Here is a 144,179-nt window from a genome sequence, read left to right as displayed (position 1 = left end):
GTCTTCAAATCTCAAGACTGAATTTCCAGAAGGAATCGATCAATAATCATAAAATAATTAAGTGTGGTTGTTCAAGATATATTAGTGAATATAGTTACAATTTCAGATGGTTTTATAGCTGAATTCAATCTATCCTTTACATAAGAAACCAGTTTTTTACCTTATTGCAAATAGTCAAGATCCCAGTTCACTTTATAAACTTAGCACAATTTTAATAACAAAGCATGAAAAAGTCACCTTGTGTACATACATGTGCATGCACACAGAAACACATTCTCACATAAAGTGTTAAAATCAATTTGACATCAAGGTATTTATAAGATTTTGGGAAAAAAGTATTGATAAGATTAATATTTTTTTAAAAGCCTTAAATGTCTCAACATCACTAAATTAAACTATAGCTCCCAGATTTTCCTTTTTAAAAGTATATTTGTGATTAGCATGAGCCACAAGGGAGATTCTTTCAAGATTTGTAAGGTGGAAAAGGAAGCAGTAGCTACTGCTTGGTGTAAGCATATCACAGATTAGTTGGCAGCAGCTGGGTATGTAACATGTATGGGTTCCAACCTGATTCTGATCTTTTCTTCCTGACTGGCTTCCCTACAAACTTCAACCTCCAGCAACAGGGCAGAGAAAAAAAACCTTATAAAATACCCTTATAGGTTCTTAAATCAGCTTCCATGATTGTGTAAATCAATTACCTGATACAAATCCATAGACCACATTATATCATATCTTTATCTTCTATCAATGTCATACATTATGTACATATATTTTGGGGGATTCTGTGACTGGTTCTCTAATTTAATTGGATTTAAAAATACTAATGATTTTTCAGAGGTAAAGAGGACACTTGTAAACTGTAGTATATGACAAAAGAGTTATTCAAATTATCAATTATCAGGTAATATTAACCAAGTACCTATAAAAGGCAGGTTTCTGAGTGGCCAGTTATTTACTACCTAAGACCATTTAAGTAAAAATGAATATATAATGAAATTGTTTGGATGTTTCTAACTCTGTTGAAGAATTTGAAAGAAATTGATCAGCCTAGGACTTAAAATCCCAGCTCAAGGTCTGCATGAAGGACCTGAAAACTCTATGACTGCTCTGAAAGAAATCTCTGTCTCCTGTAGCTACAAGGTCAAGATTTATATACACCAAACCAAGGCCAAGTTTTTATAAGTAACTTAATTACAATGCAAATTAAATTTCCAACCTTGCAGGGTCACTTTGTGAAAATTAGGACATTGAATGGACAGGAATGGGATCTTGAAAATTGAAATGGAGACACATGGGAAGAATCCAATGAACTTGGTTACTTTAGCTAACTCGAAAGTTGGAAAGTTTTAGACATCAGAATTCTGCTGTGTCTCTTCTGCCATAGAAGTAGTTCTTCCACCCTCATGTGAAAATGTTAGTGCCCTTGGCCAAGAGAATGTGTAACGACCTTCCTGATATGTAACTCACTTACCTTTACCATTTGATTTTGCTTCTAGATCAATAACTATACTCAAGTCTCAACAGACAATAGATACTACATAATTTCTTTCTAGATTATGTAGGAGAAAAAACTTTCTAGACTATCTATCTAGCAGCTACCTAACCTCTTATTGATTCTATTCCTTTGAAGATTGCTGGAACATTGGCTAATACAAATTTTGGCACTAATAGTGATTTTAGAGAAACAATAATAAGGATGAATTTTTGTGGACTTCTAGTGAGTCCGAACCTGGGACACGACGGGAAGGGAAATTAGACATGGGGACTGTCATGTCCAGCATGCAGTAAATCTTTATTGTCTTAGTGCTCATTATATACTATTTTAATTGCAGCAGGTGTAACATCAAAGCATACCATATAATGATAATAGGTATGAATGATTAGTCTATTTTCTTACTATTATCTATTTACTTCAGACAGTAGGGTACCAGGTGGTTAGTTCTCACACACATAATCTTATCGCCCCCTAGCCAGAGCCTGGGAATTTCGCTCATTATTTTTGTTATTCTCAAACTGTGGAGATGTACGCAGGTCACTTCCAGGCTCTCAACATCAAGTCTTGTCACCCAGAGGTTTTCCTCCGAGATGCATGTGTTTTTACATGCCTTAAAGACTTGGGTCAAGGCCCTTCTGCTCACTGCGCAGGGTCTCTCCATTTTGTTATTCTCAGACTGTGGAGATGTAGAAGCCTGACTCCATGCAGGTCACTTTCCAGGCTCTCAACACCAACTCCTGTCACTCAGAGGTTTTCCTCCAAGACACATGTGTTTTCACATGCCTTAGGGACTCGGGTCAAGGCCCTTCTGCTCACTATGCGGGGTGGCCACCTCCAACAAATTTTTATAATTGATTCTGGAATTTCTGGAATTGGGTCTCTAATTTGATTAGATTTAAATGCAGTACACTATTTCTAGTAGTAAAGAGAATACTGAAAGTTCAAAGTGTGATATGGCAACAGAGCTCCAAAAATATCATGATTGAACATTCCTAATCTAATACTTTTTAGATATAATATTCTGGGTGATCATTATTTGATACCTTAGAATATTCCTATTATGGTAGATCTAGTGGACACAGATAAGGATGAACTCAGTGATCAAATCCCAGATGAAGCACCATATAAATGACCTAGAATTTTCAGTATCTTCCCCAAAATAAATCTTTATCTCCAAGAGACACAGAGTTAAGTTTTATAAATACCACACCCAGAGTCTCATCTTGCCAGAGACTGCATTGTAACACAAATTGAATTCTCAGCCTTGCAGGATGTTTATTGCTAAAGTAATGAGGAAATGGATTTCTGAAAGATAATGAGCATATATGGAAAAATCCTGATGAAAGTAGGGCTATTGAAAACTTAAATTCTGCTGAATATTCTTTGCTCTTTCACATATCTAATATTAACACAGATTTTCCTGAAGAAAACTGTAATGACCTCCCTCAGGCATTTTTCTTGCACAACACTGCTAATTCACTTCAAGACCTATCTCAACAGTCTTCTTTGTTTCTAGACTTATAACTAGACTCAATTGCAGCAGGTTTCAAAAGAAAAGGTACAAAGTGTAACCTATGATGATTTGAGCTACATTCCAATATAACTACATGATTTTCTAAGTTAAACATATAAATTCAGGAAAAAGGTGCAGAGATGAATACTGAGGATATGGGATAATGGTAGAAGGAACATAATGTTGGATAAGTCTAAATTTTTTGGTATGGGTCCACTAAGCATAGATTCCAGATTAAAAGTTGTTGCCAGAAGGAGTGGAGAGTTTATAAAGGGCTCTAAAACTTTTTGGTTGACTGCATGAAAAAATGGATCCAAAACTGTCCTACAATAAATGTAATTGAAAAATACCAGAACTGTCTCAGTGTAGGTAAAGAGTGGTATTGAAAGTCTTAGAGAAGTCATTCAATTAGAAGTCTTTCAATTAGAAAGGATACATCAGTTTAGACTAACATATGTACCTGTGGACAGTTCAGAAAACGCTTTTACCATGACTATGAGAAGTAAATTTGGGAGGGGAGTCCCAACATCCTTCAAAAACTCTGTTTCACTCTTCTCTGTAGGTTAAACATTACAGTGGGAATTTCTGCCACTACATCAAGAAAGCTTAATGAAATGGAGATGACTGGGGAGTGGCAGGCACTGAGTGGTGGCAATTAAATGCCAATGATAAGGTGGGTATAGTTGTCATTTAATGAACAGAAGAGTTGAACTCTCAGAGACTTATGAGTTTGGTTAATTGATTATAATGTCCTTAGATGTGAAAGAGATAAGTAATCTACCAAATTATGACTTAACTGTATAAACAGAAATGTTTTCAGTCAAATAAACAGAATTCCAACTCAAATCTTAAAAACATAGTCATCTCTCCTCAATTATTGGCATTTTCCAGACTTGAGACTGTTGAAAGGCCCAGACCACTTGAATGAAAAAGATGCCAATTTTTCTTGAGGAAGGACTGTACTATACTGCCAAAAATTTTTACATATATACTGTAAATCTTTCTCTCAGACACCAAGGAGACCTATAATTTTTTACAAAAATGACTATGCATTGAGGAAAAGGAAAATATATTTTCTAGAGATTATTAGACAATGACTCTGAATTAATGCTAATGGCAGGAATGTACCACCAATCTAAGTAAGAACTTATTGAGGTCAGAGGATCAATGGAATTTTAACTCTGTTCCTTCTCATAGTGGGTCCACTGAGTCCTGAACTCATCTTGTTGTTTATATCCCCCATTTTAGAATGCATAATTAGAGCAGGCACACTCAGCAATTGGCAGAATCCCCATGTTGGTTACTAGACATATGGTAGAAAAGGCCAAGTGAAAACCACTAGACTAGGAAAATAGTAAATAAAATTAAACAGTAAACCTAAACCTATATTTCAAAATCCTTCATTCCTAGAAGGATTGCAGAGGTAGTGCTACCTTAGAGACTACAAGGATATATGAATAATGATTCCCTTCACATCCCATTCAACTTACCTTTTTGGTCTGTGCAGAAAACAGATCTTGGAGAATGATAGTGGATTATCGTAAGCTAAATTAGGTAATGATTTTAATCACATGTGTCATACCAGATGTGTTTCATTGCTTGAGCAAATTAGTTCAATCTCTGATACCTGTCACGAAGCTGTTGATCTTGCCAAATGCTTTTTCCTTCATACTTTTTATTAAAGACCACAAGAAACAGTGGTAAATGATGCATGGGTCCAGTGCCTTCAGTTAGTAAGGCCAAGAATACACCTTCACTCTCCTACCTCAGCAATAGGACAACTCTCCACCCCATCAATTTTCCAGTCCTAAGTCATAATTTAATTTCCATGGATTTTAATCATGTTTCCCTTCTGCAAGTCATCACACAGGTTCATTATGTTGATAACGTTATGCTGAATAAAAAGTAGCAACTACTCTAAACCTGTTGATAGGAGCATATATATGTCAGAGAATGGGAAATAAATCTGATAAAAATTCAGGAGCCTTTTACCTCAATGCAATTGATTTCTCAGGTGCATTGGCAGAGAGCATGTTAAGCTCTCTTCCAAGTTGAGGGTAAGTTGCTCTATCTAGCCCCTCCTTCAACCAAATGAGAGACAAAATGCCTAGTGAAACTTTTTTGGATTTTGGAGGCACTATATTTCTCATTTGAGTGTGATACTCTGGTCCATTTACCAAGTGTGCTAAAAATTTATTTGTTTTGAGTGGATCTCAGAACAAAAAAAAGGCCCTGTAACATATCCAGGATGCTGTGCAAGCTGCTCTACCACTTAAAGCATATGATCCAGTAGAACCAATGGTGCTTAAAGTATCCAAGGCAGATAGAGATTCTGTTCAGAGCCTTTGGCAGGCTCTTCTAATTTAATGACCCTTACAAATTTGCACTTTCAGACCCACAGTGCAGATAGACCTTTAAAATTTTGGAGCAAAGTTCTGCTATCCTCTGCACATAAATACTCTTCTTTTGAATAACAGCTTTAAGCTAAATATTAAGACTTAATAGACTGAATGTTTAACTGTGGTCACTAAGTTACTGTGCAACTTGAGCTGGATCAATGCATCATTTATTGGGTGTTGTCTGATTCATATGGCCATAATGTAAATGTGCATAGCAGTATTCCATCATCAAAGTATATAGGTGATTGGGTCTCAGCAGGTCCTCATTCCATAAGTATGTTACATGGAAAAGTGACCCACATGTAAGATCCCAGTCCTTACTCTTATAATGTTGCCTTCTTCCTCCCACATTCACCTATATTTCTTTCCCATTTTGATTATATTGCCTATAAAATAAAGACTATTGGATGATTGTGGCACTAGCAAACATCTTTCTCTTTTTTAATTTTTATTTATTTTTTTAAACAATATGTTCCCCCACCCCCTCAGGTTGAGTCCCCACAGAATTTCCTTCCCCAAGGCGCCTGTGCACAATTACCACAGTCCCCTGTGCTCCTCCCTCCCTCCCTCTATTCCCTCTCCCTCCTCCTCCCCTGCAGTATGTCTCTGATTTGTAATTGTCTGTTTTTGCTTTGTTGTGTTTTGAACTGTTATTATTATTTTTTTTACATTGATGTCTTACCTGGTTCCCCTATATTCCTGCTATAAGTGAAACCATCCAATTTTTTTTCTTTTCCCTTCTGGCTTATTTCACTGTGCATAATTCCTTCTAGAGACATCTCTTTCTTATTCAATACTTTTATAGAAAGTTTTTGATATTACCATTTATTATGATATTTTATTTTTGTTGTGTGGGAGCATTATTCAGCAATGACCTCATACAAGATAAGGTGCTATTTTACCCCAGAAATTAAGGTCTAAAATTAGAGTGAAACTATTCATTATTAACCCTTTGTGATCCATTAGCAAAATCTTTCTACCTTGTCCCTGTAATGCTATTGTCTGCTTGTTTACTTCCACAAGTAAACACAACTCCATTGATCTGTTTGTTAAGACAAGTTACCAGTTACTTTGAGCAGTCCATGCCTCTGAATCAATAAGCAAAATAGAGAACTACTATACTGGCTGGGCAATGTACCTCCTAACTACCAAGGTAAACTAAGCTGCCTTTCATAATATATTTAAATAAGTATAAGTCTGAATACAGGAGATCCTTAGGGCATGTCTTAATACTAGCATGCTGTTATTAACATCAATGAAAAATTTTAACAACCCTACAGGCAGGTACACTAGTGATTGAAACCTTAAGCTATGAGGGTTTGAGTTACTCCACCAGATAAAGAACCATGATCATCTGAGATGATTGCTGATGGAAAAGAGAATACAGAGTATGTAGTGGAAAAAAGTTATAAATACTAACTACAATGACATAGTCAGTTCCAAAAATGAGGGCTGTGATTGTAATGAGTATTTCTTCCTTATTTAATTATACATACACTTACACATATAAACAGAGAAATAGAGCAAATATCTTAATTTTTTCCTCTTATCCCTTTATCATATAACATATGGCATAGCAACTTCACGTCATAATACTTAATTATCAACTTCACATCATGATTTTTAAGTTAAAGTTTATTAAGAAGAGTAAACAAATCTTCGGGGGGGGGGAGTTAGTGTGTTTTGGTCATATTCAGAATAGTTTTATCATGCTAGGCAGACCTTGTATTTGTCTTCATTTAGAGATTTTATATGGCTAAAGTAGAGGTGTATGGTTCTCAATTTGACAAGGCTTGGGCTGTGGATGTATGATATCCATTTGTTTGGTCAAACACCAGTGTAGATGTTGCTTCGAAGGGATTTACTTTAGGTTAGTGATTTAAATGATTAAGCATTTCCATCAGTAAACTTTGACTAAAACGAATTACCTTCCATAATGCAAATGACCTCATCCAATCAGCTGAATTTCCCAAAGATGAAATTTGACCTAGAGATTTCAACATAAAACCCTGCATGAGATCCAGCCTGCTGGACTGGACTGCCCTGCAGAATTTGGGCTTAAGACTCAACATCATCTCTTACCTGAATCTCCATCTTGTTGAATTACCTGCAGATTTCAAGCACAAGGCTGCACACAACATGAACTCTTCACTGAATCTCCAGGCTGCTGATTTTTCCTATGAATTTCACAAATTCAACATTTTAGTGGTTTAAACAAGAATCAGCTCACCAAGGGAGATCAGGTGAGTAGTTTATACTGCATAATGTCAGTTGGGCTACCATTCAGATGATCTGAGCCTGCCACATCATGACCTGTAACTTTAACAAGGTAGAGGAAGCTACCTATTGCCATAACGCCTGGGTTCAGAAATCCCAGGATGTCATATCTGTCACAATCTATTAGGTAAGAAGGCACAGGTTAAGACGAGATTCAAGGGGGCCTCACTGTTGGCTTAGGGGTTAAATCCCAACACTGTCACCACTACGGCCTGAGTTTGATCCCTGACTGGTGCAGCTGACCTCTCCTGTCTCGCCTGCTGCTACTCTTAGCAGATTATTTCAGTAGATCCACTTATTCTGCTCCCTACTTTCTCCGGTGAATCCTCTCTCCCTGCTCTGCCCCCCAACAATCTCTGGCCTAAACCCCAGTTCTCCGATGCCCCCCCCACAAAAAAACAAGATTCAAGGAGAGAATCCACCATTTTATATGCTGAGATGTAGAAAAGGAATTAATGGTGGCCAGGATATAAGAGAGGAATTAATAATGTCATTGCTGAATGCTATCTACATGAGAATACACATCAGAATAAAAGGTGAAATATTAAACCTACTCTATAACTCTATACATGTGCTATATAAGAAAGATGCCTGCTATATTTACTATTATCCAACAATGTGTAGATAAGAGAAACTAATCAAAATGGGAAAAAATATAAATGTGGCAGGTTTTATTTTCCAAAGATGGGTGCAGCAATATATAAAGTAACCTGATACTGTTCTTATAAAGTAACCTGATACTGTTCCTATTGAATGATAGGGATTATCTTCTCTGCCCTTGAATCTGGCCAGGCTTTTATGCCCACCTCAACAGCTAATAGAAACTATGTACTTTCAAGGTAAGATTTAAAAGTAATACTGTTCATTTCTGCTTTGTATTCTTGCAGCTCTCATCCTTGTAAGTCAGCCACATGCTGTGAGGACATCCAAGCAGTCACATGTAAAATTTGTGGTTGACAGTCACAGCTGACATTGCAGTCAACAGCCAGCATTGGCTACCAGACATGTGAGTGAGTACTCAGATGAGCCCAATGCTCAGTTACTGAGCCATCCCCCAACTCTTATAATGATCTCAGCTGAGTCTCTAGATAAGTTTTCAGTTGGTACATATTATCATGCAGCAAAAGGTAACTGAAATACCAATCCTTGAAGAAAATGTGTTTGTGATGGAATTGTCTTAAAAATAGGCAGCTTTTATTGCAATGCTATAAACATTATATGTTTATATCATTTACTTATTTTACAGCAACTATATTAGTAGGTGCTATCATGATGCTCATTTAACAAAGGAGGTAACAGAAACATGATGGTTAAGCCGTTCTTCCAGATCATACAGCTATGAATTGACAGGGCTGGAATTTGAACGCAGGTGTTTCACTCAAGAACAGGAGTTTTTTCTGTTCCATTTCCCTTCACCAGAAAACCTAAAAGGAAGGGAATGGGAAGTTCCAATGTGAGGGATGAGAAAGAGCAGGAATGAACTAGAAATAAACAGAATTCAGCAGAGTAGGTTTTAAAAAGGAGGAATATGGCTAGTGATTTTTTTTTTTTTTCCTACAAGAATTGGGTTGTAGGCCAGAAGTGTGTGTGTGGGTTGGGTAAGAGGATTCACCAGAGACAGAGTGGGGAGCAGAACAGGCAGATCGACTGAAATACACTGCTGAGGGGAGCTGCAGGCGAGACAGGAGAGGTCTACTGCACCATGTGGGTTAGCTCCCTGGCTTGGATCGAACTCTGGCCATAGTGCTGAGACTTAACCCCTAGGCCACCAGGAAGGCTCCAGAGAAGCCATTGAATTTCATTAGGGATTAGAAACTATATCAAGTATTTATGAGGTTATGTTCTGATTAAGGGTCCTTTTCTCCCTATAAATCCATGTCATTGCAAGAAAATCATGGGACTTAAGTTTTCTCCCTCATAAGGAACTAGAAAAGAAAGGAAAGGCTGGCCAATTATCTTATTCTTCTTGGTATGTATTGTATTAAATTCCTATGCATGATGGATACACAATAGCAATTACTGTCTATTTCAGAATGATTTTTAGAGGGAAAGTGTACACACTCTTGGTGGGAATGTGAAACTGGTACAAACATTATGGAAGAAAATCTATATTTAACTTTAAATGTCCATCAGTGTGCAACTGGATCAAAAAGATATGGTATATGTACATACCAGAGACTATTATATACCCATAAGAAAGGATAAAATTCAGCCATCTTCATTTTTAACAAAATGGAGAGAATTTGAAAGAATTATGTGCAGCAAAGTAGGTCAGAACAATGAGCACTTTATTTATCAGACAATTCGAAAATCTGAAACTCTTACAAAAACTAATGAATATCAACAAACATTCTCTCTGAGTTTAAGGGCAGGGACTGGTAAAGAAAAGGACAGGATGATATGAGGACATGGTGGTGGGGGAATAAATAAATATGTAATTGTGTGTATGTGTTCCTGTGTGTGTGTGTGTGTGTGCGCGCGTGCACGCCTATAATCCTAAACAGACATTCTGAAGTCTAAATGATTGGTTCTCATTGATGACAAAGGCTCAAGCTAGACGTATGACTTAGACAAGTAGTTATATGTCTGCCAATTTTTGTACTGATTTTAGCCATGAGTTTGAGGTACTTTTATGATGTCAAGATGAGGTTCCCTGAAGTAATTTATAAATGTAGATCTATAACTGTGATGATGATTGGGTCAAAATTCAAATGATATTTTAACTCATAAATATAATCAATATTCTTCTGTTTATCAATGAACCCAAATGTAAGTGAACATTCATACATAATGTAGTCAACAAATCTGCAGAAGTTGCTTTAATAAAATCCTAACTGCATTATTTCTTTTTTTTATTAAAGTGGATATGTATATTGTAACTGAAATCAAGAGAAGTTGTTTTTACATGAATATTATAATCATATACTCAGAGTTCAGTGAATAAAATATAATCCCTACTAAATACATCAAATAGAATATCTGATCAGGAAAATAAGTGCTTGTGAAATAAAGTGGAGGAATAAGAGTCAAGGCAAGGTGCTGCAAGCTGTCAGTTTTGCCACACACCACTAGCTTCAGGATACTAGCAAGTAACTTTGCCATTTATCTACTATAAAGGTCCACATCAGGAACTACAGGAAATCCCACCTATGCAGTTGTCTGCAGCACCAAGACAAATAATTTGTAAAGGATCTTCTAGTTGTTAAAAAAAATCTATCGAAGCCCATGTGACTGCTTGTCACTGCTGGAGGAAGATTGATGGTTTCTGTTTCCTTTTGCCTTACAAATCTTGTGTAAAGAACTCTCATTGAAAAAATGGCAAAACATCCTGATACCTGGAGATGAAACATTCTGCAAAATACTTTAGAACTTAGAATAATGGAGAGAAAATGTGAGGAAGTAGTGATGCCTGCTATTTTGAGCTCAGATAACTCTTTGCCTTCTTTAGAAATATGTGTTCCCACAAGGTTTTATTTTGTATAAGGGCACGAGCAAATGTCTGTATGTTTCCTAAATGATTACTCTCTCTTTATATGTAATTAAAAAGAGAAGAGGTTACACATAAAATGAGATTGATATCAATGATAATGGGAACAATCTTGACATGAGGTTGGATCTGTAACAAAATGTACTACAGAGCACAATGGTTGAGAAATGATTTTGAAAGTATAATCTATGAAGACTGACTCCATAAAATTCAGTCACTATAAGGTGGCTATGGAGCAGAACACAGCTTAGTAAAATTTTGTGAATAAACTATGGTCAGTACTCAATGTATTCCAATCTACTTGTCAGTATGTAGAATAATGATGGAGGACAAGTGACTTTCTGCATACCTGTTTGACATCCATCTGAATGTCATCTCCCGGGTCTCCCTGGTGGTGCAAGGGGTTAATCACAGCACTGTGAAGCTATCCGCAGCCTCTGCAACACGAGTGTGCGATCCCCGGCCAGCCAGGGAGCAGCCCACATGGCACAGCAGACCTCTCCAGTCTCCCCGCTGCTCCCCTCAGCAGTGTATTTTCAGTCTGCCTGTTCTGTTCCCCACTCTGTCTCTGGTGAATCTTCTCACCCCCCTCACCTCTGGCCTGTACCCTAGTTCTTGTAGGCACAAATAGATAAATCTTTAAAAATAAATGAATAAATGTCATCTTCCTAAGATCTACAGACTTCACAGGGCTACTCAATCTATCCTTTATACAACACAGTATACTCTATATACATTTCTGAAATAGCACTTTCCATGGTTTTTTTTTTTTTTTTTACTGTATTTGACATTACATATGTTTGTATTTGCTGTTTAGACAAGATCTATTGGAGGGTAGAAACTATGTATTTTTAACTCTTAGATGGGTTCTCTTTAGAATAGCAAGAACTAGATTGTGGAATAGTGAAGAGGACAGAAAGTATTATAAAGAACTGAACCAACCATTTAGGGGATGAGAAGAGAAAAAGAAACAGAAAATGGAAAGAATTCAGGTTGTGTGTCATTAAAAACAAAATTCATCTGATTAACTGTGGAAATCAAATTTGTTTTATTAAATGATTCATGAATCTAGCAGTAGCCTATCCAGTAAGTATAATGACATTACAAGGAATTGTACAAAATGAAGGCTTTTATAATCAGAAGGAGGAAAACACAAGATTATAAGTAGTAGAATAAAGAAACAGTATTTCAGACAAAGCAACTTCACCTGGGGGAAGGAAGACCTTTCTCATGAAAATTACCTGCTAGTCCTGACCAGGAAAACATAGATTGTTTAAAATTTCCACTTTTGGTAGAGGCTGGAACTGCAGTTATGTTAGATATTAAGTCTTAGTAGGACATGGCATGAATGTCTCCATTTTGTGCCCGTTGTTTCTCTTTTTAACTGTGTATGTGTCTGCGTGTATGTTTGGAAGAGGGAAGTTATAGTTTCAAGATCACATAAACTACCAGTCTTTACTGTTGAAAGAGTGTGGTATATTATAAGGCATGAGATTGAATTCAAGATTAAATGGCATCTTTCCTAACTTAAGAAATGAATAGTACTTTTCCTGTGGGACAAAAATGAGCAAGCCTTCCTCCATGCTCTTTCATAACACCTGATACGTGCCCTTTTTTTTCTCATTCTTCCTGTGCTTTAAACTCCATGTTTTTATGGGTCACTTGAATGGACAGTCTTTATTCATTGTGTCCTCAATACATTGCCTACAATGTACTAGGTGTCCCCATCACTGTCTATACTGAGCTTTAGAAAAAAGAATGAGTGATTTTGGCATAACTTTTTTAAAAAATATATTTATTTAATTTTATTTTTATTTATTTATTTTTTGTGTGTGTGTAGAAGAGCTAGGGTACAGGCCAGAGGTGCAGGGGGTGAGAGGATTCGCCTGAAACAGAGTTGGGAGCAGAGCAGTCAGATCTACTGAAATACACTGCTAAGGGAGCAGCAGGTGAGACAAGAGAGATCTGCTGCTTATATGTGGATTAGCTCCCTGGCAAGGAATTGAATTCAGGCCGCAGTGGTGATAGCACTGACTTAACTCATAGGCCACCAGTGAGGCCCCTTAAATTATTATTTTCTTTCATGCTAAACCCAAAGCCCAGTTGTTTGCATTTGTGACCATTGGTGGCCACACCATAACTGGTAAGAGAGGTGTTTTTTTTTTTTTTTTTTTTTAAAGATTTATTTACTTATTTATACAAGCATTGGGTACAGTCAGAAGCGCGGGAGGGTGAGAGAATTCACCAGAGCCAGAGCGGGGAGCAGAGCAGGCAGAAGGACCGAAGTACACTGCTGAGGGGAGCAGCGGGCGGCAGGAGAGGTCTGCGCGCCATGTGGGACCCTCCTCCAGTGGCCGGGGAGCAGCCAGGGATAGAACCAGTGCTGCAGAGGCTGCGGGCAGCTTCACAACCCAGTGCTCAACTACTGCGCCACCGGGGAGGCCCTGGTAAAAGAGGTTTTGACCCAGTAAGGCTTTTGGTTCACCCCATAACGATAATGATTGTTTAAATTGATTAATAAAAGAACACTTCTAGAAGATAAAGGAGGTTGCAACTAAAGGAGGACAAAATTTACCATACCAACAAAATATGCCTCTTTGGCATAAAGATTATTTTAGATGGATGATTTTGAAGAAATTAGCAAAGGAAAAGCTGTGAAAACTGAGAATTACTCATTTTGAAGAGACATTATATTGGTAAGGAATGCTCCATGAACCTGTTCCCGGAGGAGGGGGGTGGTCAATTCCTTGTCTCTTATGTAGGGAAGAGAGAATTTAAATCTGCATAGTAATCAGACCTTTGTTTACAGTACCTTTTTTTTTTTTTTTAGTTGTGCTACATCTATTTCTGTCTCAGGACCTGATATCAACATAATTTCTGATTTTATTTACAGTACCTTTTTTGCTATCCATTTTTTCTTCATCTTCATTAATTTGTGAGGTGATTTTGTTCTTCAAAAATTCATTTGTCCTTGTCAAATAATCAAAGCTGTGATGTGAACTCTACCTCTAAATAGACAATGAAACTATGAAGATTGGAAACATGGATTAATTTGTATACATTAATTACATTCACACATAATACATAAATTAATCCTAATTACATATACTTTATAATATTTCAATTCATTTCACATTCAAACATTACATAAAATGTGGACAAAGTACATTGGTATATGAGTTTCTAAGAAAAAGACAACTAAGTGTGTATTCTTTAAGATAAGCTACTGCTGACCTTTTAATAGCTGCAGTATTCTATTGCTATTTGGTCCCAGGGTAAGATTTTAAGCCTCCCCATTAAAATATTGATTTATGTATTTAAGCTAAGATCATTAAATTTTGTTTTGTTCTGACATTTTAGGGGAGGAAAAATAATTTTTCCCTCTATCCTTCTAGGCTCTTGACAGAGAAAACTCCTGTAATATAAGACAGATTAGCCATAGAAAAGCTAAAGTTTAGTAACATATATAACTCCTGCATACATGGGGAAAACCCAGGGAAACTGATTACCTCCTCGAAATGACCTGAGTCATCACTTTATTATTTTTATTTTTTAGATTTATTTATTTATGTATACAAGAACTAGGGTACAGGCCAGAGGTATGGGGTTGGGGGGTGAGAGGATTTAGCAGAGACAGAGTGGGGAACAGAACAGGCAGATTGACTGAAATACATTGCTGAGGGAGCAGCAGTGAGACAGGAGAGGTCTGCTGCACTATGTGGGTAGCTCCCTGGCCAGGGATGGAACTGGTGCTGCAGTAGCTGCAGATAGCTTCATAGTGCTGAGACTTAACCCCTTGTACCAGGGAGGCCTCCAAGTGAGTCATCACTTTAAATATTTTGATCTAAAGAACAAACATGCTGGGGAGATAGGGAAGGCTAAGCAACAGTGGAGTAAACAAGAACATGGTTGTTATGCAGATTTAAGTTTATGTTGCTACCTTCTCAATTGGGTAGAATTCCTATGGAGTTGGTCATCAGAGGGGAACACCTTTGAAAGTAGAGATTTTGTTGTAGAGCAACCCTGATACAAAACGGGGTCCCTGACTGTGGGTCCTCACCCGCGCGCTTAAAAGGACTTATCAATGCTCTACTGCAGGCACACATGAAAGGTTAATAAAAAAAAGGTTTATTTACAAGGGAAGGGGAAATGAGGAAATGTACAGCTCTGGGAGAAAAGTGGGAGACAAAGTTTTAAATGAGTCCTACCCAATCCGCCGATCAGGAATCCCAAAATGGCACTCTCAGAGTTCGCCGCCAGCCAGGAGCGGTGAAGCCAGGAGGCGAGCGATCGCGAGCCAGAGAGACCCCAAGGCCCACGTGTTTGTTTTTTATATCCAACCTGGCTGCCCAACTCCACCCTCAGGTCCCAGCCACCCTCCCTTCGTGGTGATGGGATTTGTCTTTCCCAATGTCTTGATGGCTTTAGTCTGGAGTGGGGGTGGGGTCCACAAAGCCTGTATGGGATTAACTCAGGACATCATTTCCCCCTAACAATTTGTCTTATAAATGTGAATATGTCTTACAAGTGTAGTTTCTATTCAGTTTTTAGAACCTTTTCCTGTACCTGTGGTTTCTTAAAAATAAGCAACCTAAAAGAAATATTATGTCATAAGAGGCATTTCGGGGGGGTGGTAAATTTTACTTCTCTTCAATATGTTCCAACATATTCATTCCTATAAAAAATCTTCAATTTTTATAAAAATAATATGTTGCTGTATATTCTCTAAGAAATAGAGAATCATAGAGGTTAAAAGAAATGCCATGGGGCTACAGCCATTTTTGGATAACCAGACTCCAGCCTCAGTTTTGTTACCCCAGTCACCAGTAGTTCTGTCATAATGTGGGGTTCAGATGATTGGGTTCAGTGTGTGGAGTTCTTGGGCCCTCCGAGAAAGAATTCAGCAGACATTCCCATTCATCAGCACAGGGCACGTTTATTAAGGAAATTAGCAAGGAAAGAGAGACACAGGTGGGCAATCTTTTTTTTTTTTTTTCTTAAAGATTTGTTAATTTATGCATACAAGAGCTGAGGTACAGGCCAGAGATACTGGGAGTAAGAGGATACACCAGCGACAGAGTGGGGAACAGAACAGGCAGACTGACTGAAATACACTGCTGAGGAGAGTAGTAGGTGAGTCAGGAGAGATCTGCCATGCCATGTAGCTCCCTGGCCGGCCAGGGATCAAACTTGTGCTGCAGAGGCTGCAAATTGCTTCACAGTGCTGTGCTTAACACCTTGTGCCACCATGGAGGCCCAGGCGGGCAATCTTAAAAGGCAAGTACTACATTTTGCCAGAGCAGGGGGCATTCTTTAATAGTGTTCTTGGGTAGAATTGTTATGGAAATTATCAACTTGGGGTCAAGTTGGGTTGGTCTTCTAAAATCACTAATCCTCTCTGCCCCCATCTCTAACAATCTTTTCTGACCCCACCTTAGATCCCTGGAAACTTCCATTGTTGGTTTAGTTAAGATTTATTAATCATCCCTACCCTCAATTCTGCAATTTGTCCTTGTGAGACCTTCAATCCTAATTTTTTCTTTTCTTTTTTAAAGATTTATTTATGCATTCATACAAGAACTGGAGTACAGGCCAGATGCGCAGGAGGGTGAGAGGATTCACCAGAGACAGAGCGGGGAACAGAACAGGCAGACTGACCAAAATACACTGCTGAGGGGAGCAGCGGGCGAGACAGGAGAGGTCTGCCATGCCATGTGGGTAGCTCCCTGGATGGAACCAGCACCGCAGAGGCTGCAGACAGCTTCACAGTGCTGCGCTCTACCTCCTCTGATACCAGGGAGGTCCCCTAAATTTTGCTACTCTGTTTCCATCAATTACATCAGTGTTTCCTCCTTGAATTACTATCATCAAGAGTTCCTGCCCTGTCTGCTTAAGGTAGACATGAGGTCAAGAAACCAGAATATTGCTTCCCCTCTGTGTCCAGTATCAGAAGTCTTCTAAGTAGGTTTTATAGGTTTAGGTATTTTAAAATAATACCTAAATTTCTTTTGTCTGATAGCTTATGTGGAAACATCGTTTTGGTTTGTTTTGTCTTTAGGTGTTTAAAATTAACATTATGTAGTTATAATCACTCGTAATTGGAACTTATAAAAGGTAGTAAATTATAAACACATACATTTAGATTGACTTAAAACCATCAATTTTTCCTTAAGAAAGCTATTTTATTTACAATGGCTATAACGTTGTCTTGCTTCTGCAATCTTGACATGTTACATTTCCTTTTTGTTATTCTCTGGGATCCTCATATGTTTATGTGAGAGATTTTATTTATTCTGTCTTTCTCTATGCTATTTCCTTCATGCCAGGATTATTAGACTTCCAATAAAAGTAATTATTACTTTCTGCTCTTTCTTTTTGCCTTTTATTTCTTATTCTTTTAGTCTTCTTTGGTAATTTTCTTTCATTTGCTCATTCTGTAACTTATACTACATTGGCTATGACATTGTGACTTATAAGAAATATATATTTGGGGCCTCCCTGGTGGTACAGGCAATTGAGCGCAGCGCTGTGAAGCTGTGCACAGAATTTGCAGTGCTGGTTCTGTCTCTGCTGGCCTCAGAGCAACCCACATGGTGAGCAGACCTCTCCTGTCTCGCCCGCTGCTCCCCTCAGTAGTGTATTTCAGTCAGTTTGCCTGTTCTGTTCCCCACTCTGTCTCTGGTGAATCCTCTCACCTTCACATGCATCTGGCCTGTACCCCAGCTCTAGTATAAATAAAAAAATAAATAAATCTTTAAATAAAAAAATAAATATATATTTGGTCTTCATACATGATTTCTGACTCACAGCTGCCAAAACCCCTGGAATTTCCTGAGTGACCAAAAAAAAAAAAAAAAAAAAAAAAAGAGGTTATCTTTTGTTATTGCAACAAAAAAATTCTGTAGGCCATTCAAAACACAAAATGTTTATTTGTGATTCAGGGAACATAGTTTGAGGTAGAAAGTCTAATTGTGCTCCCATTGGGGAAAAAACGAAGGATTTAATAAGAGGAAAAGAGGAAGATGAAGTAAGTCATTAAAGAAAAGAGTTGATTAGTGTCAATAAGCTGAAAGTATTCTTGGATAAACAGGATGCCTTGCAGATTCTTTAGAAAAAATGAAAGGGGAACTGCCTGATTCTCTCATTTTACTAAACGTCCTAAGCATCAGTTCTCAAACAATTGCTTGTTGGTTTCTTAAACAATTATATTTGACCCAGTCCAAAGGTCTATGACCAATTAAAAGACCTTTCGTTCAATTCAAAGGAGACAGATAGTGAAATTTCTCTGTGTTGGTTCATCAGATTCATTTTTAAATGGCTTCACAGATGTCAACTTTGGTTAAAATATTTTGTCTCCTGTCTTCAGTTACTGAAATCCCTTCAGACTCATAAAGTTGAAATTTATAGCTTGTTATTTATAACAAGCATTTCAACTGCAACTGAGCTCATGTTAATGAGGTGTCTTTGGGAAATCCCCCTAAAGATAGGAAGGGGACTGGTTGCCAGGGGAACCTACCATGGCATAGAGGTTTGGAAATTTTAAATCCTACTCCCTAATTTCCAGGGAGGGGTAAGAGAGGGCAATAGGTTAAATCAATTACCAATGGCCAATAATTTTAGGAACCATGCCTACGAATGCTCCATAGTTTAGTGGTGAGTGGTCCAGCCTGTCCATCTTGCCTATGTAATGAAAACATCATAAAGAGAACTTCCAGGATAGTGAAATAGAAATTTGCCAGGTCCCAAACTCAGATGAACAGATGTCCTTTTGTAGGAGTCCTCACCATATATATCTCTTCATCTCACTATTGAGTCATACAATCTAATAAATTAGTAATAAACTGGTAATCTACTGGGTAAATTGATTTCCTGAGTATTACGATCTTTGGCAAGTGAATATAACCTAAGGAAAAGGTAATGGGAATCTCTGACTTACAGACAGTGGGGTCAGAGACACGATCACACTTAGACTTGTGATTGGCATTTAAAGTGGAAAGAAGTCTTGTGAGACTGAGTCCTAAATCTGTGTGATCTGATGTTATCTCAAGTTGGATATTGTCAGAATTGTGTTGAATTGTGGGACACCCAACTATTGTCTAAGAATTGCTTGGTGGTGTTGGGGAAAATGCACACACTTTAAACTAGTGTCAGAATTGTAACTGCTATGTGTATTTTGTTGTTGTAACTTTTCTTCTAAATCTGATGCATGGGGCTCAATCTCTAAGGTTCTGCTTTGACTATCCTTTCTTTATTTTTGCCTTTTACATATTCCTTTACACGCCAATTTTCTCTCCCTGACTGCATATTTGAGTGACCTTGCAAATTATTTTCATACTCCTCTCTAATCTTCTGTATCCTCAGATGTTGCTTTCAAACTCATTTTTTATATTTTCATTCTGACTCTGCACTGAAAGGGATCATTTAGCTTCCTGAGCAAATCTTGTAGCTCCGAAATAACAGAACATTGGTAGGAAGATCATTCACAATTGTCCTGGTCTTTTACAGCATGAAACCTGACCCTGACATGCTCTCTTGATTGCTTCTTCCAGGACATGATACTGTCAATGACTTTCAGGTTAAATAACCTGGGATCACAGGAGCAATAAAGTAGATCATTTAGGTACTTGGACAAGCTTAAGTTTTATCATGATTTATTAAAAATTAAAAATAAAGAAGTGAGGAATACAAACAGTTCCCACAAAATATAATTTCTTCAGAAAACTTTGGCATTTGAAAATTACCTTTAAACTATTTTAACTTTATTCCTGCTATGAGTGAGACCATTCGGTATTTTTCTTTTTTTTTTTTCTGGCTTATTTCACTGAGCATGAAACCTAAATAAGGGACCAGGAAAAAGACTAATTATAATAACGTAAAAATCAAAATCATCAAGCAACTATAAACCAAAGACACACTAAAGTGGGGGTATAGGAGAGGAGGGATTAGGGTTAAAATAATGGGGATGGGAATCGTATGGGGAATGTAACTAAGATGAAAATGCATACATTGTGCAAAAATGAAAAATGATGTAAAAATATATAAAATAAAATACAAATAAATAAAATACTATTTTAACTTTAGGTATAATAGTGACAAAATAATTATCAAATTATTATTCAATTTACACTGTTTTCTTTTCAAGTGGAAGAAATGTGCCTGCTATCTTGAGATTCAGGGTGTTCTATGCATTACTGAATCACATGTATTAGTTATTTTCAAGTTATATACCAAAAACGTTAGTTTTAAGCTCAAGACAGAATAAAAGTCAAATGTAAGAAGCTAAACAATGATATCGTGCCAAATAGTACACAGAAACTTCTATTAAACATCTTAGTCTCTTCTGCTACCTCCTAGTTGAATGCATCTGTTGTTCATCCTGAAATGATAGAAGAGATGTCTTTTACATGAGGACCACAAAGCGATACCTTAAGCAGTCATTGGCTCTTAAATTTTATTCCTCATGGAATTCCAGGATTTACCTTGGGGTAGTTATTTTTAAAAATCCATGTTATTTATCAAAAATCTGAAGGCCAGACCCTTTCTACTATTTATAATATGTGTCATCGTGAGAAAGTAAAATATCTCATACCTAACAACAGTTTCTTGCAGGGGAGAAAAAATTTTCACCCCCAAATATGTCTTTTTGGCAAAAGAGTGATTTCATAGAAGGTATTCTGAACACTCCATGGAGTTTGCTTTTGAAAAAGATATTTACATGTAAGCTTAAGTAAGGGTGTGCAGGGAAGGCTTAATATCCTTATCTCTTTTCAATGGAGAAGACAGAACTTCATCTCCATACTTTTGTCTGCTGGGCCCTCCCTGGGAACCTCCCGATGAGACCTTCCCTCTGTCACCCCTGAAGTCCTCTGTCTTAGTTAAGCTATTTAAGATGGTATCTGAGGCCACATAGCAAGTTAATCAGTCATGTTAGTCTCTCTTATACTCATTGTTCTCCTTGTCTTCTTTTCTCACTGTTCTTCATTTTTTTCTTTCAGTTTTTTTTTTTTTTTTACAAGTAAGTAGATTACTTAGCTAAACAGTGTATTCTTAGTCACAAAGGTCACTAAATCCTATGCCAAAAGGGATGATTATAACAGCATCCTAAATGTTGTGTCTGAGTTTTTCAAGCCTTCAAGGAGAGAAACCAGGGTTTATATCAAATAACTTTTCATTTGCCTTCGTACTTCTTATGATATGTGTAAATGTCCTTCTTGGAATAATATACTGTATTCCTATATCTTTAACATTTCACATACCCTGTGGTACAATTATGGAATGTAACTAGCCCTGGAACATTTATGATAAACACTGCAGACAGTAGGAGACACCTTGAATAAAAACAAACATAATGTCCCTTACAAGAAAGCCCTCAGATTAACCTTATTATGGTCAGAGATGCCTACCTTAGGGCTTGCCATGACAGTACATTACAAATAAAAAAAAAAAAAAAAAAGTATGTTCCAGGGCCTCCTTGGTGGCCTAGGGGTTAAGTCTCAGTGCTTCTGTAACAGGGTGGTCCCCAGGAAAGGGGGAGGTTCCCTGCCCCACCCAAGGGAGGGTGGAGCTGAGCAGGAAGAGGAGAAGCTCCAGAAGAGACTGAGGAAGGAAGCAGGATGGAGCCAGGAGACCTGGAGGAGGCACATGGAGCCTAGAGACACGTGAAGAAACTGCGCTTGTCTTTTGGTTGTGTACTGGGTGACACAGATGTGGGTGAGACCCATGGGGAGGTGACAATGGCAGCTTTTATCTTGATGTTGATTTTGCTCTTTTCCTTCCGGGCTTGTCTGGTTGTTTCTGACCCTTTTCTGTGGGTCCCCACTGGAAGATGCTTTAGACTTGTGGCAGGCTTTGGGGCCTTGTTCTGGGCCATTCCCATATGGATGTAGTTTTACCCACGAGGGGATGGGTAACTTTGGGTGCTTCATTTAGAAACTAGACTCTTTGCCTTACCTGTTTTGTTTCCTAGTTGTATTAAAGTTCCTTCCCATTAAAAAGTCTCATGTTTTGTGTTGATGTGGTGGATGGCAGAACCCATTTAGAATAGGCAGGTTTGCGGGGTTTGGGCTGCCCCTCTCCCTGTCCTATAACACTTCCACTATGAAGGCCTGAGTTTGATTCCTGGCCAGGAAGCTAACCTACATAAGGCGCAGCAGACCTCTCCTGTCTCGCCCGCTGCTCACCTCAGCAGTGTATTTCAGTCTGCCTGTTCTGTTCCCCACTCTGTCTCTGGGGAATCCTCTAACCCTCTTGCACCTTAGTTCTTCTGAACACACACACACACACACACACACACACACACACACACAATTTAAAAAAAAAATTAAAAAATGAGTTCCATACGTGTGTATTTGTAGAAATCATGAGCAATCTTCATTTTTGAATGGAAAGTGAGAAAATGTTTTTAAATTTATGGTGTACCCTTTATTTCATCTTCTATATATGAAAACAAAGGGGAGACTCTGAGAACAAAAGGAAACTATGTGACATTATAGATTGTCAGAAATAACTGTATTCTCTGAGCTACCGAATCCCATTAATTGGTTTTAAGTATGAATGCTGAGAGCACATTATGAGTTTTGAGGATCTTCTAAAATATCTGATAAACCACTCTGGAGAGACACTAGAGTGGAAAATGTGTAGTTTAACAATTTGAATACGTAAAAATTCCCTGAGATCTAGACTCAGAAAATTCCTTCTTTGCAATTTTGTAGCTGTTGATACTTACACCTCCAATATTTCTCATGTATAGGAAATATATTAATTAAAAAAAAAAACCTACTAGGAACATGTAGGCACAGATCTTTCTTACTGTTTTTACATCATTCCTTTATCTGACTGACCAATTTCCCTTCTTGAATAATGAATAAAGGTATAAAAGTACTTTAATCATCATAAAATGACCAGGAATGTTCTTTCAAACTTACAAATATATTTTAATTACCCTAATTTCCTGTGTAATATGAAATACAATTACTTCACAAAATCAGATATTGTCAATTCAGTAAAATTTGTCCTCTATGCCCCTATTTCTCATTTCTCATTTTTTTTAATGATTTATTTATTTATGCATACAAGAACTTGGGTGTAGGCCAGAAGTGCGTGGGTCAGAGGATTCACCAGAGACAGAGTGGGGAACAGAACAGATAGATCTACTGAAATACACTGGTGAGGGGAGCAGTGGGAGAGACAGGAGAGGTCTGCTGTGCCGTGTGGGTTGCTCCCTGGCCTGCCAGGGATGAAACTGGTGCTGCAGTGGCTGGTAAGAGCTTGATAGCGCTGTCCTTAACCCCAGCACCATCTTTAACCCTTGTACTGCCAAGGAGGCCCCCATTTATTATTCTTAATATACTAAAACATTTAATATACTACAAGTTCTCTTCAGAATTTGCGCTCATCTCTTATTGTTCATATTTAATGATACACAAAAAATATGCAATAAAACTCATTGAAGTCTTAATTTATCTATACCCAACTCTAATTTTCATTAAAAATACATGTTTTAAGTCTCTCCATATCTGTATAAATTTCCCCTCATTATTTAGTATTGTTTTGCAGTCTTGTGTTTTTTGGGGGTTGGGGCAGAAGTTAGCATGTCTTGGTCATTGCTTAATTTAGCAGAGTCTGGAAAGTCATAGATAAAGAATACACTGGATAAACCAGGTTCCAGAGGAAATTTGCTGAGGGTGACAAGGCCATGAAGCAGGGGATTGGCACTCAGATCCAGGTTTCTCTGACTTCTAAGTTAGCAACTTTTGCTCCACACTGTTTTTTGTTTGTTTTTTGTTTTTTTTTTTCCTGATCATTTAGGCTCCTAGTCTACCCTTCCTTTGTCACTGTATCATAGAAGTCCTTCACTTTGAGGCACTCACAAGTGGTGCCTCAGGCTTTAGAGGCTAGTTCGCACGTTCTCAAGTAGTGGGTATCAAAGGACAGACCACTAGCTCTTTCCAGCCTCAGTTTTCTGTAAAAGAATTAGGCAATGCCTACTCAGGGTTTTTCTGGGATAAAAGATGACGGATGCAGAGACCCCCTCTCTGCAACGGACGTCCTGTTGACCTGGGCCTAGACTTTCCAGCTCTCGAGGTCTATCCTTGGAATTGAGATGGGGAAATACAAATACCCATATTTCTCACTTAGCCCTTTCCTGGACTGAGATCATCTACCTTTTTTTTAAAGATCTCCAGTTGGAGCTATTTCCTCATGCTGTCTTTATTTTACTGATTGATATATCTGTTTGTTTGTCAAGTGATCCTTTATTGAAACATTTTCCTCTGCAATTCTTACCTGGCTGGGTATTCTACCGCTTCACTGTTGATGTTATCTATGATATTACAAGAGTGATGGCCACATCTGTTGGGGGCTATGTTGGCAAACTCATCTTTTTTTTTTTTTTTTTAAGATTTATTTATTTATGCATACAAGAACTAGGGTACAGGCCAGAAGTGTTGGGGGTGAGAGGATTCACCAAAGACAGAGTGTGGAACAGAACAGGCGAATCAAATGAAATACACTGCTGAGGGGAGCAGCAGGAAAGACAGGAGAGGTTTGATGTGCCATGTGGGTCAGTTCCCTGCCTAGTGATCAAACTCGTGCTGCAGTGACTGCGGATTGCTTCATAGTGCTGCGACTAAACCCCTAGTGCCACCAGGGAGGCCCCAGTCTCATCACTGTAATATTTCCATTGAGCTTAATGCTTTTCTGCTTTGTCTCTTGGCCAATCCATGAGGGTTTTGATGAAGAGGGCAGAGGCTGAAGGTAACACCTCAATTTGTGTCCTTCTGTTCTGAATGGTCAGTTGCCCTGTAATCTTCAGATCCTGCCAGTCACCAGTTGCCTTGACAATGTTATCAACAACTTTTTCTGGTGAGACATGGATGAGGACAATATTGCAGGCTACTGGAGGCAAGGCGTTGAACTCTCCATCTGTGCACCTCATGTATATAACTTTGATCTCATTATGGTTGAACTTAGGTAGCATGTTGGAGGTGGCCAATTTTGGATGAACCTGGATTTGAGTGAGGAAAGTTTAATCACTGACATTCATTTACCAAAAGCTGGAACTTTGTCACAGTAGACAGTTCCCTGGTACTATTCACAATACATTCTTTTACATTAATCCTAAGCATAGTCTTTTGAAAAGATGAGTAGTTTCATACTGACAAATTTTGCTTTAAGGAGTTATGTGGGCTGCTGCAAAATAAAACACTGAATACCAAGATAGATTTTTACCAGTGTCTATCTCAGTTCTGTAAGACTGCAAACAAGGAAAAATTGGGCACCCAAAAAGCAGTCTCAGAGAAGAGAAGGAAAATTCTATGCTAATTCCAAGAAAACTTTTAAGCAGTATTACTTATAAAGAAAAAAAAAATCTATGGAAAAATGAGGCTGTATATAATATCTTCACATGTAAAGTGACTTAGAGAATTGAGACAATTGTCCAAATAGCTCAAGTCCAATAATTTTACTAGAAACTCAATAATGAAGCAAAATTATATGTGAATGTGTGTTCTTACACTTGCTTTTTTTATCTGAACAATTCTTTCAAATCCCTTTTTCTCATAATAGTAGGCAAAACCATAGCATGAAAGAGTTTTTTAAACACATTTTCATGTAAAGTGGGTAAGGTCTCATGCAGCTCAGACTTGGCTTGGGGATCATTCTTCTTGCCCTATAAAGGAAAGTTGTTTTGTAGCCTTTGATTTTCTGCCTTTTAAGCTAATATTTTGCTGCTCCAAGAAGAGAGAATTTTTTAACCACAAATAAGGGTCTTGAATTAATTTTGCACATTTCAAAGTGCTCACCACTTTTCCTGGATTTAATTATAATTATGTCAATTTATTATATTTACTCTATAATTATAATAACTGCTCTGCATTTATTTTTAGTACAGTTCAGAGAAGAGTTGAACAGGTTGTATATACTGTATGTTAATGACACTTTAAGAGCACATAGAATCTCTGTATATTTGCTTGGTGGAATTACGTATTAAGAAAGCTTTCAGGTATGGAAACAAATGTAAGAAATGCATTCTTAAATTTGAAATATGGAATCAAATGAGTATTGCATAGCATGAGAGGAAATCTTATTTGCAATAGAGCTGCTGCTTGTCTTGTTTGAGCAATCCACATTTAAAAACTAGTAGTGTCTTGAAGAGGTATATCTTGAAAATTGATGTTTCTTGGAAACAGAGGTGTGTGCAAATGTCATCAGGTAATAGTCCTCAGCTTTATTAGTACGTTAGAGTGTGGCATTGAGAACTAAGCAAGGATACTGAATTCACTCTCCACTCTTTCTCTAAGGTGTAGGAGACATTCATAAACCTCAAATATTCTAAATCAAGAATAGAAAACTGGGCCTCTCTGGTGCATGAGGGGTTAAGCACAGCACTGTGAAGCTGTCCATAGCCTCTGCAGCATGAGTTCAATCCCCAGCCACAGAGATACCCACATGGTGTATTTAAGTATACCTGTTCTGTTCCCCACTCTGTCTCTGGTGAATCCTCTCAAAACCCACACCTCTGGCCTGTACCCCAGTTCTTGTATCCATAAATAAATAAATCTTAAAAAAAAAGAAGAAAACCTGTGTCTTTAAATAGGAGGGTCATGTGCATAAGTGTGTGAGCAAATATCTGCATGACTTGGTAGTCAAATGCTTGTTTTACATCATGGTTGTTCTATTGACTTGTTTATGTGTGACTTGTTTATGTGGTATATGTCACTTCTCATTCCTGAACTTTGATTTTCTTAAGTGTAATGTGGTTGACATGGAATTATAATAATAATTAAGTAAATCAGTGCATGTAAATGTAGTTTATATAGTGAATGCTGTATAGATTGCTGAAATATTCTATTCATAATTGATTTCAAAATGTCTGTAATGAGATAATTAAGCTATTTCTTTTAAAACTTTGAAACAGATTCAGCCTTGTTTAATTGTAATAAAGGTGAAGTCTCCTTTAACCACTAACAGCTTTCAATGTCCTCTTTTCTACTTTCCTTTTACTTTACAACTTAACAAATTTATTAAAAAGCTGCATGTTTCCTCTGTAGGTGGGAAAGTCACCAAATCTATCACAGTTTGCACAGGAAACCTTCACTCTGGCTCCCTCTCCTAACCACAAATAAAATCAAAGTTATTTTTCCCCCTTGATTTTTCTTATTTCACTTCTGACCTAACTCAAGACCTTCTTTCTCCTTGGGAACACTATAGATTTCAGTGTGTGAATTATATATATATATATGGATATGAAACATATGAAACATATATATATATATATATTTATATATATATATGAAACATAAATATATATATGTTTCATATCCATTGGTTTCTCTGAGTCATTTCTATTCTTTTTTTTTTTTTAGATCCATTCATCTATGCACACAAGAGCTGGGGTATAGGCCAGCGATGAGGGAGGTGAGAGGATTCACCAGAGACAGAGTGGAGAACAGAACAGGCAGATTGACCAAAGTACACTGCTGAGGGGGGCAGCGGGCGAGTCAGGAGAGGTCTGCTGCTCCATGTGGGTAGCTCCCTGGCCAGCCGGGGATTGAACTGGTGCTGTAGGGGCTGGGGATTGCTTCATAATGTGGTGCCTAACCCCTTGCGCCACCAGGGAGGCCGGTGAGTCATTTCATTAATCTCAGTATTCTTATAAATTTCTGATTAGGGATAGAGGAGTGGATTTTGGCAAAATGCAGAAGACCACTTAATGTATGGAGACACTCAGACTTCCAAATTTTTCCTGAAATGCAAATAATCTTGGTTTTCTCCTTTTTCTAAATGGACTATTTTCAGAGTGTTCAAGAGGGATAGAAATATCTTGTTATCCTTACTCCACAGGGAGGTGCTAGAAATGTTTCTAATTGAAAATTTCCCACTTAACAGGATTCCAGTAGTACCTATGTATTCATGGTTCAGAGATGGAAACTAGTTATGTTACAGCAGACTAATAATTATACTAGCCTAGATATTATGCTATACTATGGAGATAATAATGGTGAGCATTACTAAAAGCTCTGCACATTCATATCCCATTTAGTCTGGGAGAGTAGATAGAATAACAGATGATTAAAATAATGGATGATACATACTATAACAGAGTTATTATAGTGGGTAGTCTGGACGTGGCAGGTGGGTTTTATAGACTTTAAGTAGGTGACAAAATTAGAAGCAGTGGGATAAGCTATTCTGAAAGTGGGAACAGGGTTTCCAAATACCATGAGGGTATAAAGCACATAAACCAAGAAAATAAAAATGTTGTATGAATTAAAACTTAGACATGATTTCCTCTTCTAACCATACTATTTATTATTTTAATCTTAGAATAGAAGCCAATCAGAAAAATGGTCTAGTCAACTAAGAGCCAAAATTACAAATAAAACTCAGTGAAAGTGCATGCTTCTCTTAACTATCAGTAACTTTCTCTCTTTTCTTCAGGATATACAACTGATTTCTTTGGTATTTGGTGTTTTCCAGTTTTCCTTTATATCTGTAATTGAATAAGCTTCTTACCTGACATGATGCCTATAAATCTTATGAAAAATAATTTTGTTTTAATATTCTAATTTATTGCAAAAAAGAGAAGGAATTCAGGAAGAAAGGAAGGAAAAATGCTCCTAAAATATTTCACTGTATGTCTGGTCACTGAGGAGTTAATTCAAAAGTTTGTTTCTACATATCTAAGGAAGGCACAAAGGATCTCCAGAATCTAATTTATCACCCCTAATCTCTTAGCTTGTTCTGTTTTATTATGATCAAAGCTGAATGAAACTATTTCTTGTGAGAATCTTCAATATGGAATATATTCAAGAATGGGAAAAATGCTGTGTTTCCATGTAAAATATTAGCCATGTTCATATCTAAACTTTTGACCTAAATAAATTTTTAATCAGAGAGATGTCACATGAGGTTCATTTATTAACCTATCTAAGCTGTGTAATATATTTCTAAGTTACATAAGTGGACTTACAATACATATGGAGCAGCACTTAATGTTTGAGATTATATGCAGGCTATAGCCTGTAAAACTGGGTGAGAAAAATAGTGCTTATTAAATGAAACTATACACAATTTAAAATCCATTTATGAATCATTAGAAAATAAGGGGGAAATGAATAAGCAAAGCTGTCAAAATGATATGGCATTAGCATCTACAGTAGTACTAATAAGAAAAGAGGATTAGAAAGACATTGCAAAACTAACACACAAAGAAAATAATGAAATGAGTTCTATGAAAGGCTATTTTGAATAGTAGGTACTTTTTCATGTTTCTGTTCCATGGATGAATATAAATATGATTGAATGTGATTGATGGGACTTTTGAGAAACTGTGGGGATTTTAAGGGCCAAATATTTGGATGGATGTATTTATAAACATGTGAAAAGGAACCCAGGTGGTCAGAAAATAGCATGATATGGATAGTAATTTATGAAGAAAAAAAAGAATAACATTATTTTCATGCTTAGCAGCCTAGTAAACATCGTTAGGGAAAAACATGCAGGAAATAAACTAAAATGGGTGGAATACATATTATATGCTATGTGTGCATTTTACATAAATCAATTCACTTAGTCCTCATAGCAATGGTTGAGCGCTGGGTTGCGAAGCTGCCCGCGGCCTCTGCGGCGCCGGTTCGATCCCCGGCTGCTCCCCGGCCACCGGAGGAGGGTCCCACATGGCGAGCAGACCTCTCCTGCCGCCCGCTGCTCCCCTCAGCAGTGTGCTTCGGTCCTTCTGCCTGCTCTGCTCCCCGCTCTGGCTCTGGTGAATTCTCTCACCCTCCCGTGCTTCTGACTGTACCCAGTGCATGTATAAACGAAAACAAACAAACAAATAAATAATAAATAAATAAAAACATGCCTCTATAAAAAAAAAAAAAAAACACAAATATCTTGATTTCTTCAATTCCTACATGTCTTACAGATGTGCTTTATCTGTCTGGAGGAATATTTAAAAAAAAAATTGGAATTTAAGTTCCTCTGAGTGAGACATCCCTCACCAGTATCCTTCATTGTGATAGGTATTAGTATTTTGATGTGTAAGAAACAGGAAGCAAGGCTTAGAGAATTTAAGTAGCTTTTTGAAATTTAAACATCTGGAATCAGGCATGGAACGTATACAGGCAAAAAATTTAAAGTCCCTTCTTGTTCACTTCCCCCCATATATTCCCATTTTCTCTCCTTTGGTAGGAAGCAAGTGGCTCTCCAGGGTAGTCTGTGCCCTAATCCCTAGAAACAGTGAACATCTTATTTTAAATGGCAAAATGGGATTCAGGTTGAGGTTGAAGTTAAGTTGCTAATTAACTCACCTTAAAATAGGGAGAATAGCCTGTGTTACCCAAGTGGTTTCTATTGAGTTACATGAAAACTTAAACATGGTGAAAGCTTCTTGCTGAATCAGAGAAAGGAGATGGAAGAAAAAGAAGAAATCTAGTTTGAAGGGAGCCAGACCTTCCCTTACTGGTGTTAGAAATGGAGGGAGAGACCATAAAATAAGGGATTTGAGTGGCCTCCAGAATTGGGGAGCGTAGGGTAAAGAAAATATCAGGCTTTTCTGCCCTTCCGCCATCAGGATAGATGATGGATCCTTGTCCTGAATGCATGCCTGATGGCGGGCACCTGGAATAGGGTGTGGGCATAGGTGGATGGGATTCAGCTGAGCTAAGACTGTGCTTTTTAAGGGCGGCGTCACGGGGACGCCAGCAGCAGCACCAGTAGCAGCAGTAGAAGCCGAAGCCGAAGCCGAAGCCGAAGCCGAAGCCGAAGCCGATAAGCCGAAGCCGAAGCCGAAGCCGAAGCCGAGCAGAAGCGAAGCCGAGAAGCAGCAGAGAGAGAGCCCAGATAGAGTGAAGACTTGCTCTTCATTCTAGAGTGAAGGCCTGCCAGCCTCCCAGCACCCCTGCCTGCCATATGCCTGGTGAACCCCAATAAAAGACCTGCAAAAAACCACTGAGGACTCTGACTCCTCCTTTACCCGGTCTGCATGGGATCAGAAAACCTGCATTGTGGCCAGTCCGCCCTTTACAATTGGCGTAGACGGCAGGATCCATGCAGACGGGTATTGGAGCCCTCCAAAGACCTGGAGGAACTAAGGACAACAGACTGTTTGCCTGTGATGACGCTGGAGGCGCCATGGCGGCACAAAAGGTGGATACGGTCCGGAGCTGTGGGACGAGACCTCGCATAGAGGAGACACCCAAGAGGACCAGCCAACGACACCGGAAAGGACCAGCCAATGACCCCTGAGGCAGCAGGCCGCTGCTGACTCAGGGAGAGGCCAATGGACATGGACTGATAAACTTGGACTGACAATCCCGCCAGAAGGCGGAGGACCTTGGCAGGTTATGTTTTTTTTTTTTTTTTTTTTTGAGAATCTGGGGGTGGCCAGTGGGCCTTGATGGCCAAAAGCAGCCTGTTATGCCCAGCAGCCAGGTGGAGGAGAAAAGCCAACTAAGAAGGCAAAAGCTGGTACTGATGCTAAGTTGAGAAGCCCTAAGCGGCTGTTAAGCAGCCTGGGTATGCTGAAGAACTGTGAGTCTCGTAAAATCACCTGTGGGCAATGCCCTGCTCATTCTTGAGTGAGGGTGAGGAGCTGAGGAACCTGTCTTTGGGGGACGGGTGGGGAACGTGGCTTGGGGTGGAGCCCAAGCCGAATGCAGAGTTTGGATCCCGACCCATGTGCTTGTGCAGTGGGTTGGCCTGAATGCAGGGGTCTGTGAGTCGCATGGGTGGCCATGAAGGCCGAGTGTTGGAGCGACTGCAGACAGAAACCCTGAGGGTTGGCGATTACCCCCAACAGAATAAAATTGCTAATCCCAGAGCTAGTGCATCCTGGGGTGGATGCTGTGTGTGCCTTGTAGCCGAGACTACAGCCAGAGAAGGCCAGGAAGCCTGACGGCTCCTGGCCTGTTGCAATAGATGTCGTGAGTGATTCCCCTCCCTCGTATGAGCAGTGCCTTCGGCAGCAGATTTGGTGGCTTATCTGCTGGTACCAATAATTGTCTTTTGCACTAGGTTGGTGCCCTGCTTGGACTTATTTGTGTTCTGTTGTATTTTGTTATATTGTATTTTGTTATATTTGATGTATTTGCTTTTGTGGGCCATGGCTGCATTGTTTGTTTGCTTAGAAAATTGTATATATATATATATATATATATATATATATATATATATATATATATATATATAGACTGTATGGCAGAAAACCCTGAGGGGGTGGACTGTAGGGTAAAGAAAATATCAGGCTTTTCTGCCCTTCCGCCATCAGGATAGATGATGGATCCTTGTCCTGAATGCATGCCTGATGGCGGGCACCTGGAATAGGGTGTGGGCATAGGTGGATGGGATTCAGCTGAGCTAAGACTGTGCTTTTAAGGGCGGCTTCACGGGGACGCCAGCAGCAGCAGCAGCAGCACCAGTAGCAGCAGTAGAAGCCGAAGCTGAGAAGCAGCAGAACGAACTCCAGAGAGCCCAGATAGAGTGAAGACCAGCCAGCACCCCTGCCTGCCATATGCCTGGTGAACCCCAATAAAAGACCTGCAAAAAACCACTGAGGACTCTGACTCCTCCTTTACCCGGTCTGCATGGGATCAGAAAACCTGCATTGTGGCCAGCCTGGCCTCTACAGGGAGTAATTGACAACTGGAAGAAAAACAAGGTTCTCAGTCCTACAACCTCAAACAACTGAATCCTGCCAACACCCAAATAAGTGAGACATTCCCAAAGGAACAGAGGTCTGCTGACACCTTGGCTTTAGTGGAGTGATACCTGTGTTGGACATCTTAACCTCCAAAACTGTAAGCTAATTATTTTTTGTTGAAAAACTGCTAAATATTTGATGATAGCAATACAACATGAGTGTAATCACAAAGGAAAAAGTATTCAGTTGATTTCAGGGCACCAATTAGATCACAAGTGGTAGGGAGTGATATTGCTACATTAAAATCTTACAGTCTCTCTTGCTTTTTCTACTTGGACAGAGAGGGTATTGTTTTGTTTTTTGGAGGGAAGTACTCAGGAGGGGATTGCTCTTTTTCTCAATTAGGTTTGAGAATACAGTAATTGTAACTGCAATCTGAGGTCAAATGAAACTGAGATGAAGTAAGCACTATTTTTTCTTTTTCATAATGGTGCGTGTGCACATGTTTGTAAGACTTATACTTGGATACTTATACTTGGATACCACCACTAGTGGTGGGGTTACAAAATTAAGCTTCCTTGTTTTTGAGATCTAAAGTTCTTTATATTACATTCCATAATAGTGAGAAATAATATCATCCCTAACTACCAAAGTTCTCTGCTTTTGACTTAGTGGCCAAAGCCATGATTAATAATAAAAACAAAAAAAAAAAATTTTTTTCATTTAAAATTTGCATGTATATTCAACTTAACTATGGAGCCCTTTGGTTGCCTTATATGATGCAGATTTTGGCTATTTCTGGGGTCTATTTCTAATAGGCACTTATGTGTCTCTGCATGTTCCAGCCCATATTTATAACACAATATAAATACAATACTGCTTAGTCCACCAGCTGATCCCCTGCAAAATTGACAAGTTGGATAATTACCTTTCACGACTTAATGTAACTATTTCAGATATAGGTGAGCTTCCACAGAGTCACAGAAAAATATAGGGCATACAAGACTGTTTTATTTCTAGATTCTGCTGACATGGTAAGAACATTTGCTAGCATTTAACAAGAAAGCAACTAAATCACACTTCCTAACAATACATCTGTATTTACATTGTAGTGATAATCTCAAAGCAAGTGCCATTTTCTAAGAATAAAATTAACAATTTAACCTTAATATAATAATTTTATTCTAAGCAGTTTTATGACTAGTATAGGTTAAATTTCTGCAATAGTAAAGTTGTAAAGAAAAAGGAAATTTGACAAGGGTATGGTACCATTTTTCCATTCCTTTTAGGAACTGATATTAATTCTGCATTGGAAAGGAGAAGGCATTCCCTTTAGGTGGGCTATGCTTGCAGAAGATTCTTGAACTTCTTAACTAGAGGAAAAGATGGGATATCTAATCAGATTCTTGGGAAGAAGGTGATAGTATTTGTTTCCAAAGGAACTATTTTGTTTGAAGGTTCAATAATCTCCCTATTGTATTTCTAGTCTCCATTTAAAATTATACTAAAAGTTCAGTTGGTGAGACAGTTACCCTTTCCAAAAGCCACTGAAGCCACAGATGAATTTAAGTACAGTGTTGAGGTCCTCCTTTTATTAAGGGGAAAATTCCAAAAGGATTCCTTCAAGTCCAGTGCCTTATAATGTCAATCAACACTGAGTTAGAGAACTGTAATTTTGAATTTACAGTCATCATCATCCTCATTTTTATTTTGTAATAAACCTACTGAGAAATACTTAAGTATACTGAATTCTCATTATGTGCCATGAAATAAAACTGCTTTTTATATTTATTCCCATTATAATTATTTTATCAACCAGTATTTTATATATTATGTGCAGTATTTAGGGAAAAGAAATGTAGATATGGTGAGATTAAGGACAACCTTCAAGATCACCTTGATAATTCAGACTGTCGTCTGAATTTCAAACCTACGTGTCTATCACAAAATCCCTTTTTTTAGACTGTGTCCTACATAGTCCTAAATGCAAAATTTTAAGGGAAAAGGATATAATCATATCCTTTAGCAAGCAAATTAATTTATCCATATAATCTTTCTGTATACCTAATTTTTCCCCTTTAGTTTCTGTTTATCTTCTAAGGATTAGGCTCCTTTATGTCAAATTGTTTTAAAATATGCAGAAATATAATTATCTTAGAGAACTTAAATTGGTAGTTAAAACTCCACCTTCATGGCTTTTAAGTTTGGGGGAATCTCTTTCTCTCTCCACTTAGATTAGTTGAGCTATACCTGTTTTACATTCTCCTATTCTGCAGTAGATTATGTGATTATTACCTACCCATCTGCTAGATCTTCTACATGAAGATGTATGATATTTAGGGATAGATGCTGTGTGTTTCTTAACATTGCAGGAAATGTTAAGTATTTAAAAATCTTTATTGGAAGATGAAATTAATTTCAGTGGTGTAAGACTTCTTCCAACATAAACTTGCCCTAAGTTGTTAGAGACCTAGATATTTCTCAGCAATAAAGGACCCAAAAGACTTATAAAACCTATGGAATAAAATGTATTCACTTAATTTTTTCTCTGTTTCTAATGTCAAGGCAATGTCCTTTTTAATTGGCCTCTGCATTCCCAGGACATTCCTCTGTAAATGCATAGTATTCCATCTTTTAAAAGAAGGTGTTTTCAAGGGCTTATCAGTACAATAATGTGGTTTTCTGGTCCTCTTTCATGTTTTCATGATGCCTTCAACAATACCATGTCTATAAATATACTGTTATTTTTTCCACTTCTGTTTCTGTCCTTCTGCTAACCCAGCCCCCTTATCCATACCAAAACACAAAATTCTGCCTCTCTCTCTTTCCTGCCTTCTTCCCTCCTTCCCTCCCAGTCTGACATATGCGCTCATACACAAAAACACACATACACACACAGATTTCCTAGTAACCATGTCTGCAGTGACAAAATGTTGAATAAATGAACTTGAGTTGGGCTTGAAATTGTTGATGAAAAAAGTTGGTGATATATAGGTGAAAGAAAAAGAGGAAAGACACTTGAGAAGTAGGAGAAAGGGAGTGGTACAGAGGGAAATATCAAATCTAGGGCCTCTGAAAATGACCTTGAATAATACTTTGAAGTGAGCTAAATTTTACACACTTTTATTTTACTAAGGCCATGAAAATATGTGTGTGATATACACACCATTTAAACTTTATTTTTTCCCCCAACTAACCACCATAACTGTACACCTGCTTTATTGGGTACTCATATTGATTTTGTTCTGGCTAATTTTGCATAGATATTACACCTGCATCTCCCTAAAAGTAATATTTATTACAGCAATTGAAATGCATAATTTGATAGAAAACATAAACAGAGTAAATAATTAGCTGATTTACAATTTGCTTTAGATAACATCTTCAATTATTGAAATAATTAGTGAAATTGAATTCAAGATAAAAAACTCAGCTTAATTTGAACTTGTCCTTGAAGCTACTTTCTGACCCACTTTAACATATTACCTGTTGAAATATTCATAAGAGAAGAGATTTTTAGGCTTTGTGTTAAGGTGACTTTTTTCAGTTCACTTCTATCTTTTTTTTTTAAATTCCCTTCTCTCTTAAATTCCTTACCCTAGATAAAAAATTCTTGAACATATCAATACAAATTACTTTGGTTCATTTTCTTCAAGAGTCTGTGCTCTGTTAGCAAAAGATTTGCAAGACCTCAGTGTATCTACTTTTTGGACTCCTCTGCAAGAGAGATGTATTTCATTTTCTCTTTCTTGTGTTATTCTGAAAAAAAAAAAAAAATAAACATTGAAATATACCTATAGCCTACTTAGGTAATGTGTTTTGTTTAAAATACAAACAGCTCTCCCCTTAAGACAGACATTTGCAAACTTTAAAGAAAATCCGATTATGACTGATATGCAGTGCAAATTGCTGTTTCTCAAAATGAGTTTTGACCATTGTTTTGGGGGTTTATATATTAAGGATAGTTACTTGATTGCAGTATAAGTATGGACTTAAGTAGTGGAAATATGTCTTTGCTTTAGGAAAAACATTTTAACACACTCTTGTGGCTTCGAAGACAGGAAGGCACAAATATTCTACTTTTCCTTTTCCCAAACATAATCTGCTTTACTCTAGGAAAGTTTCTTAGAACCTCTATGCATCCCTTTACTCATTAGAAACTTGTTTACTGTGTTTCAAGAAGTCCTGTAGGAAAAAAAAAAAAAATGTGAGTAGAGAATACTTTTATCACATATTGATTTAAATGTGTGGGATTGGGAATACAGGTTTAGAGCAAGTACACAAAGCTACTTGCTCTGTCTCATTTAAACTTGCATATTTCATTGTAGTGTTTTTTTTTTAATTAAAAACAAGTGTGCTTTCGATCATAAAATGAAAGTGAAGAATAGATCATTTGTTTCCCTCTTTTATGAACTTCCACCTTTCTGCCCACAATTTGCTCATAATTCCACAGAGACTTAGGTTTCTACATCCTTAATGGATTACCAGTGCTCTTTATGTTGAAAACAATGGCATAATCAATTTTGACTGCCTTGACTTATCTTAACTCTTATATCCAGACTTCAGACACAAAGGCCCCAGAGCCATCTTTTGGTTCCAGAAGGGCCACAATTTCCCTACTAATGGTTACAGCAGAAAAATCCATCTGGGACTCCTATCTTCTGTGGTCTTCTATTTCACAAGAAAACAAAGTCACTCAGGTGTGATCCATGGCATACCCAAGGTAAATAGTGTTTGAACTACAGATTAATCTGAGCAATAGTTACTAAAAGTAACATCGGCTTCTCTTCTTCCTAAAATTATATTTTGTGTCACTAAATGTCATTTTTTTAGAAATATAAATAGATTAGACAAGAAACCTTATATCATCACTTTGGTGATAGAGACTGAATCTCTTGTTCAACAACCTTACAGAGATCCCTATTTCCTTATCAGTACTAAATTTTGTTCTCTTTCATAGGAACATAAGTTATGCAGCAGAGATTATCTCTTTCTTTTACTGGATCTCATAATTTGACTCCAACAAAGTCCCCAAAATGAGAAAGTCATTGGAGGACAAGGTTATTTTACAATAAAGGACTCAGGGTCAGGTTTAAACAAGACTCTTATAGATTTAATGACTTTCAAATAAATATTTATCTCTCTAGAATGTATATATTTTATCCAGAAAAACTTGTAGGATATTTAAAGTAAAGTAGATAAACTGGAATATATTCTGACAAATTGCAACTATAATAGAGTTTTAAATTTAGGTCAATTTAACAGTATCATGATATCAGTGCCTTCTATACTTGAGTTCCTATGCCAGGAGCAGTGTATAAATAGATGTCTAGGACACAATCCCTGTAACCCCAAGACTCAGTCTCATAGGGTTGATATATAAATAGATTTCAGGGAGTTAAAGGCAGGAATGCAAAATGTGTCAAGGAATCTTTTTTTTTTTAATTCAACTTGAAATCATTTTAAGTGCATAAGTAACTTCTAATAAATTGAATTAAAGTACTCCTTATTTATTATTCAGTATTCATTGATCAGGCTTCTGCTTTGCGTATCAGGAGATTTACTTCCTAGGGAACTCTTTATAGGCTTTACTTAGCCAAGATAAGTACATACTAGGAAGTGTTCATAAAAATTCACTGGCTGTCTTCCCTGTTCTCCATCTCTCACCATTGTCTCTTTTTGTACTTTTTAATAATTTGGACAAACTCTTTTGACTTGACTCTTGGCCCACATTCTTATGAGCAATCTTTTTGTTGTTGTTTCTAGTTCTTTGTGCTATAGCTACAGATATTTTTTTTTTCCTAGTCTCATGGATATTACAGAATACATGGAAGGAAGCCATCTTCTCTGTGGTGTGTTGGTGTATATTAAACATCCAGCCTTCTGGGAAAATAAAACAAACAAACCTGAGTAGTAGCATATGTTGATTTCCTTAGTGTAAAAACTCTCACTGTGGTTGAGACATCAACCACATCATCAGAGTGATGTCACTGAACAGTATTGGGAAATTTTCTTTCCTTGGGAGCCTGAAAAAGTCACCTCTAGCACAGGACTCAGTACAATGTCAATATAGTTCTTAAGTACAAATGTCAAGTATATAACTGAAGAATTTGTGATACATAGTAGTGAAAACTAAAAAGAAATCAACTAAAATAAAGGAATATACAAAATTAGACAGAGAAAAGTAACAGTCACTCTTGGGCAAAGCATGAATGGAAGAATTCATAATCAAATCCACTAAGAGGATGCTCTGACTTCATGTAATGATTAGTGAGGAGAGTTACTACTCTCTTTCATGCAAATTTATTTAAGGTATATAACATATAATGCGAATATTATAACCATTAAACAATAACTTGTTTTCCTCTTCAAAGTATTCAGAAGGATGTCACTGTAGACATTCCTGACTTAAGTGTGGCTGTAGGGTATTCTTAGAGCAATAAAATGCAAATAGCTGTCACATCCAGGTGGAAAGATTTTAATGGTGGGTAGAGCTTTCCACTTCTTTTCCTGCTATGGAAACCACAGGTCACAGCCACAAGAAATCTGACCTACACATGGATAACAGCAGCCCTAGAGAGTGTCTTGGACATGCAGCACAAAGTTTCTTAGGAAAAATAAACTTTCATGGATGTTAAACCAAAGGGACTTAGTGTGAAATTATTACCTCACCCAGCCTATCATAAGATCAGAAACAGTGGTGGATTCATTGTTCTTGTTCTACAATGTGGGTTCAATCTTCAATAAATCTCCATACTGAATTGATATAACTTTGAGTTAAAGCGCTATTTTCAAAAGTGCAATCTAATAATTTCTCTCCAGAAGCTAGTATGGAGATATGGGGAATGGCAATTCAGTGTTTTCCTTAATAGAATTTTTAATGTAGGCAAATTATGTGATTTTTATTTGTTGTGTGTGGCCCCCTATATTTTGTAAATCCACATTCAGAACCAAGTAATCCCTGCATGGCTGCTCATTTAATGTACAGAGTTTGTGCAAATACACAGACGTATCCATGAAGGAATATACTAGCTTTGATGTATCACTTCCTAAGATTTTGCTTCTTTGTAATCATGAAACTACATGTTTTACAGGAGCTGTCCTTTCAAAGTGAGCTGTATAGTTACGGAAGAATGACTGTCTAAAACAAAGAACAGAGAGTAAATTTCAAACTAATCTACCTAGCTCCTCTGTACTGGAGATTCTAGGGATATATCAAATAAGATCAATATTCAAAAATGTTTCTAAGTGATTCTGATCTTGCCCATTTTCTCCTTTACTAGAAAGCACTGGGGTAAGGATTATGGTTGTCTTAACACCATTACTCATCATAGCATGTTAAGCCTGTTTTAAAACTCAGTCCTATTGTATCTTCATCAAAACGATAGCTAATGCTTTCATCTTGATGGTATGAAAATCAATTAAAATAAGTATGTAAGCTAGCTAAATATATGATTTTCCTGGATATTTCTCATACCATTGCATTTCAGTATTTTAAAATCTGTTAAATTGTTTTATACCTTATTCAGAATGTCTTTTAATTTTATATATTTAATTTTTTGGGTCTCTGCTGTTACCTTTCTATGTGGAATTCCAATCTTTACATGGCATTGTGCAATGTACTTGCAGATCTTAAAGTTTATCTTAATAATTATTATGCCATTACATTATATAATACAATCCATCAGTTAATTTGTAAAATTCTTTCACAATTAACTGATGAGAAAATTATTATTCAGATATATTACTTAGTTATCTAAAGGGTACAATAATAAATCCAGGATTTCCTGATTTTTCATTGATTTTTACAAAAGTCCATTGTGGCTAAAAAATGATGTTTAGTTAAATGAAGGATGGGCATATGAAATAGTTCTCTACTGTAAATCTAGCAATTTAATAATAATACTTGCAAAAATCCTGCCATGGTAACTTGAATTAGCTTGGAAATTTTACAGCCTTATAACAACAGACTAGCGTATCTTCTTTTGATGGCAAAAACTCATTTTCCTGTTGAATTATTGTTTTTTTTTTTTTTTTTAATTTTGCTGGAGAGGATCAACTATAGGCTACAAGTTTGTTTTTTCAAGCTTGTACTTTTTAGGTTGTCATTTCTGATGATTATCCACATTTGATGATTATAGATACAATTTTCTGCCAAGAAGTGGTGTTAATATGGTGTGTCTAGCCTGAGTTCTGTGTCTCACACACACACACGTATATTTTTATATATATGTATATATATATCCATATGCATACATGTATATAAATGTAGTATTTATATACATATGTATATACATATATGCATGTATATGCAGCAATTCAATTTTGAAATGGTTGATTATAAAGCCTTGTTGAATCAAATTGGGGAATCCTTTAACAATCATCTAACTATCATCATATCTATCAAGCCATTGATTTAGTCTCTTCCTATTAAGAATAGGAAGTGCATCTCCTTTCTGCTCCACTATCACCTCACACAAGTCTGTTAGTGCACACACCTCCCCACACTTGAATTACCTCTGCATAGAGCTGTGCTTCCCAATTAGCTTGCAATTCCAGAAAGAAAGTGTCTGTGTATTTTTAGTCATTATCTGATATTGTCCTTGGCTTATAATGGTCTTAATGCACATTGTTTATGAGAAAGTGAATTAATTACTGAAGTCATAGATCAAAAGAAATGAGATCTACAACTACATATCTTTTCCTTCATGTTTCATAACTATACTGACTGTTCAAATATCAAAGCCCAGTGAAGCATCTCTAATTGGTGCTCCTAGTTTAAAGCTTATGTCTGCTTACTTGCCTGTGTAACCCTATCAATCCAAATGCAGCTTCCATAATGATGGGTTTTAGCCCCCACACCCAGAAAACACCTACCATGGCTTTTGGCTCAGCCTGATATTTCACAGCCAGAGAGCTGCCTGTGTAACCTAGTTGAAGTTCCAAAGAATACTGCCAAAGTTAGAAAATTCTCCTTTCTCTCACCAGCAAAATAAAATCACACTGCAATAATAATAATAAAAGGCCATGTGAACCAATGGGGTTTATTTGATGATATTTTGTGAATAAAAATATTTGTGTTTTTGATAAGATGATATTTCCCTGATGGGAGAGATCTGAAAATCTAGTCCTCTAATATGAAGTCACATCACCAGGATGAAAATAATGAGCTCCAGTGAGAGCTAGCGTTGAAAAGTTCAGTTTACTTTAGTTCAGCATGGTGTCCACTTGGCTGTACAAATATCTCAGTGCTATCAAATTTTCCTTTGGGGCACAGGAAAAAATTGTTAACTGTAGCTCTCTCCTTTCTGGAGACAGCCTTGCCTCCAGGAGGAATAGTGTTAGTCAATGTAATATAATTTGGAAATTGTTACTATATGCCCCTCCCTAAATATTCCTCCTCCCTCCTCACACAGAGGCAAAGAGAGTCTGTCTTATCCAGGATGAATAAGTAGAGGGCACAGATAGAATCTTTCAGTCGCATAGTAACAGATACTTCCAAAGTAACCAAATTTATTTCTATTTTTACAAGTTTTGTCTGAAGAGATATTTCTCTTTCTGAATTTGGGTGAATGTTTGTATTTCTCCTTAACAGAGTAAGACAGTGATTTGTAGACAAAATGTTACTTTTACTTCACTCTATTCCCACTACTTTAGTTTGAAATGACTTTAAAATCAGTTTTTCAAAATGCAAATGAATTGGACCCTAGTTGGAAAGAATAGAGCTATGAGATTCACAGTCTTATTGCTTTTTTCACAAGGATTAATCTGCATTTTGTCTCTGGACCTCTTTGGGGCTCACATGTGTTGTGAAGAGTTGTCCCCAGATTGGAGACCCCAGGTAATAGAGTGGCCTGCTTAAGCATAGCATTTTAGGATATTGCTGATATAATCCAGGTTCTTAGTATCTTTTTATTTCTTTGATTATTTTTTTGGCTCTTTAGCAAGATGCATCCAAAGCAATTGCCCCAGAGATTACTTGATTCAGCAGTCAGCAAGCATGCCTAATAAATGTGTAGATAAGTTTAGGAATTCAGATTTAACAAAGGAAAAAAATATGTAATTGTTGGAATAAAACAATAAAGCAAAGATCCACAAAGTAAATTAGTTTGGTATTATTAATCATTACCCCCACACACACACACACACAAAAACACACACACACAAACACACACACACATGTCTATTGATCTGTGTAGCTATATGTTTTTCCCCCTTGGTAGCAGACCAGACGAAAGCCTTTATCTGAGGTTTCTTACTGTTATTTCACTAATTTTCACACACGCAAAAAAAACAAATTGGGGAGTAGGGTTGGAAAGAAACCAAAGATTTCACTACATAGAATTCAAATTATAAATACAAGTTAAATAATAAACGTAATAAAAATTAAGATTACAGTGAAGCATTTATTACATTTTATGAGGGAGGGCCTTACATGCAGCACCCATGGGTGTCAGCAATTGCATACAGTGGATCAGTCCACGTCCTGTGCCTGGTCTTTTTTCTCTGTCGTGCAATCATGATTCACAAACTCATTTTAAAAACAGGATCACCTTCTAACTCCTTCAGGTGGACATATATCCTCATGTCTGCCTTCTTTTACCCCCTCGTTCACTTACTCACAGATTACCACTAGTAACCATACACACACAGAGGAAGGTGGCCTAAATTAAGATAACCATATAGATCAAAACGTGAATCTGAAAGAAAAATTTATAAACACAAAAATGACATTGATTTACTTTTAGTGCACTTTAATATTCAGAGGTATAGCTTCATTTATAAACATGGAATCATTAAGTATATATAAATAAATTAGGTAAGATAATTTGGAAGGAGAAAAATTGAGATGAGTAAACGGATTGATCAACTAGGGATTAAAATATAGGGCTTTACACAATCAAATATTCTGTGTGTAAGAGAAAAAGAGGTGGAAAATTGTAGCTTAGTGGTGAATGGAGGAAACAGACTGCAGGTGATATGGTTTTAAAATGATTGCAGGAAATTAGTGCAATATATTTGATTACTCACATCAGGGCCAATTCAGGCAAAGGAATGTGTCTTGGGGTGCTGAAACTGGAAAAAGAGAAAGGAGAGATATTATATACTAAAATATTCATTATCAGTTTTATTTTCTCCAAATAATATTTGAGGTCTGAATAGGGACACTATTGAAAGAAATTCATGTTTCCTATAACTATTGCATTTAAAATACATTTTATATTTTCCAAGTTGTAGCTGGAGCATGGGAGACAAGGGTAATACACTTCTATATGTGTCCTAGATTAGTTTTCTGAAAAGGATTGTAATGCTGGCTCCAAATAGCACAATGATAGGTCAAATATAAGAAGACAGTGTATTTAAATTATCTTATTAGTAATCAAATGCACTTGAATTGCTTACTAACAGGTATCTATTCTTCAACCTCTCCCCCCAACCCCAAGAAAGGAGTAGTTTTTCCTAAAATTTAGTGATTCTTTTTTTTTTTTCTTTTTACTTTTTTTTTAGATTTATTTATTTATTTATTTATACAAGCACTGGGTGCAGTCAGAAGTGCGGGAGGGTGAGAGAATTCACCAGAGCCAGAGCGGGGAGCAGAACAGGCAGAAGGACTGAAGTACACTGCTGAGGGGAGCAGCGGGCGGCAGAAAAGTTCTGAGCACCATGTGGGACCCTCTGCCGGTGGCCAGGGAGCAGCCAGGGATCGAACCAGCACTGCAGAGGCTGCGGGCAGCTTCGCAACCTAGCGCTCAACGGCTGCACCACCCGGGAGGCCCGTGATCCTTTTTTAAACTTAATCTAATAACCTAGTCTTTGCAACTTTTCCCTTGCGTTTCCATGACCTTTATTTAAGTTGAATCATAATATTTAAACTAACTTTCCATGACTTAATATTAAATGCATCGACCCTAAAGAAATGAAAAAAATGATATATTTTAAAAATACGCAATAAATACAAGTCATTTAGTCAAAACTACGTGCACTAAGAAGAAGGTTGGTCTTTTTGTAAGATGCTATATTCATTTGATTCTGCTTTTTTTCTGGCGTCTTTGTTGCTGCCAGGTTCTGACTGTGCTTATTCCAAGTCAATGTGCATTCAGTTCTTGCCTTAAACGCCTCCGGATCCGATTATTATAATACCTCTGGTAGCTCTTTGCCAAGAATACTCATGTGAGAGGCTAAATCTCCTTTATAGAGAATGGTTATAAGAGGTGAACAAAACACTGTTCTGGTCACAATGAAGTTGAGAGTCTGCCATTACCTGTCTGTGAATCCACACCTATTCGACAATATAATGTTTCATTTATGTTAGCAGGGCCTTCTGTTCACAATGTTGATATTTGCTCTAGAAAAAATGATCATACAGATTGACCATCTTCACAGAGTCTCCCTTTGTAGTTTCCCAAACAATGCAGGAGTCTTTTTTACCTATTTCACTCTATAACTTTCAATTTCTCTTCCTATGGAAAGACTTTTCATTTTATTAAGAATTAGAAGCAAAAAACCACTTTCTATTCCCCACTATTATGTTAATTATTGGTTTCCTGATAAATTTATCTTCTTCCATTCCTTCTGTATTTGTCAAATGTTTGGTAAAAATAATTAGAAATGGGTTTTTGAAAATAATTCAAAAATTCCATACACAGAAATCCTCAAGTATGTGTCACAAAAATTCTCTTGTGCTTATGTTTTTTCCTGAGTTAAAAGTATTTTTAACCAACTAATTAGTACCAGGAAGATAAAATTATCTTCTCATTTAATATGAAATATTCATAATTCAGACTTTAACAGTAAGACATATCTTATAGAATTAAAAAGCAGGACATTAATTTGTTCAGTGATAAAATACGAAGGTTCTAACAAGGAATTTTCATTGTCTCAAAGAGATCTTATTAGAAATCTCAATACTGATTTATAATAAGTGGAGATATGACCACAAATGTATTTTGTATATAAATTGAAAGTCAAAGAAGAAAAATACTGAAAGTAAAATTTTTCTTGAGGAATATAATCAAAAAATTTGATGTATTGACTACAAATAACTTATCCACAGATAATTTGCTAGCTTTTCTCTCTAAAAGTTAGATAAATTCTAGCACAAACTAAACAGGTAAGAAAATAATAGGTTTGGGCCTCCCCTGGTGGTACAGGCAGTTGAGTACAGCGCTGTGAAGCTGTCTGCAGCCTCTGCAGTGCAGATTCCATCCTGGCCAGCCAGCGAGTATCCCACATGGTGCAGCAGACCTCTCCTGTCTCGCCTGCTGCTCCCCTCAGCAGTGTATTTGTCTGCCTGTTCTTTTTCCTGCTTTGTCTCTGGTGAATCTTCTCACTCTCCCATGCATCTGGCCTGTACCCCAGTTCTTGTATGCATAAATAAATAAATAAACAAACAAACAAATAAATAAATAAAAAGATGAGTTGTTCACTTTAAAAAAAAGAAAATATAAGTTCTGTCAAATATCTAAACTCTATCTAGTTTTTCAAAATGTCTTTTTTTAAAGAAAGTATTGAGACAACATTGTTTTACAACACTATATAATTTTTGTAAAGATTTATTTATTTATGCATACAAGAACTGGGGTAAAGACCAGAGGTTTAGGGGGTGAGAGGATTCACCAGAGACAGAGTAGGAAACAGAACAGGCAGATTGACTGAAGTACACTGCTGAGGGGAGCAGCGGGCAAGACAGGAGAGATCTGCTGTGCTGTGTGGGTAGCTCCCTGGCTGGTGGGATCAAACTCATGCTGCAGAGGCTGTGGACAGCGTCATAGGTTGCTCCTTAACCCCTTGAGCCACCAGAGAGTCCCAACACTATATGATTTAGAGGAATAGTTCACATCTCCACAGATGTTATGATACCAGACCACACCCAGCATCAAAGCACCCCTATTAATTTACTGTAGACCATTGGGTCCCCTCCCTCCTTTGTTATCACCTTCCCTTCCAGTCTAATAGCCATGTTTTCTACAGTCATATTTCTAAGCTATGTTTTGATTTAGTTTTGTCAGTTCCTTTGTTTGTAATTTCTCTGTATTCCACGTATGAGTGAAGTCATCTGGTATTTGCTTTTCTTTTTCTGGCTTATTTCATTTAGCATATCTCCTCCAGTTCCATCCATTTAATCAGTACTTTTGTCCAGCAATATAGAATATGGTTTAAATGATCTGTCGTTCACTGTCTCTCTCATTCTCCCTGTCCATACAGATTAACCTAACCAGACCTTGGAAGAGATAAACTCCATAATAGGTAAAATTAAACAAAGGAATGAATCTCTCCAAAGAATACTATATAAGGATAGCCCTTGCTCTGACAAAAAGCAGATCTTGTCCTAAGATTGCCTGCCTGCATCTATGCAGGCATCTCTTTTTCTTAATAAAGTAAATAAAGTTGTTCCTTTTAAATGCAACTCTCTGCCCTCCTGTGTCTATGCAGGTACCTATTTTCTGAATGCAGAAAAACGCAACATTTTTTCTATGTCTATGCACACATTTTTTTTTTCCTGAATAAACTTGTTATGCCTTAATGAAGTTTCCTATTACACTGAATGGAAAACTGCCAAAATCTTTGTCAGAGGAAACCTAAGAACCCCACTCACTGAACCCCACTCACTAAGCTCTATCTAAATTACTATTTTTGTACCTAGTTCTCTTTTAATCTAAAAAAAATAATTTTTCCATAGTAACAATTTTTTTCTGTTGCTAATGACCTCCTCTTAAATAGCACCACAAGTTTTCTACATATAATCAGAGTATCAGAATTCCACAAACAGGCCCAGATTATATTCTTCTTCAGAAGTTTCCTCTACAACCTAGGCAAATAGATTTCAATTAAGAATCGAGATACAATTCACCAGATGTCCTTACACATTTCATCACACAGCAGTAGAACAAGCTAGGCTAAAGCTGACATTAGTGTTATACTTCAAACAAAACACATGTAGAGAGAAAAAACAAAAACTTACAAGATCATGCCCAAATAGCTAATAGTGATTTTTTATCTACTATGAAGTTGTTCATGAGTTTTGATTTTCATTTTTTCCTTTGCCTTTATCTGTCTTTCAGGAGAGTTATAAGGATGTATGAGGTTTTAAAATTAAATAAGAGGGGGGGAATTAAATTGATGTTCTTCCTAGTTCCTACCAGGATTTTTAAGTAGCAGGGTAGCTGAATTTCAGCCTAAAAGTAATCAGAGAGGAATTCCAGAGGAACCAGAAAGAGAACCATCAAGAAAAGGAAAGAAAAAAAAAAAAAAAAAAACTATACAAAATCCCTTGGTGATGTGTGACTGTTTGAAATTGCTGTGTGTGTGTGTGTGTGTGTGTGTGTGTGTGTGTGTGTTCCCTTGTGTTTCCATCCCCTGTGGTGGTACAAACTTCTGCCTCCCCGATTTTGGTAACTCTACCTCTGATACAAAGTACCCTTGAAAGTAGAATCACATTAGCTGAGACCTGTGTTTATCAGGATTTGAAATAAACAATATGGGAACTAATTAACTTATGCAGATGCTTCTCTAACCATTTAACAAGTGTCTTCATATTATCACTGTGGCATAATAAATGAGGTTGTGATCTGAAGAATGGTTTTATGGAATGAGGAATATTCTGGTAATAAACTCCCTTTAACTTAATTCTCAATCCACCACCAACTTCATACTTTACAGAGTCTGGGGTTAGTCTAACTTTTGCTCATATATTGACTATGTAGAAAAAAGTTAAAATCATAAGCAGAGGCTGCTATTTTTAAAAGTTTGACCCTTATTGGGTATCTGAATATTTGACATATGAAGCATCTCCTGAATGATAAGATTGTATCCCTAATTATATATCATTTGTGTAAACAATGCAATTCATGATGAAAACCTGCTCTTCTTTTAAGAGCCTGATTTTTTTATAGTTTCTAGATATAGAGTGCCTAAGTGAGCAACCCCCACTAAAATCCTAAATTCTAAATTTTAACAGACTTACCTGGCCAGAAATACCATACAGGTTTCACTACCTTTTTGTGGGTATAGAGTTGGTGTGCTCTTTGTGACTCCCTATGGGAGAGGGAGAGATTGGAAAATCTACATGTGCACACCTCTAGACGCTGCCTTTTTTCCCCTACTTGAACCTCGCTGTGTCACCGTAATAAATCTTAGCTGTGAGTATAGCCATATGCTAAGTCCCTTGGGTCCTTCTAGTAAATCATCAAATGTGTGGGCAATCCTGGGACACTGGAGACAGTGACAAAGTAACTGATAGCCCTAGGGGAGATGAAGTCCAAGGCTAAAACAACAGTAACTCTGATTTTGAGCACACCTAGCTCAAAAAAAAAAAAAAAAAAAAAAATCGGATAACAACTTTCATCACAAGAAAAATTTCAGAACAGATGGACCAAGAACTGAAAATTATTTTTATAAACATTCTAAGAGAAATAAAATGTTGACAATAAAGAAAGAGAAGGGAAGTACAAAGTATCTCCTCACCTATTTTCAGTCAATCTGCAAGCTATGATAGAACTCAGTTCTTCCCAGATGTAGTAATGGGTAGTTTGGACATACTGGTTTTTGATATTTCATGTCTTTATTTTCTCTGTTTCCTTGTAAACTTACAAGAAACTTAGAATGTTAACTAGCTAGCTTCCATTTTGGATAAGAATTAAGTGGTGCTTCCTTTTCAAATGTGTTTCTTCTTCATGAGTGAAAATCACGTCTTCCTTCATTCTCCAGTTTAAATTTCACAATTTAAACTGGTGAAACCAGTTTCTGTGAAACCATCTTGCTGTCCAAAAAAAAGTATTTTTTTACTAATTTTGTGCCACACTTATCCCAAGATTTTTTAATAGGCTTATTTGTAAGGTTTGTGTTATAGTCTGAGCTAGTGTGTACCCACTCTCTAAGAACAGATTATTTTAGGTAACAGAGACTACATTATAATTAGGTACCCTATAGAAATGATATAGTAAATGTCATTGAGTTAGTATAACAGAAAAGATATAATAACAATAGTAATTGTTGAACCCAACCAGGAGCCAGCCAGAGGACCAGATAGAGTATGCCGTCCACAAAGAACAGGACAGGGACAGGGTAAAAATTGGATTTGGCAAACAAATGGATATCCCAAAATATTAAACTCAAGATGAAGACTGACATGCTAATTCAATAAATAAATAAAGACAATATTGGAGATAACACTATATTAGAAATTCAATGAGTTAATAGAGCTATTAGCATCCCTAACTAGCTTTGATATTTCAAGCAAATCACTCTGTGTTTCTGGACCTGTTTTATTTTCTGATTAAAGAGTTCCATGGACTCGAGGTTTTCCTCAACTTTAGCAATCCCTCATGACACATATCTGAATTTCCTAGACAAAGCATATGAAGAGAATGACTTTGGAAAGTGAGATTCAGAATTATTTAAGAAAGTAGAATAATTATCAGATAGCAATGACCTGCTTAGACAAAATTATGAAAACATCAGGAAAGTTAATTTGCAAGATTTGCTAATAATATAGGGATTATGAAAATAAAACAATACAATAGAGAACACAAAGGGAATTCAGATGAATTAATGAATTCTTAAAATAAGCCTAGTTTAATATCATCTAATTCCAGTCATAACAGTACCTAAAGGACATAAAATACTTAGGCATGTAATAGTATTTTTTCTTCATTTGAAAATAAGAGCAGTATGGATTAATCAAAAGAACAGGTGAATGTAGGATCAAAGTTCATGAGCTCAAATTTTCATAGAGTACTTAGGAAGAATAAATGAGCTGTTTATTTGAAAGAGCTTTGAAAGCTTTAAATTGCCACTCAAATACTATTGACCTTTTTGTGGGGATCAATCTATTTGAATCTTAACAGGTTTTGTTTTTTTTTTTTTTCCTAAATAGAAAAGTGCTTGAATTTTTCTAAGTACACATTTTTGAAAAAGGAATCAGGGGTCATGGCAAAATATGACATGGATAAAATACATTTTCTAAGTATGGTAGATTATATCATTCTTTACCAAATATTTCAATTTCTATCCCTGTAGAGCTTCTTCACATGAGAGGATTATGCCTTGTTGAACTTGGTAGTTGAGACTTGCTTTGACTGATGAAGCAGGCAGGAGAGCCATGTGTCTTTTGGGGCAGGTCAAGAGCTGGCCTTCTCTTCACCACTGTCACATGAGTAGCAGTATACTAGGTAGAGGCTGCTCTACCCAGTTGCTATAAGGTATCTAAGTATGACATAGTCTCTGTAACCTAAAATTTTCTCTTCTTAGATGGTGGGCACACACTAGTCCAAAATATAACACAGAGCTTACAAATAAGTCTATTAAAAAGTCTTGTGATAAGTGTAGCACATAATTGGTAAAAAGAGAATTGAAAAGCAACAGTAGAAGCTGTTATTCCTTGTATAATTGAGTATGATAAGACTATGTAGACAGACTATGATAAGAAACAAGGGCATAGTCAAACCAGATGGGCATATAGTATTAAAGAGAAGTAAAACCTTTGTTGTAAGTGACTGGAATCTTAGTGCCAATTGTTACTATAGCATAAGTTAACTTATTTAACTGACACAAATTAGTTTTCCATTGTATGTACACAGTTCAGGGTATGTATTTCCAAAGGGACATATATATTGCTGTAGCTGTGGCTTGTTAAGTCTTAGGGTAGGAATTCTTACCTGCTTCTTCCCTTTCAAGTGGATAATGAACTCAGGGTTTGTGGTGCAAGACAATGTAAAAGATAAAGAATTATTCATACCTCTGTCAGTCTATGGATTATTCCTCTTGAAGCAAACCAGGATATTTTTATTTCTGATACTGAAGGACTTACTACTTACAGTTGAAATGCTTGAATTTGTTTCTTTAGAGCTTGTTTTCCAAAGTACTCAAATTTAATATTTTTATTTATCTAATACTTTAGTAAATATATCTGGACATATTTATTAAATATAACTGGACAGTCATTTAAACTGATATTAAATGCTGTGTTCTTGTAGACAAAATAAATCATTTAAATAGAGGCTATGTCCTCACAGAGACTGTGGTGTGTGGATGTATAACCCTACTTGTAGTCAATAGTCCAACCAAAAACATTGTGTGTGCATGTCCATAGAGGGGGAGAGGGTGGGAGGTATGGAAGGAGGTGGGGAGGTAAAGAGAGAGAGAGAGAGAGAGAGAGAGAGAGAGAGAGAGAGAGAGAGAGACTGAACAGGAGATGAGGTAAGACAAGGAAAAAGAAGAGAGATAAATTTTAAAGAGAAGCAGAAATGAATTGTCATGGCAGTTTGGCACAGAAAGAGATTATGGCATATAAAAAGAAAGAGTGGTATTTAAACATTAATTTGAAGACTGTGTAAAGTTAAGATCACACATGTATAGCATGTGTATTATAGAGCATCCAGATATACTAGAAAATGTGTGAATCATCAGTCTTCTTGCTTGAACTGACTCTTCAAAATCCTTCGGTGAAGGGGGTTTTGTAAAACAATAAGTTCACATTGGTAAACTCTGTGATGTAGTTTTGAATTGCTGTGAAGAATTTTTCATCTTACTTCAATTTCCTTTTGTCACAATTATTATTTTTTCATGTAGTGTTGGGATGAATATGAACACTTTTGGAATCTAGTTAGAGGAAAGTTGAATATGGAATAAGTTTTTTGAGGTTTAATGATATAACTGTGTGGTTCATAGTTTTTGTGTAAATTGGTAACTTGACTGATGTAGAAATGTATTACAGAATATACCTTCCATCCCCTAAAGTACAGAAACCTTACCCAATTTACATCATAAAAATGCATTAGTTATATTGCTATATAAATGTATTGCTATTTACACTTTCTTAACATGGAACATGCCACCTTTGTGGTTAGTGTAGGAGCAATAGGATATGAAGTCAGAAGTTAATCTATGCACATCTCTTCTGAACATCAGGTAGACTTAGAAAGCTATAAGTGAAGATAATAATCAACCTCATCTACAGTAAGAAAGTACAGGACCTGACTGGTGGCACAGGGATTAAAGTCTCAGCATTATTAAGCTATCACCGGCCACTGTGGCATGAGTTTGATCCCCGGCCAGGGAGCAAACCCACAGGGCACAGCAGATCTCTCCTGTCTCACCCGCTGCTCCCCTCAGTAGTGTATTTTAGTAGATCTACCTGTTCTGCTCCCCACTCTGTCTCTGGTGAATCCTGTCACCTACACTACATCTCTGGCCTACGCCCCAATTCTTGTATGCATAAATAAATAAATCTTTAAAAAAAAAGAAAGTACAATTAGGGTATTATATCCAGTCAAGAATGTAGTTGATAATGTTTTCAACAATTATTTTTTAAAAGGCTCTTTTTTAATGAGATTCAAGCAAAATATTTTAGAACTCCACTGTTGAACCAGACTATCAGTAGTACGCTAACAAAATATATCAATTTGTGTTATTGCATATCTTATGCAGTTCAACATTTAATACAAAAACCTTCAGTCATGCAAAAGATTGAATTTTAGTTGTAGTCTATACAAGAAAATGGCACTAAAAACTCAGAATTATGTGAAGAAATGTAAATGAGTAGATGTCCAGGGAAGATACAGATCAAATAATAGCATTCATCAAGTAATTAATAATCATATTTTTCTAGAATTTGTGATATTTATCATGTTTGTCAGCTTTAACAATTCTTAACTCTTTTCATTCCAAATAAATATCTATATACATAGCTGATTTTATATTTACAACTTGCAGTATTTACTTTAAAAATGGTGTAAATATATATATATAAACTTCAAGACCCATAAAGCCAGAATTCTACTTATGGGTAATGAACAGATGGCATTAGAAGACAATTATATCATAAGAAAAGCTGAGGAACTGTCAAATGAACAGAATTTCTTCGAAAAAGGATAGTATGAGATATATGAATTGGGTTGGAGTCATTTTGCCATTTAAATAAATTGAGAAATCCTTGAAAGCTTTTATTTGACTGATAATCACATCTTTAGATCAGTGTTTATACTTGCGCAGTAGTGATGATGATGGGGAAAGATGAAGAGTCCTATTAAGAAGCAACTAAATGAAGATGATAGTAATTGAGGTAAACATATATTTAAGAGTTGGAAATGTATTCCCTATGGGAGCAATGAATAAAGGTAAATCAAAATTGATACTGTCATCTCAAGGTGCCTAGAAAAATGGCAGTGATAATAACAAGCATTAGAAATAAAATTTAAAGAATTAAGACTGGCAAAGGAATATGTCAGTATATATGTGTGGTGTGTGTGGGGGAAATGTTCTCTCAGTCACTCATTCCTCTTCAAAACCAACTTGCCGAGTTCTTTTCCCATTTTTAGACCAAGTTCTAGGACAAATTGTCAATACTCATGACCTCTATTTCTGGGATTATCAATCACTTGTCAACCTATTCCAATTTCAATTTCAGTTCCTGCCCCCACCCCCAAAACTGCTTTTTCAAAGATTTCCAATAATCTCTATTTCTAAGCACCAATTAATATTTTCCAGCTCTTCTTTAAGTACCTAACACAACAGCATTTGTGTTTCAAATGTTTCACATTTCTTAATTTTTCTCTTTCTTTAACACTCCTTTTCTTCCCACATTGTAACTACTCTTTCTATGCCTAGCTTATAATTTTACCTCCCTTTCTATACTATTTGAGTATAAAGTTTCTTTAAGTCAATTCTAGATACCCTCCTTTTACTATTCTGTACTTTCTTTCCAGACGACTTCATTCAAAACTTCAGCTACCATATGACTCACAAATGTATATCTCCGGTTCAGAACCTTATCTGTATTCTACATGCTCTTTATTTAGGGAAGTTATCCATTTAAAGGAAGTCAGCCAACAGAGGGTGAGTTACTATGCCAGGTATTACAGAGAGCAAACCAAACTTAATCCTGTAGGGGAAATCTGTCGAAAATTATCTCACTTGAAACGATATTAATACACCAAACTCCTGGAAATCATTGGCTAAGGGTTTTTCTGTAGGGATGTTTATTTCTTGATTGCTTCAGGAATGTGGAGAAGAATTGACTTCTTAGGATTTTTTTTAACCACTTGGGCCCTGAGATGCAAATTCTGATAACAAAATAATTTTGATTACATCAAAATAGTAGGGATAGATGCAGTAATCTGTGCTGTTGTAGTCACCCTTTATGTTGCTCATATTCATCTGCTCCCCACATAAAACACACTCCATCCTGTCACTGCTTATTCATAGTAACTTTCAAAAACAAGATAAAAGACAATGGGGAAACAGTCCGACAAGGCAAAGTTCAGGAGACAAGTTGTTGCAGTTCATCTCAATAACATAGCTTGTGCTCATTGTCTAATTCTCCTGCCATTCATCCTAGTACTGTTATACCTCAGGTTTATATGAGGTCCTGAACCCCAGGTTCATACATCTTTATGAGATCATAGCTACAGCAGTTGTCCATTTATAATCATTAACTAGATGTGAAGTACTAAATGATACCTCTGTGAATCACCTGAGTTCCAGATGCATTCCTTCTGAATTATTATATAGTGCAAATCTCAAAACTTAATAAGAGTAAATTATCCTTGTCAATATAGTTACACCTTTATTTGCCTGCTGATGGTACCGGCATGGTAAGTCCAACATAAACAACAAATGCTATAACTTAAAGTTTAGTGGATGCTTACTTGACTGAAAAGAAAAATGTGCCTCCCTGGGGAAAAAGGACATCTATTTTAACAGTCTAAATTGGTGGGGACAGAAAGTACAACATTATCAAATTGTTCATGAAGAGCAATGTTGAGAAGGACCACCACTGTCACTTTTGTTTCTTATTCTAAGGACTAAACAAATATGTACCATTATGCTTATAACACTCATAGGATCAGAGCATGCCTTCCTATAGCTTTCCAATCCCATAAGTTCTCCTTTCCAGATATATGACTCAGCAATGAATTTTTTTAAGATTTATTTTTATTTACTTATACTTTATTTACTTATTTACTTACTTATTTACTTTTATTTACTTATGCATTGATTTTTATTTACTTATTTTTATTTACTTTACTTTTTATTTACTTACTTATACAAGAACTGGGATGTAGGCCAGAGGTGAGGGGGTGACAGGATTTACCAGAGGCAGAGTGGGGAGCAGAACAGGCAGATCTACTGAAATACATTGCTGAGGGGAGCAGTGGGCGAGGCAGGAGACGTCTGCTGAGCCATGTGGGTTAGCTCCCTGGCCAGGTATCAAACTCAGGCTGCAGTGCCTAGCAATAGCTTAATAGTGCTGAGACTTTAACCCCTGTGTCACCAGGTAGGCCCTCAGCTATGATTTTAAAGGATAATCTTGACAGTCTATCAAGAGAGCCAGGATTATGGAGTCCATGGTAGGATCAATGGATATTATGGTAATGAGTTCATGGCTAGGGAGTCATAGATCAAGGTGCTGACAGATCTGGTATCTGGTAAGAGCCCACTTTGTGGATTGAAGATAGTCACCTTGCTGTTTCCTCATAAGACCCTGAGAGAGATCTTCTCCCTCATGTGTCTTCTCATAATGTAACTAATCCCATTCATGAAGGCTTCAGTCTCTTGCCCTAATTATTTCCCAAATTCTCCATCTCCAAATGCATCACACTAGGGATTAGACTTCAACATTTGCATTTGCAGAGAATTGCAAATATGCAGTCATTAGAATCACCATTCTACTTACTATAAGGTTCTTATCCCCATCTGTCTGTCTAATAATTCTATTCCAAAATTTATTTATGGTCCAACTGTTTGAATTTTGGCTCTTTATATGCAGATTCTGAGGTAAAGATTCAATTTTAAGTAGTTAATTTTGGAGATGCAGGAAGCATGAAAAGGAGAATGGAAAACTGATGCAAGGAAGAGACGATAAGGGTAGCTAAGCCAACTACCCTGGCAACTAAAGAATAATCATTCTAAAAAACTAATTTTTGTCACTTGGAATTGTATAAATTCTTGATTGTATAAATGTTTGCATATTAATTAGTTAAATTCTGCCAGCCTTTGTTTGAGGGCTGCTATTAAGAGGCATTAGTTCTTAGCACTTTTAGCCTCCCATGTTGGAGGTAGGGGCAGTGTTAAATCGGCTTTCAGTGTTTTCAGAAAAAAACTAAACCTCAGGCATAGAGATGGCAGTGATGTAACAACTGGAAATTGGCGGTCATATGGCAGACAAATGTTGATGGTTGAATTTCTACATGTTCATTCTATTAGTAATTACTCTGGGACAATGAGCCTGTGCTGAGACTGTCCTGGACAACCCAAAACATATGGAAACTTTATCTTGCCTCAACTAAGTTTTCCCTTAATGACCATCTCCACATTGAATCCAGAGTACATCTCAAAATAGATCCAATGTAATAGCCTTCTTATGCCAAGGTATTTGGTGGCTTTACCAAGGTTGAAAGAATGAAGTCAAACATCCGAACATGGTCTGCATTTGGGATGATTTACTTCCACCTGTCCTAGGGGCTTTACACATATTGTACCCTCTGATAAGCACACCCTAACCACTTTCATGTTCCAGTTAAAGCATTACTTCCTCAGATTGCTGATAATATAGTTTATCTCTCAGTTTGTTCACTTTTCTTTAGTTAAAACAATCTGATTTACTATGGACAGTTATAGGACATTTGATAGATTTTATACTAAGAAATGGAATGACATGTTTAAGATGTCTAAAAATGAAAGTCTCTTTCTCCATAATCTCTGTGTTGAGGTCTAAAAAGCAATCACAAAGGTTTTTTTTAGAGTTTAAGCATTCCGAGATGTACCTTTCTCTGTGGAGTATGTCTAATGACCCTGATATTTTTGGTTCCTGCTTTGCCCCATCACGTACTGATACTGGCTGGATATAAGCCTTTAATACATTTCAGACAGTTTCCTCCCTGGCAAAAGTAGGGTATTATAATGTGTTGTTGATGGTAATTATTAAGACTGCACAGACTTCACAGGTTAAAGGTAAAATCTCCTACAAAACTCCTTTCACTTCAGACCTAGTCATGTTTTATAGAGGTTCCAAGGATATGCATGTTTCTAATCAAATGGATACATTTGGGTGTTTTCACTATCCTCTTGGACTCAGTTCACTAGAACTACGCATCGAACTAAGGAAAGTGCTATACTTACAGTTATATTTTTTATAAAGGAAATGAACCAGGACCATGGTAGTCAATGTTAAATGAAGAGATGCATGGACTGAGGTCTGCACTTGGATGGGTCCAAAATGCAAAACTTCCATATGTTCAGGACTTGTCATCATCCTAGCACATCAGTGTATATCACCAGCCAGGACATATTTTTGGGGGTGTACTAGATGACCACCAACTTCCAGTTATCACCAAGCAAAAGAACAAATAAACCTATTTACTGGAGTTTCAGTACATAGGCATGGTTGATTGAATCATTGGCCCCCTGCTTACATTCAATATCCAGTTTTCCTCCCTTCCCTGGAGTTCAGACTGATATTATGTGGTTCAAAGGCCCAACCTTCTAATCATACAGTTAGTGTTTCTGGCCAACTGCCATACATAAAACCACCTAGTCACCAAGAATGACTTCATTAGCATAAATTCAGACATGACACCACAGGTCCATCATGAATGATGGAAATTCCTGGAGAATTATTTGGAAATTCCTGGAGAATTCCTGTGAAATTCCCAGAAATCTGAGACCAAGCCCAGACAAATTCCTTGTTATACAAAAATATTCAAGCTATTGTCTATACTCACAGGAGCCAGGTTTTTGACAAAGGAACACTCCACACATTCTGGTTGAATAAACTGACCATGGGCCTTATAGAAACAAAGTATCCTTATACAATTTCTGGAATGTTATTGTTAGTTACTAACAATAACTAAAATATTTTTATTGCAAGAGACAGAAGTATATAAAATACTAGTCTATTTCATTATGCTTAAGATAATAATTTTTTTCTTCTGTTTTTTTTTTAAAGATAGGGTTTTTTTTAAAAGATTTTTTTTTTTTTAATTTATACAAGCACTGGGTACAGTCAGAAGCGCCAGAGGGTGAGAGAATTCACCAGAGCCTGAGTGGGGAGAAGAGCAGGCAGAAGGGCGGAAGTACACTGCTGAGGGGAGCAGTGGGCGGCAGGAGAGGTCTAGGAGAGGTCTGCGCGCCATGTGGGACCCTCCTCCGGTGGCCGGGGAGCAGCCGGGGATCGAACTGGCACTGCAGAGGCTGCGGGCAGCTTCGCAACCCAGTGCTCAACCGCTGTGCCACCGGGGAGGCCCTTCCTCTGTTCTTTTGATTAGTGGGTCATATACATTTATAGTTCAGTATTTACAGATTATTACCTTTTACTTGATAAAGTATAAAACAGAAATAGGTTTTATGAGAAATAATCGAAAGATATCTTTTTCTATGTGGTCCTTGAAAAAAGTAGTATATATGTATATGTAACATATATATATGCATGTGTTTGTGTGCAATACTGAATGTTCTTAAGTGTTTTCAGTGTGCAATTTAGCCCACTGCTAAAATAATGGGCTATTTCTTTAAAGTACATTGTAGTTTGATTAATTAGGTGATGTAATTTGTTGAAATAATCTAGTCCAGTTTCTTAAGCATTTAGATTTTAATATTCAATGTACTATCTATCTACCCTGATTCTTTGATAATAAAACTTCCAAAGATCAATCACATTGAAAACAGGATGCAACCATCTTCTGTTTTCTAGCTTTTGCACTGGAAATGAAAAGTCTATTTTATGGAAAATGAAGTCATTGGCTTAGTGCTATGAGATCTTAAACAAAGCAACAGAAAAATAGTGCCCTGAAATCTTTATTAGCATACTTATTTCCCCACGGAGTCTTTAATCATGAAACTTAAATCTTGGAGCTACGGCTCTTTAATTTTTTTATCATCATCATATTTGGCTGGACCTCAGGCCTGCCCAACTATTTTAAGCCTGGTTTATTTCTGTTTTAGAATCTCTCAAATCGTCCTGGGGTTAGTGAAAGAAGAGAAATAAAATAAGCTGTCGTGAGTCTGATAACTGCAGGAATGAAACATTGTATTTGTTTTATTAGAAGTATAATTTTATGAGCTTCCCCTCATCTACTGAAAGAATGTGGGCCCATTACATTCCCAATGTTATTCTGTTAAATTATTCTTCTCATTTGATATTCTTCACCACACCAAATTATGCTACATAAAATGAGTCTTAACTTTTAAAGTATTAACATGGGATATTCTGAGACTAAATGTTTCCATCAAGTGTACGTGAATCTTGCTGGCACTCAAGACTCATACTTCAAGAAATGGATTTGCTCATGCAATTAAACATAAGCAATTGCGAGTTAAGCAGATTTCTATTGCCTCTTAGCAGCCAAACTCCAGTGGGGGTAATGTAGGCAGAGCCTTAACCTTTAAAATTGTGGCTTTCTGCCATGTCCATATTAAAGCTTCTGTGGTACGGGGGTTGGGCGCGTATGATAATGAGAATTTCAAATTCCAAACTAAATATACGGAGGGAAATTGTTGCAGAACTTAATTAGCCATATGCAGCCTAAACCACTCAGCTTTTAGGAGCAGCGTGAGCACACAGTTACTTCAAAGAGAGAGACGGCAGACGAGAACGTGAATGATACTTAAGTTTAAATGGAATGACTTCATTACCAATGCCGTTCCCACTGTCGCTTAAACCTTTACCTACGCCAGACTATCATGTTGCAAATGGTGTTAAAAATTTGCCCTGCTCCTGCTATTCTACAGCCAATAACCTTAGTATTTCTTCGCCCCGCCTCAGGTTGAGTCCCCATGGAATTTCCTTCCCAATACACCCGTGCACCATCTCCCTAAGTATTTCTTTTCCTCATATTTTTCATTTCCTTTTTTTTCAATATTTATTTATGCATACAAGAACTGGGGTACAGGTCAGAGGTGCAGAGGCTGAGAGGATTCAGCAGAGACAAAGTGGGGAACAGAACAGGCAGACTGACTGAAATATACTGCTGAGGGGAGCAGTTGGCTAGACCCCAGAGATTTGCTGTCCCATGTAGCACCCTGGATGGCTGAGGGATAAAACTTGTGCTGCAGAGGCTGCGGATAGCTTCACAGTGCTGTGCTTAACCCCTTGTGCCACCTGGGAGGCCCTCATTTTATTTGTTGCTAGAAGTACTGGGGTGTAGGCCAGCGGTACAGAGGATTCATCAAAGTCAGAATGGGGTACAGGCAGAACAAGCCGACTTTAATTGAAATACACTGCTAAGAGGAACAACGGGAGAGACAGGACAGGTCTGCTGCTCCATATGTGGGTTAGCTCCTTGGTTGGGATCTAACTCAATCCTTAGTGGTGATAATGCTCAGACTTAAGTCTCGTAGCCATTTTTTAAATGGCTATGTAAGTTGGGTGCATTTTTTTTTATGATCCAGATATAATGGTGTAGTTTAAAAAAAATTCAAATGTACCCCACTGTATAGCATTCAGGTAAACTACCGTAACAGCTCACACCCTTTACAGATTGCTCTTACTTACCTGTCCTTCTTAAACTTCTGGTGTGATTGCCTCTACCTATGTTTTAAGAAAATCCTAGTGTTGGGCCTCCCTTGGTGGCACAGGCGGTTGAGTGCAGCGCTGTGAAGCTGCCCGCAGCCTCTGCAGTGTCTGTTCGATCCCAGCCGGCCGGCGAGGGTCCCACATGGCCTCTCCTGTTGCACCCACTGCTCCCCTCAACAGTGTATTTCATCAGTCTATCTGTTCTGTTCCCTGCTCTGACTCTGGTGAATCCTGTCACCCTCCCGCGCATCTGGCCTGTACCCCAGTTCTTGTGTAAAATAAATAAATAAATCTTTCAAAAAAAAAAAAAAAGTAAGAAAATCCTAGAAAATCCTGGTGTTGAATCACATCTCTGCATTACTGTAATGAACAAAATGCTAATCTAGTCTCCAGTACTGTGTTAGTGTTTGGTCTTCCTTATTGCCCCTCGACTCTTGATATAAGACATTGGGTGGGGAAGAATTAATTAAAACATCTTTCACCAGATGGCTGCATCAAGAGTGAGCTCTTTACTTTTTTCCAGTGGCTTTTATTCCAATTTTTTGTTTAATACATACATTTATAGAAATATTGATATTTAAAGTATTTTTGTGGTTTACTAACCAGAAGTTCTGTGTGTATTTTACAACACACATATTATGTTAGCCTTTACATTAAGTCAAAGATCTCTCTTATTAATTTGATATTGGTTCTTATTTTATCATCTCTCAAAGTATGATGATCTAGCCACACAATCAAATAAAGAAATTGTGGAGCTTCAAGGGTAAAGTAGACTTCAAGATTATCTGGGTGCTAAGGTTTTGGGTTCCTCTGGATTTAGTAATTCTCTAACTCATACAGTTGGAGGTGGAAACTTGGCTGGAATAATGTTTTATACGAGGATGGAGGTAATAAAACAGAGCAGGGGAAATACAGTTCCCAAATTTTTTTTCAATTCCATTATCCTAGTCTACTATGCTTTCTTTATAATATCAGAACATAAAACTTATGCTGTGTGGATTTAAATACTTTCCTTTAAGTCACAAAACTTTGAATTGAAAATCTTATAAGTTCCACATCCTATAGCAAATGTTATTTCCTTCATATCTTGTGCCTTTCCTTAAAAACAAAGAAAACAGTGAATCCATTTTGTCCACAGTTCTTTGTCATTTAAAATTTAAATCAAATTCACGACTGACAAAATTTTATGCTGTGTAAAGTATGTTATATTCCAAGCCTAGAGTTGACTAGATGTTGTAATTAGAAGGAATACAAACATAATAATTAACATTAGAGAAGTTAGGAATTGGTGAATACTGAAGCATATGCCTTGGGTGGAAAGGATTGAGAAAATATTCCTGAAACAAGTAAATGTTGACTTCTATTGAAATAGTGGTGTGTGTGTGTGTGTGTGTGTATGTCTGTGTGTGTTGGTAGGGCAGGGTGTGAAATGATTTAATGAGGAAAGGTGTTATTAAAGTTCTTAGAACTAGTGGAGTCTAGTGTTTTTTACAAAGAAAGTACCTTTCAAATTTGAGCCTTTATTCCCCCCATTGTTAAAATGTATTATGTAGTCTATTGGCATATCCTGGATGGTAAATATTTTAGCAGCAAATAATTTTAAGGAATTTTTATTTTAAGATTTATTTTATTTATACAAGAGCCAGGGTACAGGCCAGATGCGCAGGAGGGTGAAAGGATTCACCAGAGACAGAGCGGGGAACAGAACAGACAGACTAACGAAATACACTGCTGAGGGGAACAGTGGGCAAGACAGGAGAGGTCTGCTCGCCATGTGGGTTGCTCCAAGGCTAGCGGGGATTGAACCAGCACTGCTGAGGCTGCAGAGAGCTTCACAGCCCTGTGTTCAACTGCCTGTGCCACCAGGGAGGCCCAATTTTAAGGAATTTTTAATACCTTATCATGCTTTTTGGAAATTCAAAGGGAACATTATATTTAATTATTTGCAGGAATACCTGAAGGCAAGTTACATAATGTTTTTCAATTCCAAGCTTTGGCCAGAAAGCATTTATTAGCAGAACAACAATTTATATTTTGAGGACACCAGGTGTTTTTTGTAGAACACTATTCGAAGAATGTTACCTTCAAACTTTGAAGTATTCTGATCCTTTGAAATCTGTAACCTGGTCTGCTCTATAAAACTATTTCATTTATTCTCTCCATTTAAAGAAAATTGTTGTCCAACTTATTCAGAGAATTCCTTCTTTTAGAATCACCCAATAAGCTAATGAGTCAGGAATATCAAATAGCGTAATCTCAATCAGGTAGGAGCTTTTAATCTAGTGGAGGAAAAGATGCCAAAACAACAATAACATATCTCCTGAGACAGCACATTTCATGTGAACACACTAAAAAGAAAAAAATAAATCATAATTAAGTAGAACAAGTGATGATACTGAAATTTACTTTATAAGTAAATACATTATTTAAGTATCAGAATATTTCTACAACATTTCAAAGTCGAATATAAATTAAAATGTTCAGATATGTGCTTAGCTAATATTCATTAGCCACATATTTTTAGAAACATTAAAAAGCTGACCATACACCATGAGTCTAACTTTTCTAGACCTATGACCTCTGTGTTCTTCAGTATTTACATGATTATCAAATTCAAAGCCACTATAGAAGTATGCTTTATGCTGAGATTAATACCCTATAGTTTTGACTGCCCAAGGAATACATCATGATTTAAAATCTAATATGGATGTGTTAAGTGTTTTGATAATATCCCTTACTAGTAGACATGATTAGGCAGTTCTAGTAGGGGGTATGTTGGAAAATTACTTGTATAATTAATCAGAAGCCAGCCCAGGCCTGAAGATTTCTTTGCTTATAGGTTACCCATTGTCTAATTATATCCTCTTTAATTATAGTAAGTTCAAGCTTCTCCTTTTCTTGCTCTGGGGGGTTACTTCAGAGTATATTAACACAGAAATTGTTGTACAGTATCTTAATGAGGTTATTTGATGCCATAGGTAACTCTAATAGGTCATCTAATTTATCAAAAGTTAGACTGAACTACATTTTTAAGAACTATAATTCATTGTATTGTGCTTAGTTGTAGGGTAATGGATAATCTTAATCAGGCTCCCATTTTAATGAACATAAAAGTATTTGATTCTCAAATAAAAACAACAAATTAAAATATATTTTAGCAAGTTTATGGAGAAAAATGTTAACTAATTTGAAACTTATAATGGCTCTATGAGGTTGGCAATTACATCCTAGTTATTTGGCCTAAAATCTATTAAGAATGGAATTTACATTAAATATCCTAGAAAAGGAAGCATTTATAAGGTAATACATTGTCTTCTAATTTTATTCCTGAGTTATGACCAAGAGACCATAGAAATTAGAAGATTCAAGGTGAGTACAAAAAAATTTCGATGTTTAAAAAATAGATTCAAAGGTCCTAGGGTCCTAGGTTGATAATATTTTCTTCCTTAATGTTATCTATGATTACTAATTTTAGGTGTCAGCTTGTCTCAGGCATGGAGTGCACAAGTATTTAGTAAAATATTATCCTGCATTTGTCTGTGATGGTGTATCTGTATGAGATTAACACTGCAGCTGGTAGAATGAGAAGCACATTGCCCTCCCACGTGGGTGTGCCTCATTAAATCTGCTGGGAGGCCTGAGTAGAACTAAAGGTGTAATAAGGAACAATTAACTCTCTCTACCTGATTATTTTCTAATTGCAACTTTGGTATTCTCTTGTATTTACACTAGAACATACAACACTGGTTCTTTTAGTTTATGAACTTTCAGACTAAAACTAGAAATACAGCATAGTGTCTCCTGGGTTCTCAGCTTTAGATTGCAAAGCGTGGGCTTCCTCATTCTCCATAATCAGAGGAGCAGCTTCCTTTAAATAGATTTGTTTGTAGATAGATACATGATTAGTAGGTGATAGATAGATGAGTGATGATAGATAGATAGATAAATAGATAGATAGGGTTAGATAAGGGATAGAAATAAAGAGGTAGAGACAACAGAGACATGATAGAGAGAGATTCTAATGGTTCTGTTTGTTTGCTTGGTTTTTTTTTTTTTGTTTTTTTTTTTTTGGTATCTTGACAATCATAGGCTCTGTCTTGTCCTCTGGTATAGAAAGATTTATCAATATAATAGCATCAATGCATTCTGCATTGTTCTTTGACAGATTTGCATATTTTGGAAACAATCTCAAAAGCTGAGGGAAATCACTGTTTTCTGAAGAAAAAACATGTTGCAAAAACAATAAAAATTAAGGCTTTAATGCAGTTATATGTTCTTTTAGCCTGAGATGCCTGGATTGTAGAAGAGGAGAGAGACTAGTAGATTAAAAACATGTTATGTTTTTGATTTGTTTATTTCTTATGAGCTGTTATACTGCTACTTATATTGTGAGAAAGGATAGTAAGGCATTTCTCTATAACTGAGAGAAAAAGGATAAATTAAAATGCAGTTATAAAACTCTGGCAATGCATTTTAAAAAGTTAAAATACATTATAGCATATTAATTGAGTGAATAATTTTATTATTTGGTGGTATGAACATAACTTCTAAAGAGTTTAACGGGTATCAATGAAACAACATCACTGATGGTGTTTATGTAGAATTTTGGATATTGGCAAAAATAAACATTAATTTAGTAATGAAGAGATTTAGCAACAAAATCCATGGATTAAGGAACAGAAAGGGAGTGATTTTTATATGAAATACTTTTATTATTAATGCATCTTGGTGTGTTAGACGTTGAAGATATATAAAATTTGCTTGGAAATTCAAGGTGAATTAAAAAAAAAACTTTGATTATTTTTAATGGGTAAGAGACCCTACATTGATCTTGTATAGTATGTGCAGAAAGTTAACTCTTACAGGGGTTATTAGAGGCTCAGTAGGAATATTAACTATTTAAAGAGTATAGTTACTGTGCATCAAGGGTGCATAGATTCTCATTTAAACATTGTTTAGAATGCCTAATATTTTCAAAGTCAGTGGGAGAAAATGATTTTGAGAATGACACATAGTGAAACTCACTGAAAGAAACTAGGGTAATAACTAAAGCACAAAGAAGTGAAATTAAAACTGCCAAAATTCAATGCATTTCACAGTTGAAAAAGTACTCCTTTAAAAGCATATTGCTTAATTTTGAAGCAATTGGGTTTCTTATGGAAGTTAAATAAGAAATAAGATTACTTATTCTGGCATTGCAAATTCACTCAGAAATTCTTGAAGTAGAGTAAAGTAGACATTAATGTTCTAGCTATTCTTTTATTTATCCTGAATGGCATGCCAACCTTTCCAACAGAGTTATTCCTCTTAAGATATGACCATGTAGAGCCTCAGTAATGGAAAGGTAAGTCCCATTACAATAATACTGACCATTGTAGAAGGAACAAGTGGGCATTCCTTTATTTACTGAGGAATACAACTATAAATTGTAAAACTTCCCTGTGTTTTAGAGTGCTAATATTTTCTATAAATCATTGATGACATTTTAAGTATTTTCTTTCTTCTCTCTGTACTTCATTTTGTGTAGTTTCTACTAGTCTGTATTCAAATCCAATATTCACTTTTCTAGTAATTAACCTGCTGTTACTTTCACATGTGTATTTAAGTTTGATTTGAGTCTCTTTGTTACCTTCCATTTCTTTCTTCCTTATACTCATGATTTTCTTTTTGAACGTATATATTTTCCCTGTTAAGTGTCATATTTTCTTCTTTCTTTGCATGTTAATATTTTTAATTGGTTGTAGTGTATTTTGTATTTTGTGTGTTGGATTTGTGTGGGTTGGATTTGCTTAAAATATTTTTGGGCTTCATTCTGGGACACAGTTCTATGTTCCAAAATAGGTTTGTTCCTTTGAGACTTAGTTTTGAACTTTGTTTTGACAGCCATGGTGATAAGCCTTCTAGCCCCACTACTGTGAACCAGTCAATACAGTTTCTAAGAACTGTAATCAATTTTTTTATGGATTAAGAAGTCTTTCTCCTTAGTGGGTAGGAATATAAAATAATAATTGTACTTAAAAACTCCACCTTCTTTTTTCTGGTTGCTCTTTTTCTGATCTAGGTATATTCCTCACACACACAAGCTGATAAACTTTGACTTAGACTCAAAGGGACACTTATATATCTCTAACCTTATGTGGTTTATTTCTTTGCAGTATTTTGCCCAAAAATGTCTAGACACTGTTTTTCCAGATATTTGAACTCTGGTTCTTCATTTCAGCAGAACTGCTGATATCTTTTAGGATTCTTCTTCCCTCCATTATATCCAGGAAATTCTCAGCAGACTATAAGAAAGGCAATCATCCTTTCACTATTTCCTTTCTCTTAGATGTCACTGCCCTGCTTTGCGTCTCATCTGGTGTGTGAAAACTATTGTTTCTTTTATTTTGTCTCATTTTATCAGTGTTTTACGTGGCGGTTGAATTCTATCTCTGCTATTTTTAATATCCAGAATGGAAGTTCTGAACTCCTTAGATTTTTTTATGGTAAACACTACTCAGCCAATAAGTTAGAGTGTTAAAGTTAATAGGTAGATGAAGCATCACAGAAGCTGATAGTCTATGCCTAGGTTTATTGCACTCTAAAATAGCCAGAAATCAGAGTTAAACGTAAGAATGTAAATTAAAAAACTTATAGGGGGCCTCCCAGGTGGTGCAGCGGTTGAGCGCTGGGTTGCGAAGCTGCCGGCAGCCTCTGCTGCACGGGTTAGATGGGTTCGATCCCCGGTCGCCGGGCGAGGGTCCCACATGGCGTGCAGACCTCTCCTGCTGCCCGCTGCTCCCCTCAGCAGTGTACTTCATCTGTCTGCCTGTTCTGCTCTCCGCTCTGGCTCTGGTGAATTCTCTCACCCTCCCGACTTCTGACTGTACCCAGTGCTTGTATAAATAAATTAATTAATTAAAAAAAAAACTTGTAGGAAAAAATAGGGTAATATCTTGGCATATACTTATGAGATTTAACTCCAAAAGGATAGATAACAAAACAAAACTAAACAATGGAACTTCATCAAATTTATAAAAGCTTCTGGGCAGCAAAGGAAAAATACACACAGTAAAATGGCAATATACAGAATGAGAAAATATTTTCAAACTATATCTGATAAAGAGATAATAAGCAAAATGTATGATGAACTCCTACACTTGGTAACAACAATAACCAATTCCCTCCCCCAATAACCCAATTAGAGAATGAACAGTTGATTTAAGTAGACATTTCTCTAAAGAAGACATAGAAATGCTTAACACTTTTATGCTTAACATCACTAATTATTCAAAGTCACAATAAGATGTTACTTCACACAATCTAGTAAGGGCATTATCAAAAACAAACAAACAAAAGCAAACAAAATGGCAAATGCTGGGGAGAAAGTTCAAAAAATGAAAGTGCAAAAATTTCTGGAATTCTTGAAAAAGTGTGACCAGTATGGAATATAGTGTAGTGGCCCCTCAGAAAATTAAAAATAGAACTACCTACCATATGACCCAAGTTATCTCACCTCTGGATATTTATCCAAAAGAATTGAAAACAAAATTATCTTCAATACCCAAAGAGGTAGGAAAAAAATGTCTTTCAGTGGATGGAAACATAGTATATATAGTAGTATATATATATATATATAGTATAAAAGTAGTGTATATTCAGTGGATGGAAACGTAGTATATACATACAATGTAATATGCTTCAGCGTTTAGAAATAATTTCTCCTATATGTTACAACATAGATGAACCTTAAGGATGTTATTCTAAGTAAAACATGAAGAAACAGAAGGAGACAGTCTAAGTGATACCACCATTTAAAATAAAGTAGTCCAGGGCCTCCCTGGTGGTACAGGTGTTAAAGACAGTGCTATCAAGCTATCACCAGCCACTGCAGTATGAGTTCGACCCCCTGCTGGTCAGAGAGCAATCCACTGTCACAGCCGACCTTTCCTTCCTTTCCCACTGCTCCCCTCAGCAGTGTATTTCAGTAGATCTGCCTGTTCTGCTCCCCACTCTGTCTCTGGAGAATCCTCTCACCCCCTGCACCTCTGGCTTATACCCCAGTTCTTGTATGCATGAATAAATAAATCTTAAAAAGAAAAAGAAAGTAGTCCAGCTAATAGGAACAGCATGTAAAATAGTGGTTGCCAGACACTGGAGGAAATGAGAATATGCTGCTTAATATGCATAGAGTTTGAGTCATTCAAGAGGAAAAGTTCAGATGCCTTTGGTACAACAATGTGCATGTAATTAATAATACTTCCTTGTTCACTTAAACGTTTCAGAGGCAAAATTTCTCTTATAAGTTTCTTACAAAATAATGATGATAAAATCATTTCATGAGATTATGGCAATAAAGAGGTGATTTTGTGATTGAGAGGCTAGTCTGGAGAACTTTAGAGTGTTTGACAAATTCTAGTCCCTGACGTGGGTGGTATTTAAAGCCAGTATTAAAATCATTCTTTTAGTCATACATTTCTTGTATATTTTGCTGTATTAATATCTAATTTTAAGACTTTATTAAAAAATGGAAACAGAAGAAACAAAGCATGTTTCACTGTATATGGAAGCTGAGAAATGGAGCATTAACTAAATAAAATGGTAGGGTTAAGATGGTTTTTAATTTTTTTAATCAGGGAAATTAAACATGTGTTGATATGTGTGTTCCAGTTGAAAATTAAAAAAAAAAAAAAATGATGGTCCAAAACAAGGGAAAGAATTGCTGGAAGTAGCAATTCCACTCCTAGGGATTTACCCAAAGACACAGAATCATTAATTCAAAAGGGCACCTGCATCCCTATGTTTATAGCAGCACTATTTAAAATAGCTAAGCTATGGAAACAAATACCCAAAAATAGATGACTGGATCTAGAAGATGTGGTACATATACACAATGGAATATTACTCAGCAATCAAAAAAGATAAACTCATGCAATTTGTAACAGCATGGATGGAGTTGGAAGGGATCATGCTCAGGAAATAAGCCAAAAAGAAAAAAAAAAATATTGGATGGCCTCATTCATAGCAGAAATTTAGAAAACCTAAATAAGAGAACAGGAAAAAGACTAATTATAATAAAATCAAAATCAAAATCAACAAGCAACTATAAATAAGAGACACAGTGCTGGGGGGTGGGGGAAGGAAGGAGGGATTATGGACAAAATAAGGGGGGTGGTAATTGTATAGGGAATATAACCAAAATGAAAATGCATACATTGTGCAAAAATAAAAAAATGATGTAAATAATATATAAAATAAAAAAAATAAAAAATTGCTGAAAGTATATATTTTAAAAGGCATTAGAAGACACAATCTAGTGCACATGAAGAGGGTTTGGCTTTACTTAAGAGCAAAGACAGGGGCCTCCCTGGTGGCGCAAGGGGTTAAGGCTCAGCACAATAAAACTATCTGCAGCCACTGCAGCACGGCGTTCCATCCCCACCAGGAAGGTGACCCACAAGGCCCGGCAGATCTCTCCTGTCTTGCCTGCTGCTCCCCTCAGTCATTTCGCCTGTTCTGCTCCCCACTCTGTCTCTGGTGAATCCTTTTACCCTCCCACACCTCTGGCCTGTACCCCAGTTCTTGCATGCATAAATAAATAAATGTTTAAAAATATAGCAAACACAGCTTAGCTCCAATAAGCAGAATGAATTTGGAGAATCACCATAGGTGTGTGTGTAGGTATATGTACATGAGGAGCTCATGGAAGATCATTCCTGACCTCTCTTTTACAACTTTGAAAGACACAGGTCATCAAATGATTTTGATATTTGAGGAGGAGCCTGCAGTTTTGATGAGACTGGAAAACTTAACAAAATTGAAGTCATAGAGCGGGAGAGACTGAAAGAGGGGAAGACAATATGATTGCTCACATCATTAAAGATCCACTTGAGGTTTGTGGTTATGATTTCAATTGAGAATAGTCATTATTATTATTATTATTATTATTATTTAGGGCTATGATTTTGACAGGTGAAAAATAAGTAGCAAATAACAAAACAAAAAGGGGGAACCTAGGGAAATAAGGTTGCCTAAAAGGAATTACAGTAATTAATCTTTCTTCAAGCTGGAAAAGAGAAAAGTAAAAAGAGAGAAGGTTGAAAAAGCAGTTAATAAGGTTGTGTGATGTGAAAGAAATATTGGAATTAAAGTACTTGGGAGGGTGAACTATTAAGAAGTCATGATCAGAAATTATGGGGCTTAAAATTGAGATTACACTAAGGGTGAGTGTGAAGTAGTTTGATGGTCTGAATATAAGAATAAATTGATAAGGGAGGTAGATAAGATCATTGAAAGCACAGAGACCAAGGTGACTGAAATTTTAAAGTATTGGAATAGAATCTATCTGTGTATGGGAATTGTTGAAAATTCTTAGATATCACGGAGGTAGTAAAAAGTCAGAATTTGGAATCTTCAAGGAATCAAGTTGTGATTAAGGGGACTTTGGAAGATTACAAAATAGAAGAGAGTGGTTTAATTTGATTGAATTTTTTTTATATTTTAAGGAAGGGTTTGGGAGAATGCTCTGGATATGAATGTGAGGAACAAGAAAGTCACCTATGTTACCTCAAGTCTCACCATATGGAGATAAGGGTACAAAAATAGTCAGAATTTCTTTGACAACAAGATTTTGAAGAAAGTTCAAAGTTTTACTGCTGTTAATTAGTTCCAGAAAATACATTGGAGGGCCTCTCTGGTGGCTCAGGGGTTATGACGCAACCTATGAAGCAATCCGCAGCCACTGCAGCACGAGTTCGATCCCTGGCCAGGGAGAAACCCATATGGCCCAGCAGACCTCTCCTGACTCCCTGCTGCTCCCCTCAGCAATGTATTTCAGTCAATTTTCCTATTCTGTTCCCCACTTTGTCTCTGGTGGATCCTCCCACCCCCCACGCCTCTGGCCTGTACCCCAGTTCTTGTATGCATAAATAAATTAATCTTTAAAAAAAAGTACAGTGGAAAGATGTCAGGAACCGAAGATTGCCAGGAGATTTTTTTCAACACTTTTGCAGAATAAAGAGTGATATATAGAACATGTTTGTGATTTTGGATAATTTGATGGGTCTGACATAAAGGCCAATAAGAGAATTTAATATTATTCTTAGAGATGGTTTTAGAGGTAGTTGACATTGTTTAAGGAAAGGGTTGGTGTGGAAGTTGTCAGAAGCATACAGACCTCTGGGGCTCTTTTCATTCCTCCCCACAGTGGCATGAAGTCTAGGACAGTGGAGATCCTATACAAATCATCTGCACTGTGAAACTCCCTCATTGCTCCAGGAACACACCAGAGTGACAGTATTGGACATATCAGGATACCAAATAAGTGCTCTCACCTAATGCATTAGCAAGTCTTCTTTCCTTTCTTGAGTAATTCCAATGGAAGCACTGTAATTCTGCTAAATATGGAGTACATCAGCCATACTTGTAGCTGGCCAGTTAATGACATTTTTCAAACAGTATTTGTTTTGTTTTCCCTCTTTTACTTTACATATTTTTTTACCAGATCCTGATGATAAAACTAAAGAAACAGAATTGTCTGTACAGACAATCCTACTTACTATTTTGTGCTAAGACATATGCTAAATTCTGATGACACAGCAACAAATACAACAGAAAATTAGATTTTTATAATCTATAGAGGGTCTGAAATAGAAACAAACTGTAGCACAATGTGATCATTTTATCATACAATGATGGAAATGCCATGGGAGAAATTGCATTGTTAAAAAATGCCTAATTTATTTATTTACTAATATTTGGTTAATCAATTTCAAAATCCTACCATTGATAAAAACTACAATGGAATGTTAGATATAAAGCTAGCTTACTCAGTGGAATATAGAGACACCAAACAAGAGTCAGATAAAGCCAAACTTAAAAACTAACCTTGAAAGCTGAATATATAAGTGAGACTTGGGGGGTGGAGGGAGAAGAAAAAAGAGGAGAAGGAGCACAATTGAATGTGATAGTGGACTAGGACCAGCGCTTTGGTTGTGGGTGCACTGTGATAATAACACCTGAAAGAGGAATCCTATACTCCCAAAATATAAGCAATGATGTAAACCAACATCGTCTCAAAAAAAAAAAATACACAAATGCCTATTGTAAGTTTTTCTTTATTAGTATTCAAAACATGTGATCTATTTTACATACATGATCCTCAGAATAATCTTACAAAATAATTACTCATAATTCCCTTGTACTGATTGAAAAATGAAAGTTCAGAGAGATGGTGTTGTTTGCTAAATTTAGCAAGCAACACAAATATATTACCAGCAAGGGACTGTCAAATAGTAGTGCCAATATGATTTCTGCTATGCCATAATTATCTAATGATATTTGAAGAAACATAAGTTGATACAGTTCTCTCTTTTTGGTATGGATCTTTGCTACTTCCCTTGGATGTTGTAAGAAATGGAAAATACATGAGTCATTTGTAATTATAGATCTGCTTCCTGGAAAAGAAGTTAATGATTTAACTTATGCAAACAAGCTCATAAGTTATTTAATACAGCACTTTTTCAACATTAGCAAAGTCAATATGGATTTAAGGCATAACATTCTATTAGGATCTAAGTGAGAGAAACTTTGCACTGCAAACATCTTCTTGTCCAAATGTGTTTGCCAATAAAGCAATTTTGTACTTCTACTGAAAACTGTACAAAGTAGGTGTCATCTGCAGCCTGGAATTAAACATCATGCAAAAACCAAGTTTACCAACCTGACCTGTAATACAGGACAATCATCACTTGTATGTGTATATTGCCCCCAAAAGACCAGATAGCACATTCTTTTTATAGCATTTTTGCATAGTGTATATTTTACCAAAAATAAATTGCCAACTTTTTTTTTTAAGATTTATTTATTCATGCATACAAAAACCGGGGTACAGGCCAGATATGCAGGAGGGTGAGAGGATTCACCAGAGACAGAGTGGGGAACAGAACAGGCAGACTGATGAAATACACTGCTGAGGGGAGCAGTGGGCAAGACAGGAGAGGTCTGCGGTGCCATGGGGGTAGCTCCCTGCCTGGGGATCAAACTCATGCTGCAGAGGCTGCGGACAACTTCACCATGCTGCACTCAACCGCCTGAGCCACCAGGGGAGGCCCAAATTGCCAAATTTTCAAGGCAAACTTTATCCTTGTTATCAAAGATGCAAAATGCACAACAAAACAAAGTTTTAGTATATATAATATGGTTCGGTCCTTCAAAGACTAATTTTTGAGGTTGCCTGCCTAAATGCTCCCATTCAGGATAAATGATGACTAAGCCTCGATATTTTACATCTATTTATATTAAATTATTATTCATGAATGCCCAAAGTGTACGTAATTCCTTGTTATTGGAAACAAGATTTATTACAATGCAAATGAGATAAACTATATTTAAAATGTTGGGAATTTTTTTCTAAATGCAAATGAAACCAGTAATATAGTAAAAACTCCATTTAAAGTGCCATTCTCCTGAACATTGGCTTACACTGCTAGTCAAATCATGTTTCCTTGTATATAACAAGTTATAATATGCTTTCCTCATAACACACAAACCCATTAATATTATGTAACTCTTTCCTTATGAAATAAGTATACAGTGTGATTGATCACTATTACAGTACAACTAATACAGCTTCTGATCTTTGAAATAAAGACATCACTGAATAGTTTATCACATTGACTTTATCCATTAGTTTACAAGTCTCTTAAATAAAATTATTTTTTATATGAACTGTATAGCGCTTTCTGTGAATGGGGACTCATTAAGTCCATCTGAAAAACAAAATTCAGAAGCAAATAGTAAATCTGTGTAATTCTAGTTGATGTAACATTGTGAAATTTTAGATACTCAGGACAAGGGATATACATAATATATCCCTTTTTGCATCCCTTTTTGTGCATTTTCAGACACAATCACAAAAGAAAGAAATAAGGGTAAATTCACATATTTCACTCAACTACTACTGATTGAATACTATCTAGATTCCTAAAATTCTATTTCCAGGTATTAGAAGATGTGTAAAGTTTCTACTTTACATATTATTTTATTTTTTATATTTTATTTTTTAGAGTTTTTTATTTTTTGGTTTTTTTAATTTTATTTTTATTTATATATTTTTTACATCATTGTTCATTTTTAAACAATGTTTGCTCTCCCACACCCCCAGGTGTAGTCCCCACAGAATTTCCTTCACCAATCTACCAGGAAAGAGACATAAACATGAATTCTCATGACACTTGTAAAATATGACCTTGGAAACTATGGAAAGGACTAATTATAAGTTATTTTTTTAAAAAAAGTGGATTCTGCTCATCAGAATCTTATAACTTGACATTCCATTTCATCAAAATCATACTTGGAACTAATAAGTTTGGTAAATATGTTAATGTTCATCCAGGTAAAATTTATCTATTTTAACTTTTCTTTAGTCAAGGCTTCTCTCTCTTACTGTGTATATATGTTCAAACAAAACAGTCAGGTTACATAATAATAAAACAATCACTTCTTTCCCACCCACAAGAGCTCCAAAATGATGGTCTTTGCATTGGATTTAACCTATTTGTAAACTTTTTGAGGATGCAGGATTCTAAATCTACCTATAGTTTTTTAAAGATTTATTTATTTATGCATACAAGAACTGGGGTGCAGGCCAGATATGTGGGGGGTGAGAAGATTCACCAGAGACAAATTGGGGAGCAGAACAGGTGGATCTACTGAAATACACTGCTGAGGGAGAGACAGGAGAGGTCTGCTGTGCCATGTGAGTCACCTCCCTGGCCGAGGATCAAACTCTTGCTGCAGTGGCTGCGGATATCTTCATTGTGCTGTGTCTTAACCCTGCTCCTCCAGGGAGGCCCTAAGTCTTCCTATATTAAAATAGTTCTGAGACTATAAATTGCCTGAGATTCTGAATTTCTAACAGTATTAGTGACACTAATATGCCCTTGGTGACACTAATGCTAATTTTTTTGTTCCACAATTTAGGTACTGACGGGTTTAGAATATTCTTCCTGCTGACAGTGAGAATACATTAGAAAAGGTCAACAAAATAAAGAGTTCATTAAAATGAAGTAGTAGAAATAAGTGAGCTAAAAGGTTTGAATTATTAAAGTGACATTGAATACAAGCATACATATAGACTTGTGGGACTTGGTGACTAAGTGTGTATAGAGCATGAGGAGAACAGTCTCGGGTATAAACATTTTCAGCCTCTTACAGTAACAGAAATAAAGAACAGAGTGTGTTGGTCATGTTTTGGCAAGAGCATGAAATGTTTAATTCAAAGTTAACTTGGGTAAGAGCAATAATTTTGATGATTATAAAAGCAAGAAAACTCAAGATCCAGTGTGACATACATGGGGCTATGGAAAAAATACACGTGCATGTTTTTAACGCCAGTAAGAACCACTGATGATTCAAAACTAGGTCAGATATATACACCTTTGATGTCATGGTAAGTAGCAGAACTATTTCTCTGGCTGTCCTTGGAATTATAAGCAAAGGAATTTGGGGTAACTAGGAGCAAAAGTAAATAAATTAGTGTCACTATTACTAATTATCTCAACTTCGATTCTCCCTTCATAGTAATCTGAATCATTTTTCTAACACATACCTGGAATCATTGCATACATTTTTACAGTGCATTTCTACTCTGATCATAGCTGGCTTTTGTCAACATTTCTATTTTCAAATCTCTGTATTTTCCAACCAAATCACACTAAAAAAACAATGTGTGTGTGTGTGTGTGTGTATATATGATATTTCCTGCATATGTTACTACTCTCTGTACTACTCTTTCTGTACTACTTTCCTCCAACACAAATTTACCTATTCTATTTCCTCTGCTTTTTTAAAAACATTTTTTTAAGATTTATTTATTCATACAAGAGCTGAGGTGTATGCCAGAGACACGGGAGGGTAAGAGGTTTCACCAGAGACAGAGCAAGGAGCAGAACAGGCAGATTGAGTGAAATACACTGCTGAGGGGACCAGCAGGCAAAATAGGAGGGATCTGCTGCACCATGTGGGAGGCCATTGAACTCATGCTGCAGTGGCTGCCCTAGCTTCATAGTGCTGAGAATTAACCCCTTGCACCACGAGGGAAGCCCTATTTTCTCTGCTTCTAAGGACTCCATTTACACAATTGTACATATTTTGTGTCTTTTCCTATCCCACTTCTACTAGAGGATATGAACTTTGTTGTATTTTATTTATCCTCTAGTTATTAAAAATGTTTATTAATTACTTATTGCATATCTTTTCTTGGTATTATGGATGCAATAGAGATCTTTATATCTCTCACTTAAAAATAATGGAAATCAGTGTAATTTGAATGAAGACATGAATCACAAGCACTCAAGGAAGCTACTTTGAAACTATTATTTTCAGAAGTTGTGAGGAATGAGGACTTGTTTATTAGTTGCTTCTATTTATTTCCCAATTTTTAAATTTTTATTTGAGAGTTCACTCCAACAGAAGTTGCAACACTGTCATCTATTTTAGGGTTAATATAGCTCATCTTGTCATGTTTAACAATTATTGAAATAAATGATGCCTTTTTCCAATGATGGGAATTATGTTTGTCTCTGTAGCCATTGGTTACTTTTAAAAATGGTTTGCTGTTTTTTTTTTTTTAATTTCTGAGAATTTTTGAGTTCCTGCTTTAAATTCCAAATTGGATACACCAGACTGACACCTTTTGTGTTCATTCCGCCCTGTTAAAGATAAGTACTATAACATCTTTTACAAATTCACTGTGAATAATTATTTTTAGTAAAACCATCTATTCAAATCTCCGTAGAAGTCATTAGTCTTCCCATCAAATCCCCACACTTACCTTTAAGTGTTCCTACTAAACTATCATTAAATTTTCCTGTCACAGTTTAGGTAACAATGCTGATTGTGAATGCTCTATGATGACTTGCTGTCAAGATTGGAAATTCAGTCAAGCTCAAAGAAATGAATGGTGTCAGTGATATAATGCTATTTAATAAGTGTGGAAGCATTTAAATCTTTCAAATTGTAATAGACAGGGATTTCAAGGGAGAAAACGTGAGAGTAAAAGCTATGTGAAAGTAAATGTAAACTTAGGCAAAGAACTACTTCTTTGGAAATCTGCTTCTTTCCATAATAAACAGAAGAAAGTTCTAGTTGTGAGTCTAATTTCTTGCAATCTGTAGTGCAACCCACACAGAGGTAACCACCTTTTTACCTTTACTGATACTCATAGTCTTTTCCTGATTTTTAAAGCAGTGAACTTCTAAATATGGCCCTGAGTTCCTGATTTCTCTGAACTGCTCTGTGAAGTTTGGTGAGGTCAAAAATTTTTCACAGCAGTTCTAAGATTCTCTTTGTCCTTTTTGCTATCACTCTTTTACAAGTGTGTAGTGAAAATTTTAGAAGTTTACATATATGTAATATTGTAACAGCTTGAACAAAGGCTGAAGTTTTCTCTTATACCAGACATTAAGGAATTATAGAGATTGGAAAATTTAATATCATGCCACTCTTATCTTCTTTATTTTGTGAAATATCTATCTTCACCCAGAAAAAATATGTTAAGTATAATGGGCATTGTACTGTTATTTTGAAAAAGTTAATTAAGGGCCTCCCTAGTGGCTCAAGGGCTTAAGTCTCAGCACTATGAAGCTATCAGCAACTACTGCAGCATGAGTTCGATCCCTGACCAGGGAGATAACCCACATGGCACAGCAGACCTCTCCTGTCTTGCCCACTGTGCCCTTTAGAAGTGTATCTCATTCAATCTGCCTGTTCTGCTCCCCACTCTGTCTCTCGTAAATTGTCTCATCCCCCACACTTCTGGCCTTCACCCTAGCTCTTGTATGAATATTTTTTTTTTAAATAACTTCACAGCTTTAGCTTTTTTTTTTTTTTTTTAAAGATCTACCTATGCACACAAGTGTGGGGTCACAGGCCAGGGACGCAGAGGGAGAGAGGATTCACCAGAGACAGAGTGGGGAACAAAAACGGCAGACTGACTAAAGTATATTGCTGAGGGGAGCAGCAGGCGAGTCAGGAGAGGTCTGCCTCGCCGTGTGGGTTGCTCCCTGGCCGGCTGGGGATCACTTCACAGTGCAGTGCTTAGCCCCTTGCAACACAAGGGAGGCCCTAAGTAAATATTTTTTAAAAAGAAGAAGTTAATTAAAATCTTTCTCAGTTCTAATGTCTAATATGTAAATATCCATAGGTATAGCTTCTAAGAGAAATTTCGGGGATACCTTTGTGATCCTCAATCATTTTTAAAGTTTTAAAGAACTCCTGAGACCTAAAAATTTGAGAACCACTGAAAGGAACTTAAATTGCTTTTTCCTGGGACTTTGTATTGCTTGCTGCATTTTTACTATGCCTTAATTTTAATATATAAACATGATTTAGAGGTTCATGAAACGTTCTCCCAATCTTAATTTATTTCCTTTTTCATAATACCCATTGTCATTATTTATTTACCTCCTCTATAGATAAGATTAGCTACAGTAGATTACATATGAGAAGTTGATAGTGGCATGAAGTTTAATGAGATATTAATGTTGTTTTAAGATCTATATGCCCATCTATCCATCTATTCACATAAGTGTTCAAGTGCACTATCTACAAGCAATTCTATGTTCTTTTTTATTCCTTTGCCTAAAGAAAATCTAGAGTGTTAGTCTGTTTGAGTTACTGTAATAAAACATCACAGAATGGCTATTTTATAAATAGAAAGGTTTTACTCAGTTCTGGCAACTGGAAGGTGGTTGAGTGAAGGCTCTCTCCAGCTTTCAAACATTCTGTTTTATCCTTTCTTGATGGAAGGGAATAGAGTTCTGTAACCTCTTTTATAAGAACATTAATTCCATTCATGAGGGCTTCACTCTCATTACCTAATCACTTTCCAAAGGTCCCACCTCTTAGTGCTTCCAAAAGGCTCTAGCTTTTAACATTATCACCTTTGAGGGTTAGAATATCAATATATGATTTTAGGGGAACATAAAAATTTAGATTATAACATTTAGTTATAGTTCAAAATAAGTTGTTTGTGAGTTATTTCTTTTCTTCCCATGTAATTTTTAGACCATCTGCTTATGATGGCAGTTATGCTAAGGCACAGAGTACAGAAATGAAATATTTCTAGAGGTATAAAGTTGGGGGATACAAGGAGGAGAGAGAGAGAGATTAAAAGGGAGAGGAAAATATGACTATGAATCAAGGTTAACAAGTTGGAAACTGGAAAAAAGACTCCTTGATGTCTTGGACCAAGAAAATAGAAAGATTGTATAGAGACTAGTTCTACAGTAAGCATAAAGTAGATATAATATAGTCACTAAGATACTCAGACTATAAAATTTTCCATATAGTATATGAAACAAAGAGCAGGGTTGTCATCAGGCCCCAAGGAGTCACTCATGGTTGATCAGTGAGAAGTACAATGGTATTAATCACAGAGATTTAAAAGTCCTATTTTCAAGTTTAACTCAATTTCTGGAAGACTTTCTAATACAAACCTAGTAGGAAGTCAAGTTCATATTAAATTGAGCTAAAAAATTGAAAAGGATATTTATTGATTGTTTAAATTTGTAGAATAGGATTCATAATGCTTATATATTAAAATTATGTTAAATTTCTAATTCTGTGGAATTTCCTTCTGCTTGATTGACAAATAGTTCTAGGATAAAATGATCTATCCAGCCATGGATAGATTGAATAACTGTATAATGAGTTATAACAATTCAAGAAAAACAAGATAGGAGCCACTTTAGGAGGCAGCACACACATTGTGAATTCACTATTAACCAGAAGTGGCAGACATGAAGCAGTATTATTTGCCCAAGGTTAAATGGTTTGTTGGCCAATCTTCTCAGTTACTCTGGAAACTCAAACCTCTTGGAAGAACTGGATTTTTGTTATTAGAAAACAGAAGGTGTGCTTCATGGTTTGCCCCAATATGCCACTTTTTAAAAAAAGATTTATTTATGTATACAAGAACTGGGGTACCGGCCAGAAGTACAGGGGTGGGGGTGAGAGGATTCACCAGAGACAGAGTAGGGAACAGAACAGGCAGACTGACTGAAATTCACTGTTGAGGGGTAGCAGAGGGAGAGACAGGAGAAGTCTGCTGCACCATGTGTATAGCACCCTGGTTGGGGATTGAATTTGTGCTGCAGAGTCTGCTGATAGTTTCACAGTGCTGTGCTCAACTCCTCGTGCCACCAGCGAGGCCCCAAATATGTTTTAAATGCCAACTTGTAAAGGACCAGAGGAAGAAACAGTATCCCTGTGCCAAGATGCAAAATTCAACTCCTGTTTTCAATTCTCAGGTATCCTCAAGCCAGTCTTGAGTCATGCCTTATGTTTGAAAGGCATTTTACATTTAAATTAGGAAGTTGAAACTTAAAAGCAAACAATCCAGAAACTACCCATAGTATATAGTCCTGCAAGTCTCTGCTAGGAACAGAGAAACTAGACTAGATAGAGAGTCCTGAACTTTTATTTTTTTTTATTTTTTTTTTTTAGATTTATTTATTTATTTATTTATTATTTATACAAGCACTAGGTACAGTCAGAAGCACGGGAGGGTGAGAGAATTCACCAGAGCCAGAGCGGGGAGCAGAGCAAGCAGAAGGACTGAAGTACACTGCTGAGGGGAGCAGCGGGCGGCAGGAGAGGTCTGCGCGCCATGTGGCACCCTCCTCTGGTGGCCGGGGAGCAGCCGGGGATAGAACCGCCGCCACAGAGGGCGCGGGCAGCTTTGTAACCCAGCGCTCAACCGCTGGCCACCGGGGAGGCCCGAGTCCTGAACTTTTAATGTTTCAAATTTTGTTTTTGTTAAATCATGAAGCAGAAATTTTCTTGTGACACAAATGCCTTTTTTTTTTCTTTAGTGTCTCATCCTATTCCATTTAACTTTATCCTCTATTCTCAGCCATGGATTATGAAATACAAGGAAAATAAGGGTTCTTTTGCGTTTTTTTTTTTTTTTTTTTTTTTTTTGCTTTTAAAGAACAAGTCTACAAAACTATCACCCCATGAAAATTTAACAAAAGTATTAATTTCAAGGAAAGAATCTGAACTACGTATCACCACCTGAGCTCTCATTTGGAATAGGAAGGCTTTCATTTTTTCCCATAAGTTCATATCAATTTATTGCTAATCCTCAGGATAATTACATTATCAAATCATCACTCATTAAACTATAACATATACAAATAAATGGAACTATAAGATGATTTCCATAAAGACTAATGTTGGGGGGAGTGGTCAAGTGATGTAAGTACAGATTGTTTAAGTATAAAATATTAGACATCATAAATATATGTATGACAGTTGCATGCTGGAGCCAAGTTACATTATCTTTTGAGAACCAATTTTTCAAGTTTCAGATCTTTTTTGAGGTAGTTGGGATCACACTGGTAGCTTAAAATTGTCCATCATAGAACCAAGAAAATGCCATTTTAAGAACAGATTGTTAAATGATTGTAATCACACCACTGTATATAAGGCTAGTCTTATTATCTCCATTTTTAGGACAGTAAAAACATATGATTTCTGTTAAAAGCCAGTGTTTCTTAAAATAAAACTAGTAAGATTATGTCAAAATGAGATAAATTAAGATATTTTGTCAGAACATGTAATTGATCTTTTCTTAATTATAATTTTTGTTTCATTTCCTTTGCCTAGTTGAGTAAAATAAAATGAAGACATTTTAGGTTTTGTTCAAATAAAACATATAACTCATTTTTGTCATGCCCTAGATTACTCTTTAATATGACTCTCAAAGAATATATTATTGGCTCTGAATACATCATTGTCTCATTTAAAAGTTACTCAGATAGTTCTTATTTCCCAATTAAGTACTTAGTTACCAATGATAATCATATATTAACTAATTTTTGACTATTTTCTTTCTAGTCTTGTATACTTAATATGTCAAATATTATATTTGACATATTGCATGTTGTCCAATTTAATTCTCATAAACATCAATTTTTCCATTTTACAGATAGAGGAAATTGAGACACTTTGAGGCTAGAGAAAATGTCAGAGAAAATATTATTTTGTCATATTTCCAAATCTCTATCTCTAATTTAGAAGTTCTCTCTATATATCAAATTATAATATTTTAAATGAAGATTAAGAACTTTTCATCATTAATCCCATCATGCTTTCTACACCTCTGACCAAGTCAGATCAATAAACATGTTATATTATTCTTCACATCTGTTTACTGAATATCTAATATTCCTTTGCTGGAGAAGGTAGATAGTCATGTGTCTGCTTAAAGCATTTTTCTCCTTTTCCTCAGCAAGTAATGATATACACCTCTTTTTGGAGAGAAAACATTCATTTACAGATTTAGCCTGTGCAATGTGAAACTATTACATTTTGTACAAATATTCTTCTCAGCTTTTATATTTATCCATGCTGGCTATTTATAATGATACAGTATAAATCTTAAAATGTAACCTTTGAGAACCTCAGCTTGAAAATGAAGTTGTGCACAATATTATTTAAATAGAGTTATAAGTTCTTTCCCAGTTTAATACAATGACTATGTATTAAGTACTGGATAGGGTTGCAGAGTTTTGTTGAATTAATAAACAGAAAAAAATAAGATGATATTTGTTCTCCCAATGATATACATAGTCCTCTGAAAATACTGACATAATAATAAATAAACTTATTATGCCGTAAGTGCTATGTGGTTATTCCAGGTATACAGTTCTTTGACTTTCTTTTAAAATTTCAAGATCACTTCCTAATATTTCAGAATATCTATAAGTTTCTCTTAATTCTTTCTTGCAAATCCTATGATTTTACACATATATAGTCTTTCTCCTTGTCTAAAACTGGTCTCGCTCTTTTCAATGTTACCATTTTGTATCTGTGATGCTTGATTTTATTTATATTTTATAGTTCAATAATAGTTTCAACATTACTAGTCACACTACCCCAATTCAGAACACACAGACTCACACATGCAATCATTAGATTCCTTATGTTTGAATTGGCAGGCTTCTTCCAGGTAACCTCTGTTTAAAATGTGAAAGCAAACTTTGTTAACCTAATAATGTTAAAGACATTGAATTTGTAAACAATTTGGTGATTTTGAACAAAGAAATTCTAGCATTCTAGACAAAGTTGCAAATCCTAGGGGAAGTTGGAAAATCAAGAATCTCTTTGAAATTTATAAGCAGATTGTAGCAAGACTGAGATTATAAACAATCTGAGATATACAACAGAAAGTTATTGTAGTTTATGATTTCAGACATCTGAAAATACCTTGTGATAACAACGTTTAATGATACAGACATACTTTTAATAAAGAATACGAAGAGGAAGTGAGGAAGTACGAAGAATATATAAAACTTGGCAATTAGGAATTTTATCCTGTGGTCACAATTATATACCTTTTCCAACATGATAGAAACTTGTGGGATTTAGAGAAATAATATGATTGAGATATAAAAGGACCAGCTAAATGTACTCAATAGCTTAAAACATTCAGTTTAGGATATAGTTATTGATCTGAAAAGAATGCTTAAAAAGTCAGAGGATGGGGCCTCCCCTGGTGGCGCAGCAGTTGAGCACTGGGCTGCGAAGCTGCCTGCAGCCTCTGCAGCACCGGTTTGCTCCCTGGCCACCAGCCAGGGTCCAACATGGTGCGCAGACCTCTCCTGCTGTACCTGCTACTCCCCTCGACAGTGTATTTCGTCAGTCTGCCTGTTCTGTTCCCTGCTCTGGCTCTGGTGAATTCTCTCACCCTCCCGCGCTTCTGACTGTACCCAGTGCTTGTATAAATAAATAAATCTTAAAAAAAAAAAAGTCAGAGGTTGTACTTTTACCTCTGATTGTATAAAAGACACTAAAGACAATAAGATGGTGGGGCCTCCCTAGTGGTGCAGGGGTTAAAGACACAGCATCATTAAGCTATCTCCAGCCACTGCAGCATGAGTTCGATCACTGGCCAGACAGAGGAGCTAACCCACATATGGTGCAGCAGACCTCTCCTTCTTGCCCACTGCTCCCCCTCAGCAGTATATTTCAGTGTGTTCTACTTGTTCTGCTACCTGCTCTGTCTCTAGTGTATCATCTCACCCCCCCACCACCGTAACTCTGGCCTATATCCCAGTTCCTGTATGCATAAATAAATAAATAAATCTGTAAAAAAAGAAAAAGACAATAAGATGGGGGAAATGCAGCATAAAAAAATGTAAATGATGGCATCCAAAAGCTATCAAACAACTGGAATCTGAGGGTCAAAATCCTAGAAAAAGGCAAATCTGAAGTTCTCAGATTTGACAATTTGTAAGAAGCAACTAAGAGACTGAGAAATTCAAGAGTAAATGATGGGCGTCCCCGGTGGCGCAAGGGGTTAAGATGCAACCTATGAAGCTGTCTGCAGTCTCTGTAGCACAAGTTCTATCCCCAGCCAGCCAGGGAGCAACACATATGGCGCAGCAGACCTCTTCTGACTCACCCGCTGCTCCCCTTTGCAGTGAATTTCAGTGGATCTGCCTGTTCTGCTCTCTACTCTATTTCTAGTAAATCCTCTCACCCCCCACACCTCTGGCCTTGTACCCCACACCCAGCTCTTGTATGCATAAATAAATAAATCTTAAAAAAAAAAAAGATAAATTATGCCTAAAGACTTAGAAGCTAAGTGGAACTTTTGATCAGAAGGGAAATGTCAGAATCCAAGGGCAGCAAAGGTGAAATGACTCTGGAAAATAGCTAAGCTGTCAGTCTGATCCCCTAAAGACCTAGTCCTTGGAGTATGTATAACCTGGAAATAGATGGTTTTCAAAAGATAGAACTCAGGTTCAAATCAGGTCAATCCCATAATGAATTAAAGTGAATTTATCCTTGTTCTAATCATTTGGAAAAAGTAAAAGTAAATTCTGTTGGATAAAAATATCAATTGGGGGTTTAATTTTTTTTTTTTAAGATTTTATTTATTTTTGCATAGAAGACCTGGGGTGTAGGGCAGAGGTGAGGTGGGGGTGTGTGTGTGAGAGGATTCACCAGAGACAGAATGGGGAGCAAAACATGCAGATCTACTGAAATACACTGCTGAGGGGAGCAGTGAGCAAAACAGGAGAGGTTTGCTGTGCCATATGTGGGTTAGATCCTTGGCCGGGATCAAACTCATGCTGCAGAGGATGCACATTGCTTCATAGTGCTGAGACTTAACCCCTTGTGCCATCAGGCAGGCTCCTGGCTTTTACAATTCTTAATGAACATGGAGGAATTTGACAATGAGGTAGGTTATACAAGTATAGGATTAGGGGGTACATGAGGAATCGCTATACCTCACGTCAATTCCATGTGAATCAAAAACTGTTTTTAAGAAGTAAAATCTTAGGGCCTCCCCTGGTGGCGCAGGCAGTTGAGTGCCACGCTGTGAAGCTATCCGCAGCCTCTGCAGCACTGGTTCGATCCCAGCCGGCCAGCAAGAGTCCCACATGGGGAGGCGGACCTCTCCTGTATCGCCCACTACTCCCCTCAGAAGAGTATTTCATCAATCTGCCTGTTCTGTTCCCCACTCTGTCTCTGGTGAATCATCTCACCCTCCCGCACATCTGGCCTGTCCCCTGGTTCTTGTATAAATTAATTAAGTAAGTAAGTAAATAAATAAATAAATAAATAAATCTTAAAAAAAAGTAAAATCTTAGTAAAACATAAAATGAGAATAATGTTACTTATGATTAGTGGACTGACTGGGAAATGAAATAAGGAAATTTTATGAAAGGATGGGAATGATATTGTTTCCTTATACATATTTATCCTTACAGGGTTAAATATACTTATATTTATCCTATATTTATAGGATTGCACAGGTATATTCATTTGTCAAAACTGCGCAAAAGTGCACTTAAAATGTTTGGATTCTGTTGTATGTATAGGATACCAAGGTGGTAGGCAAATCTCCAAAGGGTACAGGACAAAACCACACAACTGGGAATATATAATGGAAAAGTATCTCAAATAATTTTTCAAATCAGAGGATGGCAAATAGAGGTTTATAAAATAGAACCGAGAATCTTACAATATAGAGAAAATAAAGCACTTACCTTAAAAATTTGACAGGAGAAACTGACAATTTGCAGTCAGCATACCAGTCAATACTTTTCACACCTATGCTTAGTATATGGCTGATATGCAGTAAGCTACTGTAGAGATAGATGCAGCAGGCCCTCTTATTACTATGCTATTAAACCTAACATCAGAAAATCACTCACCTTACTGATTTTTGTGGTCACCAAACAAGATTAAATAAGATTTATCCTGAAAGCTTTCTATTTCAGACTCTGACATTTATCTTTACATTATAATGGCAAAAATCTGCAAGCTTTTCTTTCTAAAATCAGGTAGAAGACAGGGATGAATACTCTTACAACTACAATTCAATATAGTGTTAGAAGTCTTAGTAAGAGCAACTAGACAATAAAAATATAAAAATAAGGACCTAGACAGTAAGGAAATGTAGAAGTAATGTTATCACTATTTGTAGAGGACATGATAATATACATAAAAGATTCCAATGACTCTAATAAAAAGCTATTAGAGAGAGGGTGAAGCAACATGGCGGCGAGGAGACGCTGCGAGTAAGATCTCCCATTAAAAAAAAGTTAATAGGGAGGAAAAGCGGCAGGTCCCAGTGAGAACTGGGACATGGAAGATAAACGGGTGACTCCAGCAAACTACCTGAAGAAGAAAGTTGCCATAAAAGAGGACTAGAAGGGAGGAAAGCGCAGAACCCTGCTCCCCTCCCCCACCCACATAGTCGGCACTCTCCGACCGGCAGAGAGGAGGAAAAAAACAAACAACCAACAAGAACAAACTACGCAGCAAGCGGGACTGTGAGTGGAAAGGAACTATTTCAGCTACCACACCCCGTGAACGGGAGCTGCGGAGAACCCTGCAGGATTCGCAGCAGAGGTGAGCTCCAGGACCCATTAAAGAGAGCCCCCCACCCCAGGAGGAGACCAGCACCAGCACATAACCCTGGGCCGCCCTGTAAGCTTGCGCGGAAAAGCGGTGCGCTGGAAAAGCAAACGCCAATCGGGATCGGGATCAGGATCGGGATCGGGATCAGGATCGGGATCGTGTGGAAAAGCGGCGGGCTGGAAAAGCAAACGCGGATCAGGATCCGGATAGCGTGGAAAAGCAGCGCGGTTGAAAAGCAAACACGGATTGGGATGGCGGCTCCCCAGGTCCCCGCGCCTGCGACCTAGGCTTGCAGGGAGACAAGCTCGAAGACCCTCACTGAGGTGAAAGTCCCTCACTGAGTATCCAGGAACCAGGCACCCAGGCACGGGAGCGGGGTGCAAAATATGCCATTCTGTGGACACTGAACTGGGCTACAGCCCGCGTCCTGGACCTGAGGGCTTTGGAACTGAGATCCAGAGCACAAAATTTGGGGCGTGGGTTCTCCACGACGGTGGGGCACAAGGCAGACACAGCACCCCAAAGCTGTTGAGGTTTACCCTACCATTCCTGCTCTGTTTCCTGTCCCATGGGGTGAAAAAACAAACAAACAAAAAAAACAGCTCCCCAAGGGCTCTAGGAGAGATCTCTGGCGCCACCTAGCGACTTGAAACCAGCAGAGGCTCCTGGAGGAGCCAGTGTCCAGCTGGGAAGTTAGCCCAAGCCGGGTACCCAAAGCTGGGGCAGACCAGGCGTGCAGAGGAGTGTGCCTGAGACTGGACACGCAGGGAGTGTGTCCTGCATCGCCATTTTAGAACAGGGACATTTCTTCAGTAAAGACTGCCTGCAGAAGGCTCCCTCAGGAACTCTCCTGCACTGTTGGTAGAGTGCAAACTGGTCCAACGACTATGGAAAGCTATGTGGAGATTTCTGGACCTACTAAACATAGAGCTTCCATATGATCCAGCAATTCCACTCCTAGGTATTTACCCAAAGGACACAGAAACATCGATTCCAAAGAGCACCTGCACCCCTATGTTTATAGCAGCACTGTTTACAATAGTTAAGCTTTGGAAACAGCCCAAATGCCCAAAAATAGATGACTGGATCAAGAAGATGTGGTACATATATACCATGGAATATTACTCAGCATTCAACAAAGATAAACACATGAAATTTGCAGCAACATGGATGGCACTGGAAGGGATCATGCTCAGTGAAATAAGCCAAAAAGAAAAAGAAAAATACCAGATGGTCTCACTCATAGCAGGAATCTAGAAAACTTAAATAAGGGACCAGGAAAATGAATAACCATAAGAAAGTGAAAATCAAAATCAACAAAAAACCATAAACCAGAGACACTTTTTGGGGGGTGGGGGCCGGGAGGGGAGGGATTGGGGTCAGAATGGGGGGTTGCAATTGAATGGGGAATATAAAAATAAAATTTATTATTAAAAAAAAGCTATTAGAAATAATAAATTCAGTAGAATGGGAAACTAAAACACTAATATACAAAAATGTGTTGTTTTTCTATATGTAAAAATAAAATAGCAGAAAGATAAATCAAGAAAATAATCCCATTTACAATTGCATCAAAAATAATAAAATACCTTGGAATAAATTCAACCAAAGAAGTAAAATACCTGCAACCTCTTGTTATATATCTGAGTCTTTGATTACCATATCTTGACATTGTTTATTTAAGCTTCAGATCCTTGCTGTAGACTCAGCTATATGATGGGAGAATGGATAAAAAGAAAATCAGTTATTCAAATATATATTTCTGTTCATAATGCAAGTTATCTTGGTGTATTTGAACATGTGTGTATTTGTATGTGTCTGTCTGTATTTTTTGATTTATGTGCTTACTACTTCTACTTGTATATTTTTGCCCTGCTAGTTTAGACATACAAGAGTGCAATTAGGGACAAAAAGAAAGTGAACTTAGGGTAGACACTATGTGGAAGACCAAGTCTACTGACATGCATGCAGCATATTTGTTGAGAAATGGAGATTAGAGTATTTACTACCTGAAAAACATTCAGACAGCAAAAGACAAAATAGGAATGTTACTGAGACTAAAGATATTGTTGTCAATTTTTTATTAAAAAAAAATAACAAACAGTAGTTCTATCACAAATCTTCTGGTTTTGTTATCTCTCTCTCTCACCTTTCTAACCTAGATGTTGGCTACAATCCCACACGGCTAATGATGGCAAGGTATATATTCATGTATATAGACAATTTGTACCATGACAAAATTTCACATACTGAAATGAAGAAATAGCTAAGTCACACAGAGGTCTTTTCTCTTGCTAACTCAAAATATTGTGAGCCCATTCTGTTCTCTTTAACTTGTGAGATTGGATAATCTTAAATGTATGGTTTAAAAGCCCAGCATGAAATATCCTCTTTATTTTTAAATCTGTATGTACAAAACATTGTCAAAAATATCCGTATTATACATCATCTGCCTGTATAGACAACACAGTTTTCTCAAATGTCATTATGACATTTCCTGAGTTTCTTCTGTTCCTTTTTTCCATTACTTGTAATATCTAAAAATATTAAGTCATTGGCATAAGTTTCTATATATGGAACATGCCATTTAATTTGTTATGAAGTCTGAGTAAAGATAGTAATCTACCTTTCTTAACTGAGTATCTTCAATCCACTCAGTATTTGCCATACTTCGGTGCTAACAGCCAGATCCTACTTAAATATATGCAAAAGCAAATTTTCTAGAAAATGTCCTATCTTTTCTTTGTAATAAAAAGTATCTTTTCATATTAGCTACAGTGAATTAAGGTTATAATTAGTCTTTCCAGAAACAATCTTTCTCAGTCACTTCAAACTATTCTGCAATTAAAGGTTATGGATTTCCTCCTTTCTGAATTCTCAGCTTGCTTTGTCTTTTGTATGCTGTATATGGTTGTCGATCTAAGAACTGTCTGATATTATGCCAACTGTTTTAATACAAAAGAGACATTTTAAAATGTGAATGGCTTTAGTAAAAATTATATTAAACACAGTTAGTCATTATTAGAATAAATGTGCTTTTTTTCTCAGCATGAGTAATTTCTAGTACATGAGTAGAATGAATACAATTTTTATTGGTTGATTATTTTGTTTCAAATTTAAAGTCTTACCTGCCTCATATCTTTCCACACCTTCTATTAGAGGGGAATCTTATGTAAATGTGAGTCCTATACAAAATTGTGGCTTTATTTGTATAGAAATAGACACAACATTTTTAAAAAATTATCTTAATGCAAAAAACATTTATTAGCTGGATGATTAATTCATATCAAAAAGACTTACAGTTTTGAAATTAGACTTTTAATACGAGGTTAAAGAATACAGCATTTTTTGCCTTATAAAAATAAAACAAATTTATATACAATATGTAAGATAATTTTACAACTGGTATGAATTATGGCACATATTCTATCATATAAAAAGTTTCTTAAAGTTCATGTATCCACATAACTGGATCCTCACAAAGAAGTTCTTTTTTTCCAAACCACTGAACTTGCTCCAATATTTATAAATATTTCCAATATTTATAAATAAAAATTTTATAGTCCACATACTACTATGAAAAGAGTTAATTATAGCTTCTGATCGACCATCAATAGTTTTTGTTAAACTAAACAATGCTGGTAAAATAATAAAATTGGTTGTTTTGCCATATACTAACTACATCCATCTTTCCTCTTGGCTACTAGTTGCTCATATAAAATAATTTATGCTAGTGAATCTACACTGTCATATTTACTAATTTCTACCTTTGTTTATAAATACTTCATATTTTATTTATAGGAGATTTATTTTTATTTCATATATGTGAATCTATGTCATAATAGTACATATGTATTATCTATCCTATTACATATATTTGTGTGTTTGTGTGTGTGTATTTCACTTGCGCGCTAAGGAAATATTTTGCTTGGTGCTAGATATTAAATGAACAAAGGGATTTCAAGTAGAGTTAGAATGATCAATGAATTAATGCATCAACATATATATTGCATGGGTGGAATATAAAGTGTACCTAGTTGAACACCATTTAACAGATTTCAAATGAAGTTGACTGTTAAACAAAGGTTTGAACTGTACAGTCCTTTTATGCAGGATTTTCTTACAAACAGATGCCATAAACTTCAGGTATAAACACAGTACAAATATAATATAAATGTATTTTCTCTTCCTTATGATTTTATTAATAGTATTTTCTTTTCTCTAGTTTTGTTGTAAGAATTCACAGTGTTTTATATATATATGTGTGTGTGTGTGTGTGTGTGTGTGTATATCATACAAATTAAGTGCTAATTGAATGTTTATGTTACTGATAAGGATCTAGTCAACAGAAGATTATTAGTAATTAGATTTCTGGAGACTCAAAAGTTATATTCAGATTTTCCAGTGTCCTTAAATCCCTCACTATTCAAGGGTCAACTGTACTTAAAAGTGTAAAAATAAATGAATTTAACATCTACATTTGCCCCCAACCATAAATTCGATGACTTTTTTTACTTAATATTGGTGATACAAAGTCGCACAAATTAAACATCAATGTGTGTACCTTATTTTAGTAATGAAAAAAGAAACATAAAGAAGAATTCATATGCTCAATTGCAAATTTATCTAACTTAATTAAATATGAATATTTTAGAAGGTGTTAGTTCTAATGTTACTAATCTATTTTAGTGCATTTACCAGCTGAATTTTTATTATAAAATGAATGTCTATTCCTAAGTGAAAGTTCATTTAACAAGTACAAGTAAAGTGGCATCTTTGTTGCAAACTTTTCTTTCTGTTTCTCAGAACAGAATGGATTTTTTTTAAGCAGTTGTTTTTCTTAGCTGGCTTGAAATGGGGTGGTGAAAGATGTTATCGTTTTCATATACAGACCTAGGAGTAATTGACACTGTTTTGTTGAAGATGATGCGTTCACCAGCTCTTATTTTGTTATCACTGTTGTCTGATAGTTTGTTTTGTAAAATAAGGCAAACTGCAGCTCTCTCAACTGTGAATTACAGTATAGAGGGTCATAGGCACTTCATCTTGGATAAAGAATGCATTTAATAAAGTTGAATAAGATTTCTTTGGCTTTGTATCTGTGAACTAATGCCCAGACAGACATCAAATTTATAATTCTGGATGGTTAGTCAATATTTTTCTTCAACAGTAATGCTGATGTTAATAGAGCAAAAGGTGTTTATTGCTTATGTTGGAAGGTGTACCAATTGTTTATGAATATGGGTGTTGATTTACTATGATTTTTCCTTCATTGTCTTTCTCTCTTACCTCATCTGTTCACTTTGGGAGGAACAAATATTCTCAAATTTAGTTATCCTCCTTTTCATGATTGCCAGAAAAATCAAATGAAAATGCATTGGGAAAACATTAAATACCTGAAATAAGTATGGAAAAGTATGATGCTTTTAATTTCTTTCTAATTGAGTGACTTTGTAGAAGTTAATTAACCATGCTGAACCATAACCTTTTCAAAAACTGAAAAATGATAACTTCCATTAGTTGCATCTTAATATATGTATAGGTACCTAGACCTATGTATAGATTAATTTATGTATGTAAAATATGATAAATATATGCATATATACTATTCTATGATGTCAGTATTTTTGTTTATTACTAATTAATTTGCAATATCAAAAACCTACATCCCTTCATTTGAAGTAATCTTTTTAAGAAGAATGACTATCCTGACTCATTGCAACAATTGAAGTTTCTTACAGATGTTTTCCCTGAATGCAAATTTTCCCTTCTCTACAACGCAATGAACTCTGTTATAGTTTATGAACTCATAATCTTTCAAATATAAAATGATCCATCCGCACACTTAAATATTTCCCAAGACTTTTCTGTGGACTTTTCTAATGACATTGAATGTATTAAATTTGGAAATAGCATTGATTATAGAATGTCAATAAGACATGGTCATTTATAATATTTACCTTAAATTCCTTCACAAAACTGGCAAGGTCCTTCAAAAAATTTCCTTTACACATTAACTTGTTGATAGATGTTTTCAATATTTTGCATGCCAGGTAATATAATTTGCTACATTATTAGTAACATAAAATATATCACAGTATTTCTTCTCTGACCTTCTTACTTTAATATAAAATAATATGCAACTAGACTTCCCTAGTGGTACAGAGGTTAAAGACAGTGCTATCAAGCTATTGCCAGCCACTACAGCACAAGTTTGATCCCCAGCCAACCAGGGAGCTAACCCACATGTCAAAGCAGACCTCTGCTGTCTCACCTGCTGCTCTCCTCTGCAGTTCATTTCAGTATATCTGCCTGTTCTGCTCCCCACACTCTCTGGTGAATCCTCTCATCCCGCCCCCCCACCACACACATACATACCTCTGGCTTATACCCCAGTTCTTGTATGCATAGATAAATAAATCTTTAAAAAATAATAATATATAACTATATTATATAATATATAATTTGTCATTTGTCATTTCAACCAATTTAAAGTATATCATTCAGTGTTTTTTTAAAAAAATATTTATGCATACAAGAACTGGGGCATAGGCCAGAGGTGTGGGGGTGAGAGGATTCACCAGAGACAGAGTGGGGTACAGGCAGAACAAGCAGATCTACTGAAATACACTGCTGAGGGGAGCAGCAAGTGAGACAGGAGAGGTCCGCTACCCCATGTGGGTCAGCTCCCTTGCCAGCAATCAAATTCTGGAACTCTCAAATCATGCTGTAGTAGCTGCCCATAACGTCACAGTGCTGAGACTTAACCCCTTGCACCACCAGGGAGGCCCCTGTATTTCAGTGGTTTTTAGTACATTTACCATACTGGGCAGTCATCACCACAATCAAAAAGAATATTTTCATCATTCTGAACTGAAATCCATTACCTATAAATAATTCACACTCTTTTGACCCCCTTCCCCAGTCCACTAATTCATAATGTCTCATTAGATCTGCCTATCCAGGCCTCCCCTGGTGGCTCAGCGGTTGAGCCCTGGGCTGTGAAGCTGCCCGCAGCCTCTGCACCGCAGGTTCGATCCCCGGCCACCAGGGAGGATGGCGCACAGACCTCTCCTGCCGTGCCTGCTGCTCCCCTCAGCAGTGTATTTCATCAGTCTGCCTGTTCTGTTTCCCGTTCTGGCTCTGGTGAATTCTCTCACCCTCCCATGCCTCTGACTATACCCAGTACTTGTATAAATAAATAAATAAATCTTCAAAAAAAAAATCTGCCTATCCCAGGTATGTCATGTAAATGCTATCATATGAAATATGGTTTTCTGAGGCTAACTTTATGTTTTCAAGATTCATCCATATTGTAGCATGCATGTATCAGCACTTTCTTTCATGGCAGAATAATACTTCCTTGTAAGTATATAGCACATTTGATTAATCTATTATTCAGCTGATGGCCATTGTTGTTGTGTCCACTCTTCTTTCTTAATTCTCATCCTTCTTCAGGAAACCTTCCCTATCTTTTTTTATTAGATATTTTACATATTTGTAAGATTCAGGTGAAATTTCATATGCAAAATTTTACTTAATTTATGACAAAGCAATTCTTGAACCTGTCAATTCTTCTATTTTTATGTACTATATTATGCTAGAGTTGTATGATTTTTCTCTAAGAATATGTTAGTAACTTGGGAAAATATTTACTTATATTTGTTTATTTAGATTGTATTGTTATATCGTTGTTCACATAACTTATGTTTTTGTTTACATAGTATATGATACATAGATTCATTTTCAAACTAATATAAAATTGTATAAATATAATATATATATCTATATATGTATGTAACTATATACATATATTCTAAGTATGTGTTTTGGGCATATAGCATAAAAGTTCAACTATATATAGTTTAAATACATTTTTCTAAAGGGACTGATAAAGAAGGTGTAGAGAAAAAAAGTGGGTAAACTAACAAATTTTGAATTCCATATAAAATTCTGGAAAGTCAGAATATTAAAATTATTTTTATGGTTATCTATAATGGCTAAAGTAGTTGATGGAAAAGGCAGAGAGAGAGGAGGGAGGCAGAGAGGAATCTTCTCTACAATGACACCAAGCCCAGTGAAGGGCATATTAATCATAATTAGCATCATTAAAATGACATAAGTTATGATGAAACTTTTCTATATGCAAGAAAGATATATGAAATACAAATATTTGCTTTGGTAGAGCTGCATGAAATAGAGCTGTCATTTTTTCCAGGAAGAATCTTCATAAAAATAGGAGAATGAAGATGAAATAATTCATTTCAAAGTGCCTTTACAACTTCAGCTAATCAGTCATTTTGAAATGCAATTAGCAATTAAAAAGGACAGCAAAAACTGACAATATATATTATTAAAAAACATGGAAAAACTAAGCATGTGTTTTCATGCTGCAACTTCAGTAGCAAGTTCACAGCAGTAATTACAGGTAAGTGGAATTATATATACAACATTTATCATTATCATTGTTGTTGTCATATGTAATGTTGATTTGAATTGTTTAAAATTCTTTTGGTCACTCACCAGATAGTTCCAAAATTGGTGTATTGCCTTAAGCATTTACTTAAAGAACAAGGAATTTGTTTTTAAATATGTAAAATTGTTTGTCTGGCTTTGAATTTATGGTATTCCCCATAAATTTTAAATTTACAATTAAATATGTTTACCAACAAAATTGTCTAAATTTTAGGTTATTGACACAGGCTTATAATACACATAAATCTAGAAAGATTAATTTCAAGTATTTGAAGATAAATATGCATTATTTAATTTCAACTAATAGGGGTCGTATATGCTTTCTATAAGTAGTGTGTCCTGCTGTGAAGCTCATTCAGGACATTTATTTTGTGATTGCAAGTAAATAATACTTAGTTCAGGCCTCCCTCATGGTACAGTGGATTGAGCACAGTGCTGTGAAGCTGTCCACAGCCTCTGCAGCTCAGGTTCAATTCCCGGCCAGCCAGGGAGATTCCCATATGGCATGGTAGACTTCTCCTGTTGTGCCCACTCTCCCCTCAGTAGTGTATTTCAGTTGTCTGCCTGTTCTGTTCCCTGCTCTGTCTCTGGTGAATCCTCTCACTCTCCAGCACATCTGGCCTGTACCCCAACTCTTGTATAAAAATAAGTAAATCTTTAAAAAAAATACTTAGCTCAACAGAAAAATCTGACCAATTTCAGATCTTTTTATAGATTTATTTTATTTATACATACAAGAGCTGGGGTACAGACCAGAGGCAATGGGGGTGGGGGTGAGAGGATTCACCAGAGACAGAGTGGGGAACAGAACAGGCAGACTGACCAAAGTACACTGCTGAGGGGAGTAGCGGATGAGTCAGGAGAGGTCTGCTGTGCCATGTTGGTTGTTCCCTGGCTGGCCAGAGAATCAAACTCCTGCTGCAGAGACTGCTGATTGTTTCATAGGTTGCATCTTAACCCCTTGCACCACCAGGGAGGCCCCAATTTCAGATTTTTATGAAAAAAAATTACTACAATTTTTGCTAAATGGAGGTTTTCTTTCTTTCATATGTAAAGAGAATGTTACATCTCCAAAAAAATACTCTCTTCTTAAAACATGCATTACCAAATATTATAAACCAACTAGTACTGACATTGAAGCAACTTACTGACCATATTACTTTGTTAAGAATAAATACATCATATAGGATTTTAGCTAGTGTTTTGTAGTAACAAAAGCTATCTTTCTAAATGTCCTAGAAAATTGAGAAAAGAATCTTAGAAGGTGTCTTACCAAACAAAACAGGAAATGTTGAACCTTTTTACAGCCTAATCTCCTTAAAACAGATGGGAGACTTATTGTGCCCCTGTGATCTTAAATATTACTCACAAAGTATTTAGAAGCCAAATGGGGTCTGGAGCCAGAAACAAAGTTCATTTATTAAGCCAAAATTCACTGAGCACTTGTCATTAATCTTCTTGCTTAGGTGGTCCAGCAACTGCAGTATCTCTTGCACATGTAAATGACACTGACACTGGTTCTTTCTAGTATCTCAAAGAATGTAATAAGATATAGTCACTGGGCCTCCCCAGTGGCGCAGTGGTTGAGCTTTGGGTTGAGAAGCTGCCCGCAGCCTCTGCAGCACAGGTTCAATCCCCAGCCTCTGGGTGAGTGTCCCACATGGCGCGTAGACCTCTCCTGCTGCCCGCTGCTGCTCCCCTCAGCAGTGTACTTTGTCAATCTGCCTGTTCTACTCCCTGCTCTGGCTCTGGTGAATTCTTTCACCCTCCTGCGCTTCTGACTGTACCCAGTGCTTGTATAAATAAATAAATAAATAAATAAATAAATAAATAAATAAATAAATAAATAAACAAATATTAAAAAAAAGATATAGTCACTGATTCATTGTGGTATCTAAGAGTTATGCACCAAGATTTCTTGGTTTTCTTCACTTAAGAATCTCCTCAATTGATAATTTATACTTCAGAATGTAGAGACATTAAAAATAACAGTTAATCAATCAGGGGTATCTCCCTTTCCCTCTCCCTCTCTTTCTCTATGATTCTTACATAATTTTTTTTTAACTATGCTATTCTTGGGGTGATGAATGACCTTTCTTAGAAGGATCCATCTTGGTCTGGTTCTAAATCTCATGATTACGTAGATAGACCGGGAATTGTTTTTCTCTTTAGTTCTGAGCTTGTATTTTCTATTTAGTTCCAAGCAAAGTGTGTGCATTCTAATATGTATTAGGAAACCTCACATTATCTATGCCCATTAATCTTTACAATTTTATTGGTTACATAATTTATACCTACAGTTATTCCCAAAAGGGAAGTAGGGTTTAGAGATTTTTTAGTATCTTGCCTAAAGTTTATCTTTAAGCAGGCAATTTCAATCCACTGCAGTTTGTTTACTTTGGCAAACCTTATAGCTGTCACTATAATTACTATATTATTCATATTTCAGAAATAAGCATCCCCTATCTATTTAACAATAGCTTTATGTATTGAGTACTTACAATGTGACATATTGTTTACTAAATATTTCTCTATACTTACAGAATATTCTATTTTATATACTTATGCAAAATAGTTTTCTATTCTTATATGTGCTCAGATATAATTATATATTTATTCATTATAATATTTAGCTATATATGATGTTTTATATAAAATATATACATGTATATATGAATATTTTTATAAATTCCTATAACACTGCTATGTGGTATCAGTTATTAAAATCTGTTTAAATATTAGCAGCCTTAGGCACAAAGGAAATTGATAATATGTTAAATTTCTAAGAGGAAAAAGAAACTCAAGACTATCTAAAGCTGGTACCTATCTACCCTGGTTTTAGACTTAGTTTTATTAGTTTTATGCCATCTTGTATAGTGGGAGGAATATAGTAGGCACTCAAACTATACCTCCTATTCCTTATAGACTCCAGTAAGTTGCCTGAAACATAGTAGGGGTCCCCAAAATAGTTTGAGTTCAGTTTGCTTCATTCTAAGATCTCTGTTGTAAATTCTTGTGGAAAGTGCATTGAGATAATTTCCAACTTATGAGGGGTAAAACACATCTTTCAAAACCAGGAATATTTTAATTTTATTGCTAAAAGGAGAAAGGATAATATTCACTTTACTCAAAGTTGAATAATTACCTGACAAAAGTGACAGCAATTCTCATTTCCACAAAATGCTTTTGTTTTGAGGAATCAAAGGGAGACAATAGTTGTTCTAAAAAAAAATCCCCCAATGTGTTCCAGTATGTTGTAACACCCATATTGCTCTTTTATTTGCAGAAGTATAAGTAGAAAGATATTTCAATCCTTTTATTCTATTGTCTTTATATTTGAAGAAATCTTTTGTTTTGTATACAATACTAGTAAAACCTTTTGTATATTATGCTCTTTGCAATCAAATTAAGTAAGTTCTTACACTGTATCAATGATGAAACGATTACACACAATTCCCTTCTGATCTAAGATGACTTAGAAAATATTCCTCCAAGTCATTTATCCTAAATACAATGGAGGTTGGTAATTTGGGTAAAGATCCTTTTTTTCCCCCTCTTTCCTCTCTCACAGATATGCTAACTTCATAGTAGTGTCTCTCAACCTTCAAAAAGGAATGAAGAAGAAGAAAAAAAGAGATACACATCACCTGAAAATTGGCAATCCTTAAATTTCAGTCATCTTCATCAGAATATGCCTCAAATTATAAGATTATTTAGATGACCCTAATAATTCATAGTGTCAAAATGTTTGCATTGCCAGATTAAGAAAAGGACTAGGTTAAATTTTTCTAAAATTAGTCTTCTTCTCCCTCTTCATCCTACCATTCAGTATTATAAACTCATTGATTACCACTACAGATGTCCTTCTGCTCACTGAAATGGGTGGTAATCATTGTATAAGAATCTATACTGTGGGGAATCTTGCATCCCATATATAATGCAGTCTGTTCTACCTTTCTTACATACTCAATCTCTTCTCTCAGAAATCCTGTAACAGTTGTCATTTCTCTGGAAATTTATGAATCACTGGGACTTAAAGAAGACTGCTGCTTCCAGATTAGTTTTTAACAAAGCATATATTCAAGCATTTAATTAAAGATTGAAATAGAAATAAAGTGATCATCTTCTAGTGAGAGTGTACCACTGAGTTGAGAGTGCCTACCAAATGTCAACTACACATTGTTCTCCCAGAGCATGGAACAGTACCTGGCTATCCTGGAAGCTCAAAAATATGAAAACTCAGGTTTTATTCCTATTTTGTACTGGGAAAAAAAAAACAAGTTTTTAAGATGTTAGATCTTCTTATTCTTATGACAATAACTTAATGTTTCTTATACACAAGTTCTTTCTAATATTGTATTGAACTATACATAATTCCAAATGCCATGCTTAGGAGCGCTTGCTAAAACAAAATAACACAAATGATTACCCCAAGTCTACTGAAACACATCCCCAAAGGTAAACTCCAAGAATTATCAATTTTAAAAATGAACTCCTCAAATTCTAAATAACAGCAGATTGAGGAGACACTTCTACTGATTATTTCTGATTATTTTCATTTTCATTTGCTACTTAGATATTCAACTCTAATGTTATTAATTTTAAACATCTGATAGGCTGGTTAGGGTCATAGTGTGGGACTGTGGAGTCCCTACATCCTATCACATACGCAATGCATACACTATCTTGTGTGTAAAATTGGCTCCAAACAATGGAAATCTGTGTTCCACGAACTACTTCATTTCCAGGGAAATGATACAGGGAATAATAAAATGAATATATGTTTTTGGATCAGAGAAGGATTTTAACTAAAGTTAAGAAATATACTTGGAAAGGAGCTCAGAAAATAATAATTCTCTATACTTCAGAAATACCCAGACCTCTGAATTCAGTGTATGATTCTTTCCGTCACCAGCAATTAGACAATGACAATTAGGTGGACATGATGGCCCCAATGACTTTAATGTACATGTCCTAATATTAATAGTATGCCAGATCAAATGTTGAACATAGATTAAATGTGAATGTCAAATCAGCAGACAATTTTTAGCATAAATATGACCCCAAATTAAATTTATCTGGTATTCCATGCAATATAGGTGACATACTTATATTAAACATTATCAATTCTTGATTAAAATTCAAAATTAAATAGACTTGCTAAATTTACCATACAAAATATGAAGCCTCTTTTTATAAAATAGAAAACCAATAGAGTTCTAAGGCAGAGAGGAAAAATTTCAAAAGGATTAAAAAGCCTAATATCCCAAAAAGTTGTTTAAATAGTAGTGTCTTTTCTATGAAACCAAGTAAAAAGACTAACTTACTGCAGAGATAACATATTACAATGAACAAAACTTTAAGCAACAGCTATTTCCCTCATGTGTTTGTGAGTATGGGCACACATATGTTTGTATGTGTGATATTAATATACTTTTCCTTTCTGAGACTATCAGTTTTCATATGTGCTAAAAAAGTATTAAGTGGTTAAGCTAAAAACGTTTTCAAATTACAACTACATCATATCGTAGAAGATATTAAAAACATCTTTATTTTGAGATTTTAAAATAATAATTCACAGTTTGCAATATGGAGAACTATATATAAATTATATTTCAACAACTGCTTGCAACTTCAACTTTTAAAGCTTTTTTTAAATCTTTTCCATGGAAAAGAATTGTCTATTGATAGTATAATTGCCTTCAGACTGGATATGAAGAAACTTAGAATGAAACAGATGGTTGTCTGCAAAGTAATGCCTACAAAGTACAATTGGAAATCAGTATTCAAAAATGAAAACTTGAAACTTTTTTTTGACATAATTGTCAAAAGAAATCTGGCTTACAAATTTGGAAAATGAAATTTCCACTATTTATTTTTTCATAAATATTAAATAAACAAAACTAAATTTGTTGATATATGCTAACATTTTAATGTAAGCCGTTACAAATTATAGTTTCTTGAATAACATATGTGGTATGTCAAACTCATATTTTAACCCCACCTTTCAATGATAATGTTCCAAGATCTCATTGGCATATAAAAACAGAAAAATAATCTTTTATGCCATGTGACTAATATTCTATAATTAGTCAAATGATAAAAATTGCTTGAATTGTCTATATTATCCACATGTCTTATCTCGTATATAGCTTGTGAATAACTTAGGAAAAAAGACAATAAGAACAGACATCATAGTTTTTCTTTGATCTCAAAAGAAAATGGTTTCTACTGAAATCTGAGCAAAAACATCAAATTGAAGGCCTATGTTTTGTTTACTTTGAACAAGTATCTGAAGGTTAATGAAAAATGAGAAAGGTTTTTCTTCTCAATCTGTGGCATTGTTATGCATGTGACAGCATCTGAAATTTTACTATATCAGGCCAAATTGACCTTTCACTACAGATTACAGAATAGGCCTAGCTCCATGTGTTTGCACATGTCTGGATCTTATTACCACATAGGGAGATAATTCATGTTCTTCAAAGCATCCAGAAATGAAGGCATTACACCTCGCCACATAGTTCAAAATTTTCTCTAGTCAGTTTAAATGTCAGTGCTCAATCACCTGAAACCAGAAGATTTGAATGAATAATCCTTAAGAAGCACTTTTACAAAGGGGTTCATTTTAAGGTTAATTTCATTGTTAGGATTCTGGCAGTAGATTGACATGTTCAATGAATTGAAATTTAAAAATAACATTTATCAGTGTTTTTTAAAATGAAAACCAGCTCTTTTTTTAATTTACTGGCAAGTTTTCTCAGGATGCTCAAGAAAAACAACTTGTGTAAATGTTATTATATTAACCAGTGGAATCTCAGTTCCTAGGAATTTTGAAATTGCTATTTTTTCAGAATTATCTTTGCAAATATTTTGTTAATTATTTTGAACTCTTTCACCATAGATAATACCATTTGAGTTAATATTTTCTATGTGCCTTATTTTCATGCAACCTCTCCCATAGAATTTCACCATGGTGATAACATAATGGGGGCAAAATCCAGGCTTTATAAATGAAGTTTGTTCACAATTCATCAAGCCATCATTGGTTTCATTTTCATCCATCCTTAAAAATAATTTTTTTCAGGTAAAACAAAAAACCTGGTATTATATTTCCACCTGAATGACCAAAGGGTAAAATCATGAGCATTAAGAACATGCACTTTTAATTGGATATAAAAGTTAACGTAACTAACCTATAAAAATATGTGAAATATAGTGAAAGAGCGAATATTATACCATTGAATATATGTTTTAAAAAATAAGGGAACAGGACCTCCCTGGTGGTGTGAGGGGTTAAGTCTATGAATCTATCACACTATGAAGCTATCACAGCTACTGCAGCACAAGTTTGATCCCTAGGCAGGGAGCTACCCACATGGCATAGCAGACCTCTCCTGCCTTGCCCCCTACTCCCCTCAACAATGTATTTCAATAGATCTGCCTGTTCTCCCCATTGTGTCTCTGGTGAATCCTCTCACCCCCCTGCACCTCTGGCCTACACCCCAGCTCTTGTATGCATAATAAATAAAATATTAAAAAAAAATAAGGGAATGGGATGGGTAGAGGAGAGCGTGATGGACTATGATGGAGGACTGTGGGCACTTTGGTATTGGGAAAACTATGGTGACCCCACCTGAAGGAAGAAATCCTATATTGTGAAAAAAATTGTGAAAAAAAAAGATGTTTAAAAAATATATATAGGAGGAAACAAAAAATAAGAGAAATGATAATATAACTTTCTACCTTAGAAACATAGAAAAAAGAAAAGCAAATTAAATCTGAAATAGAAGTAAAGAGGTAAAATTAGAGCAGAAATCAATGAAATTAATAAAGAGATCAATGAATTAATGAAACAAACTGTTGACTCCTTGAAAAGATCAATAAATTTGATAAGCCTCATGCCAGGCAAAGAAATAGAGAAGACACAATTATGTAGGTAGTTTCCAAACAAGATGCTGGATCAAGAATTCATACTTCCAGGCCTCCCCGGTGGCGCAGCGGTTGAGCGCTGGGTTGCGAAGCTGCCCGCAGCCTCTGCAGCGCCAGTTCGATCCCCGGCTGCTCCCCGGCCACCAGAGGAGGGTCCCACATGGCGCGCAGACCTCTCCTCTCCTGCTCCCCTCAGCAGTGTACTTCGGTCCTTCTGCCTGTTCTGCTCCCTGCTCTGGCTCTGGTGAATTCTCTCGCCCTCCCGCGCTTCTGACTGTACCCAGTGCTTGTATAAATAAATAAATAAAAAAAAAAAAAAGAATTCATACTTCCTTCCTTTCCCTCACTCTCTTAGTCATTAGCCTGACAAGAAAATGCCCTTGTCTATTTTACTCAGGCCATTGCTAAAGTGGGGACAATCTCGTAGACTGTTGGATTTGGCATTGACTTATTCTGTAATTTTGCCTGGCACAAGCATCTTGATTTCCAATGCTTCATTTTCTCTGAAACAAACACACCCCCTATATATTGTGTCAGAATCCCTAATACTGGGGATGGGGGACCTTTCTCTGCAATGTATTACAGTCTCAAATTCAAGGAAATCTTCACCCCAGTACTATGCAAAGAAAAGAACACAAAGCAAAAGTTAATGTAATAAAACCATATGTGTAAGCTCTTAGAATTTACTGCTCTGCACAGCTAACTCTTGAGGATAAAGCAATAGCTGCCTAAAAAAAAAAACCAAAAAAACCAAAAAACAAACAAACAAAAAAAAACCCTCTAAATTCTTTGGTCAAATTCTCATAGACATTTATAGACACTCACTATTGTCTTTTAGTTAAGCAAAGAGGTGACTGTGTTGCAATTATATTACTTACTGGAACTGGATTCAAACTTCTGGAAAAGTTGAAACTCAGATACATCAGATCACTGAGCAAGCCATCTGGCTTAAACGGTGATTGCCTGAGCAAAGTCTTTCTTTAATTAGTTAGGGTGTTAGAGAGCCTAACTCTGAAGTGGACTCCAAGCAATGGGAACTATCCTATTTATAGTTATAATAATCCCCCTGGCATGTCATGTTCTCTCAAAAGCTGTAAATGCATGATGCATATTAATAGGCACAAACCACCATTTGAAAGATGTCCCAGAGACTGGAACCTCAAATAAATGAGGTAATTTTCATTGTTTAGTTCTTGCTTATAGTTCTTTGGTTCATTCTCTGTCTCTCCTTTCTGTCTCTCTCTCTCACATCAGTGATATATACAATATTGTATATATCATTGCATTACTGAGCTTCACAGAAAGATTAAAATATTCCTTAATCATTGTTTTAGAAAAAATAAAAAAATGATAGCTATTTCTTTGTATATCCATATAAATTTAAGAATTAATTCCTATAAACAAAATGTATGCTGTAATGTTGATTAGAATGCATGAAACCTGTATGTCACTAAGAATAATTGGCATTTAAAAATAATGAGTCTTCTGATTTATGAATATGAACATCACTTAATTTATTAGTCTTCTTTTAATTTCTCTCAGCATGCTTTTTAGTTTTCAGTCATGGATCTTGCACATATTTTGTTATAGTTATCTCTCTCATAACATGATTGGTATATTTACTTAAATATCTAATAATTTATTGCTATTAAAATAAAATTAGGTTTTTACACTGATGTTTATAATTGAACTTTGTAAACTTACTAGTTATAGCACCTCCTTTGTGGTTTCCTCCTTAATATATATATATATGTGCACGGGGACGTCTGTAAAAGCCATATTATGCCTTAGTTTCAAATATCTATACTATTTAATTTCTTTAATATACCAGCCAGATTCTTCAGTACCATATTGAATAGAAGTATCAAAAGATAAACCCTTATCCCCCTTTCTTAAAGTAATTATAATAATTATTCACCATTAAATATCATGGTAGTTACAGGTTTTTCATAGTGGTTTTTTTTTTTTTTTTGCATATTGAGAAACTTCCTTCTAGTCCTTTTTAGTTTTGCCTTCCTGTGATAAAACACACTTGTGTTTGGTCCCCAACGCCCAGTATTAGGGATTCTGACACAATATATAGGGGGTGTGTTTGTTCCAGAGAAAATGAAGCATTGGAAATCAAGATGCTTGTGCCAGGCAAAATTACAGAATAAGTCAATGCCAAATCCAACAGTCTATGAGATTGTCCCCACTTTAGCAATGGCCTGAGTAAAATAGACAAGGGCATTTTCTTGTCAGGCTAATGACTAAGAGAGTGAGGGAAAGGAAAGAAGTTTAAGTTTTTTCTGAAAGTAAATTTGGCTTGGGAACATTTTGTAAAGTGAAACAGGGCTATAGCAGTGCTATAAAGGTCAAAGGACAGTTCCAAGAGCAGTAGGCTCAGGAAACAGTAACAATGGTGTTTATTTCATAAATAGGGAAAACAATGAATTTCTAAAGCCACAATGGCTGGCTATCATAACCCAGATAGTGTCTTCAGTGTACAGAAGTCCCAAACAAAATGTCTCTCATGTAAGATGGTGCTGTTCCATCAATGAGGGCCTGGACTTGGGGCACACTGGCAAGAAGTTGGCCAGTATCCAAGTCACTGTGGCAGGTGGAGGTGCTCACCGGTGGGCCCATGGAAATGACACTGCAGCAGCCGCCAGCAATAGTCTGAACAACCAGGGACTATGGGGAACAGGTATCATATCAGACAGATTGGATTCCACCCTGGTGAAGTTGATTGCTTTGATTGAATATTTTTGCAGGTTGTTAGGATCTGGAACCCTCTACTTAGTAATAAGCATTAAAGATACCTATTCCCTTTAATGAGGATGATTGTTCAGCTAGGGGACTTTTCTGAAGGTACACAATTGGGAAACAATTTTGTGAATAGACTATTCAAGAGTCTCCCAATTTTACCAGATATTGAGGAAGCATATAATATTAGGCCTTAATTTGAAAGCTATACCACATTGCTCTAAGGAAAAATGGCAGTTAAGTATGGCTATCTCATGATAAGAATTATAGTGTGACTCACTGGTTTTAAAAGTTATATTCCTGCCAATGTCTGTCTGCTTTTAGTCACTATTCAGTATGTTGAAATGGTTTTTATTTTTATATTTGGTTAAGAATTTGTAAATGTTATTGGGAAGATGGTAGGTCTCCAGTATTTGGATAGAAAACATGTGTTACTGGTGTATGATTCCTCAGTAATATTATAAAATTTTTCAAGCATATAGAAAGGTTAAAATAATCATATAGAGAACATATATGTGCATAAACTATATGCCATCTATATTTTACAATTAGTATTTTCCTACATTGCTTTGCTACCCATCTATATACCTATTTATCCTTCTATCTACCCATCAATCTTTCTCTTTTTTTTAAAATGCCTTCAATATAATTTGTAAACATTAATTCACATCACTCCTTTGGGCATATTCCGGAGGTATTTTCAATATGTAAGAAATGCAAAAAAGTGGACTCAAGGTTAATACTATAGATTTTGATCTGAATATCTGGAAGGATGACATATTTATTAACTGAAGCAATAGAATTTTTTGTGGAAATGTGGGAAAAACGATTTTTGAAATATTTGGATTTAGAATTCTATTAGATACCCATGAGCTCTTTAGACAAACATATTAGGAATTCACTCTGAAGATTAGGTGTGGGGAAATAGATACAAGAGTAATATATATCTTCATTTATCCTCACTCTAAGCACAAAACCTTGAATTTAGTATTGCATATTAGTGTATTTTGGATGAATCAATGATTGAAACAATAGAAAAATGAAATAATTATTTTGAAAATTTAATTATCATTAATTTTGAAGCAGGTTTGGTTTTCATAGGAAAATGTTTCATCAGCATAGAGAAAAAGTTATCTCAGTTCTCTGATAGCCTATTTCAATTACTTCTAGGAATCTATTGACACAGAGAGGCATTTAAAATGCTTGCTAGCATTTGGAAAAGATAAACAATTTTGATAAGTTGATTCAATATTTATTTTCATTGTGGGAATGGGTGACTCAAAAATTTAATTATTTAATATCTGCATAATTACTTTATGATTGTAAACTCCTACTTATTGACAAGCTAAGTAAGTTCTAACATAAATCATGATCTGTTTACAAATTTTGACATAAGTAGTAGAATGCCTTTGTCTTTATTTTGCTTTTATTTTATAAGTGGATTTATTATTGTTAGTGTAGCAGTTGTGTGAACAACAATATGCTCTGTGATAAAGGAAGAATTCTTCAGATGGGGCCAGAACTTAGCAGCTACAATATAAAACATGTTGCATTAATATTCAAGTGCAAACTTACTTAACCTTTTATAAATGTAGAACTTAAGTGAGTTCTCTCTATTAGCACTTGACGGTAATTTTGGTCCTTTTTTTGGTTTAGTTTGTTGTTCAATGATTTGTTAATAATAATGCTTTGAATAATATCACCAGACTCTTAAAAAAGTCATAAAAATCTTTTTAAATCTAATTAACTTTTTATTATTAATGGAATAATTGGAAAATACTGCACTAATCGTTTGGTCAGTATTTTTGACAGCTCTTCTAATTTTGCACTCAAGAGAAAAATAATACCTCACATTGTTCCCTTTGCATGATTAATAGACAAAGAGGTATTCATCATCTTTTGACTGGTAATATATGATGAGGTCAAGGCAATCAATCAATATTCTTACTCTTTAATAATGTGTGAACCTGACAAGATGAAGTCCTCAAAAAGAAGTTGAAATTTGCCAGTAATGTGTGTTTATTCTACATAGACTACACAAAGGTGTTAAGCTATTGTTACAACAATTGCTTTTTGGTGTGGTGATGCTAAGTATATACTTAGATTTAAAGTGATATCCTAAGTGTGAATCATTCTGTTTCTTGATCACCAAGCATTCTTCAAACACTTGTATATTGGCAATCATTAGGGCTATTTCTCATAATATCCTGTAGCACATTTCAATGTCAGAATATGTTTCACTGTGACTGACTGTCCCTGCAAAATGAAAGCCTCAGGAAGACAGGTTCACCTGTCTCCGTGGAATACTAAGAGCTGGAGCATCTTCTACCTGTCACTTTCTGTCTGTAACTTAGATTTTTCAAAAGTGGGTGGAGATAACCTGTTTGTATTTTTATTTCTCAACTGAAACTTTGTTCTGAAATTGTCTCTTAGCTATAAAGTACATATATATATATACTTTATATATATATATTAAAAGAAAAATGGAATTGCAGAACACAAATATCTAATTCTAGCAATAACAAAGATTTTTGTACAAATAATTTCATTCTGTTTTAGTAAAATAAGGCCACCCATTATATTAGAATCATTAACATAATCAAAAATTAATTGACTATATATTGAATCTTAATATTCAGTCATTAAAAATGATTCCAGTTTTTAAAAGTTTCATTAAAATACAGTCAATTAAAAGTTTGTAGTAATGATATGTATTTGGTTAATTATGCATTATAATATATCTATGTTATTTTTAAAACACCATACATTTTATACCCCATGATATGAAGGGAAATAGTTTATAGATTGACCAGAAATATTTTTTTTCTATCATGGAGTATAAAATACGTGTGTCAGTCAGGTTCATACAAATCAAATAAATCATTTCAACTGAAGAGATACTATAAATCATTGAAGAAATCATATAATCTTTATGGGAGATGTTCCCTCACTATTGATTCGTAAAGAAATATATGATTTATACAATCAGATGTGAAGGACATGGTAGTGAAATGATGAGTTTAGGAAAATATTATATTAATTTTGTGCAATCGGCTTGAACTGAGAAGAAACAGATAACATTTTGCCAATTTTCTTTTCAAAAATCATCTTACAAACTGGGTCTGTATTAATTTTATTTCTATTTCTTTGATTTTACCTCTGTCATAGATTTTTTTTTGAGTTTAATTTTTTATAGTTCATAATAGTACCATGTATATATATATATATATAACACATATATATAACACACATATATAACATATATATAACACATATATAATACATATATGCACATATAATTTTTTTTCTTACTTTGTATTGACATTAACTTTATTTATTTATTTATTTATTTTTTGAACATTTGTTTCTTTTATTTATACAAGCACTGAGTACAGTCAGAAGCGCAGGAGGGTGAGAGAATTCACCAGAGCCAGAGAGAAGAGCAGAGCAACAAGTACACTGCTGAGGGGAGCAGTGGGCGGCAGGAGAGGTCTGCGTGCCATGTGGGACCCTCACCTGGCCAGGAATGGAACCGGTGCTGCAGAGGCTGCGGGCAGCTTCACAGCCCAGCGCTCAACCGCTGCGCCACGGGGAAGCCTTTGACATTTATTTTAAAGAGACAAACCCCAACCTGACTAATCCAAAGCAGAAACAGAGAGTCATTTTAAAGCATTACTTACATAAAGGTAGAGAGAGGTTAATTGCACCTACTAAAGTAGGTAGAAAATTAAAGCAAATAGAATTTTTTTCATGGGTAAATTTTCAAAATAATGACAGTAAAAACAAAGGATCCTTACTTAATAATACTATTCATCTTTGGAAATAGAAATGAATTTCTTTTTATTATGAAATAAGTACAAAGACACGGCAAAAGGAATATTCAAAATTTTGATATACCTAAGGTGATCAGGAAAAGTGACTAAAACTGATGGAACAGACCCAAGAGGCATATCTACTAGGAATTTCTATCTTATTTTCAGAGTTCAGTAAAATAATTATCAATTTTTTAGAATGAATGAAGTATCACAGCAGTACCTAGAAATGGATTTGTGCATAAGTAACGAGAAAAACAGCTATGTGAATAAGTCTGATGCCACTGGGATGGACATGTCTTTACTTTGTGTGGGTGTTTTCCCTCACTTTTATGGGACCGTAAAAACTACTACTGACATCTCCTACAAATACTGTACCCGCTTATTGCAGGTAGCCCGAACTCTCTGCATCGACATCAGTGCGGCCCACTGGATCCCCCTTATACTTTCTGACATCAGTGTCTTTAGTTTCCTTTCTCTCACCACTGGTAACTCACTACACCAGAGAGCACGACCACATGGTCATAATCAGTATCATGGAAAATATACATTCTGCTCTTCTATGCAACATGCCTGTGATTTAAATGTTATGGCAATGGGGGCCTCCATGGTGGTGCAGCGGTTGAGCGCTGGGTGGCGAAGCTGCCCACAGCCTCTGCGACATTGGTTGGATTCCCGGCTGCTCCCCGGCCACCAGAGGAGGGTCCCACATGGCGCGCAGACCTCTCCTGCCACCCGTTGCTCCCCTCAGCAGTGTACTTTTGTCCTTCTATCTGCTCTGCTCCCCTACACTCCCATCTGGCTCTGGTGAATTCTCTCACGCTCCCGCGCTTCTGACTGTACCCAGCGCTTGTATGTATGTATGTATTTATGTATGTATGTATAAATAAATAAATAAATAAATAAATAAATAAATAAATAAATAAATAAATCTTAAATAAATAATTAAATCTTAAAAAAAATAAAATAAATGTTATGGCAATGGGAGAATAGCAAACAGAAAATTGTGAAGAAGAAATTAGTTGTACTTTTAGGAAGAGTTTTTTCAGGGCAGTCAAAGCTGATTTACATATGCCTGCATTGTTTACTGGGCTAACTCATGTTTCCTTAACAATAATTGTAATTGATCTGAAGTGCTTTCATGTTCTCTAACATAGTTTGTTAGTGATATTCTAGGAGGCCTTTCTCATGATTGTTTTTGCTTTTCATTCCTAGGTAACAAAAGGAAATAGATTTTATGGTGAAGAATTTGTATATTTTCTTGCACACATCCTCAATTCCCTTTTTTTTTTTAAAGATTTTATTTATTAATTTTGTGTAGAAGAACTGGGTTGTAGGCCAGAGGTGGGGGGTGAGAGGATTCTCCAGAGACAGAATGGAGAACAGAACAGGCAGATCTACTGAAATACACTGCTGAAGGGAGCAGCGGGCAAGACAGGAGAGGTCTGCCATGCCATGTGCGTAGCTCCCTGGGTGGGATCCAACTCACTAGACCACTAGGGAGGCCACTCTCTTGCCTTTATAAAGTTTTCTCAAAATATCTTAGAACTCTTTCTTCCATTGACATCTGATCCTACACTCCCTTCATTTTATCCAAATTTATCACTTCCTCTCTGTCAAAGCTTTCTTTGCTTGACTCAGGAATAATATAGTGTTACTATTTCCTTCCAGCTCAATGGTGCTTTTTCTCAGTCTCCCTTTGGTGATTTTTCTATACATCTCCAATCTCTAAATATTGACTGTCCTACAACTCAGTACTCATGCTTATTTATTTTCTTCCCTTAGTTTTCTTCATTTCTTTTTCATATTCAAGTACTGTGTATATAGTGATTTCTAATTACATATTCCTAGCCCAGTTCTGATCTTTAAACTAGCTGTCTAATAGGAATTTTGCAATGATTTCAATGTTATATGCCTGCATTGCCCATGATGATAGTCACTAGCCACATATGATTATTGTGTAATTAAAATGAGACTAGCTAGAGATTTAAAAACATAAACTTTAATTAATTTAATTTAAATTCCATTTTCCATGTGGCTAGTGGCTATTGTAGTAACACAACTATAGATTAATATTTTCTGTTAACTTGATCAACTGGATGCCTGCTATGGCACATGGTACAACCATCACTCCAATCTTTTTCTCATATCCACACACAATATGTTTGATTTTTTTTAATTAAAGAGCTGATTTTAGAGGTTCTTACTACACCATTGTAGTAGTAATACAAAGACTCTATATTACTGTAATTCGATAAATAGTGTATTCATCTGTAATTAGAGAAAGGCATGTCAATAGGCATGTCAATATATAATGAAATATATGCACTTCTAAAAGTTGAGAACATTGAATAGAGAATGATTTGATAAGTTTTTAGATTCACATTTTGCAACTAGAGGAAAGGCACAGTAAGCAAACTAAATCCATGGCTCATAAAGAAAAGCTTACTTTTATGTATTTCTTACTAGAACCTGATTGGTATGTAGGGAGGTCTTCGTACAAATGAATTAATATAATGTTTCACCATTAAAATGACACATCAAGACACAAGTGAAGCAGAGAAAGGGTAGGTAAGTTGATCAAGTTCATATCTAATAAGTAAGAGAACCAGGATTAGAATGGGGCAGTCTTATTTAATAGCCAATAGATATAGTCATCATACTTATTTTTTGTTTCTATTATAAAAAAAAAAATATAAAGCCCTAGAAATTCCCAACCCACAGAGAAAGAGGCTTGTGGGTCTCAAGCCATCTGGAAGAATTTCACCAAAAGGATGCCACAGGGCTTTGCATAAAGAGCTAATTGGACGCTATCTTTGCTTGCTTCACAATTTTGTCATTAATTAAATCTGATATAGACTACAGTTTACATTTCTAGAATTTTAAGTATGTACCAATTTAAGATATAGGCATAAGGAATTAAGACAGCTTATTAACAGAAAACCCCTCTAAGGCAAGTCGCCTAAAAGTCAGAACTGGAGCAAATTAAATACTTAGTAAAATAAGGCAGATGGCCTCATTGGCATCTTATCACTCTTTACACAAATTCATTTAATTTCTTTTTAAACAGAATTTCTTAGTATCTACTATGGTATATAGCAGGAAGTGGATGAAAAATATTTATTGAATGAATGACTACAGCTGAAATTTAGTGTGTTATAAGCTGATAATTTTATGATAATGACAAGTTCTACGTTCTGATTCAACTCTGGTCCTTTCTTTCAAAAACAATTTCACCATTCTGGTCTCAAATTTCTTAATAAAAATTAAAATATTTAAGTAGACTATCTTTAACAGTCATTACAAGAAACATTATCATTGTCAAATGCAAGGAGATTTATAACATCAATTGCTTTTAAACAAAAAGTATAATTTCTTTAGTTCCTTATTTCTATATGTGAAAATGTATTATTTAAAAATAAAGAAGACATGGATCCTACCTTTAAAGATAGATAATAAAATTATGAGATAGAAATAGTCATATCAGAACAGATCAAGAATAGTTTTGTGCAGTCTGAAATTTTATCATTAACTACGTAGACTGTTCTCATAGTTGATGAAATGCAGCTGAAGTGGTGTTTAATTGGAAATTTCTTGATTAGCCACTGCAACTCTAATGAATGCAAATTTCAGCACTTTGAAAATTATATCCTACTGTGTGAACTTTTTTTTTATGCAATCAACAACAAAACGAAGTACTGATTTACTAAAATGGTCTCAAAAGTTATTATTTCATTGTTAATTTAATCGAATCTCACTTTTTTAACTTTCTAAAAACATTTTTTCATACACTTTTGTTTACATGACATAGTAGAATTTTTTAGAATCTTTAAACAGGTAAAGAAAAAATAAACCAGAAATTTAAAACATTTTAAACCATTTATTTCAACAAAACAAATCATCAAGAAAGAATTTAATTAGGCAGTTATTCCCTTTAATTAAATTAAACAATACCCATCAAGCACAGTACTCCATGCTACTGTAAATTTGCAAAAGATCCAACCCCTCTCTTTAAACATGCTTACAGTAATAATGCCATAATTTGAGAAAGGAAGATATTTGCAGAAAATGAGAAAGATACTTATTTTATAACCATCCATTCCTGGATACGGGTATGAAAGTTGGAAAGGGACTTAAATCTTCCTAATTCAACTTTTTTATTTCACAAGGCAAAAACAGTATCCCACCTGTCCCACACAAACCATCCATCTTCAATTTATGAGCTTTGCCTTTGGTATAAAATATGGAAGATAAACCAGGTTCTTGAGTACCTGTTGAGTGCTTTTTGCTAAACTGCATTGTCTTGTGAGAAGTCAATCTATTTTGCCTTGACACAGGATAAACAAAATCTTGTAAAGAGCCAACAGATACAGGGGTTCTTCAGCATTAATCAGAGCTTTCCTTCTCAGCTTACACATTAAGTTGTGCTTCTTTTACAAAAACATGCAAATATTCTGTTCCAAGTTGGTTTACTCGGAGAAGACACCATAGTCATTAAATTTAACTAGGTAATATTTTGAAATGCTCAATGATATTGAAAAGAACTATTGCAAATCAATGTGACATTAACTGAAAATTATTTCTTGCCATTATCTTGAGACTTGACTTAAGAATTTTTTGAAAGCTGTAGCTGATTTGGATTTGATATGTATCCCTATATCCTTATGCCTATTTAAACTCCCAATATTTAGGCTCTTTTGCCTCAGCGACTTTTTTTTTTTTTAAGAAGCATTATGGTTAGCTTGAAAAAAATCAGAGATTAAATAAATTTGTTCCCCCATACATTACCCTTTGACTTTTGAAAGACAAGAGATGAATATCTCAGACTTCTTGTCTTTTGGTGATATAATTCAGACAATAAAAGAAGCATATCTCCCTCATTCATATTTTATCATTAATGAACTATTTTTTTCCTTCTATCTTTAAGGTCTTTATGTTTCCCACTGCATCATTTCTTTCTGGTGTCAACTTCCAAGACTTTTTCTCAGGGTTTTCTTTTCTTTTTTTTTTAATGATTTTTTTTTTTTTTAGATTTATTTATTTGTATACAAGAACAGGCAAACAACAGGAATACACTGCTGAGGGGAGCAGCTGGTGCAACAGGAGAGATCTGCGCGCCATATGGGTATCTTCCTGGCCGGCCTGGATCGAACCCGCACTGCAGAGGCTGCGGACAGCTTCACAGCACTGTGCTCAACCCGCTGCGCCACCAGGGAGGCCCTCTCAGCGTTTTCATAAGAACTCAAATTGGGTGAAAACAATTCATCACTTTTTAAAAATTATTTCAGTTATAAAAATTAACCTTATTCATTTCTCATAGTTGTAATTTTAGACTCAACCCATGTTGGCAGAGTGATGAATGTGAATTATATAATTCTGTGTGTGTGTGTTTGTATAAACTGTATATGTATACATTTACACTTCATAGAGCTCTTAAAATATATAGAGCACCTTGGATTATGTAGTAGAAATTCTCTGACCTGTATATGAAAGCAGTGTAAGACTAATTAGAAATTTGCGGTGCTGATCATAATCCTGAAAGATAGAACCCATGTGTCTAGAACCCCAAAGTTGAAATTCTGAAAGACTGAAATCCTGCAAAGAGGATGCTAAGAAGAAAACAACCAAAAATTCTCCCAGACACTTTTCTTGATCTTTGAAAAAGCATGTTATCTGAGAAAGAAACTTTTAAGAGCAGGATAACGCTCATTTTTTAATTTAGAGAGTACTGCTGGTCTACAGATATTCTAAGTTATGCTGAAGTACCCTCTCTCCAGAGTCAGGTGGTCGCTGTGGCTCTCCTGTGAAGAAGTGTTTTATTTTTTTTTATTTTTATTAATATTTTATATAATTCTTACATCATTTTTCATTTTTGCACAATGTATACATTTTCATTTTGGTTATATCCCCCATACAATTGCACCCCCTCTTATTTTGACCCTAGTCCTTCCTCTCCCCTTCCCTATCCCCCCATCCCCGCAGTGTGTCTCTGGTTTATAGTTGCTTGCTGATTTTGATTTTTACTTTGTATTAATTAGTCTTTTTCCTGATCCCTTATTTAGGTTTTCTAAATTCCTGCTATGAGTGAGACAATCCGGTATTTTTCTTTTTCTTTCTGACTTATTTAGCTGAGCATGATCCCTTCTAGCTCCATCCATGTTGCTGCAAACTGCATGTATTTATATTTTTTGATTGCAGAGTAATATTCCATTGTGTATATGAATCATATCTTCTTGATCCAGTCATCTATTTTTGGGCATTTGGGTTGTTTTCATAGCTTAGCTATTGTAAATAGTGCAAGCAGTGTTTAGTTTTGCAGACACTGAAGACAAGTGTTTTCTATATTTCCTCTTTCACAATGAGGTTGTCTCATATAGTAAACTCCTGTGTCTCTCTGTAAGGCAATGATCTCACAGATAACTCCTGTCCAACAACATGGGTACCCCATGGTGGCCACTTTAACTCTCTTCCCCTCTAAGATCTTCTTTGTACCTCCATGGAGATTGCAGCTTTGGGGATTTCAACATGTAGGAATTTCATCTTCTGAGATTATGATTTTCAGAATTTCAATTTTTCAGGATTTCAAGGTTTTAGAATTTTGGCATTCAGAATTTTGGCATTTAGTATTGTATCATGTTCAAATTGTGACCCAAACCTGAGTAGTTATTTATGATATGACAAAAGAAAGAGTCACCTACTCATGTTTGAAAGCACTTAAATGCTGACAAATACCCAACATGAAAACTATATTCCTTAATAATATATCAACTCTAACTTAATACACATATGTGTATGTTTGTGTGTAAGTATTTCATACATAATAATCTATCCAGAAGAAATAGTTTTATTTACCTAGATCTAAAATGATATTGTAATTTTATTTATAAAATCATCAATGAAAAGAGAATACACACTATATAATGAGAACTACTCATTCTTATAGAAAAACATATATATAATTAACAGGTATATTTAGGAACTTACATATGTGAATATGTAACCATTTGTCATATATATGAAACTATTTAAAATATGTTTTTTTTTCTATTAATGAATGTTTTATTTTTTTTTTAAAGATTTATTTATTTATTTATATAAGCACTGGGTACAGTCAGAAGCATGGGAGGGTGAGAGAATTCACCAGAGGCAGAGAGGAGAGCAGAACAGGCAGACTGATGAAATACACTGCTGAGGGGAGCTGCGGGCACCTTAGGAGAGGTCTGCGTTCCTTCAGGGACCCTCCCCCAGGGTCAGGAATCAAACCGGCACTGCAGAGCTTCGCAGCCCAGTGCTCAACTGCTGCGCCACCTGGGAGGCCCAGGGGAATGTTTTATTTCAATAAGTGAATTTCTCTTATATTTTGTGATTCTTTTTCATCTTAAATATTCATGCCCTACATTTTTTTGAATTGGAAGCCACTCTTCAATTTCAGCCATCTTACAAAATATGATTATACTCTTTTCTACAATTGCTTTTATTTATAGACTTTGTCATTTTTCTTTGATGTGGAATACCTCCATTCAGCATAGTACAAAATGCTTGCTACCTCCCTCCTCTTAATTTTCTAGGAAAGTTCTTTTTTTCTTTGCTTAGTTCTAAATTGCAAATGGGCCTCTTGGTTTTCCTTAAGTGGTATTTTTTTTCTGTGGTCTGTGTCTATGTCTTAAATCTAGAATTGAACAGTAGTTGGACTATATAGCTGCACAAATAATAGCTGCACAGTACATCTTAAAGTAAAGGAGATCAGCATTCCAAAGTGATGCAAGGAGTAAAGTCATTTCCTAATTGAGTCTGAGCTAAACGCAGCATTCTTTGCCTTTGGGCAAACACAGAATGAATTTCTCCTATGAAAGCTATTTAACATTCTTCCATCTCCAGTACAATAGCATGTTTTACCATTTAACCTCTTAAATTTTGCAGCAAAATTTCACTATACTTTTTTAATTAAAAAAATGATTATTCTCTGATTTATATCTGAAATCATCTTTGGTTTAATGAGATGATTTTTCTTTCCATCTACTCCATTTTGCTAAATGTAGAGGAATTGACAGTTCATACTGTAGTACTAATTTATAGTAATTATTATTTATTCAGTTACTTTATTTGTACTTGTTTTTTTGTGAACATTATTTCACTTTTTAAGATTTATATTGTTTGTTTATGCAGACAAGAACTGGGGGGTTGGTCAAAGATGTAGTGGGGGAGAGGATTCATCAGAGACAGAGTAGGGAGCAGAACAGGCAGATCTACTCAAATACACTGCTGAGGGGAGCAGCGGGCAAGCAGGAGAGGTCTGCCACGCCATGTGGGTAGCTCCCTGGTGGAGGATCAAACTCATGCTACAGTGACTGGAGATAGCTTTTTAGCTGAGACTTAACCCCTTGCACCATCAGGGAGGCACTATTTCACTTTCTAATAACTATAATCCTATGCTTATTTAACAGATATTCACTAATTGCTAAACACCAGTTGTGCTCCATTTTCAGAACATAATTTGTATCATTCATAAACTTAAAGACTAGTAGAAAAGACAGCCAAGGAATGGGACATTTGTAATACTGTGTAATTAGTACATAATAGAGATCAACAATAACTGGGTAAAATAGACAAAAAAAAAAAAAAATTACCAAGCCTGTCCTTGGTGTGCGGGGAGAAGCAGAGAATGTCAAGGATAAAAAAACCTACACTCAAGTTAAAGTGGGAAGGGCAAATTGTCACCAGTAATATTCTACTACAGTAAGGAAGAGTCCTATGCCAATGGAACACAATATTGATTTGCACAGAGTTGACTGGGTATTTTAAAGGGAGACTGAGAAAGAAGAGAAGGCAGAATGTGGGGCCTCCATAAAGTCACAGAAGTATAACAAACAAACATGAAAGTGGGCGGGTTTGGTGCATGTGAAACCAGTTGTGTTTGCTAATATATCTTTTTAAAGATAGGCTCCTAGTGATTGATAAAGGTGGAGGCAGGGGCCTTGTCTACAGTGTCAGCTGGAAGAAACAAATTCTTTGGGCAGCCTTAGCTTTGTCATGTAAGTGCTTTAAGAGGGGCTAGGGTAAATTCAAGGGATGAAGCCTTGAGCTGTTAGAAACTGTGTAAGTGTTTTGGTCAAGATTTTATAGGCCAAGTTTGAGGGGTAATCAAGAAGAGCGCCCAGGAAGGAGTGTGATGAGTTTGATCATGGGGAAAATATTCATCAAGGATATTCCTTGATGAATTTATATAACAACAGAAAATTAGAAAAAGATAGGTTATTTTAAATATTGAAAATAATTTTCATAGTCATTATGTACGAGGTTATGATGCAATGACACATTAATGAACAGATCTTAATGATTAAGCATATCAGAGGTTTATTTCTCATATATGCCAGGTTAGCTCTGGATCTCACTGTTTTCGATGAAAATTCCCTACAAATGGTGACTCAAAGATATTACGGCTTTGCCTTAAAGGAATGACTTCCAGGCCACTGCTTGTGAGAAAAGGGAAGAGCAGAATCATATAGGACACTCGTATTCCCTAACCCCAGAAGTCACCTTCATAGTCACTGTGACCTTTTGCTCAGAGTTTTTCAGTCATAACTAACCACATTGCAAATGAGAGAAATCAAATTTGAGAAATAATTCTATTTTTTTCAAAAAGTTAACAGAAAGTTAAACAGAAAAAATTTAAAAGGAATGGACCAGACCTATAACTGAATATATCTGTAGAAGAAATGTTCAGAACTTCTCTTTAAAACATAGAATTGATATGAAGCATCTCTTCAGATATTTCATTGTCTTTTCTTTCAGGTTTCATGTTATCAAGAGATGGGATCCAAATGTCTGTTGTCAACTCCTAAATCAGCAAGTTATGGCCAGAAAGGTACTACAACATAGATATATGTTGCTGAAGACTCACCTCCTCACAGAGAACATTCTGAGGAAGAAAGATCATGTCAATAACAAGCCAATGCAAAAGCATCTACTAAAAGGAATATTCTTGGTAAAGATAAAACATAAATAGCAGGATACTCTATAAAGTAATATTTTATATCAGTTCAGTGAACTAAAGTATCAACTAGCAAATTTCATACTTCAGCACAAAACTAAACTATTTCAGTCATAAATGACAGCTGTTCTCTTCAGAAAAGAATGATCAGGCAAAAACCATCAAAGATACAAAGTTTGTAACTACTGAATAGAATATACAAGATTTCAGAGAAAATACAGTAATGCTGAAGCAGTCTCCATGCCTTTCCCTTTATCACAGAATTCAGAAAGCCAATAGACCTAGAAATGAGAGAACATAGGAAATACGTTTATATAGAACCTTTCTATCACAAACCCTCAGGTCACAGACAGAATGTGAATGTGTGGAGGGGAGAGAGAGGGAAAATGTGGCAAGCAGAGTTTTCCAAGTTATTAGAAGAATTGGGACTAAATGTACCTGTGGTTTGTTCCTTGTCTGCAACTCAGAAGAAAGGTAGCCACACATATATTCTCAGTGTAAAGGAATCAATAAAGACATAGCTCAGCAGTGGGTGACCAAAATGATGGTTAAGAAGGGGTTTTAAATTTTTTTAAATACACAGTCTCTGAGAGGCAAAATTTAAGGAGGCAGAGAGGGTCTGAAGTCCCCATGTGCCTCAGCAAGAGACAGACAACATGGCTAAGAGTAAGCTCTGCTGGCCTCAAAGTGGAGCAACATGGGGGCAAGGAATGTTTCTCGAGGATGACATAAAGTCACCCCGTACAAGCTGATATGCAGGGAATCACAAGCAGGCATCAAATAGGAGATGCAACAGGACATCAAGGGATTAGCTCTAACAAACGCCAGGATGGAATTGAATCAACAGGAAAATGCTGCAAAGCCTTGCTGGAGCAATCACCTCAGATGGTCTGTGCCAAAAAAAATAGAGCTATATTTTTATCAGTACAAGCACAGACCAGTTGCATCCCTCTGCAATGGTGTTAAACTTTACCCGAATCTAGCCCTAATCCCAATACATAGGGCAAGTGGACCAGCTCCTTGAACTGACTAAATGTTAAATTGAAATGACTGATAAATCACTGGAATTAAGCTAATTTGGCTGGAAGCATCCAGATTAAAGTTTTAGTTTCAAACTGACTGGAGGTAAGAGTCAGACATTTAAATCAATGTTAAAAATAAAATTAACAACAACAACAACAAAAAATTTATGGAAACTTGTAATAGTATCCCTTTTCCTTTATATTTTAATTTGGAGTAAATAGCAGAAGTGACAGTGGATATGTTTAATTTAATTTTTTTTTTTACTGCAATAAAGGCAAAACTATCTTGCAAACTAGAATTCATACCATTATAAATACATTTTGATTATATATATATAGGCAGGAGGAAACAGTTTAGAGAATAAAATTATGAACAGAGAACATGGTAGAAAATAAATGTTTGAGACGGGTATTAAGTAATTTGTTTTTTATCAGGCAAATCATTAGAAAATAGTGAGAGAAAACAGTGTGATTAAAAGTGTCAAAGTGTTGTGGTCTGTGTGTGTCTGTGTGTAATTATGTGCACATAAAGGACAGGCAGATAAATAGTAGAAACCAACTCATGAGCTCACACAGTTTGGCAGAACTGATAGTAAATAAATCTGGGTTGGCTTTTATATAAAATTTGAAAATTTATTTATAAGCTTAAAAGAATTTGGGGAGTCTTCAGAAACTTTTAAAGAAGTCACTTACCTTGTCAGTTATAAATTTTTATCACCGATGCCTGGAATAGTGTGAAAGACATAGTAAGGGAGGGTCATGGGAAAATAAAAGTGTTGTAAGATCCCCATTTGAAAATGGGGAAAGGGAAGGATTAAGGCATTGATCAATCTTGGGAAAAAGAAACCCTGTGAGAAGCAAAGTAAATTTTAAGAATAAGTTCTGAAATTAAATATAATTTCACTTCCAAACAAGTATGGGGTGAAATATAAGAAAAAAATTCAAGTAGAACAAAACTGAACACATAAATATAAAAAAAATCAAGGAAAATTATATCTATTAAAGACATGAAATAAAGTATTATTTTAAAAGCCCAATATCAATCATGATTAAAAAAATATCAATGTTCTATCTTAGTCCATTTGGGACATGATAACAAAATAAACAGACTGGGTAGCTTATGAAAACTAGAAGTTTACTTCTCATAGCTCCAGAGGTTAGAAGAACCAGGTCAGAGTGCCAGCATGGTTCAGTAAATGTCCACTGGCAGTGGCCATTTGAGTTCCTTTCAATTTTACCCAGTGCCACACCTCACATAACTTGGAGTTTCAATTGTATACCTCACACCACAAAACAGTGTAAAAGAAGACTACACATAAATAGTAAAAAAAAAATCCATTATTTGTATTGAAATGTTTTCTATATAAATACTGATATAAATTAAAACATAATTTATGATTTTCTAAATATTAAATTATTATAAAAACAGATAATAAATTATTATCCATTTGATTATTTTAATTTTATCATAGAAATGATACAGTAAAAATACCAGAAGAAATATAAAAAAAGCCAAGATATCTATTGAAATAATTACAAAAGTCTGACATCATGACAGAAAGGTAAACTAGGACAACCACCACTTTTTAACTTCCTTCTAAATATGCATTGTTTTATCACATTAATAAAAATCTGAAAAACCCTTTTTTATGAAGAAAACATCTGATTTATGTGCACTTTACATAATCTTCCATATTAGAGCTTGTCAAATTTACTAATATGTTTCTACATTATCTAGGACCATTTCATATTAGAGAACAATACTGAAGTGTAGATAGCATTAATCCACTTTTTTTTTTCTTTTTTTAATTATTTTTTTTATTTTTTACATCATTGTTCATTTTTTTGATAATTTACATCTATTTTATGTTATATATTTTTACATCATTTTTCATTTTGCACAATGTATGCATTTTCATCTTGGTTATATTCCCCATACAATTCCCACCCCCACCTTGTTTTGACCCTAATCCTTCCTCGCCTTCCCCTCCATGCCCCCTCTAAGTGTGTCTCTGGTTTATAGTTGCTTGTTGATTTTGATTTTTACTTTAATATAATTAGTCTTTTTCCTGGTCCCTTATTTAGGTTTTCTAAATTCCTGCTATGAGTGACACCATCCGTTATTTTTCTTTTTCTTTCTGGCTTTAATGTGTTAAAAACACATTTTTTAACATTCCTTTGCTGCTTAGGTCCAAAAGAGATTTTGTTTTGCCAATCAAGTGTACTCATCTAAACTTGGACTTGAATTTAGAAACAAGTTACTTTGGGAATTTGACAATGTGCAAAGCATTTAAAATTTTTTTGCTTTTGCATTTCTGCTAGACCCACTGTGACACTAGAGCCAGTGACTCTAGAAATATCTTGCTGATCTATGAATGGCAGTGAAGCTAGTGAGTCATTCTGAAGCCAACATTTCTGATAGTACCTTCTGATCCAGGCAAAGTGGCTAATGGTTGATGATCCTAAGCCAGCAACTGGGGTGTTGACTTCATCAATGCCAAGTTTCTGATTATGGCAAGAGTAGAACATCACTGGCAGGTCAATTGTATGCTTCTGTCCAAACAGTCATTCCTGGAAATCTTGCCTAAACAACGTTCCTCTAACTCTCCCCACCATTTATCAGCAATTAAACTTTGTTCTGCTTATTTTGAAGGATTTCTGTTATCTGCTACTTCACTATAAGAAAAAAAAAAAGACAGAAAAGTATCTATAGACTCAGAGATATATTTTTATAGGAAAGATTAAATACTAACAGATTTGAATTCTTTGCTATAAACTTAGAAAATATGTGCAAATTCTGTGTGAAAAAAAAACTACAAAACCCTGATTTAAAAAATTAAAGAAAAGTAACAATAAAACTATTTAACATTCTATATGGTCTAAATAAGTAGATATTTCACATATAAGAATACAGATCAATGGGCAGCGGTTGAGGGCTGGACTGTGAAGCTGCTCGCAACCTCTGCAGCGCCGGTTCGATCCCCAGCGCCAGCGAGGGTCCCGTATGGTGCGCAGACCTCTCCTGCTGTGCCTGCTGCTCCCCTCAACAGTGTTTTCGGTTCATCTGCCTGTTCTGTTCCCCGCTCTGGCTCTGATGAATTCTCTCACCCTCCTGTGCTTCTGACTGTACCCAGTGTTTGTATAAATCAATAAATCTAAAAAAAAATTACAGATAATAATATAGTTATGATGCTATTTTCAATTTCATCAGTTCCCACCAAAATATAAGCAGGTTATATTATAGATATTAACAAACTGATTACAAAATTTATATTGAAAGATAAAGAGTCTCCTGTAGCCCACACAATACTCAAGGAAAACAAAGTTGGAAGACTCATACTACCCAATTTCAAGACTTACTACAAAGCTATAGTAATCAATATAGCATGGAGCTGGTGAAAATATAGACACAGTAGAAGGAGTAGATGGAGCCCAGAAGTAAATCCATAAATGTAACCAAATGATTTTTTTTTACAAAGACAAAGAATAATAAAAATTCTGGGAAAAAAATTTATATCCTATGCAAAATCCAAGACATATACCGTGTATCTTACACAAAAATAAACTGCAAGTTGCCCATAGACCTAAATATAAATGCAAAACAATAAAACTTCTAGAAGAAAATGTATGTGGTCTTGGGTTTCATGAAGAGCCTTCAGATATACAATCAATAAAAAATTTAGTTGAACATCAATAAAATTAAAATCATCTGCTCTGTGAAAGACATCATTATTGGAATCAACATTGAGACACAGACTGGAAGCAAGCATATATACAATAAAGAACTTTAATCCAAAATGTACAAAAACACTTAAAATTTATTGAAAATAAATAACTCAACTTAATAAAATACAAAAAAAAAAACTAATGGAGAACTCACTTAAGACATCAGGCGGCACGGTAACAAAAGACAGTCAATAGCATTTTTTTTTTTTAGGATTTATTTATGCATACAAGAGCTGGGGTGTGGGCCAGAGGTGCAGGAGTGTGAGAGGATTCACCAGAGACAGAGCAGGGAGCAGAACAGGCAGATTGACTGAAATACACTGCTGAGGGGAGCAGTGGGTGAGACAGGAGAGGTCTGCTGCACTATGTGGTTCAGCTCCCTGTTTGGGGATTGAACTCATGCTGTAGTGACTGCCCATAGCTTTATAGCACTGAGACTTAATCCCTTGTGCCACCAGAGAGGCCCCAGTAGCATTTTTAATAAATAAAAAAATAAACCTTATATTGCAAAGATATGCCATTATGCAATAATTATATGACTAAAATAAGAAAAAAAGCTGATGTTAAAATTGTATTAGAGCAAAGAATGCGCATTCGCTGGTCACCAGCACAAAACTGTGCAACACCTCTCTAGGAGAGTATGTCAGGTCTTTCAAAACCAAATGTAATTATTACGTGATAGAACAATTGCACTCCTAAGTATTTAGGCAACATGCATAATTAGGTCCACAAAAAAGCCAGCGTGTAAATATTTACAGCAGTTTTATTTGTAATCAATAAAACCTGAAAGCAGTTGAGTTATTCTTCCAAAGAGATGCAAGAACAAATGACATGGTGTCATTCCTAAAATAATGGGATAATATTCTGATATTAAGAGGAAAGAGTCATGACCAAATATCACTGAATCTTAAGTGTATATTGCTATTTACTAAAGGCAGTTTGAGAAAGTTGCATAATGTATGATTTTATTTTAAAAAATTTTGACAATGGAAAAGCTATAGATACATATAACAGGTAAGTGGTTCAGTTAGTTTTGGTGGAAAGAGTATTGTATAGGTAAAACAGGATAATTTTTTTTAAGATTTATATATTTATGCATAGAAGACCTGGGGTGTAGGCCAGATGTGCAGGGGGTGAGAGGATTCAGCAGAGACAGAATGGGGAGCAGAACAGGCAGATCCACTGAAATACACTGCTGAGGGGAGAGCAGGCGAGACAGGAGAGGTCTGCTGTGTCATGTGGGTTAGCAACCTGGTTGGGGATCTAATTTGTGCTACCATAGCTGGATAGCTTCCTAGTGCTGATGCTTATCCCCTTGCACCACCAGGGAGGCCCAAAACAGGATAATTTTTAAAGGAGAATATTGTGTATGATGTGATAATGGATACATGACACTTTTCATTTGTCAAAACTCTTAGAACTTTACAATATAAAGAATGAACCTTAATTTATGCAAAGAAAAAAAAAGCAATTTAGGATTTCAGAGTATCTTATAATGGGACCTTCCTGTTAATGCAGAGGTTAAAGTTTCAATGCTATCAAGCTATCACCAGCCACTGCAGCATGAGTTTGATCCCTTGTCAGGGAACTGACCCACATATGAGCAGCAGACCTCTCCTGTCTCCTCCTGCTTCTCCCATCAGCAGTGTTTTTCAATAGATCTTCCTGTTCTGCTCCCCAATTTGTCTCTGGTGAATACTCTCACCCCCTCCACGCCCCACACGTCTGGCTTACTCCCAGCTCTTAAACACATAAAAAAATGAAAATAAATCTATGAAAAGAACAAAAAAAACAGAGTATCTCAGAATGGAATACAGACTGTGACAAAAGAATATGGCCTTTGAGAAATATATGAAATAACCTGAACAAAGGAAGTGAGGGGGGAGGTACTGGTCTAATTGACATCGGAAGTGGTTACAGATTGTTGGAATAAAGGGAAAAAAGATGCTAAATAAACACTGTATTCTAGTTGATAAAGTTGTTTTCCACGGGGGCATGGAATACAATTGTGTACTAGAATTAAATAATAATGACAGGTGGTAGAAACCATGTTTCTTGCTGTTGTGTGAGAGGTTACGGATGAGCAAAGGAAGAAGTCTTTAATGATCTATGTGCAATGGATTAGAGTTGACATCAATATGAACTCAATTTTAGCTTAATGTAAGTAGATAAGGGTATTTATAGATATGTGTAAATATACTGATTAGTATGCATAAATGTGTTTCCTTCTTCTCTAGATGAAAGTGCTTGAAAACAATAAAACCTTAGTTAAAAAAAGCACAGCTAGTGCCCATATCTTGAACCTCAAAGCATTCTCCAATAAAAGGAAAGCAAGCACTTTTAAGAATTAACTGATTCCAGGACTGAAAAAGAAAACAGAATGAAATAATACTGGACCTTTTTGTAATGCTATAAAAGAAGGATATGTAAAAAAAAAAAAAAAAAAAAAAAAAAAAAAAAACGACCAAACAAAAAGTCCCACAATGATAGGGATATGTCAAATGCATATAGGAACTAACTGAAAGTGTCTCCAGTAGTCAAATATGGAAACGTTTGACCAACAAAAAAGAATGTTGTAATTATGAAACAAAATATAAAGTAAATATCAATGCATTGATACTAATACAAGTAAGTGAATTAAAAAATAATAAATCAGAGGAGAGGCAAATTTCCTATGCAGAAGAATTCCAAATAATTTATTTAGATACCTGGCCCTCAAGCAGATGGGGTGAAATGCCTACTCATTCATTGTAGAGTGCAGAATTTGACTTTTTTCCCCCCAAAAGCACAGTATGGAAGAGGGGGGAAGAAATAACATTATAGCGGAGAAATTTGATGAGAAAGAGGGTTTTTACCCTCTTTATGCCCACTTTGTCCTAACTAACATTGTTCTTATTTGCTCTGTGTGATGTGTTTAGTTTGATAGCTTGCCCTGTCAATCTAAAACTAATCCCACTCGTGCTTTCTGTGCCCATGAGCAATTGCTTCTTCCAAGCATATGGGGGCATTCCATAGGTTTACAGACATCCTGACAACCATGTAACCTCTGGAGTTATGAAAAATCAAGCATAAACTCTAATTTTTTTTTTTAATTTATACAAGAGCTGGGGGTATAGGCCAGAGGCGTGGGAGGTTGAGAGGATTCCCCAGAGACAGAGTGGGGAGCAGAACAGGCAGAAGGACAGAAGTACACTGCTGAGGGAAGCAGCGGGCGGTACAGGAGAGGTCTGTTGCGCCATCTGGGATTCTCCCTGAATCCCCGCAGGCTGGGAATCAAACCAGCGCTGCAGAGGCTGTGGACAGCCTCACAGCGCTGTGCTCACCCCGCTGCGCCACCGGGGAAGCCCTCAAGCATAAACTCTAAAGGATGCAGAGAGCCTCAAAGGACATAAGATTTTTGAAGACTACTTAAAGACTGGTCTCAGACTCCCTTCAGGGAGTCAACCGAGAATCCTACCCTCATATAAGCTTTTACTAAACCTTACTCGATTTATATGAAATTCTCTGGTGAATTATTTTTCCTAGGGGAACCCCCAAATCCACATTTTTAGGTCAGGGTCTATAACAGTGAGGTGAGAATAGCACTTTACCTATTTGGTTTTCCTCTAGAAAGTTAGTTACCCCAGTTTAATCAGCAGATTGACATAAGACAAACTCCAAATGAGGGAAGTTCTATACAATATCTGACCTGTACTCTGCAAAATGATCAGTCAAAAAACAAGGAACATCTGAGAAACTGTAATCAATTAGATGATCCTAAGAAGTCTTGACTAAATGTAATTTGGTATCCTGCATAGGGTCTTAAAAACAACAAAAAAGAAATCTGAGTAAAGAAAGGATTTTAGTTAATAATAATATATGAATATTAATTCATTAATTGTGACAAAATACACCATCTGAATATAGGATGTCAATAATAGGAATGTCTGGATATATGACATGTGGAAAATCCCCCAAATGTAATAATATTTTTAAATCCTTAAATTTTCATTTTACAAATAGATCACATTTTCAAAATGTTTGATAAGTACATTACATCCAAAGTTTTAACAGTTGAAAAGGATATCTTTTACATTTATCACTGACAAAAATTGGTTTAAAAATATCCTTAAAGAAATTCTATAAACCATTAACTTTTTTAAAGTATATTTAAATAAGTAATATTGAGAAACAGAAACTATCATTAGCATATGAAAAATATTCTAATTCCTTTATAATCAGAGAAATGCAAATTGAAACAAAGAGATTTCATTACATATCTATAGGCTTAGCAAATTAAAGTATTATCAAATGTTAATGGATTGTGGAAATTCTCATGTCCTAAAAATAAACAAATAAATAGTACCACTTCGGAGAGGTTTTAACATTACGTAATGCAATTAAAATTATATGTAACTTGTTGGAAAAAATATGAAACTATCATTTCCCCGTTAAAACTTTTGTTTAGGAAAACAATGATTTCTAAATAATGCATTTATTTTAACAGGAACTAGTTTATTATTTTGAAGGAAATTGATATTTTCTAAAATTTTGTTTTAATTTCCAATACATTAAATATTTATAGTTGGAATTTACATAAACAGGCTTTGGATGCTTATTAGTTTTTAAGAATACAAATGGGTCTTGAGGCCAAAGTATCTGAGAACTGATTTCCTAGATGACTCCTTCTACATGCACATAAGAGAATATGTATAAGAAATTTTGTATAATACATGGTAATAATGAAAAGCTGAGAGAAATTTTTCTTGAGGTATATTTTAAAATAAGACTAAGATAACTTAATTGTGGCATATTTTAAATAAAACCATCAAACTTTAAAAAAATGTTTGAATAATTATATAGTACCAATAGGAATGACTGTTGAAAACATTAAGTAAAATAATCAAGTTTATTAAGTCTAAGAACATGAAAATGTAAACACACACAGATGTATACACACAATCCACTCTATATAATCTATGTTTTCTCTTTAATAGTCACAAATAAAAATGAGTATGGAAAAGGCATACTTTTACTATAGGTTAATTGTGATCTAGGAATTTGGTGCAATTATTAAAAAGGTCACTTACCTTTTAAGCATTTTAATTTTTTAATTTGAGGAAATAGTATCATCAAATATACATGAATCTGTCTGAGACACTGATGATTTCTCAGTATTCTGTGTCTTGAAATGTTTAAAAATATAAAATACAAATTGGTTTGTGCATGGATGTGATAAAGTTGGTTTAATTTTTAACATAGTAGAAATTCTGAAGAAGGGTGAGAATTCATAACAAAAAAATTCTTTTTTATAAACAACTTGCAATGGGTGGACTACTTAGTAAAATATAACTGCCTTGCTGAGAAAAAACCTAAAAAATGTAGGTAAAATATTAACTGTATTTGTTTATAGACATGGGAAACTTCCCAAGTAGTAAGGAGTTGCAGTTGTAAACTCCATGGTGAACAGCAACACTGAATTAACTTGGCATCTTTTCACCTTCAAGGCATATTCATTTTTGATGTGTATTAAATAGTTAAGAGAATTAGAAGTAGGCACAGATTTTGATGGATAGAGAGGAAAACTGGATTTTTGTGTCTTATAAAAGAAGATTCCTACTAAGCACTCCAGAATTTGAATTGTAATAGTAACTATACAGGAATGAGCCTTCATGGAACATAACTCGCATATATGAAACACCTCACTTCCAGATTAATTTAGGAATTATGGGCTTGCATGTGTTTAGTTGCAAGCCAGAAACAATATAAATTATGAAAGAATATAACATCATGAAGAACTTCACATAATCTTGTCATTTTCAATATAAAATGTTAAGTAATCAAATAAGAGTAGGCATATGCAAGCAACAATGTGAACAAAAAAAAAAACTATTAGAATATTTAGCATTCTATTTCTTTTCAAAAATGTATTTAGTTATGCATACAAGAGCTGGGGTATAGGCCAGAGATGTGGGGTGGGGGTGTGTGAGAGAGTTTCCAGAGATAGACTGGGGAACAGAACAGGCAGACTGACTGAAATACACTGCAGAGAGGAGCAGCTGGCGAGACAGGAGAGGTCTGCTGTGACATGTGGGTTGCTCCCTGGCCAGCCAGGGATCGAACTCAGGCTGCAGATTGCTTCATAGTGCGGTGCTTAACGCCTTGTGCCACCAAGGAGGCCCCCATTTTAAAATAATTTTTAGTAACATAAATAATGGGGTTATTAGACACAAACTTTCAAATACTTGTATTTCAAGTATACAAGGAAAGTATAAGTTTTATAATTTTTTCAGAACTAAAAACTTTTAAAATTTAAAATAAAAAATATCACAACTAAAATTAAATACAATGGCTAGATTTAATACATGAATACACAAGAATGGTAAGAGATTTGGTGAACTGTGAATAACATGAGCAATTATCCCAAATGAACCTCCCGAAGTCTAAAGTATAGAAAATACTGGAACATGTATAACAAGAAAAAGAGATTAGAAAGAAGTTACAATTAAAAAGAACAAAATTTCCAAAATGTATGAAGAGGCCATGCTTCAGAATTTTAGGAGACAATACAAAGGGTAAATGGGATAAATTTTGAAGGTAACTAAGCACATGTATTCTTAAACATTAACAATCAAATACAAATCTTAGAATTAAAGATGTATCTTATTCACAGGAGAGAAAAATAAGTTAATTTCTCCAAAACAATAATAAGAGCATACATGGTGGAAAGATGTCTTTAAATTCCTGAAGAAGTACAACCACTAATATAGAATAATATGACAAGCTAAACTATAATTCTAAAATAAAAGTAAATAAAATTTCAGAAAAAGAAAATTTGAATTAGTTGTAAGATTTGCAATAGAAATACAATAGTAATCAAAAAAAATAATTGCAAACTTTATGACTGTACACATAGAAAATTCAACAAATCATTATGCTTGCTATTAGAATTCATACATCAGTTTTAATAGGAACAAGTTACATATGTTAATCATAAAAATTGTCTATCTAGGGCCTCCCCAGTGGCGCAGTGGTTGAGCGCTGGGTTGCGAAGCTGCCTGCAGCCTCTGCAGCACCGGTTCGATCCCCAGCTGCTCCCCGGCCACCGGAGGAGGGTCCCACATGGCGCGCAGACTGCCCCTGCTCCCCTCAGCAGTGTACTTCGGGGTCCTTCTGCCTGTTTTGCTCCCCGCTCTGGCTCTGGTGAATTCTCTCCCGCTCCCGCACTTCTGACTGTACCCAGTGCTTGTATAAATAAATAAATAAATATTAAAAAAAAAGTCTATCTAGAGCCTTAGAACAAATGATAAAAAAAAAAAGAAATATAAAGTATTTCTTTTTCTGTAGCATTTTAAAACCTCAAATATTTAGGAACAAAATTAAATAATTCCACTATCTCTGTATGTCCAGAAAACTATGAACATTATTGAGAGAAAAAAAATAAAACCTGAACAAAATACAGTTTTATTTTATTTAATCTTTGGGTTAAAAGACTCAATATTTAAATAACCTATTCATCTCTAAATGATCACAATATTATTTGAACAAATCACCTCTTATGCTATGCACTTTTCTTCATGCTTTTAAAAAGTTGACTTATTTCTGTTGCATAACAGCTCAATGACATGTGTTATTGCTATGCTAATCAACAAAAACAGTTACTAAATTGCAGTCACACTTTGCAAGATAATTGGTGATATATTGATTGTCAAACAATTGTATTTTTAATATCAGAAAATTACAATAGATGGAATAAATCCAAATATCCAACATTTTATAACATCAAAAAGCAGACATTCTCTTACTAAATTAAAATCTTCATTAATGGCTATTTGATAATATATATTTATGCTCATAATAATAAATGTGCAAATCTTTAGTCTTAGAAATTCCACTTAGAGCAATGAAGTATATATCAAAAAAATGACTGAATATGCCTTCCTAAAGAAATTCACTAAAACATTATTTATAATGGAAAATGGAGAGAATAAATTTAATCTCAGATTCTAATGGGTGACTAAGTAAATTAAGCTATATTTATTTCTTTTTTTTTTTAAAGATTTATTTATTTATGCATACAAGAGCTGGGGCACAGGCCAGAGATGCGGGGTTGGGGGGCGGGGATGGGGATGAGAGGACTTACCAGAGACAGAGTAGGGAACAGAACAGGCAGACTAACTGAAGTACACTGCTGAGGGGGGACAGTGGGAGAGACAGGAGAGATCTGCTTTGCCATGTGGGTTGCTCCCTGGTGGGCTGGGCATCAAACTCATGCTGCAGAGCCTTTGGATGGTGCGTTGCTTAACCCCTTGTGCCACCAGGGAGGCCCCACTATATTTATTTCTATGTTGATATAATGTGAGGTCTGATAAGGTATGCTTTGCATATGGGCGATATTTAACCCACAGCTAATATACTGAATGTAAGAAACTGAAAGCTTTTCCTCTAAGATCAGGATGTCAACTTCCACCACTACTGTTCAAAATAGTATTAGAAGTTCTAGTAAAGCAATTAGGCTACAGAAAGATATAAAATATGTCAAATCAGGAAAGAAGTAAAACTATCATCATTTATATATGGCATGATGATGTGCATAGGAGACACTGGAGATTCCATTAAAAACCTATTATAAACAAAAAGTACAGTAAAATGATAAGTTGTAGAATCAATATGCAGAAGTCAATTGCATGCCTATATGCAGACAACAAACCAGTAGAGAAAGAAATCAAGAAAGTAATCCCATTTACTATTTTATAAAAAAGTATTAAATACCTAGGAACACATTTAACAAAAGAAATAAAGGACCTATACAATGAAATCCATAAGGCACTGTTAAAAGAAATATAAGACACAGAGGAATGGAAATATATTCCCTGCCTATAGATTGAAAGAATTAACATTGTTAAAATGACTGTCTTACCCAAAACAATATAGAGAATCAATGCAACCCCTATTAAAGTTTTAATAGCATTCTTCAGAAAAATAGAACATATATAACTGAAATTCATATAGAACCCCAAAAGACCCTAATAGCCAAAGCAATACTAACAAAAAGGTGAATGCTGGTATGACACTCCCAGACTTCAAATTTGCTACAAAGCTATCGTAATCAAAGCAGTATGTTATTGGAATAAAAATAGACATACAGAACACTGCAATAGAAGGGAGAGCCCAAAAATAAACTCACACTTACATGAACCGTTAATCTGTTGTACAACAAAGAGGTCAATCATATACAATAGAGAAAGGAAGGTTTCTTCAATAAATTGTGTTGTAAAAACCTACAGCATACAGGTCCTCCCTGGTGGAGTAGGGGTTAAAGACAGTACTGTCAAGCTACTGCCAGCCACTGCAGCATGAGTTCCAACTCCTGGCCTGCCAGGGAGCTGACCCACATGGCACAGCAGACCTCTCCTGTCTTTCCCGCTGCTCCCCTCAGCAGTGGATTTCAGTAGATCTGCTTGTTCCGCTCCCCACTCTATCTAGTGAATCCTCTTCCCCATCCTGCACCTCGGGCTTACACCCCAGTTCTTGTGTGCATAAAAATAAATAAATCTTAAAAAAAAAAACCTACAGTGTACAACTTTATGCAAAAGGATGAAACTAGACTACTAGCTCAGGCCATAAATAAAAATTACATTTCTTAATCAAATTAATGTTGCAAACCAAGATTGCCTCATTAAAATATTAAACTAGAAAAAAAAATCTCCACTAGTTTGGAGGCATATATGTACTCCTTTATTCATTGCAGTACTATTTACAATAGCTAAGTTTTGGAAACAACATAAGTGACCAATAAGACATGAATGGATTAAGAAGATGGTGTATATATACATACAGACTACTATTCTGCTATAATTAAAAAATGAACTCCTGCCATTTTCGACAATGTGGATGTAACTGAAGAGGTATATGCTAAGTGAAATAATGAAAATAACAAATAATGGATGGTGTCAGTTATATGTGACAAATCAAGTTTCAGATAAAACCAAATTAATAACAAATTCCAAAAATCTGGCTGTAGAATTGAGGTTATCAAAAGGGGATAAGAGGTGAGGGAGCACAATGGGGTAAGGTTGAGGTCTCCAGATGCCTTTCTGGTGGATGTGGTGTGTTAACATACACCTGAATTATATAGTGTTGAAACCAGTTACCTCAATTAAAAAAAAAAAAGAACAAAACCCTCAAAATATACCTTAATTTTTACAAAGTTAAAGAATGTACATTATATAGTACAGTCTTTGTGAAAGTATATGAGCATTTATATTTTCAAATAAGTCCATTTCATTCACCCTCCTGAATTATACACTCTTTTTTTGATATGGTTTCCATCATCTGAATGAACCAACTTAATAAAGAAATACTCAAGGGTTAGGGTTTCTCAGCTTGGGTTCTCTTTAATGAGTTTGACTCTCAGATATGCAATTATTAGTTTCATGCAAATTTCTTCAACAATACGGTTTTGCACTCAGAAGTATGGCTTGTTCCAGCAATAAATGACTCATTTAAATATTATTACCATGTTGTCTGAACAATTCACTGAAAAGTCATTAATATTATTAGATTATTGAATTTGATTTTTAGTTCTTCATAAAGCATTTCTGAGATAGTATCCTGGTAATGCATGTTCTAGTTCTAATTTTATCAATAGAAACCACAGGCTAAACTCTCATAAGGTGGAAAAAATATGCATGACAATGATGTGATTTATAAGATACATAATAAAACATACTTGTATAATGAAATTACCTATATACTCAGCGAAATTGACAAGATGCTCTGATAAGTTGAACTGACTTATAAAAACTTATAAAACAAAAATTACCTTTTTCCCTGAATATATTTTGTCTGTGCCCACCAACTAAACTAAGCACCAAATAATTACACTGTGCTGTATTTTATTCAGTGATTATATACAGAAAACTCTCATCAAAATGTGTACTGTTTACAGAGACTATAAAAAAGAAAAATAGGAAGTAGAGACTAAGTTAAAAGTACCACTTAATTTTACTTAAAACAGATCTTTTCAGTTTAGAACATCATGACTAAATGAATACTATGTGTTATTGATTAATTCAGTCAGAAAATGCATTAAGTTATGACTAAATTATAATCAAACTTTCCTTTGCCTTCCCTTTAGGTATTTCATCTAACTTTAATTTTTGTTTTGTAATTCCAAACCTGAGGAGCAACCTAATTAGTGAGTTAGGTATGTGTTTTAATTATATAGTTGGAAACTTCTTATTGTTACTATTGTGTATTGTTTTCAGAAATTACCAAAAAAGTTAAGAAAAACAAAATAAAAATGACATCAGAAATAATCTTGGATTTTAAAGTTGCATGAAGAAGCAAACTAAAAGCAAAATAAAGCATTATTTTTCAAGTAATTGTCTTTTTTTATGGAAATTATCCTCTGTAGAGGACAATTTGGAACTCACAAAAAAAGAGTACCTGTAAAAAAAAAAATCCATCAAATTAGAAAAGATGGGACTTAACTCTCTGATTGTATGCTTTTTGTTTAATGAAAGATGTAAAACATAAACCTTTTTTAAGCATTACAGGTTTGATTACAGATTAACGTATCTAGTGATTAATTACACAGGTCAAGTTTAGATCAACACTGAATCAGACATTCTATCCTTAAAATGTGTTTGACCCATACCCTAATATATATATATATATATATATATATATATATATGTTTATATTATATATATGTGTTTATATTATATATATATATGTTTGAATCAAGACATCTTAATGTCAGTTAATTCACTGACAATCAGATAATATAGGTAAATACTGAGTCATGCTTGCAAGGGTTTTGTTTACATTTTTTTAAGATTTATTTTATTACTTTATACATACAAGAACTGGGGTGTAGGCCAGAGGCGTGTGGGGTGGGGTGGTGAGAGCATTCTCCAGAGACATAGTGAAAGCAGAGCAGAAAGATCTACTCAGATACACTCCTGAGAGGAGCAGTGGGCGAGACAGGAGAGGTCTCCTGCACCATGTGGCTTAGCTCCCTGGCCTGAGATTGAACTCAGGCCACAGTGGCTGGTGATAGCTTGATAGCACTGAAACTTTAACCCCTGAGCCACCAGGGAGGCCCTACATTAGTTTGTTTTTTATTGGACTTTTCATAGATGGAAATTTATATAATATGTTTAACATATGCATGCTAAATAATATAAACAAGTAATAATGTGAGGTTGTATTTATAAGGATTTATTTAGATAAAGGAGGTTGGAGGATGTGTTAGTTGCTTAGGATTGCCATGATGAAATATCACTAACTAGGTGACTGAGAACAACAGAAATTTATTGTCTCCAAGTTCTGGAGGCTAGAAATCCAAGATCAAGTATTGCAGGGTAATAATCCCTCTGGATTCTGTAGGGGGAGAATCCTTCCTTATCTCCTAATCTCTAGTGTTTTGCCAGAAATTCTTGGCATTCCTGGGTTTAGAGAGTGTCACCTCAACCTCTGTCCCCATTGTGGCATCCTGTTCTGTTCTGTGAGTCTGTGTCTCTGTGTCTCTTCCTTTTCTAATAAGAACATGAGTCAAAATAGATTAGGAGCTCATCCTTTTCCAGTATGATCTAATCTTAACTGATTACATCTGCAATGACCCTATTTCTAAATAGGTCATGTTCTGAGGCATTGGGTTTAGAATTTCAAATTATATTTTTTTGTAGAACTCAATTTAACCCATATCATCAGGAATTAAGAACACTCACATCAGTTAAAATATTTTAAAGGTGAATAGCAGGATATTTAGGATCAATTTATAAGAATAAAAATTGTGATTAAATTATGACAAAGACATATTAAATTCCATACCTAAGGATATCTAATTAGTAACCTGAGACTAAAATTGACTTTTTAAGATTTCTTCAAGTTCCCTTTCTACTAACCTACGTGGGTTCCCATCAACAATGATATACCAGATATACAGAAAAACTTCACCCCACTCCATGTTTAGTTGACTTTTACTTTTTTTCTTTCATTTAATTGAATTATTGCATTCTAAGACTAATGCATTTTTAGTTAATGCTTCATATATTTTTATTTATTTTTTTAAGATCTATTTTTTATTTATGCATACAAGAGCTGGGGTGTAGGCCAGAGCTATGTGTGAGGGGTTAAGATGATTCACCAGAGACAGAGTGGGGATCAGAACGGGCAGATTGACTGAAATACAATGCTGAGGGGAGCAGGAAGCAAAACAGGAGAGGTCTGCTGTGCCATGTGGGTTAGTTCCCTGGCCGGGGATCAAACTTGGGTTGCAGTGGCTGCCAACAGCTTCAGAGTGCTGAGACTTTACCCTTTGCACCACCTGGGAAGCCCCCATTTTTATTATTTAAATGTTAATAGCTTTATTCCTAAGGGCCAGAGGCTGTGAGCAGGAGACTGGACTGAAGAGAACTGTGCCTCAGGAAGATGTACCAGGTGCACCAAATTGAGGTCATCCCAGAGAAGGAAAACTGAGTAGAAGTTTGTTTCAGTCCTCCAGACTTAAGTAGAGAAGGCCAGCATTATAAAAGGAATAAGAAAGAAGTAGAAATGTCAAAAGGTTAAATCTTAGAACCTGCTAGATGTAGATGTCAAGCGAGAGAAAGGAAATTAATCTGAAGGAGTGGTAGATGGTGATACCCCAGTAGAAATAAGGCATTAGTCCTCAAAGTGTGGTTCCTGGGTTAGACGCACCAACATCACCTGAAAATAGTTAGAGAAATCAGTCTGGGCTCAGCAATCTCTGCTTCAGAAATTCTGCCAGGAAATTCTGATGTGCTCTCACATTTAAGAGTGAAGACTGAAATAGGCTTTTTTTTTTTCGGTGTAAGTGTATGGTCCATAGAGGAAATATCTGACAGACTGTAAGAGACAGGGGATTGGAATCCAGAAGAAAGAGTAGCTGGGCTGTGTGGTCACTTGGTGCAGGCGAGAGTCTAAGGAATGTTTTGATAAAGTAGAGGGCCTGGGGCAACTTTGGAATTACTTCGGTGTGATTTTTCTTTAGAAGTAACAGAAATTGCTTGAGACAAACTTAAGTAAGAGAAGACAGTAGGGTAAGGTAAAAAGTATCAGGCTTTTCTGCCCTCCCGCCATTAGGATAGATGACGGTCCCGAATGCATGCCCGATGGCGGGCACCTAGAGTAGGGTGTGGGCATAGGTAGATGGGATTCACCTGGGCTGAGACTGGGCTTTTAGGAGCGGTGTCATGGGGATGCCAGCAGGAGCAGAGAAAGAAGCAGAGAAGCGGAAAAGCAGAACTGAGAGAGAGAAGCAGCAGAGAGAACATGAGAGAAGGCCGGAGAGCCCAGATAGAGTGAAGACTTGCTGGGGGCTGGAAGTCCTGTCAGCCTCCTGGCCGCCCAGCACCCCTGCCTGCCATGTGCCTGGTAAATCCCAATAAAAGCCTACAAAAGCCACTGAGGGCTCCAGGACTAGAACTCCTTCTTTACCTGGTCTGCTGGATCAGGAAAACCTGCCCTGTGCCCATATCCTGCCCTTACAAGACATTTATGGGAAAGATGTTGAAGCAGCTCTGGAACTTGAGGCTAGAGTCTACCTGGACCTCATGAAGAACTGACACCAGAACTGGGCAATGGTGAGAAAGCAGGAAACTTCTCTTCTCTTTCTTCCCTTTCTCTCCCTGCTTCCTTCCACTTTTCCCCCCAGCCTGTCTTTCTCTCCTTCCTTCCCTCTCCCATTTAATTGATATTTTAAAGTAGGATTTTGAACTTCAAAGGCATATATGTTATTATTGTGCTTTACCACAGAATTCTTTTAAAAATGTCAGTTTTCTTACCTGTGAAATGAAGAGAATAATAATAGGTGATGATTTCCTAGAGAGCTAAATAAAATTACACATTGTCAAGTTGAGTTAGGAGTGGGTAAGAACACTTAAATAATGAGTATATTGGGTATTTGCATATATTACATGATATTATTAATGACATAAATTTATTTATATAATACACTTTTATATGTATTTATATATAATAATCACATATTTCAATGCCTTGTTTTTTATATAACAAGTTTATATTAAGATATAATTCACATACCATACAACTCCTACATTTGAAGTGTGCAATTTAGTGGTTTTTAATACATTTGCAGAACTGTGCAGCCATCACCACATTCAATCTTAGAACATTCGAACACCCCTACAAATAAATCTAGTATCTAGAAATAGTCACTTGCCATTTCTCCCTAATTTCCCCAGCCCTAGGCAATCACTATCTACTCTGTCTCTGTTGATCTGCTTATTTCTGATATTTCGCATAAATCGAGTAATATGTGTTATTTTGTGACTGTCTTCTTTTAATTGGTTTTCAAGGTTTATTCCTGATGTGACCTGTATCAGTACATTGTTACTTTTTTATGACTGAATTATATTCCCTTACACAGATATATTTCATTTTTGAAATCAGTTTATCAGTTGATTGAAATGTGTTTTTTCTACTTTTGGTACAATTCTACTATGATCTTGTTTTGTGTGGTTGTGATTTCATTTCTCTTAGGTATATACCTTGGTGTGGAATGGCTAGGTTACCTATTTATTTTAACTTTCTAAGGAGTTTTTGGGCTATTTTTAAAGTAACTGCGTCATATTACATTCTAACTAGCCATATGTGATGGTTGGAATGTCTCCATATCCTTGAAAAGTCTTGTTATTAGTGACCTATTTTGAATGTAGAAAATGTAATATATGAGAAAAGGCATCTAACTGTGGCATTGAATTGGATTTCCCTAATGGCTCATGATACTGAGAAGAATTTTATGTGTTTATTTCCATTTGTATATTTTATTTGGGGAAATTTTTATTCATATCTTGTGACCATATTCAACTGACTAATTTGTCTTTGTTACTGATTTAGTTTTTTATATATCCTAGAGATTCTTTGTTTGATTTGCAAATGATCTCTCTGTGCTGTCTTTTTAATTTCTTGATGGTAGCCTTTGAAGTACAAACATTTTAGAATACATGAGGTGCAATTTATTGACAATTTTCTTTAGTTGTTTGTGCTTTTGACATGATATTAGTGCAGGCTTCCCATAGCCTAGTGTTACAAAGACTGCTCTCTCTTAATCATTCTACTAAAAAGAGGCCACTATGTTGATCAAATATCCCACTTTTGGTTTTGCTTATTTTTCTCTATTTCTCAATTTCAATTTCATTAACTTTACTGAAATTTTTATTCTTCATTCTTCTGCTTATTTTAGGTTTAATATACTCTACCTCAAGTCTTAAGTTGAAAGATTAGATGATTCTTCTAATATCTTTCCTTTTTTATTCTCATACATTCATTAATTAAAATACATTCATTAATTAAAAATTTCTTTAATTCTTTGAAAACATTTTTAAGATTACATTGAAGTATTCATTAAGTTCAACATCTGCACCCTTTTATCACCATTTTCTGTTGGCCTACACTTTTTCCCCCAAATATGGATTCCTTTTTATTATTCTCTGCAGGTCTCAAAATTAATAGTGGAAAACTAGGCATTTTAGATAATATATAGTCTCATTTGGAAAATGAACCCTTTCTCCTGGGGCCTGTTGTACTTGTCTGCTTGTTTAATAGTGATTTGGCTGGGGATATTTTAGTGAAGTCCAACACAATGTGAAGCCACCGATGTAGCTTCTCACAATATCAAGTCTTGGGCATATGCATAATTACGCAGTGATAACAGTGATTTTAGCAGTGTTCTCTGTGGCTGACTCTCTTTCCCTGGTTTCTACTTTCATTTGTTTGTCTCTATTGGTTTCATATCCATCTGTTAGACTTCACTAATTTCTGGATAATTGCTCTATTGTTGTATTGTTTTCCACAGTGCCCTGGGGCATAAATTGTTCCACAAGCCAATTCAATCAGTATTGCATACTCTCTGCCTGGGTAGTTTTTGAGGTCTACCTGAGCATGTTCTGACTCTAGGTAGTCTCTTCTTAGCTGTGTCTCTGCCTGTTTTCCTCTAAGATAGCTGTTGTGTTATTTAGTTTGTTCTGAAGAAACTTTCCATCTTCTCTTCCATGATTGCCACCAAAATCTCCTCTGTTTTCAATAATACCATTAGGTTTGATCATTCCCAGCCTCTGCACAAAACAAAATCAGTTCTCTTAACCTTGCTACTTTCTGTTCTAATGAATTATTGTTTCTCTCTAAGGAAGAAGTTTCTAAGCTGGGGTTGAGGACAGCACTTCATTTCTCTTAGGTTACACTTCTGATTTGTAAATGGGGTACAGTGCAAAGTGGCCATCTCTGGTTTTCCCAGTTTGTCTGTCTCAGGGTAGGTTATCCAATTGACCAGTTAATTGAAACACTCCGGGGAAATGAGGACCCTAGTTTTCTCAGTCTCCCAGAGGTGGACTAAAGATCCTACCATAGTTTTGTAATTAAGGAGAAGGGTTTTCAGACTTCTTACCTACATTTGTCTGAAAATCAGCTGCCCTGAAACACAGCCAAGTGTGATGATAAATACTAGAGACCTGACATTAGGCCTGACTCAGGGATAATTCAGAACACTTCACTGGGATTTGAGGAGGAAAGAAGCCCTGTATTCTTGGGCACACACCTACCTGGAGTGGAGCTTCTGTCGTATTGAGACAAAGGTTAAGGGCAAAAACTTGTGTAGTTCAAGTGCCACCTATTCTCTGTTCTTGGCAAGGCTTAGAAGATTTTGTTGAACAAATATTTCTTAGTTATATGGTCTAAAGATAATTTCCAAAGATATTAAATGACTACCTTTCAAGTAAATTTTATAAGTTATGAGTGCTTCACTAAGGAGAAGGTCCTTAATATCTTTTATGTTGCTATTTCAGAGGTAAAATTCTCTTCAACCCATTTTTAAATGTTTTTCTAAAAATGAAATTTTCTCCAATATATCTTAAGATTAAATTCTTCTTTTTTCAAAAGGAGCTGTCAAATTGAGTAAGATTTAAAATTGAAATATAAAGTTGTCAAAAGTCCCTCTCAGGAATTATTTTTCAAAATAATAAAATTTCTTTTGAAGTACAATGGAGTTGCTAATGGCAACCCAATAATTTCACTAAGAACTACTAGAAAATCTAGATAATTTTAAAAATTAACTGCTTAAAGTGTCATATATGGAAGCAACAAAGATTAGGGATGCAAGGTTTTGAAATGGTAAAGTAATGTCTATCTGGTCATTTTCAGATTCTGTAGATTGAACCCATAGAATCTACACCTTATCTAGGCAGAGATATGTTAATGAGGAGCAG

The 144,179-nt window shown here is 35.7% G+C and overlaps 1 long non-coding RNA gene across 1 annotated transcript; it reads left to right on the top strand.

Moving 5' to 3' along the window:
- Positions 1-32,373: 32,373 nt before the first annotated feature.
- On the top strand, positions 32,374-122,747 carry LOC119237183 (uncharacterized). The gene is made up of 3 exons (XR_008550244.1): positions 32,374-32,971; positions 96,465-96,674; positions 121,003-122,747. It is a non-coding gene; the product is annotated as an uncharacterized LOC119237183 (long non-coding RNA).
- The last annotated feature ends 21,432 nt before the right edge of the window (positions 122,748-144,179 follow it).

The sequence above is a fragment of the Talpa occidentalis genome, unplaced genomic scaffold, assembly GCF_014898055.3.
Source record: "Talpa occidentalis isolate TD23 unplaced genomic scaffold, MPIMG_talOcc4v2.1 talOcc4.9, whole genome shotgun sequence".
NCBI classification, from domain to species: Eukaryota; Metazoa; Chordata; class Mammalia; order Eulipotyphla; family Talpidae; genus Talpa; species Talpa occidentalis.
Note: the sequence above shows the minus strand (reverse complement) of the source record. Positions and strands in the feature narration are given on the sequence as shown.